General features: G+C 54.1%; 7 protein-coding genes and 1 non-coding gene across 23 annotated transcripts in view; 4 read left to right on the top strand and 4 right to left on the bottom strand.

Annotated features, from left to right (window-relative positions):
• The window catches only part of ZNF275 (zinc finger protein 275), a 19,276-nt gene extending 5,766 nt beyond the window's left edge, over nucleotides 1-13,510 (top strand). For all 4 annotated transcript variants that reach the window (XM_049872162.1, XM_049872161.1, XM_049872163.1 and 1 more), the window contains 4 exons: nucleotides 4,496-4,587; nucleotides 5,048-5,156; nucleotides 5,539-5,640; nucleotides 6,014-13,510. In XM_049872162.1, coding sequence (XP_049728119.1) covers nucleotides 4,496-4,587; nucleotides 5,048-5,156; nucleotides 5,539-5,640; nucleotides 6,014-7,170 — 1,460 coding nt within the window. In that variant the 3' untranslated portion in view covers nucleotides 7,171-13,510. The remainder of the gene's footprint in view (nucleotides 1-4,495; nucleotides 4,588-5,047; nucleotides 5,157-5,538; nucleotides 5,641-6,013) is intronic.
• On the bottom strand, nucleotides 1,814-1,917 carry LOC126069799 (U6 spliceosomal RNA). Its single transcript, XR_007516067.1, has one exon. It is a non-coding gene; the product is annotated as a U6 spliceosomal RNA (small nuclear RNA).
• Nucleotides 13,511-37,551: 24,041 nt separating the features above from the next.
• On the bottom strand, nucleotides 37,552-39,981 carry LOC126069503 (paraneoplastic antigen Ma6E-like). The gene is made up of 3 exons (XM_049872953.1): nucleotides 39,618-39,981; nucleotides 39,048-39,533; nucleotides 37,552-38,993 (listed from the first exon to the last, which is right to left on the bottom strand). The coding sequence occupies exons 1-3, from the start codon at nucleotides 39,979-39,981 to the stop codon at nucleotides 37,552-37,554; spliced, it is 2,292 nt and encodes a 763-aa protein (XP_049728910.1).
• An 11,407-nt stretch (nucleotides 39,982-51,388) lies between these two features.
• Nucleotides 51,389-65,557, top strand: ZFP92 (ZFP92 zinc finger protein). Of its 7 annotated transcripts, none has more exons than XM_049872747.1 (9): nucleotides 51,389-51,613; nucleotides 51,877-51,984; nucleotides 52,840-53,071; nucleotides 53,171-53,294; nucleotides 56,578-56,644; nucleotides 57,590-57,625; nucleotides 57,942-58,068; nucleotides 59,843-59,944; nucleotides 60,356-65,556. In XM_049872747.1, the coding sequence occupies exons 6-9, from the start codon at nucleotides 57,608-57,610 to the stop codon at nucleotides 61,759-61,761; spliced, it is 1,653 nt and encodes a 550-aa protein (XP_049728704.1). In that variant the 5' UTR covers nucleotides 51,389-51,613; nucleotides 51,877-51,984; nucleotides 52,840-53,071; nucleotides 53,171-53,294; nucleotides 56,578-56,644; nucleotides 57,590-57,607; the 3' UTR covers nucleotides 61,762-65,556. The 7 variants fall into 7 exon arrangements, with proteins under 7 accessions (XP_049728704.1, XP_049728705.1, XP_049728706.1 ...); XM_049872748.1 differs by having other exon boundaries at nucleotides 56,227-56,644; XM_049872749.1 differs by having other exon boundaries at nucleotides 52,940-53,071; nucleotides 53,171-56,644.
• Nucleotides 65,558-70,657: 5,100 nt separating this feature from the next.
• On the bottom strand, nucleotides 70,658-75,338 carry TREX2 (three prime repair exonuclease 2). Of its 3 annotated transcripts, XR_007515902.1 has the most exons (5): nucleotides 74,416-75,338; nucleotides 73,936-74,036; nucleotides 72,592-73,430; nucleotides 71,130-71,236; nucleotides 70,658-70,866 (listed from the first exon to the last, which is right to left on the bottom strand). XR_007515902.1 is itself a non-coding variant. In XM_049872446.1 (2 exons), the coding sequence occupies exon 2, from the start codon at nucleotides 73,394-73,396 to the stop codon at nucleotides 72,686-72,688; it is 711 nt and encodes a 236-aa protein (XP_049728403.1). In that variant the 5' UTR covers nucleotides 73,397-73,430; nucleotides 73,936-74,121; the 3' UTR covers nucleotides 71,249-72,685. The 3 variants fall into 3 exon arrangements, 1 of the variants encoding a protein (XP_049728403.1); XR_007515901.1 differs by having other exon boundaries at nucleotides 70,658-71,236; XM_049872446.1 differs by lacking the exons at nucleotides 70,658-70,866; nucleotides 71,130-71,236; nucleotides 74,416-75,338 and having other exon boundaries at nucleotides 71,249-73,430; nucleotides 73,936-74,121.
• HAUS7 (HAUS augmin like complex subunit 7) lies at nucleotides 74,052-96,283 on the bottom strand. 5 transcript variants are annotated; one of them, XR_007515900.1, is made up of 10 exons: nucleotides 96,078-96,283; nucleotides 94,685-94,800; nucleotides 90,148-90,215; nucleotides 88,967-89,028; nucleotides 87,665-87,756; nucleotides 86,999-87,142; nucleotides 86,808-86,904; nucleotides 85,897-86,121; nucleotides 75,554-76,133; nucleotides 74,052-74,504 (listed from the first exon to the last, which is right to left on the bottom strand). XR_007515900.1 is itself a non-coding variant. In XM_049872442.1 (10 exons), the coding sequence occupies exons 1-10, from the start codon at nucleotides 96,210-96,212 to the stop codon at nucleotides 76,063-76,065; spliced, it is 1,125 nt and encodes a 374-aa protein (XP_049728399.1). In that variant the 5' UTR covers nucleotides 96,213-96,283; the 3' UTR covers nucleotides 75,970-76,062. The 5 variants fall into 5 exon arrangements, 4 of the variants coding, with proteins under 4 accessions (XP_049728398.1, XP_049728402.1, XP_049728399.1 ...); XM_049872442.1 differs by lacking the exon at nucleotides 74,052-74,504 and adding an exon at nucleotides 84,849-84,963 and having other exon boundaries at nucleotides 75,970-76,133; XM_049872441.1 differs by lacking the exon at nucleotides 74,052-74,504 and having other exon boundaries at nucleotides 75,477-76,133.
• Nucleotides 96,211-112,819, top strand: LOC126069502 (extracellular matrix protein 2-like). Its single transcript, XM_049872951.1, has 12 exons — nucleotides 96,211-96,305; nucleotides 98,437-98,624; nucleotides 105,645-105,652; nucleotides 106,079-106,268; nucleotides 107,182-107,580; nucleotides 107,956-108,216; nucleotides 108,429-108,544; nucleotides 108,837-108,969; nucleotides 109,292-109,449; nucleotides 109,870-110,009; nucleotides 111,981-112,307; nucleotides 112,645-112,819. The coding sequence occupies exons 1-12, from the start codon at nucleotides 96,211-96,213 to the stop codon at nucleotides 112,817-112,819; spliced, it is 2,190 nt and encodes a 729-aa protein (XP_049728908.1).
• Nucleotides 112,820-119,285: 6,466 nt separating this feature from the next.
• On the top strand, nucleotides 119,286-133,180 carry BGN (biglycan). The gene is made up of 8 exons (XM_049872776.1): nucleotides 119,286-119,439; nucleotides 127,747-127,998; nucleotides 128,456-128,568; nucleotides 129,091-129,304; nucleotides 130,027-130,137; nucleotides 130,327-130,420; nucleotides 130,498-130,636; nucleotides 131,921-133,180. The coding sequence occupies exons 2-8, from the start codon at nucleotides 127,758-127,760 to the stop codon at nucleotides 132,116-132,118; spliced, it is 1,110 nt and encodes a 369-aa protein (XP_049728733.1). The 5' UTR covers nucleotides 119,286-119,439; nucleotides 127,747-127,757; the 3' UTR covers nucleotides 132,119-133,180.
• The last annotated feature ends 3,890 nt before the right edge of the window (nucleotides 133,181-137,070 follow it).

Here is a 137,070-nt window from a genome sequence, read left to right as displayed (position 1 = left end):
TTAAATTCTTGTTCTTTTCTGATTACTACAGAAATTCATCTAAAAGGACCTTGATTCTAACCCAGTGTGGTTCCCATTGGGGTAGGGGTGTGTATATGTGTGTGTGTGTGTTTTAGTTACAAGTCTGTTTTGTTTATTTATTTATTTATTTATTGTATTCCTAAGATAGAAATATATACCTAGCTGCTTTCTCCCCTTCTCCTACCTGTTTGGGTGTTCAATCCAGAGTTTACTCTGTCTCTCTACATTGTCTACGAAGGATTTGCATTTTCATAATCTGCTGTATGTCATCCTCCAATGGCCACCTGCTAGTTTTATCTTTAAGCCCCCCAATTTTCTCCCTGCCCTGAATCCTGGGACTCCTCAGTGGTGTGGGTCCAGAGCCCTGAGCCACATTCATCATTCACCCCTCTTTTTATAGCATTGAGATTATTTCCTGTCAGGCCTTTTTACAGAATGTCATTTTCCATCCTTTTACTCTTAATGTGTGTCTTTATATTGTAACGCCTTTATATTTAAAGTTTTCTCTCAGCATATAATTGAGTTTGTATTTTTTAATAGAGGTTGACAACCTATGCCTTTTAATTGGAATGCTGAGTCCATTTGCATTTAACTTGATTATATATATGGTTGGGTTTGTTTGTCATCTTTCTTTATGTTTTCCATTTGTTGCCTCTGTTCATATTTTTCTTTACTTTTCTTTTGGATGAAGTATTTTTTGGTATTGCATTTTATCCCCACTACTGGGTTATTAGTGTGCATCAGAGTCTCTTGGAGGGTCAGTTAAAGCACAGATTGCTGGACTCCACTGACAAAATTTCTGATTTACTAGGTCTGGGATGGGGCCTGAATATAAGAACCTTATAGCAGTATAGTTCCATTCTCCCAACTATTGCTGTATGTTTTACTTCTACATGTGTTATAAACCCCACACTACCTTGTTATAATTTTTGCTTAACAGGCAATTTTTTTTTAATTTTTTATTGTGCTTTAAGTGAAAGTTTACAAATCAAGTCAGTCTCTCACACAAAAACTTACATACACCTTGCTACATACTCCCAGTTGCTCTCCCCCTAATGAGACAGCCTGCTGCCTCCCTCCACTCTCTCTTTCCGTGTCCATTTCGCCAGCTTCTAACCCCCTCCACCCTCTCATCTCCCCTCCAGGCAGGAGATGCCAACATAGTCTCAAGTGTCCACCTGATCCAAGAAGCTCACTCCTCACCAGCATCCCTCTCCAACCCATTGTCCAGTCCAATCCATGTCTGAAGAATTGGCTTCAGGAATGGTTCCTGTCCTGGGCCAACAGAAGGGCTGGGGGCCATGACCACCGGGGTCCTTCTAGTCTCAGTCAGACCATCAAGTCTGGTCTTTTTATGAGAATTTGGGGTCTGCATCCCACTGCTCTCCTGCTCCCTCGGGTTCTCTGTTGTGTTCCCCGTCAGGGCAGTCATCAATTGTAGCTAGGTACCATCTAGTTCTCCTAGTCTCAGGCTGATGTAGTCTCTGGTTTATGTGGCCCTTTCTGTCTCATGGGCTCGTAATTACCTTGTGTCCTTGGTGTTCTTCATTCTCCTTTGATCCAGGTGGGTTGAGACCAATTGATGCATTTTAGATGGCCGCTTGCTAGCATTTAAGACCCCAGACGCCACTCTTCAAAGTGGGATGCAGAATGTTTTCTTAATAGATTTTAATATGCCAGTTGACTTAGATGTTCCCTGAAACCATGGTCCCCAGAGCCCTGCCCCTGCTATGCTGGCCTTTGAAGCATTCAGTTTATTCAGGAAACTTCTCTGCTTTTGGCTTAGTCCAGTAAAAATATGGAATGGTTCACGAGTTTGCGTGTCATCCTTGCGCAGGGGCCATGCTAATCTCTGTATCGTTCCAATTTTAGTATATGTGCTGCCGAAGCGAGCACCAGGCAATTATTTTTTTAAGAATTAAAAATTAAGGAGTAAAAGTATTTTATAAAAACGAAAAAAGAATACGTCCCCATATATTTACCATTTCTGGTGTGCTTTATTCCTTTGTGTAGATCCACGTTTCCATCTGGTATCGTTTTCCTTCCACCCAAAGAACTTCCCTTAATATTTCTTGTATTGCGGGTCTGTTGGTGACAGATTCTCTCAGCTTTTGTATGTCTGCAAAAGTTTTTATTTTGCCTGCATTTTCTAAGGACACTTTTCCTGAATATAGAATTGTAGGTTGGCAGTTTTGTTTTTTTTAGCACTTCAGCAATGTTATTCAGTTGTTTTCTGGCTTACGTATTTTCTGATAAAAAGTTAGCAGTTATTATCTTTATTTCTATCTATGTAATATCTTTTTTATCTCTGACTACTTTAAGATTTTCTTTTTATCACTGGTTTTCAGCAGTCACATTTTGATGTGTCTTTGTGTTTTGATCTTGCTATCGGTTGTTATTTTTCATTTTGCTTGTCATTTTCCTGTTTTTCTTTAAACACGTGTATATAGTTAAACTAGCTGTTATCCTTGTTTGTTACTTCTATCATCGGTCACGTCTGGGTCTGTTTTTGTTGACTGATTTTTCTCCTTGCTGTGGGTCACATTTTCCTGCTTCTCGGCAGTCCAGTAATTTTTGATGAGGTGTCGGACATTGTAAATGTTATGTGGCTGAGTGTCTGGATTTTGTTGTCTCTCTTTGAAGCATGTTGGACTTTGTTTTGGGAGGTAGTTATTTGTGGATCAGCTTGAGTCTTTGAGGAGCCCTGGTGGCACAGTGGTTAAGTGATACGGCTGCTAACCAGAAACTCGGTCAGCAGTTTAGCTCCACCAGCTGCTCCTTTGAAACCCTGTGGGGCAGTTGTACTCTGTCCTATGGGGTCGCTATGGGTCAGAATTGACTTAACGGTCGTGGGGTTGGTTTTGGTTTTTGATCCTTTGAGGCCTAGTTTTAAGCTTTTCTAGTACATGTCTTACGTATTGTTGGTTCCAGGGATAGATCAGCCCTGCTGCTAAGGCATGACCCCTCTGGATTCTCTACCGAATACTCCAGGTGCTCACTGAGAACACTCTACACTGATTGATCTGACCTTGAACTTCTCACAAACGTTTGTGTGTTCTTGGAAATTGTTTAGCTTGCAGCTTCCTGATCGTTCTTCTCCTGCCCTTTTGGAGTTACACTCTATATGTGCATGATTTAATAGTCAGGAAAAGGGGAGCCCGATGCAGATTTTATGGCAGTCTTTTTTTCTGCATAATTTCCTCCTTTCTGGAGCTCAGCTGTCTGAGGCTCACTTGACTGCTGATCTGGGTCTCCTCATCTTGGGGAAATCATGAGATGTGTTTGGGCTCCCCTTTCCTACACTCTCTATCTGGAAACTGCTTCCAGGCAGAGAGCTGGCATGATTACAGGTCTCACCTCATTTGTGTCTCTTTTCTCAGAGATCTTGCTATCTGATGTCTGGAAACTGTTGTTTTATCCGTCTTGTACCAGTTCTACTCGTTTACGGCAGGACGTTAAGTCCATTCCTTGTTATTCCACTGCGGCCAGAAGTGAGAGTCTCTGGCCATTTATTTTAACATAACGTCTTTAATCCTATGGAAAAGTCATTCTGGAGTATCTGGGTTGTGCAGTCCTTGAATTGGTGTAAAAATGCTCTCTTTTCATTTAATTATGAATTGAATCGAAGTGACTTTGCCCCAGGGCAGTGGTCACTGTGTTCCTGTTCCTTTGAGCTCACTGAAACGGGAGGTCTGTGGTACACTTGTCTCTGCTAGGATCTTCTGATATCTCATCTGTTTTGCAGTTTGGAAGGAATGTGTACGTATTGTTCAGATCTTTTATTTAGCAACTTAGTTTTGAAGGTCTTTTCTTTGTAGCTAATTTTCCCAGCTGTAAGCTTTTAGAAGAATCATTTTTGTTCAACTTCTCGTTTTGTCAGCTGTGTAAGAGAAATGTTCTTGTCTGCAAATCTCTCCCTTTCCCCTGGCTACGTGCTTTGGTGGCGTGTGGCCTTTAAGCACCTGAGCACTGGGCTAGGAAGCCGTGACTCTGGCTCTTTGTTGCTGCTCTCCCCTCCAGCGACTTGATCAGTTTCTTGTTGCCTCTACTGAGTTGGGGCGGCTCTCTCATTTCCTAGTTATTTTTTCTGATATTAGTTTTGGGTTGCTTCCCTCCTGAGCAATGTGAGCATTGAACTCTGAGGTTTCTAGCTAGAAAGAGGACTGGGATTGGTCTGTCTCTGAGAGCCAATCCACCACCCCTGATGGCTCTCCTGTCTGTGCCTGTCTTCTCCCGGCTCTGCCTGGGCTGCCACGCCTTTGTCTTGTTTCCCTCCAGCCTGCCTTTAGTAACTCGCTGCCAGTATTTGGGGTATGTTTTCTTAGGCATACCTGTGCTCTGGCTGGTCACTTCAGCCACAGCAGGAGAGAAGACTCAACAAGACTTAAAAACAGGGAGAAGGAAAGTCCCAGACTTATCCCGGGGACCCAGAAACAGGGCTGCTGTCACTCACGGCTCTTTTCACTCTCCTTAGCGCCGCCTGCTCCCCAAGGTCTTGCCCTTCCCCAGGATGGAGCCCCGGGAGAACAGGTCCTGGCAGTCCCTCTTGAGATGCTGGAGGCCCAGGTGAGCTTCCCTCTGCCTTGTTTGGGATTCCGTCACTGCTCCCTGATTCTGGCCTCAGCCTCTGATCCCAGCATGACACGTGGCAGGGCCTGAGCCTCAGCTGCTGCCCTCCCTCCCTCTCTCCCTCCCTCCCTCTGCTTCTCTCTGGAGTCTGCCAAGGAATGGATGCCTGCTGGGCTTGTTGTCCCCATCGTACAGGTGGGGAGTGGAGCTTCAGGCCAGGAAAGTGATCGAGCTGAGGGCCTGTGGGAAGGCAGTGGGAGGCCAGGGCTGCTGCCCAGGTCTCCTGGCGCTTTGTCGGGTTTGCTTTCTAGGACTTCTTGAGGCTTGTGGTTAGAGTTCTGTGTTAGCCACACGCACCCATACCAGGCCCTTGCCTCTTGTCCCTGGTGCTCCTGGCACTGCCCCGCCTCTTGCTAGAATAAACGGAGGGACTGATTATCCTTGGGAATTCTTTCAGGGTTCCGTTCCATTTGATGGTGTGGAACAATACCTCACAGAAGGGGAGTGGTTGAGGCTGGACCGTGAGCAGAGGACGCTGGAATACTTTGGGAACGTGACCTCCGTGGGTAAGGGTGCTGCCCCTTTGCCACATTCAACACCAACTTCTTGGTCCTGAGTGGCTGGGAGTGGGATGAGAAGCACCTGGGCCCTAGGGGATGGGTTGTGGGAAATACAAAGGGCCTGTCACCACCAGCGTCTAGGAGGAGAGGGCACCGAAAAAAGGTGCATTCACTGCTGGGAAAGAAACGAGAGCACGCTACTATAAGTTAGAATGCTTTTTTTTTTTAAACATGAATTATGTAAATTGCACAGGCATTTGATTTCCATTTACTGTTGTCGGGTCTGCACTGTGGGATATGGGTTCTTTAGGAGGGAGCCTGGGAAGAGTATGAGGTTATGACGTCATCTCTGGCTACTTCCCTAACACGTGTCTTTCTGCACGAGCAGGAGTTCCTGATTTGAATCCTGCCTTAGTCCCTCGCCAGGTGCAAGGACAAGTACTGTTGGTCTCAGACCCATCTCTCATCGCGGGTCAAGCTAAGCATTCCGGTGAGTGAGAAAAAACCAAAAAATATGTGTGTGTGTATATATATATATATATGAGGAAATCAGGGGAGGCCCAGCTGAGCAGTTGGGGGCTTCAGGTGAGAGCTGGGGGCTGTTCTTTACTCACAGAAGGAGGAATCTTCTCAGGATCACTTTTTAGGGAGGGGGTGTCCAGTGGTCAGGCCGTTCTGCCTCTTCTCTCTGTGATCCCCAGCTCCTGGTCAGACGGGCACCAGCCATCCCGCTCTGGTGGCTGCCAGGCCCAGGCCCCTGCTCAGTTACAGTCTCGGGAGGAAAAGCCTCATGGCAGAGGAGAATCAAGGAAGCTCCTCTCTCTCCCTTTGTAGACCAGCATGTCTTGCCTTTCTCATTTCAGAAAACATCTCTGTGACTCAACACGAGACAGTGGGTGAGAACGCCCAGCCCCACGAGATGGCGTCCACCAGCTCACCCAGGGCCGGTGACCCTAGCCCTGAGGTCAGACAGAATAGGGACACAGAGGGGAGGTTAGGGAGCCCCCAGAATCTGCCTCTAGAGCATCATTTTGCATGTAAAGAGTGTGGGGACAGCTTTCGGCTGAAAGTCCTCCTTGTCCAGCACCAAAGAATCCACAGTGAGGAGACGGTCTGGGAGTGCCGAGAGTGCGGGAAGGTCTTCAGGGGCATCACCGAGTTCAAGGAGCACAGGAAGAGCCACGTGGCTGCGGAGCCTCGGCCTGGCCCCAGCCAGGCCCTTGAAGATGCTGTGGAGAAGAGGGAGCAGATGGAGAAGGAGGCAAAGCCCTTTGAATGCGAGGAATGTGGGAAGCGGTTTAAGAAAAACGCAGGCCTCAGTCAGCACCTGAGGGTGCACAGCCGAGAGAGGCCCTTCGATTGTGAGGAATGCGGGCGCTCTTTCAAGGTGAACACCCAGCTGTCCCAGCACCAGAAGCTTCACGCCTCCGAGAAGCCGTTCGCCTGCGAGGCGTGCAGCGTGAATTTCCTGGACCGCCAGGAGTTCCTCAAGCACCAGCGCACGCACACAGGCCACCTGCCCTTCGACTGCGACGACTGCGGCAAGTCCTTCCGTGGGGTCAGTGGCCTGGCCGAGCACCAGCGCATCCACAGCGGGGCCAAGCCCTACGGGTGCCCGCACTGTGGCAAGCTCTTCCGCCGCAGCTCTGAGCTCACCAAGCACCGGCGCATCCACACCGGCGAGAAGCCCTACGAGTGTGGCCAGTGTGGCAAGGCCTTCCGGCAGAGCTCCAGCCTCCTGGAGCATCAGCGCATTCACACCGGCGAGCGGCCCTACGCGTGCGGCGACTGCGGCAAGGCCTTCCGGGGGCCCTCCGACCTCATCAAGCACCGGCGGATCCACAGCGGACTGAAGCCCTACGAGTGCGACCGGTGCGGCAAGGCCTTCCGGAGGAGCTCCGGCCTGAGCCGCCACCGCAGGATCCACAGCGGGGCGCGGCGCTGCGAGTGCAGCGAGTGCGGCCGCGTGTTCAAGCGGCGCTCTGCCCTGCACAAGCACCAGCCCACTCACCGCCAGTAGCTGGGCTGTGAGGGGGGCCTCCGAGCGGCCAAGTCAAAGGAGATGAACGGTTTTGTAGCGCTTCTATATTTTCTTGTCAGAAAGGTTGAAACCAGTTTCTACTGCCACCAGCAATTTCTAAGTGTCCGTGTTTCCTATGACGCCCATCAAAAGTAGCTTTGACCATTTTAAGTTATTTTGGCTAGTTTCACTGGCACAAAGGGCCTTCCAGGTGTTGAGACGTGCACACCTCGAATCCGAGAGGGTCACGGGTTGTGGCGGGGCCAGAGGTCATCTGCTCCGAGCGGAAGGCGACTCCGATCGAATGTGATCCCCTTTGTTTCCCAAAGAGAAGATCACCCTGCCTTTTTGTGGCCTACTTGAATTTATAAATTGTGAGGGATGTAAATACAAAGGTCAAATATCTTATACTATTTAATTTATTAATTTAGTTATACATACATATTGTAAGTCACATATGATATAAAATAATATATTAATTTAGAAACCTGCCCTTTTTGCCCACTCTCCGTTTTGTGAAATAATTTTATTCTAACACCTCCTGTCCAGTTTTGGCCTCGCTATCTTCACCTGGGCGCCACTTTTGCATCATCTGATATTTCCAAAGTACATCAGGTCCCCCTCCAGCTGACTGACTGACTGACCAACAGCTCAGATGGAGGCGATAGCCAGCCTGCCTGATGGCGCTCTGGAAATTTTCTCTCAAGCCGTCGGTACATGTTCACTTGGCATTCAGACCGTTGGTTGGTTGTGTTGTTTTGTTTTTTCACGTCTGTAGCTCTACAACATAAGCACCGAAGGTGTTGCTTTGTAATGTGACCTTTAAAAGGCTTGTCACTGTGAGGTCATAGTCCTAATTTCTTCTGCGTCTTTATTAACCGGTTCAGTCTGGTGACCCCTATAAAAAAAAATACATATCCCAAACCAGCATTTCATTAGGGTGGTTTTGGGTTAATGGGTCTCCCGCAGCACTTTCTGGTTCAAAATAAAGTAGTTGAGAGAGGGGCTTCTCAAGGACTCGAGTGTAAGGTGGCTCCTCCTTCCCGAGAGAATTAGGGGAACCAGAGCCTCTCGTTGGTCTGTTGGGCTTCGATGGTGCTTTCTCCACTCTCCGTTTCCTGCTCTGTCACACGGAGGGGTCACAGTACCTACCCCAGAGTGGTCATAAGGGCGGCCGGCAGCTGGTGCCACAGAGCGCTGGTCTCGTACAAGCACCTGGCAGGGAGGTAGCGCTCAGTGCAGGTCACCCACTGTCATTAGCTCCAGAACCTGACGCCTTATCTCATTTTCTTCTAACCCTGACCTCTCCTGTGAGGACCGAAGGACCTTTTCTGTTGTCTCGCATGCAAGTTGTACGTTCATCTCCTTTGACTAGTTATCAAGTTACCTTTGGATATATTGACTTTATAGAGCAGTTCTTTATACATCAATTATGGTGATTCTTTTTTTTTTTCACTTCTATTGCTTTGCCCTTTGTAACAGTTTGATTACAGTTTTGTTGTGTGAGCTTTTTAATTTCAGTGTATTTGAACATTCATCTTTGTCGCTTAAATTGTAAGTTTAATTGCTTCATCACTGCAGTAGTTAGATATGACGTTTTCCTCTGGAATTTTAATTACAAACTCAAGGTTGAAAGTGCTGCCCTCCCCCCACCAAGGGGAAGCAGCCAAATTGGGAGGCAGGCTACGCGGTGGGGTGGGCTGGGGGAATGGGCTGGAGAAGCAGGCTCGTTCCTCATCCGACACATAGACTCAGTATACGTTGCGGGCGGTCTTTGACTGTCCAACCTGACCACTCAGGCACTAGAGATACTTCCACCGTGGATTGGCCAGAACATTCTATGGCCGTTCATCAGTCTAGTGCTGGCAGCCAACACCAGGGCCTAACCTCACCTAGGTCAGCGGGGTGGTCAACGCCTAGTCTTGGCAGCGGCCCAGCCGTCCCACCAGCTACTGGGAGCATTGGCGGTGCCTGGCATAGATTGAGTGACTGATCCAGCCAGGGACCACCCAAGAGACCTGCAGACACAAGAAGATGCACCTGACTGACGTGGCCATGTGCACCGTCCCGTTCTAACGAGTGACTTGAAAATTTAGAGGTCGGTTTGGTGGCTTTTGCATTGGGCACCTAGGGGGCAGTTGGCCCACATGTCTGGGTGTCACTTCCTGGAGAGGAGCCATGCCCTTGTGGTGGCCTGCATGTCATAGTGATGGAAGCTGACCTCATCAGGCCTGGGCTGTCACTTCCAGCAGCCATACCTAGAAGGGTGGTAAAGCAAGGGTTTGGAGGGAAGTCACACCCTTCTGGAGGCCCATGTGGCCTAGGAGCTATAGCTGTCACTGCCAGCGGCCTCGGCCATGGTGAATAGCTGCAAGGGCTGGGCAAGGAAGCTCACCCCTTCGGTGGCAGGCACAGCCCACAGCAAGAGGCTGACGTGACTTCCGGCAGCTGAGCCCAGGAGGGCCACTCACGGGCCTGTGGAGGAACTGGACCTTCTCGGGGGCCCGCAAAGGCTTGGGGCGGAACTTTCCAGCAGGCACATCTTAGGAGGGCTTCTTGGGCCCCTACCCTGGGAAGCAAGGGCTGGCAATGACCGCTGCGACCTTGGCCAGAAGATTCTTTCGAAAGGCCACCAGGCCAGGATAGTGCTGGAGAGAAGGCACCGGCACTTAACTACATAGTAATTCCTTTTGCTCTGGATCCCAGTTTTTACAGTCATTTTGAATCTCTATCTGAAATCACTCCTTTTCTCAATCCGTTTTTTCTCTTCAAGCTATCGTTGCGTGTTTTGTACAACTGTCATGGTGAGGAATATCACCATCCCAGTGGGGGCAAGTTTGGCACCGTGAGCTGTTAATTTGCCGGTTTGATGAAGGATCCTATTGAAGTCTAGGTACAGGATTAACTTGGACCATAGCATCGTCTTCGCTCTGTTGTGCACGCTCCCCAGCCAGGGCGGAGCGTCTCCATCCCCCTTCCTGGCCTCTTGTACTGTCCTCCGTTTGGGTTCTGCAGTTTTCTCTAAGCCTCTCTTAAGAGGTAACACTAAGAACACGTCTGTTCCATCAGCATTGACAGAATGGCTTTCCGTGGTGGTTGCTACCCAAACGCCATCAGCCTGTGGCTTTCACTTGCGTCTTGCAGTTTTGCAGGATTCGTTTTTGTTCCTGGTGATCGGGGTGGGGGACGGATTTCTTCAGATTCTCTGGGCGAACGGCAATGTCAGGTGCACAGCGTGACCCAGCTTTCTTTTGTGTGTACTTGCCTGTGCATTTGTCTTCGTGTGTGCTTGCCTATGCATTTGTCTATCTACCTCATTGCTTTTTCCGCCTGATCACATGTGCTCCTCTAGCCAGGGCAGTGAAGAGGCTCAGCTTACAGAGAATGCTGGCTCCTGGCAGAAATCCATCCTTTCGTTTGTCATATTCAGAAAGAAACCCTCGGTTGATTTTATTAGAATTTTGAATATTTGCTGAAGTTTTAAAAAGAAAGTAATTGTTTACCATTTTTGCTGCTTATTGAAATTAACAATGTTGATTAGTTGTGTTACACCTGTTCTTGTATTTCTGGAATAATCCCCGCCCGACCACAGCGGGCATGTCTCTCCCGTGGTACTGCATTCCGCTGGTTTTTGTACTCGAGGTGGCCTAGCGCCTGCCCTGCCCGCAGCCCCGCGGCCATGTTCTGTACCATGGGCGCCCCGCTCCCTCTCCACTCCCTTCCAGGCCACGTTAATTAAGCCAGAAACAAACGCCCAACCAAGGGCAGCAGCCAGTCCTCAGACCTGGCTGGAAACCAGGGGCTAGCCTTTCACATCTCGTGAAGTGTGACCAAGGACACTGAGAAAGAACGTTCCCGTTGGTGTTGGAGAGAAAGAGGGAGTCACCTCATGCGACAGCACCGGTTGAAGATGTGCGGACTCCTGCTCAGCTGCCCAGAGGCAGCTTGGCCATTACAGTCTTGGTTTCCCTGTGTCCTTACTGTGGACCCCCATGACTCGAGTCACCATCAGAGAGCGTCTGCGTATCGCACCCTGTCTAGAGCATTTGCTGCTACTTGGGCACAGTTGCGTGGCTGGCATTCCTCCCAGCCTTAGTCCCACCTGACTCGTGAACACCTGTTCACTGTGATGGCCTTCTTGTCTCAGCGAGTTGGGCCACAGATGGTCTGAGGGTAGCATTGCTATTTGAATGCATAACGAGTCAAGGCACAGCCCACCCTACGCCCTGTTAGGGAAGTGTTTTATGTGTTCCCAGCAATTCCATCTGGTGGGGATGGCTGAGAACTCTGTTACTCGTAATTCCCCTCGCAGCCATATTCCGTGGAGCATTAGCTCTGTCACCTAGTTTGTATTTTGTTTTGTTGGCTCACTTTTCTGGTCCCTTCCTGATCTTGTTAACTTGTTTGTTTTATGGCACTCACTATGCTCAGCCTCACACTAGAGCTGTTTGTGGGCTTGGCTTCTCCCCTCCCCACCCACTAGATTGTGAGCTCTCAGAAGACAGGGTGGCCCTTCGTGGCCGCTCCCCTTCTGGATCTAGCGCAGTGCCTTGCATCGAGTAGAGTTCAATAAATATCTCTTAAACGACCTTCTTGTAGGTGGCTTATTTCCTCACTTCATTTCGTGGGTCTGCCCTCCACTGTGTGGCAGCTGCACTTACTGCTCCCGCACTGGGCTCCAGGGCCCACTTTGCCCTACTGGGCCTGCTGATCTACCACTCAGGCCCTGCCTGCAGCTCTGCTGGACCTCTCTACTGGGGAGGCGCCTTGCTGGCGAGCACTGCTTACCTTCATCTGAACTCCGGGTGGGACCAGAAGAGCAGGACCAGGAGGCGGCGAGGGTCAGCCTTCATGGTGGCTGGTGGCCAGTCCTCAGAAAAGGCCGGTGTGGGAGGTGGCGGGGGAAGCAAGCCCTCGGCTTCCTGGCCTCGAGACAGCTCAGCTGAGAAGTCAGCTGCCAAGTGGGGGCGGGGCACCACGAAGTGGGCTCAGGAGCTTGCAGGTTGGGCCCTTGGGGGCTGGGATGAGCATCTCCATAGGCAGCCCCCTAGGAGGGGGCAACAGTCCAGAAAGGGGCTCCCAGGCACCTTTCTCCAGAGGCCCAGCCTCATTGTGTGCTCAGCTCTTCTTCAGACCCAAGTGCCCCCTTGCTGACAGTGCACCAGAGCCCCATGTCCAGGCATCTGCTTGCAAACCAGTTGTTAAGAACAAGCCATTCATTTGCTCCTCTGGTTTCCTGATGCTGAGAGCCCCGCCTCTTTCCTTAAAGTGTTTGATGTTGCAAGCTCGCTGGTGCTGGGTTCCAGGCCTGGGCTTAAGAGGCCCAGCCAGACTTGGGGACCTGGCTCGAGACTCCTGCAGTCTCCCTCCAGCCCCTCAACCCGCTGGACTCTTGGACTCCCCACCTTTCTGGTCACCTGCCCAGGGGCCTGGGCCTGGCCAGGCCTCCCACTAACCCGCACAATCCATTGCTTTTAACCTCAGGCCTATGAAAATTTGTTAAAATATTTGGGAAAAAAAACCTTTTGTTTGCCTTCCCTGTACCCTGTACAGACCCCAGAATAACCAAACCTGTTGCCATGGAGTCAATTCCAACTCATAGCAACCTTACAGGACAGAGCAGAACTGCCGCATATGTAGGGTGTCCAAGGAGCAGCTCGTGGATTCGAACTGCCAACTTTTTGGTTAGCAGCTGAGCTCTTAACCACTGCGCCACCAGGGTTCCCCCCAAGCCCACAGACACCTATATGAAATGCACTTCTAGTTCCTTGCCTTCTACTCACTAATTTCTGTTCTTTCACATTTAAGTATGCAAGTAAAACATGAATTAAGCAAATGTGGATGCAATCAAAGTCCCTTTTCACCACTCTCTGGCCCCCTCCCAGCACCCCTCCCTTTCCGAGAGCCCCCTCTGGTCACTTTGACAGGGATCTCTCTGATCTTTTTGCACCTCACATGCATATATGTGCCTATAAACTAGGGAGAGTTTTTGTCATATAAGTGGTGTCATAGTGTAAGTTTATTCTGCAGCTGTTTTTCTTCGTTGAACTCGGCGTGCCTGGGAGGTTCTTTTTTAAACTACAGCTCAGTATTCCACAGTATGGGCGTAGCATCATTCAGGCTTATTTGACCTTTCCCCTTCTTGGTGAACATGGAGGTATCGTTGGATGCCTTTAACAGAGACCAGCAATGATTCGGTTGGCTTAGAGAAGATGGAAGATTATTTCTCTCACAGAAGTCTGAGCTCAGCTTTAACCAGTAATGAATTACATTAATAACTCCAGTAATGTCTTATCATTGCATTCTTGGGGAAACCCATACTTGGGCATGATAAAGTACTCCTTTAATACTCTTGTGATGTGACTTAGTATCTTTGTGCTTATGGTCATAAGAAAGATTGGCCCACAGAGTGCTGTCTTATTCCAATTTGGTATCAGGGTTATACTAGCCTCATACAAAGAGTTCAGATGCTTTTTATCTTTTTATTCTCAAACAAGGGTTGATACAATATGGGAATTACCTATTTCTTTTCAGGTTTACTAGAATTTAGCCATGAAACCACCTGGACCTGATGTCATTCTCAAGGGTAGATCTTTCACTACCTGTATTGTAAAAACCTAAAATTTCAAGTGCTTCCTTGGCACCTTTGAGCCTCATAGGGCTTCAGAGGCCTAACTGAGCTTCTCTGTTCTCACCAGATATCCCCCCACCCAGTGGAAATACTCCCTACCTGGCTAGTTCCTCTGTTGGCTAGCTAAACTAGCTGCACTGTATCCCATCCTCTACCTAAAGGGCCTCACTTCCCTTCCAGCCCACGAAATTATTCAAACATCTTACCATGGGAACCAAGAGTCACCCCATCCTCTTGTTGCTACAAAGCCTGCCTCCCACAGCCCCTGGTTGTTCACGCCCTCAGGTGGTCCTCCTCCCCCAGGTAGTGAGTATATGTGACTAATGAGCTACTTCTTGGTCTCATCTGTCCAGTGTTTGGTGTCATGTGTTCAACCATTTCGCAGTATTTAGGGCAGGGTGAAGAGAAGGTGATCAGAACGCTGTGTTTACAGTTCTTCTTTAGATACTGGTTTAGTCCAATTATTGTAATTTGTATTTCCCTAGAAAAGCATCTATTTTACCTAGTTTTTCAAAAGTATTCATACAAAGCTGTATATAGCATTTTCTTACAATTAAAAAAATTGTCTCTGCTGCATCTGAAGTTTATATCTTTCTGTTTGTGTGTGTGTGTGTGATATTTGTTTCCTCATCTTTCATATTCCTGAACCAAAATTGCCATGAGTTGTGCATTTTTCATTTCGGTCTTCTCAGCTATTTAGGCTTTTCACTGTTCATTTATTTCATTATTTTCCATATTCGGGGCTGTGATTTTCTTGGTAAGTTCTAATTGTGGTGCTTTGGATCTAGCGAATATGATTTCTGTTTTTGACCTTGGTTGAGATTTTCTTTGCAGTCCAATACATGGTCAGTTTTGGATAATATTCCACTTATATTTGACAAGAACCTGTACTATCTGATTGTTGGGTTCAGTCGTATATACGCTGCATATCTGTTAGGTCAGGCTTGTTAATTGTTGCTGTTCAAACCCCCCGTACTCATGGTTTGGTGTCTCCTTGATCTATCAGTTCCTGAGAGAAGGTACAGTACATCTTCCACTCTGATTATGAGCCTGTCATTTTTTAAGCTTCTATCAGGTTTTTGCTTCATATATTATGAAGCTATGTTGTTAGATACACAGAAGTTAATGCCTATCATATCTTCTTTGGGGCTTATATCTCTTATTTACAGGAAATACTCTTATTTGTTCCTTTGAAAGACTTTTGCCTTGAGTTCTATTTTATATGATAGTATTCCTCTACTTGCTACCTTTCTGTTAGTCTTTTCCTGGCACATTTTTTTAATCCACCTTTTTTTTACCCTTCTCATGATTTGTTTTGTAACAAGAACTTGATTTTGTTTGGAGTAGCAATGTACTAAGTTTCAAAACTACGTCTCCCAGCCTTCCTTACAGAGAAGTATGACAATGAAATGAGAGTGGAAGCCGTTGGGTGGAGTTTCTGGAAAGTTATTTACAGTGGACTGAAGTGTTCGGCTGCTAACCAAAAGGTTGGCAGTTCAAACGCACCAGCCGCTCCATGGAAGAAAGACCTGGCAATCTGCTTCCAAAAAGATTACAGTCTTGGAAACCATATGGGGCAGTTCCTACTCTGTCACATGGGGTTGCTATGAGTCAGAATTGGTTTGATTTTTGGCCCCTTTCCTCTTTCTCTCAACCGGGAACACATATTTGATGGCCGGAGCTTCTGCAACTATCTTTGTACAGTAAGGAAAAATGCCGGGTAAAGACCTTTCTCTGGACATCTTTCAGCTGCTAACGAAAGCCAGAAACTTCCTACTTTCAGACACCTCAGTATATAAGAAAATTAACTCTGTGTGTTTAAGCAATCATTGTTGGGTCTCTGTTACTCCTCCAAACACTGTACCTAATTGCTACAGCACCTGTGGAAGCAACCAGTATTTGTGTGTGTGTCCTTCTGGAGATAGTTTTTTTTATCATTACCCTCAGAAGGAGCCCTGGTGGTGCAGTGGTTAAGAGCTCAGCTGCTCACCAGAATGTCGGCAGTTCGAACCCACCAGCTGCTCTTTGGAAACCCTATGGGGCAGTTCTACTCTGTCCTATAGGGTTGCTATGAGTTGGAATCGACCTGATGGCAACGGGTTTAGGGTGTTTTGGTTATCTTAAGAAATTTATTTTTAACTTTTTATTATGGAAATTTTCAGACATACACAAAAAAATAATGAATTCCCATGTACCAATTTACCAGCTTCAACAATTACCCATCGCGTGCACAAACACACATAATCTTGTTTTACACAAACTCTAGCATACTCTTCACACTGTGCTTCACCTCCCTTTTTCCAAATTAACAATGTATGTTGGAGATGGTTCTATACTAGTACATAGTTGCCTAATTATTTCAGCATCTGTCTGGTATTCCTATGTCCCTTTACACATATGCAGATATATCTGTAGAATCAATTCCTAGATACGGAATTGCTTGCTCAGAAGGTATATGCATTTCTTATTTTGATAACTGTCACCAAATTACCTCCATAGACGTAGCAGTTTCCACTCCAATTGACAATGCAAGAGAGTGCCTGTTTGCCCACACTTTTGCCAACATTGCCAACCTGATAGGCAGAAAAATTGTATGTCACTATAGTTTTAATTTTCATTTCTCTTATTTAGAAGCTGTTTGTATTTCTTTCCTGTGAGCTGTGTTCCTATCCTTTGCCTGTTTTTTTTTTTTTTAATTGAGTTGTTGGCAATTTTTGTACTATTTGGTAGGAGCCATTCACTTCATATGAAAAGTAACCCCCTTGTCTCTGACATGAGTTGCAAATTTCTCAATTTGTCATTTGCCTTAGACTTTGCTAGAAGCTTTTTGTTTGTAGTTGAATTACTCAAGCTCTTCTTTTATTGCTTCTGAGATCTATGTCATACTTAAAAAGGTCTTACCTCCTTCAGCAGTATATTTTAAATCTCCCATGGTTGCTTCTAATATTTCTATAGATGTATTTTTAATTGTTAAATCTTTGATCCATCTGAATATAGTGTGTTGTATGTTGTGAGAAAAGAATTCAACTTTTTTTGTCCCATATTGCCACCTAGTTGTCCCAACACCATTTACTGAATAATCCATCCCCCCGGCCCCCGTGAATTTAAATAACATTTTCATCATCCACTAAATTCCCTTTTCCGTTGGGTATATTTTCGACCTTTTCCATTCATTCTGGCCTTTTTTGTGTCTTTTTTGTGAACATTTTAAAGTTTCTTTACAGAGATCTGGCATATTGCTTGTTTAGTTTATTTCTAGGTATTTTAGCTTTTTTGTTACATGGAATCTTCTATTTCATTAAGTCTTCTAACATGTCGTTGATCTAAATGATTTTGTACCTAGCCGACTTACTAAATTCTCTTACTTTTTGTAACAACTTTTTAGTGGTTTCCCTTGGGTTTTCCAGAGACCGGATGACAGGATTTGGGCTTGGGTTGGGTGATTTTGGGAGAGGGTCCAGGGAAGTGAGGGTTTGCTGTCAGAAAGCGGGGGCCATTCTGTGACTGAGTGTCTCAATGCATCTTATCTATAGGGAGGGCAGACGACACCGAAGACAGAGCTGTGAGTGATAATGAAGCAGCATCCACTCATATTAGCTGAGCAAGAGGGGGACGTTTGGTATTTTGTGGGTTGCACATGAGGTGAAAGAACAACAGAAATCAGAATTAGAAAATCGCAGAAATTAGGTGATAGGACTCAGGAAAGAATTAGAAATAAAATCTTCTAAAATTTCCGAAATGGCAACTAAACTGAAAAGAAGACAAGAAGAAAAAACACAGCAGATAATGCACTTAAAAGCTTAGAGTTTCTGTCTGAAAGTGGGTAGCGGCGATAGTAACACAACAGGGTGAAAAAAACGTCACTGGATTCTACTTTGAAAAATGGTTAAAACAGCAGACTTTTGTGATGTGTAGTTCACCACAATAAAATGTAAGAATTTTAAAAATATATAGGTGACAAAAATGAAGATATTTTTAAACATAACAAAATAATGAAGAAATCGATAAAAATGATTTGAGACAAAGTGACAAATATTGATGATCCAGCCTATGGCTGATGGGAGCTCTTGAAGAAGAAAACCGAAGCAAGAGGCAGCTCCAGCTCAACACGTCCAGAACCAATCTCTTCATTTCCACCATCCCTCTGCCGCAAATTTGCCCCTACCTCAGCCTGTCCGTAGAGCCATTCTTGAGCCTCTGTTCAAATCATCAGAAAATCCCACTGCCGCGTCATTGCAGTATATCTCAAGTCTGACTGCTTCTAACTAGCCTCACTGCAACTGCCTGGACACCGGCCGCTCCTAACTGGGCTCCGTGCTTTTGCTCTGGCCTCTTCTCTCAAATGGCTTCCCATCTCACCAAGTGTCAAACCCAGAGTCCTCCCCAGGGCCTACAAGGCCCTCCATGATCTCGCCCTCTAGGCCTCTCTGGTCCCACCTCCTACTCCCCTCCGTTTGGTCGTGGCTTTGCTGGCACGAGCTGCCTTGCTGTTCCTCGCACATGGCAAGCATGCAACTGCCACAGGGCCTTTGAGGCTGTGGCTCCCTTGGCCTGAGAATCCGCCCTCAGAGCTGCCGGGAACACTCCCTTGCTGTCTCATTCCTGTTCCTGCTCAAAAGTTACCTCCTGAGAGATGCTTTCCTTAGCTACCTTTTCTAGCATGTGACATTTCCTCATCACTCTTTCTCTCTCTCACTTGCTTTGTTCATTTTTTTTTTAAGCTCCCTTTGCTCTATCCCATTGCCTCCCTACCTGTGATTTCCTGTGTCTTGGGTTGGGTAGCTCAGTATCTGTCTTTAGCCCTGAAATGATCTTAACCTGAGATGCCTATTTCTCCCCCTTTCTCTTTCTGGCAAACTCCTACTCATCCTTCAACACCCCCTTGAAATGTGCCTGTCCCTGTGTGTGACATTTATTGAGTGCTTGGAATGTGCTAGACAGTGTTCTAAGTGCCTTCCATACATTAACGCAATCTTCACAACACCCCTTTAAGAAAGATGCTTTATTACCCAATTTTACAGTCCAGAGAAACTGAGGCACAGAGAGGTTAAAAGATATCCTTAAGGTCACACAGCAAGTGCCTGAGCTAGGGTTCAAACCTAGACTGGTTCTGGCTTCACAGATTTCATTGTATGTGTGTTGTTGTAAGCTGCTTAGTTCGTGGTAATTTGTTATGCAGCAGTAGGAAACTAATCCTGCTGTTGCAGTGGGTTGAATGGGTGATTTGTCCACCTGGAACCTGTGAGAACAAGGTTGTTGTACATGTGTGTTAGTTACCTAGTGCTGCTATAACAGGGTGCCAGCTCCGGAGGAAGGTTTTCTCTCTCTGTCAGCTCTGTAGGAAGGGCCTTGGCATCAATCTTCCTTCCCCTGGTCTAGGAGCTTCTCAGGTGCAGGAACCCTGGGTCCAAATGAGTCGCTCTGCTCCTGGTGCTGCTTTCTTGTTGGTATGAGGTCTCCCTGTCTCTCTGCTCGCTTCTCTCTCTTGTATTTCAACAGAGACTGACTTAAGGCACAACCTAATCTTGTAGATTGAGTCCTACCTTATTAACATAACTGCTGCTAATCCCACCTCATTGACATCATAGAGGTAGGATTTACAATACATAAGAAAATGGCATCAGATGACGAAATGGTGGACAATCACACAGTACTAGGAATCATGGCCTCGCCAAGTTGACACACATTTTGGGGGAACACGATTCAATCCGTAACAGGATGTAATTAAGGTAAGAATTTCCAGATGAGATCATCCTGGAGTATCCAATGACTTGTGTCCTTATAAAAGACAGAAAAGGAGACGACACACAGAGACACAGAGGAATAGGCCATGTGAAGATGGACGCGGAGACGGCAGTGATCTGGAAGAAGTAGAAAGGACGCTCCACTAGCGCCTCTGGTGGGAGTGTGACCCTGCCGACACTTGATTTCAGACTTCTGACCTCCAGAACTACGGGAGAATAAACTTTTGTTGTTGTAAGCCACCTGGTTTGTACTGACTTGTTCCGGCAGCCCCAGGAAATGATTCCCTGGGAATGAACAAACTGATGGTCTACAGGGCAGAATGCAGGGTCGACATTGCTTAATGTTTCTCAGTGCCAAACAGCCGGCCACAGAAGCAGGAACCAGCCTGTTCAGAGTGGGCTCCCCCAGCCTGTCTGAGCCCTCAATCTGCCAACCGTGCCCCAGGAGGTGACTGCAGCGGGGCCTTCTCCACAGGCCCTGATTCTGGGTGCGTTGGTCTCCAGCTGGGCCTGGGGCTTCCTGATCCGTCACTGGTCCCAGTAAGCAGAGTGACATTCTAAGTCCATGTGACTCTTCTGTCAGAGAGATTAAATCCTCTAGGCCTGCTCCCTAGCTCTTACATTCCATTCAGACTGTGCTGTAAATCCCTGCAGGGAGCAGAATTTTCCGGAGAGGGTGGGCTCACCCCTGGCTGTGCTCCCAGGCTTCTTCTCTCCTGGACTGGTTTGGGTCATGTGACCAAGTCCAGTGGACATGGGTGGTCAGCTGAGTAATGTCCCCCAAGAGATGCCCACGTCCTAATCCTTGAAGCCTGTGAGTGTCCCTGGTGGGATTGAGTTCAGGCCCTCGAGATGGGAAGCTTCATGGGTGACCCGGGTAGGCTGATTCCATCACAAGGTCCTTACGGGAGGGAGATTTGACTACAGAGTGGAAGGTGATGTGACTCAAGCAGGAGAGATTGACCTTGAAGGTGGGCCAAGGGGCCTGAGCCGCAGAACAAAGCTATAGAAACTGAAGAGGCACCTTGGTTTCAGCTCAGTGAAACCAAATTTGAAATTCCGGCCTCCAAAACTGTAAGCGAGTAAATGTGGGCTGTTTGAAACTGCCGAGTTTGTGACAATCTGGCCCAGTAGCCCCAGCGCCATGACAGGGCGCTCAGATGAAGCAGCACAGACCTGAGGGCCTTCATGTGGAAGGCTGCGGTTTTCTTGATGAGGTAGCTGGGAGAGGTCCCCAGCTGACAGTGGAGGGGGGCGCTGGGGCCTGTGGAAAGAGGTGAGGGCTCACAGTGGGGGCGTGCAGACTGTGGCAAGGGCCCTGCAGAGGGATTGCTGCGGAGAGGCTCTGCTGAGGTGGGAGACCAGAAAAGCGACCATAGGTCAGCTCCCCACCAAGCACACAATGAGCTCAGGACCATGTGTGGGGGAAATCGGGGAGTCCCCAGCTGGAATGGCCCCACAGACTTGTCCCCAGTTAAGGGCTGGGAGACTGACCGTTATAAATACCCCCCACCAAATCAGGCACTAAAAAAACCAAACCTGTTGCCATTGAGTCAACTCCTACTCATAGTGACTGTATGGGACAGAGTGGAATTGCTCCATAGGGTTTCCGAGGAGCCGCTGGTGGATTCAAACTGCTGACACCTTGGTTAGCAGCCGTAGCTCAACTGCCACACCACCAGGGCTCCAATCAGGCAGTGGGTGAGGGCAATTCCCAGAGAGGAAGCAGTGGGGCACCACAGCATCCCCCAGCCACCACCCTGGCCAGGCTACCACCATTTTCGTCACAGGCTGCTCCTGACTGGCTTCCCCTTCCCACGTTGTGACCCAGACCACTTGTGTTCGTGATGTTACAGTGTTTTGTTAATGACCCCCTTAATTGTGTAAGCGGGACCCTGGTAGTGCAGTGGTTAAGAGCTTGGCTGCTAACCAAAAGGTCCGCAGTTGGAATCCACCAGCCACTCCTTGGAAACCGTATGGGGCAGTTCTACCAGTCCTATAGGGTCGCTATGAGTCAGAATCGACACGATGGCAACATTTTTTTTTTTTTTTGTATAAGCTTCAGGGTCCCTCCCTTGCACAGACTCCAAGGTCCTGGAGGGGCCTGTCACGGGTTGAATTGTGTCCCCCAGAACAATATGCTGAAGTTCTAACTCCTGTACCTGTGAATGTGGCCTTGTGTGGAAATAGGGGGCAATCCTGGAGTCTAGGGCCAAATGAAGAAAGGGGGCCCTGCAAGGGGCAGGGAAAGGCAGCCGAGGGGCAAGGGCTGGTTCGCTCTCTCACAAAGGTCACAGGGACCAAAGGCAGGGGGTAGGGCAGGACAGAGGACTAGGGGCTCTTGGAGTTAAGAGCCTAGAGTTGGGGCAGGTCTGGGTGTGACCCTGAGAGTGGGAGAACGAGAGGGGGCAACACGATACCAGGAAGGAATTCTGCTGCTGGCCCAGTGCTCAGTCCACAATGAGGCTTCCTCATTTTGTTTGTAGCAAGGAAATGTTAACTCATTAAAACATTCTGGTGTCCTGTGGCTTTTTGTTGTTGTTGTTGTTTGTTTGCTTATTCGTCTATTTTTTTATTGTGGTAAAATACATATAACAAAAAATTTGCCGTTTGAACCATTTTAAGTGCACAATGCCACAATATTCGCTACATTTGTGCTACAACATGGCTGAACCTTGAAAACATGCTGAGTGAAAGAAGTCAGACACAAGAGGACAAATGCTGTACGATCTCACTTATAGGAAGTATCTACAATAGACAAATGCTTAGAGGCAAGAGTTTGTTGGTGGTTTCCAGGGGCTGGGGAAGTGAGGAATGGGGTGTTATTGTCTAAAGGGTGCTGAATTTCTGTTTAGGGTGATGGGAGACTTTTGGAGATGGATAGTGGTAATGGTTACACTCACTGGTGCATCGTCTTGGACAAACTGTTCCCCAGTGGGAGCCTCGGTTTCCTAACGGGCAAACGGTTTTGACCACGAGCACTCCATGGCCATGAAATACTCTCCTGCCCTCTGCTGCTCATCCTCCAGGCTTCAGAGTGCCTTTCCTCACCCCGCCCCATCTCACAAATCTCTGCCCTTTTCCTTTGTTTGGAGCACTTCTTACAATTCACTATTTCCTAATGCTTTCACTAATGTCCCCCTCCCTATGTTCTCAGGGCTCAAGGGGGCCACGCCTCCCCAGCTGGCCAGGGTGCCCCAGGACACAGCCAGGCCTGGCCTGGGCTAGGTGCTGAGCACCCATTTGCAGAATGAGCGGAGGCAGTGAGCTGTGAAGACGAGATGAGAGGAGGTATGCAGCCATGCCTGGCCTGTCTGCTTCCCAGTGCTCTGGCATCTCCTTGAACCACGAGATCCAAGAACAGTGTGAGTTTAGGAAAGTTGGTAACCACAGCAGTGGGGCTGAGAATCTCTCCTGGCTGGACAGGCTTTCGTCACTCGACCACGTGACCATGGAGGTGGCCTCCAGTCCGTCTTGGGCCACTGCTCATGCCACTCTGGCCTGCATCGCAGGATGCTTTAAGTCAGAACATACATTTTTGTTGGCTGAGCTGCTGGCTGAGGACAGCCCTCCTTGTCAGCACTGGCCAGCCTCCCCAGCCCTTCCCTCCCAGCTGTGCTGTGGACGAAGGCCAGCCCTCTACCTCCAGAAATGGTTCCTTTGAATGGAACAGAGGCTACCTGTGCTTCATGGAGCACCAGGGGAGAATTCAGGAGACAAGTGGCCCGTGATGTCAGAGGCAGACGGGTAGGGGTAGGCAGGAGACCCCTTGAAGAGGGTGCTGAAGAGCAGGAGTCCTGTAGCAAAGGAAGTTCTCGGTCTGAGAGTCTCTGAGTTTGGGGCTCCAAATGCACATGACAAGGCGGCAGCATCAGGTGGCCAGTGGGGACGTGAGTTGGGATGTTTTCTTCTTTTGGAAAAACCTGTCAGCTAGTCCTTCTGAGCCTTGGCAGAAGGTGAGGGTGGTATAGACAATCTCGAGTTCTTTCCAGTGGGGATACTCAGGAGCCCCACTTCTCACTCCTTCCACCCCCCTCAGAGGCCACAGACCTCATTACCTGCCCTCACCTTGGAGGGGGACTTGAAACTGACCTTCGAGGCCTTGGGCAGGCACCCAGGAGCCCTGAGGAGGTCTCTTGGATGGACGTTCTTTCCTGGATGCTGCGCGTGGGGGCCCCACCACCCCCAGCTTTTAATTTAATCTTCAGTTGGCATGGCTTTGAGAAACAGGTCATGGTGTAGGCCCCAGAGAAATGGCTGCCCTGCAACACACATGCCTTATATTGAGTCAGGGCTACCATGACATCTGAGGGCTCCCCACATGGACCTGTCAGCCAGCCTTCTCAGCTACCCAATCATGGAGGTAGCCACCTGGACCAGTGTTACATGTCATCTTTCCTGTTTTTGTTCCACTACTGCGAGACTCCATCTACCACAGTTCAAATGCCTGGAACAGCCCTTCCACCCCGGCAGCTCAAACCCACCCAGCGGTACCACAGAAGAAAGGTCTAGCAATCTGCTCCCATAAAGATTACACCCAAGAAAACCCTATGGAGCAACTCTACTCTATAACACATGGGGGTGCCGGGAGTCTGAATTGTCGGAACCCAGCCACAATGTTTATAGGTGACATTTGCCTTCACACAGTTCTCACTCCACGAGTCTGTGGGGCTCCCCTGCTCCTCCTCTCCCTCCTCCAAGCAGGTGGCATGCTCCCACAACAGAAGGGGCACTGCCACCTCGCTCTGATTTCGGGGAGCCTTGGGACAAGAAATTAGGAAGAAGATCAAATGTTAATCTACAAGGTTTTGTCCTAGAGCCCCTGTTCATCAGAATTCATGCATCCAGGACCCACAGTGAGCTGGTGGCAGAGGTCACCAAACACTCAGATTGACACAGAGGAGCGAAGGTCTTGTTTTCAAAGGCTCTGGATTTAGGGGCTGAATGGAACTCCTGAACCCTCGTCAGGTAGAATGTCTCCTGCTGGAACATGCCTGTTTACCAGGGTCACCATTTGTCTGTCAGTCTCTGTCTGAACTACAAGGGGCTCCGTGCCTTTGAAGGCCAAACGGTCTGGATTTCAAAGAAGTCAAACCTATTTAATGGTGCAGAGTCGTCAGGGAAGGTTAGTTCGCAGGCTGGGGAGCTGGCAGCCTGCGTGTGGTTCTCCCGTGTCAGATGAGTACTCTGCTGTTGCCGTGGTGAATCAGTATTATACTGTGACCTTGATTCGGAGCAGAAATGTACGTTGCCTTGACCATGATTATACAAAACGTGTTGTCTAGGAAACAGCACAGTTCAGTTCCGAGAACAGGAAGGGCCAGATAATTCTTGGCTTTAACTGGAAGCCGTACAGGGTTACCTTGTACCCATCTGGGGCTCGCTTTCCCTTGGGGGCCTCACAGCTTCATGTTTGTGTGTGTGAGACACAGGGGCAGAGGTGGGGAGGGAGGCAGAAACAGAGTGCTATGCGTCCCTCTCCAGGCACTGGAAAGTTCCAAGCCTGGACAAGCTTCTGCAGCTGTTGTTTGGAAATGGGGGAAGGCTTGCAGTGCCCTCTCTCATCTCTTGCAGGGAGGCTGGGGGGTGCTTAATTCTGGCCTCCTGCCTCTTCTCTATCACCCAGTGCAGTTCCAGAACTGGGGAGGCATGGTACTGGTGGGGGGGGGGGCGGTCCACCAACCTCTGGGAAATGTGAGTTTCTTCACAAAGCATGGCCTGGCCCCATCTATGGGAAGCCACCACACACACACACACACACACACACACACACACACACACACACACACACACACACACACACACACCCTGTATCAAGTGCAGATTGACTTGCAAGTAGCTCATCGGGACCAGTCTTTCCTTCCCCGTATAAGCCATGTGTTTCCTCGGAGTTGGCTTCTCAGGCACACCATGAAGGCCACCCTGATGGAGAACGGAGCCCAGGAGAAGGGCTCCTGCCACTGTTGGTCTTGGCACTTGGACACAGCTGCTACCTGCTTCTGGTCTTGCCCAATGCCAGCAGAGGAATCTCTCTTGAGGTGGGGCTATGGGGCCCTGGGAAGAGCTGCCGAGAGGTGACTGGCCCTATGCTTGTATCCATTTAACTTCAAATGCAATGGCTTCCCATCCTTGGCACCAGGGCACCCTCCCTCTCACAGCTGCCACACAACATTCCAGCTTAGGAGCACATCCCCTTCCCAGGGTGAACCCACCTAGATGCACAGGCTGAGAACTTTGGCCATCTTGAATTCCTCTTTCTCTTAAGGCCCCACTCCTCTAGTCTCTTAGGACTCAACCTCCTCAACAGATACCCAATCTGTCCACTCCTTCCTGTGCTCCTGCTGCCTGCTCTGGCCAAGGCCCCATTCTCACTCACCCAACAGAAGGAGCACAGCACCTACTTTGAGAAAAATAACTGAGCAGGAGAGAGATCACCAGGAGGCATCAAGCAAGGAGAGGATACACGCACAGTGTACAATCAAGTGTTACAGAAAAGCAAAGCAATAAGAAGAAAAGCACTTCAACTCCCATCATCAAGAAATAGCCATCATTAACATCATCCCAGACCCAGGGAGATGAAAGACAGAAAGAGGGACAGATGCAGGAATGGGTAGGTAGAACAAAACTATTTCCACAAAATGGGGGTCATTCAATGTGCTAAGGGAAAGAGGCTAGCCACATATTGTGTGATCTTTACATGAAATGTCCAGAAGAGGCAAATCCAGAGACAGAAATCAGGTTCATGATTGCCAGGGCCTAGAGGGATGGGGGGGAATGAGGAGTGACTGCCTAAAGGGTACAGGTCTGGAACTACACAGAGGCAGTTGTTGCAAAACTTCGTGAATGTACTAAATGGCATTGAATTGTACACTTTAAAAATGGTTAAGTTTATATTATGTGAATTTCACCTCAATTTAAAAAATGCACCCTTATGAAAAAAAGAAAGTTTATTCTGTATTCTTTTAATAGCCAGCATTTTTAGATAATCATGTATTATATTTTTATTCTATTCTCATGTACGTTGGGGAGTGACTCCTTAATGGGTACAAGGTTTCCTTTGGGGCGTAAAAATGTTTTGGAATTAGATACCAGTGATGGTTGCACAACTTTCTGAAAATATAAATACCACTGAGTTTTACACTTCAAAAAGGTGAATTTTACTATATATGAGTTAAATCTCAATAAATATGTGATCGTTATATATACATTGTGTTTAAAGTATCACACTCATTTTACTAAGGAATAAAACTATGAAAAATGCTAAATTATTTTAAATACTATTTTAATGATATGTTCCAACACGGTATTTAATCCCCCATGCACTTCCTCCCACCTCTTCAGTCCTTCACCTCTGATTTTGCTTGAATTAACCCAGTGCCATCGAGTCAATTCCAACTAATAGTTCTAGCATTTCGTCCTGTCCAATAGTAGGACAGATATGAGTACATAATTCCATGGTTGTTAATGTTAATTCTGTATATAAGTGGATTCAGTGCTCACAATTGTTCTTCCACATTCTGAGTTCTTTACTTTGATTCTTATTTTACCTGGCTAGATTTTATTGTCCAGTGATAATTTTTACTTTTTGCCTGTATATTTGAAGGCCAGGTTGGATAGCTATAATGTTCTTGGAGCAAACTTTCTTTTACTTAGAAGTTTGTAAGCCTTGCCCCACTGCCTTCTGGCACTGGGAGCTGATGTGGCAAAGTCTGAGGCCAACCTGGTTTTTTTCTACTCTATTATGTTTTTTTTTATTATGTGCTTTTTCTGCTTTGATGTGCTCTTTGAATATGTAGATTCACATCTTTGTTTCAGGTACATTTTCCTCTATTCACTTTGTTTGCGTTTTCAGGAATATCAATTATATGTACGTTGCATCTTCTTTAAATTTTTCATAGTTACCTTTTCTTTAGTTCTCTGCTCTCTTCCATTTTGGATTGGTGGTTTAGTCAAGCCTTACATTTCTTCAAGTTCAGAACAAAATTGGAAGAGAGAAAAATATTACAGAGATGCAAGCCACATGAAAAGCAATAGAAATTTGAATAAACATGACCAAGGAAACCACATACATAGCAGACATGTGGGGACAGAAAAATCATGAACATTGCACCCATTTATATACAGAACTAACATTAAATAACTGGAATTATACATTCATACCTGTCCTAATATCAGAAAAAAAAAAACTATAGACAAGATGTAAATATTATAAACCTTGACAATATTGTTGTTGTTAGGTGCCATTTAGTTGGTTCCAACTCATGGCAGACCTATGTACCACAGAACGAAACACTGCCTGGTCCTGCACTATCCCCATGATCCTTGCTATGTTTGAGCTCATTGTTGCAGCCACTGTGTCAATCCATCTCATTGAGGGTCTTCCTCTTTTCCGCTGACCCTCTACTTTACCAAGCATCGTGTCCTTCTTTAGGGACTGGTCCCTCCTGACAACATGTCCAAAGTATGTGAGACGCAGTCTTGCCATCCTCCCTTCTAAGGAGCATTCTGGTTGTACTTCTTCCAAGACAGACTTATTCGTTCTCCTGGCAGTCCATGGTACAGTCAATATTCTTTGTCAGCATCTAATTGAAAGGCATCAATTCTTCTTCAGTCTTTCTTATTCATTCTCCAGCTTTCACATGCATATGAAGCAATCGAAAACACCATGGATTGGGTCAGGCACCTCTTAGTCCTTAAAGTGACTTCTTTGCTTTTTAACACTTCAAAGAGACAATATACAATAATTCAACAAAAAATCAGAGGTGAAGGACTGAGGATGTAGGAGGAAGTGTGTGGTGGGTAATTTCTTCTACTATTGGCACATGTCCGCTATGCATGTGATTTCCTTGGTCGTATAAAATTTTTTATTGTTTTTCATGTCCCTTGTATTTCTGTAATATTTTTACATTTCTCTTCCAATTTTTTTTTCTGAGCTCTGCTACCTTTTTTTCATTTCTGTTTTCTTATCATTTCTTCTTTGAACAGTACATTCCTTCTTTAAGTTTTCTTTTATTTTGAGAAATCATGCCTTCTGAAATTTCTTTGAGGCTGTGGAGAGTTTATTGTCTAAAGTTCTGTATTTCTTGTGTGATTTCTCTTGAGGGGTGTTTTCCATCTACTGTTAGCTTCCATTCTTTTCCTTCTTTTACTGTTTATTATGCTTGTTGTATATAACAACCATGTTGATTTTTGAATGCACTTGATTTTGCATATAGCCTATACCATATTTTTACACGAATAACACAAATATTCTGTTTGTTTGCCAACTGCTCCCTCCCTCCACGGGGTATTTTTGTAAGCACTGCTATGCCATTTTTTATTTACATGTTGCTGTAAAAAAAAATTAGCATAGCACACTTATGAAAATACCTCAAGGGGGGAGACAGTGGTTGGCAGACAAATGTAGAAGGCACACATTATTTGCATAAAAATACAGTACAATCGTCCCCTGATATCTGCGGGGGATTGGTTCCAGGACCCACCCCATACCAAAATCTGTGGATGCTCAAGTCCCTTATATAAAATGGTGCAATATCTGCATATAACCTATGAACATCCTCCCATATACTTTAAGTCATCTCTAGATTACTTATAATGCCTAATACAATGTGAATGCTATGTAAATAGTTTGTTGTATGATGACTGAAGATTTCCTGTGGAAGGTAGCCTTTCTCTTCTGTGAGTTTCTCGAGCTCTTCAGGGAACACTGATGCAGCCTGGGGCATCAGCTAATGCTGATTCTCCTGTGATCTTGAGGTTCTCGAGGCCCTAGCGCTTTGCAGAGCTAGCTAGCCATCCCTTACTAGCCTGAAGCTGCTTCCTCTTGCTCTCTTCAACCCCTTCACACTTAGCCTTGGAGGGATTGCTTTGGCCACTTCATTGCTTTGTAGGAGCCATTTTTTCAGAGAAATGAAGGTACACACAACACAAGTAGCCAATGAAGGAGCCACGAGGTGAGCAATGTTCAAACAACGAGCGCTGGAGACAGACTGAGGAGCTGTGAAATGGTGGGAGGCTACAGCAGGAGATGCCTACACATCACTTCATTCGCCTGGATTCAGCGTGGTGCTCAGCACACGACAAATTCAAGTTTTCCTTTTTGGCGTTTTCTTTTTTTCCCCAAATATTTTTGATCCATGGCTGGTTGACTCCACAGGTGCAGAACCCATGGATATGGAAGGCCAACTATAGCATATAGCAGCTCTATGTTGGTTTTTTTTTTAAAATAATTTTTATTGTGATTTAAGTGAAACTTTACAAATCAAGTCAGTCTCTCACACAAAAACCCATATACACCTTGCTACACACTCCCAATTCCTCTCCCACTAATGAGACAGCCTGCTTTCTCCCTCCACTTTCTCTTTTCATGTCCTTTTCGCCAGCTTCTAATCCCCTCCACCCTCTCACCTCCCCTCCAGGCAGGAGATGCCAACATAGTCTCAAGTGTCCACCTGATCCAAGAAGCTCACTCCTCACCAGCATCCCTCTCCATCCCATTGTCCAGTCCAATCCATGTCTGAAGAGTTGGCTTCGGGAATGGTTCCTGTCCTGGGCCAACAGAAGGTCTGGGGGCCATGACCACCGGGGTCCTTCTAGTCTCAGTCAGACCATTAAGTCTGGTCTTATGAGAATTTGGGGTCTGCATCCCACTGTTCCCCTGCTCCCTCAGGGGTTCTCTGTTGTGTTCCCCGTCAGGGCAGTCATCGGTTATAGCCGGGCAGCATCTAGTTCTTCTGGTCTCAGGATGATGTAGTCTCTGGTTCATGTGGCCCTTTCTGTGTCTTGGGCTCGTAATCGCCTTATGCCCTTGGTGTTCTTCATTCTCCTTTGATCAAGGTGGGTTCAGACCAATTGATGCATCTTAGATGGCTGCTTGCTCGTGTTTAAGACCTCAGATGCCACTCTTCAAAGTGGGATGCAGAATGTTTTGTTAATAGATTTTATTATGGCAAGTAACTCAGATGTCCCCTGAAACCATGGTCCTCAGACCCCTGCCCCTGCTATGCTGATCTTCGAAGCATTCAGTTGATTCAGGAAACTTCTTTGCTTTTGGCTTAGTCCAGTTGTGCTGACCTCCCCTGTACTGTGTGCTGTCTTTCCCTTCACCTGTTTTTTTTTAAAGTACTTCTTATCTACCATCTAATTAGTGAGTACCCCTTCCCACCCTCCATCCCTCCCCGCTCTCGTAACCACAAAAGAATGTTTTCTTCCCAGTTTAAACTATTTCTCAATTCTTATAATAGTGGTCTTATACAATATTTGTCCTTTTGCAACTGACTAATTTCACTCAGCATAATGCCTTCCAGGTTCCTCCATGTTATGAAATGTTTCACGGATTCCTCACTGTTCTTTATCGATGTGTAGTATTCCATTGTGTGAATACACCATAATTTATTTATCCATTCATCTGTTGGTGGGCACCTTGGTTGCTTCCATGTTTTTGTTATTGTAGAAGTGTTCCAGTCCCTCCACAGCTTCTCCAACATTTATTATTTTGTGTTTTTTGGATTAATGCCAGCCTTGTTGGAGTGAGTCTATGTTGGTTTTTCACATGTAGTAACCATGTTGGCTTTTGAATGTGCTTGACTTTGCCAGCGCGCTCACGTCATCTTCCACTCCTATCTGTCTAGGTCTCCACAGGGACATTCCACGACTCCTGTGTCCTTAGGTTTCATTAATGTACTCAGGGCTTTGTTTTCTATCTTTCTGTGACTTTCAGGACAGGGACCATTAACTCCAGGGCAGTCTGATTTCTGGCCCAGTTCTGAGCAGGCACTGTTGGCTCAGCACGTGCTCTACCCTCTACACTCCTCCCCGCTTTCCCTGCCGATTTAGCAGTATTTGGCTGAGGTGCTTCCTAATTTGTGGTTTAGGTTTGTAACCATTTCCAATGATTTTTCTGGAAAGGAAAGAGCCCAAGGCCTTGAAGGAATTTCCTTTCCTAAGTCTGTCTATCTTTTGTAGGCAGGTAACATGACAGGCCACGACCACAGAGCAGCCAGCTTCACCCATTCCCAGGCCTTGTTGGTCACTGGGAGGTAAGTTACCAGGAGATATGGACTGGGAAGGGGGCATTTGTAGCCCCTGCTTGCAGACCACCCCATCTGAGCTGAGAGCTAGTCTGTGGGGAAAAGTCGGGAAGGAATTCCTATCACTGGGCACCTCGCACCGCCAGGCTTCGTACTCGGGAGGTCACATCCACTGTGTCAGTCAAACGTCACAACAGGCCTTTTGGAGAATTCTCACAGCTGGCAAGTAGCTGAGCTGGGAGCCAGTCTCAGCTGACTAACTCCTACAGCCCTCATGGGGAGTTGATGACAGCACATGGAACGGGATATTCTTATCCACAAAATGAGGCTGGAAGTGGCTCATGGGCAGGCCTTTAGCCACCTGGCTCTGGCCCCTCTGCTGGACAGTCCCAAGTCTGAGCAATTCTTTAAACTGTGACCTGTGGCATTAATAAACGTGAAGTCCTTATCATGGCCACCAGGCCCTTGCTGACCGCGTCCTCCACTACTTCCAATCCCCCTGCTCCCTTTGCTCCAAACACACCCGCCCCCACACTGCTGTTCCTTCTACTGCCAGGCCACACCTGCCTCCGGGCCTTTGCACTGGCTGTTCCCTCTGCCTGGGACACTCTTCCTTACACACAGCCACATGGCTCCCTCTCTCACCTCCTCCGAGTGTTTTCAAAAATGTCACCTTGGCAATGAGACCTATTCTACCTGCACTGCTTAAATTTGCAACCCAACCCCTCGTCTCCTCCCCTGCTCTATTTTTTTGCCATGGCACTGGCAGGCCACCCTTTAATACCTGGGAAGAAGTTCCAGAGAAAATGTGGCCCGAAATCATCCCTGGAAGGCAAAGGTGATGGGGACTGCAAGGCGAGGGCAGGGGGGAGGGTGTGCCCTGGCTACATGTTGTCAGGACTCCGGGAGCAGGGAGCAGAGCACGAGAGTGCAAGGAGCCAGTAGTCCCCAGGCTACAGGGCAGCCAGAGCCAGGGCACTGCCATATGGAGGGTCCACGTGGACAGAGTGGATGAAGACTTTGGGGAAGGGTCGTAACAAGCTTTGGGAACAAGCTCTGCTTTCCATCCCCTGGGCTCAATCAGAGAAGCAGAAGTCAGAGCCGGAATGATACAGAATCAGGGGTGTGTGTAAGTCACCACAGGGATGAGACCGTCGCAGCGCGGGAGCCAACTAAGCAGTGCTGTGGCTTCTGGGCCTGCTGGGGGCCTGAAGTCAGCAGGGCTGGTGGCTGGGAAGGAGAGATGGGCGTCAAGTGGGGGAGAGCAAGAAGGAACTGGAACCCACATCTGTCTCTCGCCTCAGACCTCTGTGACTGGGTGACCTGCAGAGGTGCTGGCGCCTTCATCATGGAGATGCACTCACACCTGGCCCAGGACTTAGATGAGCTGAAGATGGCGACATGGAGGAGCAGTCGACCAGAGAGCCGCAACAGCACCTGGCATACACTGACCTTCCGAGCATAAAGCAGAATGGCTTGGCCTTCATTTCCCCTTGCAGCTCTCCTGCACGTTTCTCTGTGGTCAACTCTAACCTGGAACCATCAAGGGCAGGGAATTCTGAGGAAGCCCATTCCAACTTAGCTCAATGGACACAGTACCCTGGACATGAGCTCTCTGCCATCCGGCGAGGCCTCCCTGCTTCCTTCACTGCCTCCTATGTGCTCTTGGGGGTGGCCAATTTCTCCTTCACAGGTGCCCTCCGCAATCCCTTTGGCAGACGGCGCTGGAGGGCAGGGCTGGGTTCTCTCCCCCAGGGCCCTGGTAGAGAGGACAGAAGTTCCTGGGGAGCACCGAGGGGGGAACTGCCCAGCCCTGGGCGGTTGGGAGGATGTCTTGGCTTCCTAGCGCTGCTGTAACAAAAGATACCACAAGTGGGTGGCTTTAAAGAACAGGGATTATCATTTCACGGTTCTGAAGGCCAGTGGACCAAACCAGAGCATCAGCTCTAGGGCAGAGTCCTTCTTTGTTGGTAGCCCCAGGTGTTCCTTGGCATTTCTTGGCTTGTAAATGGATTCTCACCTGGTCTCTTCCCCCTGTGTGGGTCTCTCTGTGTCTGTTCCCCCCTTTATAAGACACTTCTCAGGGTCGCTATGAGTCAGAATCAACTCGACGGCACTGCGTTTGGTTTGGTTTTTTCTCAGAAGGGATTAGGTTTAGGACCCACCCTACTCTGTTATGACCTCATTGACATAACGAAAGACAAACCCCATTTCCAAATGGGGTCAAGTTCACCCATACTGACCCGACGGACACATTGCCTTAGAGTGGATTCTGACTCATAATAACCCTGTAACAGAGGGTAGAACTGCACTATACCGTTTCCAAGGCTGAAGTCTTTACAGAAGCAGACTGCCACATCTTTCTCCTGTGGAGCAGCTGGTGGGTTTCAACCACCAACCTTTTGGTTAGCAGCCAAGTGCTTAACCACTGTGCCTTTCAACCTGACTTTTGGGGGACACAATTCAACCCATAACAGAGAGCCAGGCCGGGGCCCTGGCCTCCACAGCAGCCATGGACAGCTGTGCACGTGTTCCTGGAAAGTGTTCCAAGTCCTGCTCAGGATCCCGGCGCGTCTGGAATGCAACCGATGGAAAAAGCAAAAGCAGCAACTGATGCCATGGCAGAGGAACTTGTCCATCCCTGGAGTCGTGCTCCGGCTGCCTCTCCAAGCCCTAAACCTTAGGAAGGATGTGGGCTTTGGGGCCTGCAAGGTGGCCACTGGGGACACAGGAAGATGCCAGGCTTTTCAACCTGAGCTCTGAGTCTGCTCTCCCCAAGGTCTTTGGGTCCCTGGGTCCCTGGCTGCTAGGATGGCTTCTGGACCCTGTGCCAGTGGACTTGTCCCCCAAAAGCCAGGGGAACATCTGGAGTGTGTCTGCAGAGCAAGACTCTGGCCCCTATGCCAAAGCCTGTACCTTGGGGTGGGGAGTCCTGAGACCCGGCCTGGCCCAGTGGAAAGGGTGGGGTGGTTGGGGTGGGGCTGACTATGCTCCTCAGGGCTCTGACAGCTGCCCCCATACAAGGCACGTGGGGTGCCTCCAGGCTGCGGGTGGTGGGCACAGAAGGGCTGAGCCATGCTGGACGTGGACCGCAGGCAGGACGGGAGAGCGAGAGAGGAAAGCTGGGCAGGAAAGGTGGAACGGCAGGTGCAGGCCTGTGGGGGAGTCCCTGACCATCTCATCTGGAACATGAGTAGAATGCCGGAGTTCTGGGACGTGGGGACGGGCATGAAGTGTGTGACGGGCTCCCCTGCAGCCAGTCTGCTCAGTCCCCTCAGGTGGCTGAGCTGTGGTTGGGTTTGGGGGGGTCGTCTCATACTGGGCTGGAGTCAGCGGATGCACTGTTTCTTGAATTCGCAGGGGAGGAGGACGAGGACAGCCACTAGAAATCTCAGGCTCCGGTCAGAGAAAGTGGTACGGCCCAAGGGAGAAGTCATCCTGCCCAAAACACACACGCATGCGTGTGCACGCACACACACACACACACACACACACCCTCCTGTGCATGCCACACAGGTGCATATACACACTCACCTGTGCATACCCCATACATGCACACATGCAGACCCACGTGCACACACGCTCACCTGTGCACACGCCACATGCACACACACACTCACCTGTGCACATACCTGCACACACATTTATACCACACACACCACATGCGTACACACATGCAGTCGTACACCACACACCACACACACGTGTACACGTTCACCATTCACACTCATATATCCATTAATCACATTCAAGTGTGAACACATGCACACCACACATACCCACATGCACACATGCACACCACACATGCAATGACATGCACATGTTTACACAGACATCTGCACACCACACACACGCATGTCCACACATGAAATCACATCCTGAGACTGCACACACGCACGCACACACGTGCATACACTCAAGCTGTGTGTCTAGAGCACCCCCGCCCCCGGATCCCAGGGACTCTTCGCCCCTCTCTCGAAGGCTTTCCTCTGTGACCAGACCCACCCAGCTGGCAGCAGTCTGCAGAAAGATCCCAAATTGACATGGGGCTTGAGAGGACTTCTCAGCCAGGGATGTTGCTCCCTGCTGTGCATACCAGGCTGGGGGCTCCCCTCTCTCTGCCAGACTGGCTCCCCCTCAGCCTTCAGCCACAGCACTCCGTTCCCAGAGACGGGAGGCCGAGGCTCACTCGCTCTGTCCCTGGCCCCCAGGCCCTGTACCTTGAGCTCCCCAAGCCTAGAGCACGCTAGCCCTCCCGACTTTCATCCAGACCTGCCCAGTCCTGTGGGCCCCCATTCTCCTCCAGAGGCTCTGCCCCACACCGGGCCAGAGGTGGACAGCAGCTCTTGGTTCCACAGTGGCCTTGGGAATGAGGGAGAAATGGAAGGGACCCAGACTGCCAGAGGGCTTGAGCACCCAGCAGCTTCTCCTGGCTTTCCTCTGAAAGGAGAAAGGCGGGTGTGCGCGTGGCCACCCCCGTGCCCCCAGAAGGCAGCCTGGGAGCCCAGCCCGGCCTGTCTATCCTTGCCTGCCAAGCCCCACGCCCCGGTGGAAGGGCAGGGGCCAGGCCAAAGCCACTTTGCTAAGCCAGGCGGAGGGCTGGGTGGTGCCATAAGTGGAAACGTACAGAGCAGTTGGCTTTGGTGCTAGGTGTATCCCACCGTTTGAGAAGTAAAGACTTCCCGTGTGAAGTGGTAGAAAATGTTATTGCTGAACTTGATCATCTCTGGGGATGGGCAGGGCTTACCCATTCCCCAAATTTCCTCACTGGGTGAGTTGTGGGCATGGTCACCATCACGTGTCCAATCTGTGACAACTCTCTGGGGCTGAAAGAATGCACAGCACCAGTTGGGAAGTGGGACAAGCCTCTTTCCTGTTACGCTTCCTTCGAAGAGGGCCGGGGGCTTGGTCACACGGCACTGCCCAGGGGAGGCTGGGAACTTCAGGGGGACTGTCCTAGAAACAACGGAGTAACAGCAGGGCTTGTGGGGCAGAATTGGCCCCTTCGGTAAATGTATGTGTTCGCACCCATTCTCCCAGAAGCCACACAAGTACCTAGAAACTTGCAGTTGCTAAATAGTCTCTTGTCGTCGCTGCTTAACGGCCAGATTTTCATGCTTTAGGGTATCTCAAATTAAAACACATTTAGAGTTTTTCCCACAAACAGTACCATCAAACTGGCTTTCTCACCAAAGGGGCTGGTGGCCTCTTGGGCAGGACACTTGTTGCATGTTGCCACCCTGTGCATCAGGACGGTTTAGCAGCTCTGATCCCCAAGCACTAGGTGCCAATGGCATCTTCCCACCAGCATCACCCCATCCTTTTCCGGATGGCCCAGGGGAGAGGACCATCCCAAGCTGAGCACCAGCAGAACTCCAAAATATTAAAATTCACCTTGAAAATAGAAGAAAAGCCCTCCTTGTGTCACAGCCTGCTAGTCTCAGTGGGGGATGGCTCCACGGGACCAGGCAGGGATCATTTTCTGCCCCCATCCCCATCCGAAGCAGGCCCTCCCCTCCGCTGCCCACAGCAGAGGCAAGACTCAGCGGAAACACTCAGTCAGATTTATTGAAAAGAAACACTGCAACCGTTGAAGGGAAAGGAATCACAACAGAGGGAACATGTAACCACCAATAGAGGCCACGAGGCCTCGCTCCTCCTGGGGTCCCTGATGGGAACCTCAGGCACCCCCACACCGCGGCCCTACCCCTGCCACCTCTGCCTGCCTGAGGGCCCCAGGCTCTGCCTCCTGTCAGTACCATGGACTCTGGCAACGTCCGCTCACTTTGGGGGACCCCTCCCTAGCCCACTTGCCGGGGCATGGCCCTGTCCTGTGCGCCCACGGGACAGGCAGAGAACAACACTGGAAAACATAGCAAAGAATACACCAACATGCCAAGGAAACTGAGTCACAAGCAGCAGCAGGGACGGAGCTTCCCAAAGCCTGCCCCATCCTTGGGCCAACCTAGCTTCTTGGTCATGGGGTGAGGGTTACCACTCCCTGGGCCAGGCCCTCAGGCCCACTGCCCGGACCTCCCGGGCCTGCCCCTGGAGCACTGCCCCCCGGAGCTGGGGCAGGAGCGCTTTCATCTTCCTCGGTGTTGTGAACAGCCTTATTGGCCTCTTCAGCGGCCAGGACGTCCTGGCTGGTGTCTTCGCTGACTGGAACGACCAGGGCGGCATCTTCACTGGCCGGGACGGCCTCGACAGAATCTTTGCTGGCCGAGACGGCCTGGGCGGCGTCTTCACTGGCTGGGACAGCCTGGCTGGTGTCTTCACTGGCCAGGGTGGCCTGGTCGGCATCTTCACTGGCCTGGGCAGCATCTTCACTGGTTGGGGCGGCCTGGGCGGGATCTTCGGTGGCCAGGGCGGCCTGGGTGGCATCTTCGGTGGCCAGGGTGGCCTGGGCGGCGTCTTCACTGGCCTGGGCGGGATCTTCACTGGCCAGGGCGGCCTGGGCGGCATCTTCACTGGCCTGGGTGGGATCTTCGGTGGCCGGGGCGGCCTGGGCTGTGTCTTCGGTGGCCGGGGCGGCCTGGGTGGCGTCTTCACTGGCCAGGGTGGCCTGGCCAGCATCTTCACTGGCCGGGGCGGCCTGGGCGGCGTCTTTGGTGGCCAGGGTCGCCTGGGCAGCCTCATCACTGGCTGGGGCGGCATCTTCGCTGGCTGATGCCTCCTCGGCGGACTCTTCATTGCCTGGGGTGGCCTGGATGACGGCTGGGGCTCCACCGCCTGCATGGGCCTCTTCCTCCGCCTGGGATGGCTCCCTCCTGGCATGGGCAGCCTCCCATGCCTCAGTCTCCCGAATGAGCCGTAGCAGCGCCATGAAGCCAGGAGGCTGCCCCTCCATGCGCATCCTCCTCAGCTTGTTGTACAGCGTGCGATTGGGGTGAGCTCGCATCAGCACCTGCCGCGCACGCACCTGGTCTGCGATGGCCGGGTGCACCGCCCCCTTCTCCACGGCTGTCTGCAGCAGGCCTTCCTGGCGAATCACATAGGCAAACAGGCTCTCCCCGGGCTCCTGGGCGCAGGTGAGGAACTTGAGCCGCGCAGTCACACGCGTGTCCTGGGTCCCAAACACCTGTACCAGCGCAACCAGGCAGTCCTGCACCGGGAGGTCAGGGTCTTCTGCCAGGAGGCCACACAGGAGGTCCAGGGCCGGGCCGCTCAGGCACTCCACCAGCCTCCTCCTCCTCTCCCTCTCCGACACGTGGCGCCACAAGTATAGTATGTCATAAGTGTGGTCCAGCCAGCTCTCAAAGGGCTCTTCCCCAGGGCCAGGCTCTTCTCGCCCCGAAAAAGGTCTCAGTTCCTGGTAGGCCAGGCTCTCCAGCACGGGTTGCAGGGCGTGTCTCCACTGCTGGGCCCAGGCCTCCGCCTCGTCTGTGCCCCCTGCCTCACCTAGGGCTGCTGCCATACCTAGCGCTCCTGCCACATCCTCATAGCCTGCATCTCCTGCGGCCCCCACCTCACCTGGGGCCCCCGCCACACCTGGGGCCCCCGCCTCACCTGGGGCCCCCGCCTCACCTGGGGCCCCCACCTCACCTGGGGCCCCCACCTCACCTGCATCTCTCGCCTCACCTGGGGCCCCCACCTCATCTGGGGCCCTCGCCTCACCTGCACCTCTCACCTCACCTGGGGCCCCCCCCTCACCTGGGCCCCCCCCCTCACCTGCACCTCTTGCCTCACCTGGGGCTCCCACCTCACCTGGGGTCCCTGCCTCACCTGCACCTCTCACCTCACCTGGGGCCCCCGCCTCGCCCGGGATCCCCACCTCACCCGGGGCCCCGGCCTCGCCTGGGGCCCCTAGCTCACCTGCAGCTTCTGCCACATTCTCAGCTCCTGCCTCACCTGCAGCTCTTGACGCACATGTTGCTCCTGCCTCACCTGGGGCCCCTGGCACATTTTCAGCTCCTGCCTCACCTTGGGCTCCTACCATACCTGCGGCTCCTCCTTCAGCTGGGATTTCTGCCTCATCTGAGACCCCTGTCTCAGCTCCTGCCACACCTGCAGCTTCTGCCTCAACTGCGATTCCTGCCTCACTTGCCCCTCTGGCTGCGTCTTGCCCCTGAGGCTGTACGAGGAAAGCAGGTGTGTCCTCTAACTCAGCATGAGGGACCTGGGACAGGCAGATTACCCTCCAGGGCCCCCCTCTGCCTGGTATCTGTTGGGGGATCAAGCTGCGGTTTAAGTAGTCATCAAATTCGACCAAGACAACCTCGGTTCCCAGCTCCTCTCTGAAGACCTTGCCCAGCACGCGGTACCTGCCCAGGGGCATCAGGGCATCCCGCAGGGCCTCTTGGAATTCGTCCTCCTCGCAGTCTTCCGGGATGCCCAAGAGGAGCAGCGAGCGCTGTGTGTTCACGCCCATCTGCCTGCACCAGTCCCGCAGCATTGCCAGCGACATGGCCTTGGACCTGGGGGACAACCAGATGGGGGGTGAGTCGTGGTTTCCCTGGCCTGTGGACGCACTGCCCAGGCCCAGTTCCTGTTGCCCACAGATATGTCAAGGCCTCCCTCTCTCCCTACCTCCCTCCACTCTAACTGCTGCAATTCACGCCTCCCTCCCACAACCAGGAGCCTGGATCTCCTCCCCCTCCCTTGTTCTGTTTTGTTATTGTGTGTGTGTGTGTGTGTGTGTGTGTGTGTTTAAGAAAGTTTATCATTAATAACTTCCTTTACAAGATATGTTGTTTTGTTGTTAGTTGCCGTCGAACGCATTTCTGACTCATAGAGGCCTCATGTGACAGAGGAGAACTGCCCCATAAAGTTTTCTAGAATGTCATCTTTCCAGAAGCAGATCACCAGGTCTTTCTCCCACACAGCCTCTGGGTGGATTCGAACTGCCAACCTTTTGGTTAGTGGCCAAGCACTTAACCTTACAAGATATGGAGCTATTTATGTTTCCTATTTGATCCGGTATCAGTTTTGGTAAGTTGCTTTTTTTCCAAAGAGTTTGTCAATTTTATCTAAGTTGTCAAAATTATTGGCATAAAATTGTTCCTAATATTCCCTGATTATCCTTTTAATGTCTACATGATCTGTAGTAAAAACCCCTTTCGTTCCTGATATTGGTGATTACTGTTCTCTTTTTTCTGGATTAGTTTTGCTAAAGAAGTTTATCAGCTTTGTTACTCTTCCAAAGTACCTACTTGTGGCTTTGTTAATAGTCTCTAAGTTTGTTTTTTATTTCACTGACTTCTGATCTTATCACTGTTATTTCTTTCCTTCTACTTATCTAAGGTTTACCTTGCTCTTCTTTTTCTGGCTTCTTCAGATGGAAGATCAGGTCGTTGATTTTGAACCTTTCTTCTTCCTGTGAAAGGCAGAAACTGTATAAAGTGGGAACCTGTCAGAGAAGGAAAAATATTTTCCAGTAAAACAAGTGATAGAAAAATGGTAAGACTGCACCCTGTGAAAGGTGGAAAACTTGTGAAATCCAGAAAAACAAGGCAGCCCCGTCAAGTTCCGGCCCTCGCACGTTTCACTGTACAAGCGCTGGAAGCTGTAAATTTCCCTCTAACCACTTCTTTAGCTGCCTCTCGCTAATTTTGGTAAAGTGCATTTTTATTATTACTCAGTTTAAAATGTTTTCTAAGATCCATTGTGCTTCCATTTTTGACCCATGGGTTTTTAGAAATATGATGCTGAATTTCCAAATATTTGGAGATACATTCTTGTTTGTAATTTCTAGTAGAATTCCACTGTGCTCAGGGAATTTATTATGTAAAATTTCAATCTTTTCAGGTTTATTGAGACTTGTTTTGTGGTCTGGCATATGGTATACCTAGGTGAATGTACACTGTGCCCTTGTAAAGAACGTATATTCTCTGAGGAGGCCAAGACCCCATCCCCTGCCCCCACTGCAACCCATGCCCCCCCCCCCGCCCCACATGGAGGGCCTGGGGCCCCTGCCCTGCAAGGCAGCATCCTGGAGCCAAGACCCCCATGAGGCCCCCCCACCCGACTGCAGCAGCTGGAGCCCCTGCCCCCTACAGATAGTTGGAAGCCTTTTATTCCCAACCCCAGCTTCATCCTCCTGTCCTGTGCCCCACCCAACACACCTGGTAGCCCTCCCCTACTCTGCTGACCTCCACACCAGGGAAACCCCGCCAGCCTACGCCCACAGCCCAGCACCCTCCCTCCCTGCACCTCCCACACCCTCAGTCAGGAGCCCTCCCCTGCAGCCCCCCCCCGCAGCCCATAGTCCTCCCCTCCCCTCTGCCGTGGGTGGGCTAGGAGACCCGTTCCCAAGCCCCACCCAGACGCCCGCAACCGGGGGTCACCACGCCGCACCCCGCCGCAGCCTCCAGTTCCCCCCCTCAGCCCCCGGGGCCCCCGCCCTACCCCTCCCTGTAGCCAGGAGGCCGTCCCTCCCCTCACCCTCAGCGCCAGACCACGCGAGTCCCCTCCACGCCCTACTCCGCCCGACAACCTGAACTGCCCCTTCCGTGCCCCCAACCCTCCGGGCCGGGAGTCCTCCCCCCCATCTGCAGCCCTGCGGCCGGGACCCCTCTCTCCCTTCTCCGACAGCACCCTATTCGGGCCCTCATCACCGGGGATCCCTCTCAGCCAGCCCTCGAGCCTGCCGGTCCCCCACGCCGCCTCGTGCTCTACCCAGACTCCGGCCGCCAGTCCCCTCAGGCCCCGCCCGGCGACGCCCTAACCTGACCCAGGGCTCGGTCATTCCCGGCTCCTCCACAGAGAAGGCCCTCTGCGCTCACCTCCTACCACTCTGCGTGCGCTCCCACGACCCTGGGGAAACGGCGCCTCCGGCCGCGGACCCCTCCAGAACCCCCTCAGAAAGATCCGGAAACGCGCCTCAGCCGCGTGCCTCCCGGCATCCTCTTCGCCAAGGCCACGTGGCCTTCCCGGCTTTCCCAGAAGCCCCCGGGGAGCGGAGGCAGGCCGACTTCGCGTCTCAGTGCGGGGGGCGCAGCAGGAGAGCACGTGGTAAGGAGACGTCCGTGTTGTCATGGCACCGGGACCTGCATGGTAAGGGTCTGCCTGGCAACGCTGGCCGCCTCCAGAGGCAACAGTTGCACCCATTGGCCTGCCACCAGCAAAATGGCCTGGCAACAAGGAGGGGGGTGGGGGGGACTTGGGGAAGTAAGTCGGTGGAGGGAGAGCTCATTGTAGCAACTTGGAGGCAGGTCGGGGCTATGGAAGCCGGAAGTCGGGGCCGAGGACCCTAGACCAGGCCCCTGGGACACTCTGCATTTGCACCTTGTCCCAATCAAGCCTGGAACCTGCACAAGGGACCCAGGCTGGCTGTTCCCCGCCCAGGAGCCTCATCACAACTCCTTCCACTGCAAAGCCAGCCCTCACCACCTAGGATGCCATTGCATTGGGAAGAGTGTGGGTTTTGAATCAGGTAGAGGTAGGGTCACCTACCAGCTGCATGGCCTTGCAGAAATCACTGAACATCTCTGGCCCTCATCTGTAAATACGCAATGAGAACACATTTTTTTTTAATATATAGTGCTGAATTTGATTTCATGATAGCATTTTTGCTCTTCTGTTCATGTGGGATATTTTCTGTAATTTCATCATATATGTATTATATATATTGAACAAAACCAAACCCACTGCTGTGGAGTCGATTCTGACTCATAGGAACCCTATAGGACTGGGTAGAACTGTCCCATAGAGTTTCCAAGGAACACCTGGCAGATTCAAACTGTCAGCCTCTTCGTTAGCAGCCGTAGTACCTAACTGCTACACCACCAGGGTTTCCATATATGTATATATATATATGTATGTGTATATACATATAAATAATATACAGTTTTGTCAGGTTTTAGTAACAGATTCTTTGCTTTGCAAAAATCAAAGATGTCACTTTGAGGACTAAGGTGTGCCCGACCCAAGCCATGATATTTTCAATCGTCTCATATGCGTGCAAAAGCTGGACAATGGATAAGGAAGACCAAAAAAGAATTGATGCCTGAATGTTGAATATACCATGGACTGCCAGAAGAACAAACAAATCTGTCTTCTAAGAAGTACAGCCAGAATGTTCCTTAGAAACAAGGATGGCAAGACTTCATCTCACATATTTTGACCACGTTATCAGGAGGCATCAGTCCCTGGAGAAGGATATTGGGCTTGGTTAAGTAGAGGGTCATAGAAGAAGAGGAAGACCCTCAATGAGATGGATTGACACAGTGGCTGCAACAATGGGCTCAAGCGTAATGACGACTGTGAGAATGGCAGAGGATCAGGCAGTGTTTTGTTTCGGTTGTACATAGGGCCGCTGTAAGTTGGAACCGACTCGATGGTAGCTATCAATAACGACCTCTATTTTCTGTGTACGATTGGTGATTTTTCTTCCTGAAATATTTGCTAGAATTCACTCACAAAATCATCTGAGCCTGGAGGATTTTGTTGTTGTACTGTTTTGTTTGTTTTTTACGAAAATTTTTTGATAATAAACATTTCTCTATAAGACATAGGGCTATTTATATTTTCTGATCTGGTGTCAATTCTGGTATACTGCTTTCTTTCCAAGGAATTTGACAATTTTATTTAAGCTGTTGAAATTACTGGCATATAGTTGTTCGTAATATTCCCTCATTATCTTTTTAATGTGTATATGATCTGTAGTAATACCCCCTCTCTTTCCTGGTATTAGTGATTAGCGTTCTTTCTCTTTTTTCTTGATTTGTCTTGCTAGGGATTTATCGATTTTGTTGCTTTTTTCAAAGACCCTACTTGTGGCTTTGTTAATTTTCTGGATAGTGTGTTTTCTATTGTTGCTGAAAGTATCATACAGATTTTCTATATCTTTACTGAGTTTTTATCTAGTATCAATTGCTGATAATGAAAATCTCCAGCTGTAATTGTGGAATTGTCTATTTCTCCCTTTATTCTGTCAGTTTTTGTTTCAGATCTTAAAGCTGTGTTATTTGGTGCATACACATTTCTGAATTCTATGTGTTTCTGATTAACTGACTCTTACATCATTATAAAATGTTCCTTTGATCTTAAGTAATATTCTTTGTTTTTAACTCTACTTTATCTGACATTAGTGTAGACATTCCCACTTTTTATGCTTACTTTTTGCACCCTTTTACTATTAACCTCCCCCATGTGTCTGTCAGTTTGTCGTAGTGTCAGGGCTTGCGTGTTGCCGTGATGCTGGAAGCTATGCCACTGGTATTCAAATACCAGCAGGGTCACCCATGGAGGACAGGTTTCAGCTGAGCTTCCAGACTAAGACAGACTAGGAAGAAGGACCCGGCAGTCTACTTCTGAAAAGCGCTAGCCAGTGAAAACCTTATGAATAGCAGCAGAACATTGTCTGATATAGTGCTGGAAGATGAGCCCCCCAGTTTGGAAGGCACTCAAAAGATGACTGGGGAAGAGCTGTCTCCTCAAAGTACAGTCAACCTTAATGACGTGGATGGAGTAAAGCTTCCGGGACCTTCATTTGCTGATGCGGCACGACTCAAAATGAGAAGAAACAGCTGCAAACATCCATTAATAATCGGAACCTGGAATGTATGAAGTAGGAATCTAGGAAAATGGGAAATCATCAAAAATGAAAAGGAACGCATAAACTTTGCTATCTAAGGCATTAGTGAACTGAAATGGACTGGTATTGGCCATTTTGAATTGGACATATAGTCTACCATGGTGGGAATGACAACTTGAAGAGGAATGGTGTTGCATTCATTGTTAAAAGGAACGTTTCAAGATCTATCCTGAAGTAGAACGCTGTCAGTGATAGGATAATATTCATACGCCTACAAGGAAGACCAGTTACACACCAACCATTAAGGCCATAGATGAAGAAATTGAAGATTTTTACCAACTTCTGCAATCTGAAATTCATCGAACATGCAATCAGGATGCATTGATAATTACTGGTGATTGGAATGTGAAAGTTGGAAACAAAGAAGGATTGGTAATTGGAAAATATGGCCTTGGTGATAGAAACAGTGCAGGAGATAGCATGATAGAATTTTGTGAAACCAACGACTTCTTCATTGCAAATACCTTTTTTCATCAACATAAACGGTGACTATACACGTGGACCTCACCAGATATTATAAATTCTACAATACACTGTTGTTTTTAATTAAACTCGTATTATACAGAAATTGAGTAACTTTTTTTATATTTACACACATATTTACCGTTTTTGTTGTTCTGTTGTTCTTTGTTCCTACCCAGAGATCAAAGGACTTACTTTAGCATTCCTTTTAGTGCATTTTTGTTGATGAATTCTCTCAGATTTAATGTATCTGGAAATGTCCTTATTTCACCTTCACTGCTACAGGATAGTTTCCCTAGATAAAGAGTTCTGGGCTGAAAGATCGTTTTTCATTCAGCACTTTAAAGATGTCGTTCCATTGTTTATTCCATTGTTTCTGATGGGAATTCAGTGGGTTTTCATATCAACGTTGGCCTACATGTAGTAGCTCCTTTAACTCTCGCTGATTTCAATAGTTTCTCTTTATTCATTGTTTTTAGTCATTTGACTACAAGGCATCTAGTTGTTGCTTTTCTTCATATTTATTCTTCTGGGAATTTATTGACCTTTTTGAATCTGTAAATTGTCCACCCAATTTTGGAAAATTTCAGTCATTACTTCTTCAAGTAGTTTATCTCCCCTATTATCTCTCTCCTCTCTTGGAATACCAAATACGAGTGTAAGATATTTTTACATTGTCCTACAGCTCACAGAGGTTCTGGTGTTTTTATACTTGTTTTTCTTTTGTTTTATTAGAACAGGTCGTTTCTATTTGTCTGTCTTCAAGCTCGTGATTCTTCTCAATCATCTGCGATCTGTTACTTAGACTATCCAGTGAATTTTTCAGTTGAGATATTGGAGTTTTCGGGTGTAGAATTAACAGTTGGTTCTTTTCAATAGGTTGTTTTTCCATACTGAAATTTCCTATTTTAAAATTCATTATAAGCATTTTTTATGTCCTTAAGCATATTTATAATAGCCGCTTTGAAAACATTGAGTAAATTATAGTATCAAGGTCATCTCAGGGCCGGTTTCCCTAGAAAGCCTTTTCTCTTAAATATGACACATTTTCTTGTTGCTTCTAGTAATTTATTATTTATTATTGCATCCTGGACATTGTCAAGAATATGTGTAGTGACCCTGGCTTCTTGGTTCCTGTTATGTTTGTCCAAAGAGGCTTTGTTGTTGTTGTTTTAGCAGGCAGTTAACTTGCCTAAACTCAAACTCCAAACTGTCTCCCCCGTGGCAGGCATCAACTGAAATCTCTGTTCAGTTCTTTTGTTTAGAGTCTGCCCTGTGCTTGCATAGATGAGGTGTGACCCAGAGATTTGGGCAAGGTTTTTATGCCACATTTGGGGCTCCCTCTCTGTGGTTCTCTCTTTTCCAGGCTTTCCCTTATCACTTTCCCCTGCTCGGTTGCCCTGAATGCTGCCCTTTGGTTCGCTAGCTGAGTCTTAGCCATCCAGCGTGGTGCACTCTGCAACCTGCCCTCACACACTGAAAACTGTACAAACGGGAAACCCACCCAATGCTGTTCCCTTCTTGCTAGTGCTTACTCCCCTGTGACGTGTGCCTCTTTCTTAGCCCCTTGTGCCTTCAGGAAATGTTTTAAAAATATCTTGTGCCGGTTCATACTTGTTATCTGCAGGAGGGTTGGTCTCATAGGAGCTCTTTCACCATTACTGAAAGCAGAACCTGACTTAGGTTTGAACAAGATCACTTGGGGCCAGACTACTCCACGGGCCCCTAAACGGGTCCCTTGCTTCAAGTATTATCTCCTCTCCAGTCGACCCTGTCATGGTACCTGATGCAAAGTTATCCTAGATGTCTCCTTTATTCGTCATCATTGTGGTGGTTTTAAAAACGTGCCCTCAAATTCTTTGTTATTCATCCTTTCAAGCGGTGTAGCTTAACTCCTCTCCCCTTGAGTGGAGGCTAGACTTAGTGAGTCACTTCTAAGAAAGAGAATATGGCAGAATTCAGTGGACAGGAAGACTAATGAGGAGCCATTGGGGTTGTCCTGTGGCCTGGACTGGAGTATTGGCAGGGAGTGAAGTGGATAAGGTAGATCCAACAGACCTAAAACAGACCTCACCAAGCAACATGAATGATAGGGTGTGGCCGATGAGCAAGGGACAAGTCTCCACTTTCTGGCCTTTGCATCTTTGCTCTGAATAGTAATATGTAGGAATGCATGTCATCTCGTTCTAGTTCCTATTGCCATTCACTGTGGTTGGGGACTTGGAAAGAGTTCAATTTTGGATGTGTTGAGTTGGAAGCATCGTGAGAAATCCAAGTGGAGATATCAAGAAGGCATATGGATACAGGGATCGGGAACCCAGAGGTCTGGGAAAAGGACAGAATTGGGGCATCACAGAAAGGTCTAGGTGCCCCAAGGATAAATCCACTTCGGAAAGGACATACCTCACTGCCCCTCCACCCCCACCCAAGCCTAATACTGGTCAGGGGGTGAGGGAGTGTGGCCGCATAGTGGGAACAGGCAGTGGAAAGTGAGGGGCAGCCCAGCTGAGCACTGGCCTATGGCTGTGTCTTTCCCTCCCCAGGATGTCTGGGCATGCCTAGATGGTCCCTTCTGGTGTTGGTCCTCACCCTTTGGTGATTCTCTTGCTGTGGGTCCCTGTGACCTGAAGGCATGTCTGGAGAATGGACACTGATGGACTGTCCCCCCAGCAGCCTTTCCCCTTTCTTCCTTGCTAGGAGGACCCCTTTTTGTTCAGATGTCTGCCTCAGGGCATGGTACCCCCTCATCGCCAAGTCCGGCGTGGATCCTGATTGCCACAAGCCTAGTCTGCACCTGATATTCCTAAGATGGCTGTTAGTGACCCACAGCCTGAATGGCCCAGTCCAACTGACTGAAAGGATTGATGTTCTGTCCATGGAGGACGGGCGGGACCAAAGAAGGATGTGGTCCCAAGTGCCACTGATGGACATCTCCCAAGAACAAAGTGCGGCAGCCTGAAGACAGAGCCAAGACTTGAAGATGGAAGGAGGCTGGTCTGGGATGAAACCCTGGGCAGGTGCAGGAGCCTAGCCCCGCCTCCGACTGCCAGTGCCTATTCGAGTTGGGCCTTTGTTCCTTGCAGTGAAAGACCTGTGACACAGCCTGCAGGTGACCACCCCACAGGTAGCAAGGACAGAGGGTACGGGCTGTGCCAACAAGCCTGGTGAACCAATCCAACCTCTCAGGCCCTGCCCACCTCCACCACGGGCTGGGAGCTCCTGACACCTCAGTCCCTGGGAGTGGGCCCTGGCCAAAGTGATCAAAGGCACCCTTGAGGATGACCAACATGAAGGGGGCACTGAGACTGACATGAACATTCAGGTTGGCTGGGTAAGGAGAGCCGCGTTCTTAGGGCACCTCGTCCTCCCGGCTGCTTTCTGCAAGGGCACACTGGATGGACAGCCTGTCCCAGGGACTCCCCACCACCACCAGGGAGGGATGGTGCCAACCACACTGAGAGGGTCGGTGTGGGGACAGCGGTGGGCACACTGGGAGGTTCAGTGGAGGGACAGTGGTAGCCACACTCAGAGGGAAATTCGACGAACAGTCCCAGAGTGGTGACTGCACTTTGGCAATTCAAGGACTAGAGCCCAGCTGCTGTCATCAGAGAGACTCCAGCTCAAGCAGCAGGTGGATGGTCCCTGCCTGGTGGTGTTGCCAGGCTGAGCTTCAGGCCTACAGGTTCTAAATGCCAAGGTGGCTGCTCTGAGGTGTAGGTGTTACTACCTCCTGGCACCCAGGCTTAGGACTATTGGTTCCACAGCCGCCGGGTGTGAGAACTGGCTCCAAGTCTGACCCAACATCCTCCTCCCTATGCCCTTGTGGCGACAGGAAGGACCAGCCTGGGTGATCTGAGACATGGCTCCATGCATTTCCTGCACACCCTAGGGCCACTGCCTCTGGGAACTGCAGCTTGCTCAAACCCCTGCTGTGCCCACATGCCCACCACAGGCACACCACCTTCCAGCAGGGGCACCTAGGGTGGGGGTGAAGGCTTGTCCACTCATGAACTCACCTCACATACTGCCAGGCCTGCGTCTCTGTCTGTGACCCCCAATTTGTGTCCAGGCCAGGGAGGAGGCCGCTCAAGGCTCCGCACGTACCCGACATCACGTCCTAGACGGTCCAAGCCACTGGGCAGCTGGTCCCTGGGGGAGGCGGTGCTTCCTGCAGGCACCGCCCCAGTCCCGCCCCTACCGGCCCGGGACAGGCAGGACCTTCCTTGGTCTGCCCTCCGCCACTGTCTGACCCCTCCAAGAGCTCACTCTCTTTCCGACAGCTCAGCTCTGCCCTGGCCCCTGCTCCTTCGGGTCCCTTCCCCCCTGGGGTCCCTGGGGCCCTACGCTGGGCCTGGTTCCTTGCTGGTGAACTGGCCCCGCCGGCCAGGCGCACAGGGCCCCCACATCCCGGCAGCGTTACTCCCCGCCCCCACTCCCTCGTCTGCCTGTTTTGGGCCCGCCTCAGAAGACGGAGCTTGGTGGCGCTAGGGCCAGCCAGGGGGCCGGGACCCCAGAAAGGAGAGGGCCCCCTGTCCTCCCAGTCCGCCTCATGTGTCCTCCGTCTCCCAGGCGCTGCCAGGGCCCGGCAACCCTCCCCACTGCCCCGCAGCGGACCCGGCCCCTCAGGGGAGAGGGTGTGGGCGAGGCCCTCCAAGCTTGGGCATGTTTGATCGGGTGCCAGGGCGCTACCACTTTGAACTGCAACTTCTAGGACACACCCCAGGGGCCCGCAACAGGACCAACAGGGATATTTTCTGTAATTTTCTTTTTTATATATAATTTCTTTGTTAGAGTCCACTCTGACCTACGCAGCCGCCACTGATCCGCGTCACCTTCTGGCTCTGCCTGGCCCCATCGCCGCCACCGCTGGCTAGCCTGCATCCTTCTCAGACAGCACGTCCACAGCCCCAACCGTTCCTCGACGGCTTCGTCCCTGTCCACGGAACACGTTTCCGGCTCTGGCCCTGGCTCTCAGCTCTGGTCCCACCACAGGGGCACCCACCCCGCCGCCGGCCTGCTGTCCCAGAGACCCCGCAGAGCGCAGTTTGCTAATCCCGGCTTCGTCAGTCCCGCCCCACCCGCCCCCGCCTCTTTCTGACCCTGGCCCTCCCACGCAACCCTACCCTCCCTTCCGGGGTGACCCGCAGGGGTCCCGCAAACAAAGATGGATGCACGTGTGTAACGGAGGGGTAGGTGCTCAGCCAACGCTGGCCCCGCGCCACCCCCTCGGGTCTCCAGCGCCGACCAGGAGAGTCTCCAGCGCGGACCAGAAGACTCCGGACCCCAGCCGCCTGGGCGGGGAACAGAAGGGCCCGGGCGGGGGGAACCAGACCCCCGTCTGCGGGGCGCTAGGCGGGCGTGGGGGCCGGGCGTCCTCCCGAGCTCCGCGCATGCTCGGCGCCCCCCCTCCCACGCCCGCAGTTGCCCGGCCCCGCCGCCCCGGACGGACGGACGGACTGACGGACGGATTGACCTCCTGAGCGGTGCCCAGCCGGAGAGGCCGAGCCCAGGCCAAGAGACCCGCCGCCTTCTGGGGGCGCTGCCCTGGAGGGCTTCTCGGAGGAGGCAGCCTCTGGCCCGCAAAGCGGCGGCAGGCAGGGCCGCTGGGGAAAGAAGGGGCGCCGGAAGGCGGGCGGCGGAGCCCAAGGAGGGCGGGAGTGAGGCTGGGGGCCCGGGTAGGGGGCAGGGGCTGGGGGCCTGGGCGGGAGCCAGAAGCGGGGCGCCAGGGGCTGGGGATCTGGGTGGAAGGCGGGGGCCTGAGTGAGGGGCCGGGGGCCTGGGCGGGGGCTGGGGACCTGGGTGGGGCCTGGCCAGCCGCGGCCTCAGAGAAGCGCGAGGGCTGGCGCAGGCGGCGGGCGGGGGGCCCCCCAGGAGGTGCTGAGCCGGCGGGTGGCGCTGCCACCTCCAGGGCGCCCAGGAAGAGGAGCCGCCAGGGCAGGGCGCCCGTGACCCGCAGCCCTGTTAGTCCAGTCGCCCTCCTCGGACTGGGTCGGGCCCCGTACTGCGGGGGCAGGAGAGCCTCCTGTCGCCGCCCCGCGGGGTAAGTTAGGCTCTGGCACCTCGGGCTGGGGGACGCAGGGAGGGCTGGTACTAGGAGGTCACAGCACTCTTGCCCACGGTGCCTGGGATGCCTGTGAGCACAGACCCTGAGGCCCCTTGAGGGGGCAGGACCGCCCCGATCCTCCGGTCCCTGCGAGTTACGGAGGAGGGGCTGTGGGGGGCATGCTACGACAACCTAAGTCGTAACAGAGATGAGGAAGAGGGCGGCAGGAGCCGGGAGGGAACAGGGCCTCTTTTCTGCAGGCTCAGATATGACAGTCCGGCTACAAGGGAACAAAGTGGCAATAAATCCCTGACGCGCTAGTGGCAGGAGACGGGAAACATTCGACAGTCTTAATGAGTTATTATAAGGTAGGTTAAAGGGCGGCCTGCCCACGCCATGGCAAAAAATAGAGTAGGGGAGGGGATGAGGGCTTGGGTTGCAAGTTTAAGTAGTGGAGGTACAACAGGTCTCATTGTCACGGTGATATTTCTGCCAAAACTTGGAGGAGGTGAGAGAGGGAGCCACGTGGTTGTGTGTAGGGAAGAGCCAGTGCAAAGGCCCTGAGGCAGGCATAGCCTGGCAGTAGGAGGAACAGCAGTGACGGGGTGGATGTGTTTGGAGCAAAGGGAGCAGGGGGAATGGAGGACTCAGCCAGCAAGGGCCTGGTGGCCATGATGAGGACTTCACGTTTACTCTGAGTAGACAGGCACCCGGGGAGGGCTTGGAGCAGGGTGGGACAGGACAGCGCTGCCTGTTAGAAGACTTCCTTAGTTGGCAGCCTGAGCGGCCCTCCAGACATCTGGGTCTCCTCAGCCCCAGAGACGGCCATTGCAGGGGAGCTGCTTGAAGGGCTTTGCTGGGCTGGCAGCACTGAGGCCTTCCCTGACCCGTGGGAGCTCCCAGGCCGGACCTGGACTCTGGGTTGGGCCTTCCTTCTGCCCGGGCTCTGGGTCCTCAGGTCCCCGTCCCTGGGCCGTCTACCAGCGGGCATCAGGTGACTAGGGCCACAGGCCAGGGAAGGCAGGTGGGGCTGGGAAGAGGCTTCGGGGTCTTGAGCTGCTGGACCCCAGATGGAAGTCTGCCAGGAAAGAAGGCCGGCCTCCGCGGCCCAGCCTGTGGATGGAAAACCCAAATTTTTGACCTGGCCGGGTGGGATTGCTGACTCGCAACTCCTTGTTTATTTGTTTTCTTTTCTATTTTTCCGGGGTTATATCGCCATCCAGTGGTATTTTGAAGGAATCAACACTGAGATGCGCTTTGGCTCTTGTCAGTTCGCTAGAAAGAGCGCAGGCTCCCTGTCCCTCTCCTCCCCTCCTCCCCTAGTGGAGCTGGCCGCGTGCGCAGGTTCACTGCAGACTAAGGTGAGCGGAGCAGAGGTGGGAGAGGCCTCTCCTTATCCGTGGGCGGAGGCGTCTCCGCAGACGTGTGGACCTACCTGGAATTGAGGCTGTGCAGGTAGTGGGGTCGGGCCCCTGATTCTCTGGTGTCGCCCAAGTGGATGGGGCCCTTTTTGTCTAATGAACCCTCACATTCACACCCGGAATTGTGTTTCAGGGAAGTGATCTTCAGGGCCTGGCAGGCCTCATCTTTCAGCTCGGCTTCTACTCAGTGGCCCACAAAGGTCTTGCCAGTCCCGCTGGAAGAAGCTGCTCTCCAGCATCTGCCAGCATCCTTCCAGGTCCTTCCTCATGCGTCACCCCGTTCCTGCCTGGGGGCTGCTTCTGGAAAGCCCTTGGTCAATTTAAGCTGTTACTTGGCAGTAGGGTCTGCTAGGACAGGGCTTGTTGTGTCTTTCTTCCCAAGATTTGAAATGACCTTTATTCCAAATAAGATCACACTCACTGGGTAAGGACGTGGGCATAAATTTTGGTTGGTGACCACTCACCCACTACACCTAGTCTGTGCTTATTCAGCCAAGAGCTCAACTGAAGCCAGGCAGCCCCACACTCACTTCAGCACAAGAACAGTGACTTTGCTCTTCCGTTGCTGATGAATGAAAATGCCTCCCAACTGCCAGGAGAACTCCCAGGAAGAGAAGGCCTCCTCCCAATCAATGGTTTAGTGCTTAGTGCTTGTGTGGTAGGTGGCCAGGGCCAGCTTCGCCGGTGGATGACCAAGGCTCAGAAGGGCCCCAGACTTCATTTAATGCTCTACAGTCACCGTTGTGAAATTCCTAATGATGTGTGAACAAGGGGCCCTGTGTCTTCGTTCTGCCCTGGGCCCCACACATTACATAGGCTGCTGGGACGATTGGAAGCCTCAGCTCTCATTGCCCTCTGCACCTCCAGACAGTGGCAGACTCTGCAGTCCAGGAATGCAGTTGGTCAGACTGGCCATTTGCTTGAGGATCCATGTGATGGGACAGGTTCCTTCCTCCCTCGGGGAGGGAGACTTGCTCCCTGACCTCTGGCTGGCCTTCCTGGAACACTGGAGAGCCTTTGCCAGTCATGGCTGGGCATCGGAAAAACATGTTCCCTTGCTCTTCTTGGGGTCATGGACTTCCTGAAGCTAAGTGACACCTGGACTGTGCCTCCAGGGAAGTCACAGAGCAGAGCGTAGTCTATCAGTGTTCCCTATACGTTGTGCTTTGTTTAACCCCACCTGCTTTCTGCACTTCTTTTAGTGCAGATGTGTTGATGAATTCTCATAGCTTTCATGTATCTCAAGATGTCCTTATTTCACCTTCGTTCTTGAAGGATGGTTTCCCTGGATGTAGAGTTCTGGGTTGAACTGGTTTGCTTCCAGCACATTGTGAAGCTGTTGTTCCACTCTCTCCTGTCTTCCACTGTTTCTGATGAGAATTCCGTTAGGATACTCATCTACATCCCCCTTTATGTAGTCGTTCTTTCAAGTCTGCCTGCTTTCCGTATTTTCTCTTTATCCTTTGTTGTCAGTAGCTTGACTGGGGGTTCACTGGCCTTCTTTAATCTGTAAATTACATCTGTCACCAAATTTTGGAGAATTTCAGCCATTATTTCTTCAAGTACTTTTTCTTCCCCATTCTCTCTCTCCTCTCTTGGGATTCCGAATACACAAGTGTAAGGTATTTTTACATTGTCCTACAGCTCACACAGGTTCTGGTTTTTTTTTTTTTTTCAATCTTTTTTCTCTTGGTGTATCAGCAAGGATCGTTTCTATTGATGTATCTTCAAATTTGTCATTCTTTCTTCTCTCATCTGCAATCTGTTACTAAGACCATCGAGTGAATTTTTCAATTCAGATATTGTGTTTTTTCAGTCATAGAATTTACAATCGGTTCTTTTCAGTACTTTGTTTTTATCTACTGAGATTTCCTGTTTTTTAAATTTGTTATGAGCATTTTTCTGCTTTTAAGCAAACTTATAGTAGCTGCTTTGAAAACATTGTGCAAATTACAGTATCAGGGTCATCTCAGGGCTGGTTACCCTAGAGAGCTTTTTTTTCTCAAATACAAGACATATTTTCTTGTTTCTTCTACTAATTTACCATTTTCTGAGCAGCATTCGCTGTGCCCTTAGCTGTGCCCATTCTCCCAGGAGCCTCACAGGGAGCTGCTATCACTGTTCCATGATGAGATTTTCAAGGTTTAGGCTATCTCAGATTCAAACACACTTCGGGTTCTTCCAGCAAACAGCAGCATTAGTCTAATAGTGGCTTCCTCACCTGGGGGTCCAGGAACAAAAGGCCACACACTAGGGGGCTTACAACAACAGGAATTGATTCAGCAAGACATCATTTTTTGGCCATCTCTCAGTCTTAGTTTTTGATTATTGTTGCCATTTTCTTTTGCATGCTCAGATTTGTGGGAAAATTATGAGCATTGTGGTCAGCTACTGTTGGTCCCACGCCATTTTATACTAGAATTTTTCATCATCTTCTTACTAGGGCAGCAGAAATGAAGATTTTTCACAAACGATCTCAGGGGCCAAGTGAGAAATCATAGCTAATGGCCGGCACACTTGCTAGCATAATAGATCTAACATCCTAAATGAAGTTAAAGGAGATGTTTTGATAATTCATCACCCCCCCCGCCCGAGTCTTGTCATTGTTAGTGGCCATTGAGGTGACTCTGACTCATGGTGGACTCCGACTCCTGGTGCCCCCATGTGTGTGAGAGTAGAGCTGAGCTCCGTACAGTTTTCAGTGGCTGAGTTTGCAGAAGTAGATCGCCAGGTCTTTCTTCCGAGGTGCCTCTGGGTGGACTCGAACCTGCAACTTTTGGTTAGCAGCTGAGCACATTAACTGTTTGCACCACCTAAAACTTGGCAACCTCACCATGGCTTGCAGCTGTGGTATAACTTTGCCCTCAAGTGGGTCTCTCTGTGTCTGTCCTGGTCGGATGAATTTAGAGCCATTTTCAAGACAGAAGAGAGGCTTGTAACGATAAGTAATTTGCAAAAAGTCATATAGCTAATAGGAGGCTCTCTGTTAGCAGTTTCCAAACCATGGGCATCTAGGCTTCTAAATATAGGAGGGTCGAACTGGTCAGAGTCACCCTGAGTTGATGTGACGTCCTGTTGGGTGTGGGGCTGACAGGAATTTAGCCCTGGTTCTGTTCTGGCCCATAAACTGTTGTGGTTGTTGGTTGCTATTGAGCCGGCTCCGAGTCATGAGACCCACTGTCTCAGCAGGTCCCTAGAACGGCTGCTGTGGGGAGAGCTGTGGTGGGCCCTCCCCGCCCATCTGGCACCACTGAGGGCCAGAGACGTGCGACGGCGTGCTGCCCCTATGAATCACTTCGCTGCTGGCTTCCCTAGAGGGCTTGTGTCTGCGTTTCCTGGAGCTGCCGTAACTAAGTAGCACAAAGTGGGGCTTTAAAGATCAGAAGTGCATCGTCTTATGGTTCTGGAGACTGGGAGTCCGAGTCCGGGGTCTCGGCTGTGTCCATTCTTTCTGAGGTTCTGAGAGAGAAAGTGTGGCGGGCCTCCCTCCTGGCTTCCGGGTGTTCCCCACAATCCTTGGTGTTTCTGTGCTGCTTGTAGATGTACAGGTAGTCCCTGACTTGCAGCGGGCCTCCGTCTGGCGACCCCATCGGAAGTCGGTTCTAACGTAAGTCAAATACGTCTGTTTTTAGTTTTCGTCATTACTGCCTTTTATTATCAGTATCTTTATAAATCCAATCTTTGAACACCTGCGAGTGAACATCTGAGAATGATAACATAAGCAAATTACACACTGCAACATTATATGTAGTCCATATTACTAATGATAAGATATTAAAAAAAAAAAAAAGACAATCATAAGTGCAGTTCCTGGTAACTGGAAAGTCGGGGCCTACCTGTATCTTCACATGGTGTCTTCTCCCTGTGCGTCTCTCTGTCTCTTCTCCTTGTTTGTAAGCACACAACTCAGAAGGGATTGGGACCCACCCTACTTAACTGATAACATCTACAAAGACCCTATTTCCGGACAAGGTCACATTCACAGCTACAGGGGGTTAGAACATCACCATATCTTTTAGGGGGATACAGTTCAATCCATAACAAACAGTCTAACGCCTAGAATTCTCCAGCAACACTCCAGCCTCTGCCTCTGTGGTCACATGGCTGTCTTCCCTCTGTGTCTCTCCTCCTCTTTTATAAAGGCACCACTCGGGGCCCACGCTACTCCAGTATGCCCTATGCGAACTGATAGCATCTGCAAAGGCCCTATTTCCAAACAAGGTCACATTCACAGGTGTAGAGGTTAGGACTTCAGCATGTCCCTCCACACATGACCCCTCACCAGGCCTCCACACACAGATACACGTCCCAACACATCCACATCCTTATACACACATCCCTTATACACACATCCATAACACGCACACACATCCACACACCATACACGTTCACACACATACCACACCTACACACACATGTTCACAAACATTGGCTCCTTCTTACACTGTCACCAAAGCACTACTTTTCTCTAGACCATTTGACCAAAAAAAACTAAACAGCATTTTGTGAAACCAAGCCTCGTCTCACACCCAGTCCTTCTCGCTTTCCTCAGCTCCTCAGTGCCCTGACCATGGCAGCCAGACCCAAGGTAAGTCAGCTCCCTGCCTCTGGGCGGTGCCCTGCCTCCCTCCGCACCCCACCTTGGGAGTCTCCATCTGCTGCCTCCTAGACTCTGCCTATCCCAGTGGGGGTGAGCTCAGTGCCCTTAGTGTTGTTTCCCCTTACTGAGTTCCAGAGACTAGATTTCCTGACTTCCATCAGCTCCACTTTCTTCAAGAGAGCGCTGCTTGTTTCCCTGCTCTTCCCTGCCTGCTGAGTCCCCGCTCCCATGTTTGGTTGCTGCCTGCGCATCCTGGGACCCACAGGGGTAATTTCCCTGCAGCCACGGGAATGGCTTCTTGTAGGTGCCAGTGTCATTTGAGGACGTGGCTGTGTACTTCACGAAGACGGAATGGAAGCTCCTGGACCTCAGGCAAAAGATCATCTACAGGCGGGTGATGCTGGAGAACTACAGCCATTTGGTGTCACTGGGTAAGGGACACACACACACACACACACACACACACACACACACACACACACCAGGCCCGCCCAACTCTGTCTCTGGACTCACAGTCTATTTCTGAGTTTCCTCATGGGTTGGTTACTATAAGCCCTCCTCCATCGGACCAGCAATGCCTTGTAGGCCAGCCTTTGTCTCAAGTGGACACTTTTTTTGGTAAAGACTTAGGTAGATGTATAGGCGTGTCAAGTTCACTGTTATTACCCCATCAGACTTATTTCCATATGTTTGATTTCCTAGGGCTGCCATAGTAAAGTACCAAAGTAGATCCAAGAATAGAAATGTGTTCTCTCACAGTTCTGGAGGCTAGTAGTCTGAAATGCAAGGTGTTGGCAGGGCCATGCTCCTTCTGAAGTTTCCAGGGGAGGGTCCTGCCTTGTCTCTCTCGGTGTTCCTTGCTGTGTGGATGTATCTTCACATGGCTCATCCTTCCTTTCTGTCTGTGTCCCTTCTCTTTTAAAAGGACACCATTCAGCTGGGATTAAGACCCACCCTACTCCAGCAGGGCCTCATGTTAACCTAACTGATAACATCTTCAAACATGGTCATGTTCACGGGTACAGGGGTTAGGACTTCAACATATCTTTTTGGAAGAGACAGTTCAACCCCATAACATCATATTAAACCATTGGTTGACTAAACGTCTTTGTAACCAAAAATAGGTGCAAATTATTCTTGAATGTTTATGTGCAGTATTTGAGTCAATTCATTTTTACAGAGGTTACATTTTACATTCATATCATGTCATAGAGCATAGCATCAGGTTTTTCTTGCATCAAGCCCTTGGAGAAATCCACAAAGGAGCCAGGCAGCTGCTCTCCCTTCCCTCTCCCCACGCAGCCCAGGCTTCCATCTTTACGACAAAGTGAAAGGAGCCGTTAAACAACAGAGACCAGGATCGGGAACTGGAGGCTGGGCAGGATGGGGCCAGAAGCAACGGAGAGAGTGGGCAGACACTGAGAAACTCAAGCAATAGGTGGTATTTTCAGGTGGGGCAGTGAAGCTTGGAGAGCTTAAGGGACTTGGCCCACCTCCTGCAGCTGATGAGTAGTGGGTGCTAAAGAGAAAAGTAACCCCGCCTCCCAGGCACGTCCCCTCACCTCGCCCATGCATTCCCCTCTCTGTACATTGTCCTTGTGCCAGCTTGGTTGTAAAATTCTGAGCAGGCTAGGCTCTGGCCATTGCGCACACTGCCTTCAGGGTTCCAAGCACTGCTCGGTTTCTTCCTTTCAACTGACCCTCACCAGACCCGTGTAGGGTTACTGGAGGAGTTCTGGAATCTTCTGTTGAGTTGGGTGTAAGAAACAGACCCCATACTGCATGGCAAAACAAGGTCCTTAGGCCTTCAGGGCACAGGCAGCCCCCCGGTTCTGACCAGAGGTGGACAGCTGTCAGTGTCCTGATACTCCCCAGGCCTTGTACCCTGTGGAGTACCTGATCCAGCCCTCTTCGCTTTGAGGTGTCAACACAGATGCCCACTTCTCAGAAGCTTTCTCCTCCTTGCAGGTCTCTTAACGACATCACTGTCCTCTCTGCCCAAACTATTGCTCAGTTAAGACTCTGTATGCCTACCCAGCCCCTGTATTCTCAGGAATCCTTCTCTTTCTTTGAGGGACTTGCCTGGTGGCACTTTCTGAGAGCTCTTTCTCCTCTATTACCTGAAGAGACTAAGGCTGACCTGCATTCATGTGGAATTCTATCCTTGGCCAGAGTGGTCCTGACCCTCTTCTTTGCCGTTAACAGGGTTTTCACTTTCCAAGCCGCACCTGGTGTCTCAGCTAGAGCGAGGGGAGAGACCGTGGGTAACCAACACCCACAGAATGGAGACTGGAGGCATTCCTGGAGGTGAGTCACGCTGAAAGAGGAGGGCATGGCACCTGTGTGGGGAATTCTCTTTAGTGGTAGGTTTCAGTCCCCCGAGGTGCCCCCGTCAAGGTACCAGGGCAAGGGAAGCCTCCCTCTGGTTGTCTCCTCATGGTTGCATCTTCCAAAACACCCCCTGCCCCCAGTCTTCCTGCCATCCCCATTCTTTCCAGCTCATTCCCACTGCCTCCTCTTTCACCATCTTCTCTGCCCTCCTTGAATGTTTTCTCCTCTGTAACCGTCTTGCTCCTTTCCCCATGTTTTCATTTCCTGGTTCATCTCTCCTTGGCCAGTGACCACCCTCGCCTGGTGTGAGAGCAAAGATGGAGAGCAAGACCCTGAATATAGAACCAGGGAGGGGGTAACACTGGTTGGTGTTCTCTGTCTTTACAGATGACAGGAGCAAGATGTCTATTTCAAAGCAGAAACATTCTAGAAAAGAACTCCCTGGGGCTAGTCTTCAGGGTGGCAGTGAGGGTCAGTTAACAAGGCTGCAGGAGAAAACACGTGAACCAAAGCAGAAACACACGCGTTCTCTGAAGACATGTCCCAGGAGGAGGAACCCTCCCAGGGAGAAAGGGCAAGGCAGCTCCAAGAATGAGGGACACTCAAACGTCACTCGGCAGCGGAGAGCAGCCACAGGAGAGACAACTTCACAGAGAAATAACCGCAGTGGCTCTAGGCGAGCTCCAGCCCTCAGACAACAGCGTTCAAAAGGCAGAAACAAACGGCACTTATGCCAGCAATGTGGGAAATCCTTCAGCCGGAACTCCAATCTCGTCAAGCATCAAATCGTCCACAGCAGTGAGAAGCCCTTTGCCTGCTCTGAGTGTGGGAAACTCTTCCGGCGCAGCATTGCACTCCTTGAGCACCAGCGCATCCACAGCGGCGAGAAGCCCTATGTATGCGGCAAGTGCGGGAAGACCTTTACTAGGAGCTCCAACCTCGTCAAACACCAGATTGTCCACAGCGATGAGAAGCCCTTTGCTTGCCCCGAGTGTGGGAAACTTTTCCGGCGCAGCTTCACACTCCTGGAGCATCAGCGCATCCACAGCGGCGAGCGGCCCTATGAGTGTGACGAGTGCGGCAAGGCCTTCAGCCGGAGCTCTAACCTCATCGAGCACCAGCGCACACACCGTGGCGACAAGCCCTACGTATGCAGCCAGTGCCGCAAGGCCTTCAAGGGCGTGTCCCAGCTCATCCACCACCAGCGTGTGCACAGCGGCGAGCGGCCCTTCAAGTGTCAGGAGTGCGGCAAGGCCTTCCGGGGCCTCTCAGGGCTGAGCCAGCATCGCAGGGCCCACAGTGGAGAGCGGCCCTATAAGTGCAGCGAGTGTGGGAAGGCTTTTGGTCGGCGCTCTAACCTTTTGAAACATCAGGCAGTGCACAGGGGCCAAGGACCTCATAAGTGTCAAGATTGTGGGAAGGTGTTCCGACGCAGGATGACCCTTCTGGAACACAAGCGCGTCCACCAAGTCGAACGGCCCTACAAGTGTGAGGAGTGCGGGAAGGCCTTCCATCGGAGCTGCAGCCTTGAGAACCACCAGCGCGTCCACCACAGCCAGGAGCCCTTCAAGGGGAATTCAAAACGCAGCCACCACCAGAACACTCGCAGTGGGCGGGAGCCTTTTGAGGGCAGGAGTGGCAGCAAAGTTGTTGCTCAGGGCACTGGGGCCTCCCCTGCCGTGAAAAGGCGAATGGCAGACCCTCACCCTGAGAACGACAAACATCAAGAAGACTCCAAATGCCAAACTGTGCCGTCCTCCACCAACGACTCCACCTCGGACCGGAAGCGCTAGGTCTAAGATGAGGGACCTCCACCTTTAAGGGTAGAACTGAGACCCAGCAATTGCAGCGAAGACTCATCAGCAAACCGGACGGCAGGGTCCTGTTGTGTGGGCACAGGTGTGTGTGTGTGCATGCGCAGGTGTGCCTGTGTACACACAACTATGTGCGTGCGTGTGCACGTGTGTAAATTAATTTGTCATTGGAGTTATACCGTGTGTGGGTCCGGTGACTTTGAGTTCAGGGAGGCGTTAGTATTTTCAGGTAGAAAAAGCCTATAAGTGGAAGATGTGGCTTCACCGTGATGTCCCCTGAAATTAACCAAGAAACTCTCTGGAAATGGACATGGGCAAATGTGTTCCTGGACTGCATCCACCACCTGCCCTGGCCTGTGTGCCTGAGGTGGCATCAGGACACACAGAAGGCCATCAACATACAGGCAGGAGGACCGTACAGAGCAGTCAGTGGTCCACTTTTTGCCCTCGTGCCTGAAACCCCCAGCCTTCTGTGAGTACAAGGCCTTTCTGCCAGTGCCCCCAACCCCCATCGTCTTGGAGCACAGAGGCTTCTCAACGTCTCCCCCCAAGACAGGCACTCTTTTGCTCTGGTCCCTGGCAGGAGTGGGCTCCAGGCAAGACATGGCCACATGGCAATTTGCCACTGCTGCCCTGCTGGCTTTGGTCTCCTCCCTGCTTGCTAGCCCAGGCCTCTTGTCCCTCAGCACTCCCAGTGAGGGCTCCCCAGCCTCTCAGCTCCCCACCCTCAATGCCTGAAACTTCAAATGTGTCCACACCCCCCTTCAAGCAACCTCCCCATGTTGCTTGTGACCATCAGGAGGGAAGGTGGGTCAGGACTTCGTTCTCCTGCAGGCGGGCGTCTGAGCTGCATCCTGGGCTGCAGTAGAGGGTGCCTGCCTGCAGGGAAGCTCTCTTAGGACCTGGCTTTCCATGACGTTTCCTGAAGGATTGGAGGGTCAGTTGCTTTGAATGTTTTTCCTTTCAGGTGTGATGTAAGTTGAAAATGGAGATTTTTTTCTAGATGAGCGTATCAGGAAATTGCTTCTTAAATATTACCCCCTCTGAGAAAACTCAGGCAGGAGAAAAGTGGCCACTCCCGGCCCCACACCCCATGATTGTGGCAGCAAGCCTGGCCCCTCTTCTCCCCGCAGTGATACAATCCACCCTCTCTTCACCCTCAACCCCTTCAGCTGGCATAGGAGAAAGCTGTGGCCGCCCCTGTCCTCTTCTACCCATGCTGTCCCTTGGCACTCAGCCAACGTAGTCTGCTCCCTATCTCCTTGAATCCCTCTCCACTCCCAGGGGAGAGCTGGGCTCAAGGCTTTGTCCTACAGGCTGCCTGAGGGCAGGCAGATGGTCAGCACGATGGAGGCCATCCACTGGGTCCCCCAGGAGAATAGGACCAAGGCAAAGCCAGCCCTTTCCCAGTCAGATGGGGAAGATTCAAAGATAACGCCGATCGGGACTTCCGAGGATAGGGTTCTGTACCCTACAGTGCTTTTTTTTTTTTTTTTTTTTTAATGTGGTAAAATATACAGGGTACCTTCTGAGCATGCTGCTTGGAGCACCAATGACTAAGATGAGTCCAGAAGTGAGATGTATATAAAATGATTTTGCACAGTTGTCAATTATAGAAAATTCTAGAATCCTTGTAATTTTCTCTTAACGCTTAATCTCTTTCAATGGGTCTCTATCCCCTCGTCCTATAATTGCCTTCTTGTCGGTAAGCCTGAAACTGCATGTCTTGTCCGCCCTTGTATTCCCTGTGCCAAGAAGAGTCTCCGCACTTAGAAAGTGTGGGCTACATGACTATTGTCCTCCTAATGAATGGACCTCCTGTAAGAGATCCCTGCGTGTGAGCTGTGATGGAGCGGCCCAGGGAGAGCCCTCCCGCTTAGCAGAGGGCCAGCCTTGTGATGGGGAGGGGGATTCAGGTCTGTACCGCAGTCCGCTCCAGCCTCATCTTGAGCAAGTTGAGAGTATTGGCAACTTCAATTTTTCCAGTAGATTACTAAGCACTAGAAACACGCCTTTGAAATCCATGGTGAGGTCACTGGGAAGTTGCATTTCTCTAAGAAGCAGACACTCTTTGCTAGGGCAGGTGACACTGGCAGGAGGCCAGGTGACACTGGCAGGAGGCCATGAGCTCAGGCTTCAGTCTCAGGTTTTTCAACAGTGGCCAGACGGGGATTGGAAAAACAGTTGCTACATGATTCAAACCCAAAAGAGACCCAATTTGTGCTCTCCAGCGTCTGTCTCAGTGGCTCCAGGGAGTGAATGATGGAGCTCCCCAGGGCCAAGCACTAGCCAGCTTTAACTAGAGAAGAGTTGGGTCTCCCGAGTAGAATTGAATTCCTTTGTTTTAATTGAGAAGCTAAATCTGCTTTTGATGTTGTTGCTAGTTGCCATCGCATTGACTCTGACTCATGGGGATCCCATGTGTTACAGAGTGGAACTGTGCTCCATAGGGTTTTCTTGGCTGTGATCTTTATGGAAGCAGATCGCCAGGCCTTTCTTCCATGACACCAGTGGGTGGGTTCAAGCTGCCAACCTTCAGATTAGATTAGATTGTCTTTAGGCTTAACTCGTTGTGTTGTTAGTTGCTGTCTGGTCAACTTTGACTCATGGCGACCCTGTGTGCAGCAGAACAAAACGCTGCCTAGTCCTGTGCCGTCTTCATGGTCATTTGTATGCCCAAGACCGTTGCTGTGACCACTGTGTATTTTGAGTGCCTTCTAACTTAGGGGCTCCTCCTCCAGTGCTATATTGGACAATGTTCTGTGGTGATCCATAGGGCTTTAGTTGGCTGATTGCGGAAGCAGATCGCCAGGCCTTTCTTCCTAGTCTGCCTTAGTCTAGAAGCTCCACTGAAACCCGTCTACCATGGGTGACCCTGCTGGTATCTGAAGTGTCGGTGGCATAGTGTCCAGCATCACAGCAACGGACAAACCATCACAGTAAAACAAACTGATAAGATGGGTGGTGGAGACCTAATTTAACTCCTCTTTATTAGGTTTTTGCTTCAATGCTATTATGAATGTCATTTCCGTCTAGTCCCGGTAACAGGTATGCGAAGTGAGCCGAATGGGTGTTACATGGAATAAAAATCAGTGAGTGTTGGAAAAGATACTTGTGTTTTTATTTCAAAAGTACCTTGAAATTGGGTTTCCTGTTGCTTTTGGTTGGACAACAGGAATGTAAATGTTTAGACTACGGGGAAAGTCTTGCCCGCTTTCCACCCCGACCCCAAGAACTCTCTGGATACCAGGCTGGGGCTGGGAGGACACGGCTGACCAGCCCCGTCACACCTCCAGACTGATGGCCCACTTCAGAGATGGCCCTGCAGGAGGCCCAGTCAGCCCTGAGTACATCTGGGCCTTTGGACCATTTGATCTTTGGACCTTTGAACACTTTTGAAGAAGCCATTTAAATGCTCTGGTGGTATCTGCAACTGTGAAACGTGACAGTTCCCAAGTACTTTGGCTGCAGACAAATAAGGACAGCCTAAAACTGCCAGTGTGGAAACTGGCTCTCTGGGAGAGACGGGCTATTTTGATGGTTTAAACTAAAAGAGTTGGGTTAGAGGTTGGTGTGCATGCGAGCATTCTGATGTTGACTGCTCCATGCCTTAGTCGAACAGAATCACAGAGAGAGGAGGTCAGGGTTCAGAATGCCAGGAGCGGGCATCAGTATTGTCTTAGTTTCCTAGGGCAGCCATAACAAAATATCACAGTGTGGGCAGCTTTAAAGAACAGATGTTTATTATGTCAGCACCAGAAATCCAAGTGAAGGCATCAGCCGTGAAAAGGACATCCATCCCTCCCTCCCTCCCTCCCTCCCCTACTGGGGGATGCTCTGGGCTGGCGAGGCCAGTGGTCTGCCCTCCTGGAGTTGGCCTTCTTCCTGGTGCAGACGTGAGCGCAGGGGAGGGGTGGATAGACAACAAATGGGGAGGGGGAGTCTCCTGGAGGAGGGGACAGTTGAGCAGGGACCTGACTGAGCAGTCCAGTTGGAGGGCATCACAAGTGCAAAGGTCCTGGGGCTGCCAGAACAAAGGACCACACACTGAGGGGGGGCTTACAACAGCAGAAACAGATTCTCTCACAGTTCTGGAGACCAGAAGTCCGAAATCAAGATGTCAGCAGGGCTGTGCTCCCTCTGGAGGCTCTAGAGGGGGATTCTTCCTCTCCTTCTCCATCCCCTGTTGGCTCCTGGTGTTCCTTGGCTGTGGCTGTGTCATTCCCATCTCTGCCTCCACCTTCTCCTCTGTGTGTCTCAAATCTCCCATCTCTGCCCACGGGGATGAGAAACCCACCAGAGGACCCCCTTGCCCTCCCTGGGTGGCGCAAATGGTTTGTGCTCGAACCCACACCATGGCACCACGGAAGAAAGGCCTGGTGGGGGATCTGCTTCCATCAAGATCTCAGCCATTGAAAGCCCTGTGGAGGCGGAAAAATGCAAAGCAGAATGTCACATTCTGGCTGCAGACTTCCTGGAGCTATGGAGGCTGGAAGAACCCCTGCAACTATTGCCCTGAGATAACCTTTAAACCTCAAAGCAAAAATACCCCCTCAAGTCTTCTTAAAACCAAGCAATAGTTTAGTTTAGCTAGTAAAGCATGTCTGCCTTGAGCGTGGTGCTCTTTTAAGATCTATCTATATGGGATGAAATCGACAACAACAACTAGAAGGATTAGGGGGCAGGGAGTTTAGGTTAGTGAGGGAGGAATAGTTTGGAGGAAGCGGGTGAGAGTGGTTGTCGACAACAACCTGAAGACTGTCATCAATGTCACTGAATCTTACATGTAGAAACTGTTGAATTGCTGTCTGCTCTGCTGTGTATATTCTCAACAACAACCATAAAAATAAAATAAATTATTTTTAGAAAGGAAAGAAAGACAACCCTGTGCAGCAGTACCATTCTGACACACGTGGGGTCACCATGGTAACTAACAACAACTTGCCCTCTCTGCTCCCTCCCTGGCACTCCACCAGCCCAGGCTCTGGAGGGGCAGAAGGAGCAGGAGAGGCGGAGCCGGGGGCCCCAGGCTGTCTTGGGGTGGTCCTGACCAGCAGGCAGACGGGCAAATCCAATGTTTTAGAATTGAACTGTCCCTAGTACCAAAAGGGAAGAGCCGTTCTCCCCCCATCTCTTGGAATGGTTCCATGAGAAAACCAGCACTGGGGAGGCTTCCTCTGGCCCTGCAGGATGTCTGTAGACCCACTGAAAGGCACAGGAGCCTTCAGCCAGCCCTCTGGCCTTGGAGTGTTTTCTGAACCACCTCTGCAGTGTAAGCTCCCCTCTCCCAGAGAATCTAGCCATCCGGCTCTGAGCGGCATTTGCCTGATTACCAGGCAACTGAGTTTACCTGGGAGCGTGGGTAAGACAGAGTGGATCTGCCTGGCTAGGGCATCTCCCTAGCCTGTGCGATGTACATCACAGCCTGAGTCACGCTTCTTCACTAATCACCCATCTCAGGCTTTGTGGGGAGGAGTCTGGAGGTTGGGAGCAGGGCCTTGGACAGAGGGAGGAGTCTGAGCTGGAGGACTTAGAAAGAGTGTGGCCCCTGGTTCCACTCACTGACCACCCTCCTGGCCTCCCTGGTCCCCCGGCCCCCAGACAGGCAGAGCCCTCACTGCTTGGAGGCTGGGGCCTCATCTGGAACTGGCCCGCTCAAGCAGCCAGGGCTAGGTCCTGAGAGCGGATAGAAATGATAACGGAAATGATTGAGAGGCTTGAAAAGGGAGGCACCTGGATTGAGGAAAACCAACCTCCTTAGACGACAAAGCTCCCAGAGCTCCTAGGCTAAGCAGAGCATCTACTTTCAGACAAAAAAGAATTCAGAGTGGCCCAGCCTCTCCGCGCAACTCCGGAAGCTGGAAGCTGGGGAACGTTGGCTGACCAGCAGGGGAAGGAAAATGAGAATTCAGAAAATCTTATCTACTAGAAGAAAATCTCCTAGAAACAGGAATCTGGCCAAACAACACCTGAGACAGAGTGGAGACGTCAGGACAGGAAAGATGGAGACAGAGGCAGAGGAAACAGTGGTGGGGTTGGCCCTGCAAAGTGCAGGTGACTCTAAGCAGACACCGATGGCATGGTTGGGCAGGTGCTCTGTGAAAAAGCCCAGAGAACAGAGATGCAAGCAGGGACACGGCTACTAAAAGTATACAGACAAACTGTTAGGCGTGCAAGAAGACCCTGGTAACTGCACGTCTGGTGGGAGTTTTGAATAACGTCATAGAATTAGACGGATGTAGTAGATGAAAAACAAGTGAAAACATAAAAGACTTGATAATACAATTGTCAAGCCAGGTTTCAGAGATATCTAGAAAAGCCCACAGCGCTTAAGGAGCGAGCTCTGCACAGTTTCAGTCTGCGGAACATTTACAAAAGTTATTTATGCATGTGGCCCCCAAACGATCTTAATTTGAAAAGATACTTTAAACAACACATCCTCAGATTTTTATTCAAGACAATTAGAGATTCATTATAGAAGGTGGTACAAAATCTTAAGTTCCCGGAAATTCAGATGTACTCTACTGTGCAACTGGATCGGGGAGGGAATCCAAAGCGAAATCACCAACTGTCTGTAAAGCAACACCACCGCCCACCGGCAATCACGAAGGTGGCGTGGGACCAGGCAAACTTTCCTTCCGTTGTAACTGGGGTCGCCATGAGTCGCAGCCAACTTGAGGCCCTTTGAATGGGTGCCTTAATCATCCAAAAAAGGCAGGTGGCAAAGAAAGCTAGTCTTCATCTTAGGAAATTCAAAAAAAGAAAATAGGTGAGATTAATAAAGACAAAAGCTGAAGTTAATGAAGCTGGAAAAAAAAAAAAAGGAGAGACAATGGAGTCACCAGGGTGGTGCCTGCCGCATAGGGTGACACTGTCAGAGGGAGTGACACCAAAATGACTGTGTATAAAATTTTTGTGCAGTATTTCAACAGAAATTTATTATTTCTGCTGTAGTTAGTTCTAACAACAAAAATATTCTTCATAAGCCCAGCTTCCATGTATCAAGATACGTACGAGGCTAAAACTCTATGCTTATTTACTTTTTGAACCTTTTTTCTTCTAATGTGCTCTGGTCAGAGCTGTCATTATTATCCAGTGACAATGACGATTCAAATCACCTGGTTTCTTCTGCACGTGGTACAAGCATGTGATGGTGTTTTCGGAGCTGGTGGTGTTTTCTTTGTTGCTGCTGTTTTACGGTGGCTGATTTTGTCAGATCTTTTGGTGTTTCGGCTATAATATTGTGGTAATTGGCATGGGGGGGTGAGACCATGAGTTACCACACTGGGTGACACCAACCCTAGTGACGCCACTGAGGAGAGAAGATAAATTCTTGTTTTTTTTCTTTGAAAAGACCAATGAAATGTATAAACCTCATAATCCTTGTTAAGGAAAAAGGAGAGACATGACAAAACTATACACAATTAGTGTACATATACAGCAGAAATGGAAAAAATTATGTCAATACATTTGAAAACCCGGGGGGGATTGACTATAAAAAGACTTCTAAACAAAAATGTGTTTGTGAGTTTTTAAAATTAACATTTAATAAGATCCCGTCTGCAAAATCATAAGTGAGTGTGTGAGTGAGGTGTGTGTGTGAATGGGGGGGTGTTTGTGGCCATGTGGGTGGGTGCACGGGTGAGAGGAGGGTGTATGTGGGGAGGTGGGACGGTGCGTATGTGGGGAGTGTGTGAATGGGTGCGAGTAGGGAGTGTATGTGCGTGTGTGAGTGCGGAGGTGCTTGGGGGGTGGGGCGTAGGCATGGGAGGTGTATGTGTGGGGGGTGTGTATGTGGGGCTGCAGGTGGAGGTATGTGGGGGACTGTACTATACGAGTACATGGGCTGAGGTGCCGGGAAACCAGGTCACGGTGATGCTGACAGCGCTTGCAGGGGAGGAGCCTTCCCATGAAACTCCGCAGGCTGGCGGTATTGCCTGGATCCTTTACCAGGGGCAGGCCTTACTTACAAAACCTGCAACCCTCCAGCTGTTTCCGCCCGGACAACGGCAAGTGGAGCAGCCCATTTCATCTCTCCAGCTTTCTGCTCCAGCTCCACACGGCCTGATTCAGACTTTGCCCTCGTCACATCGCCTCCTGCACAAAGACACACTGGCAATACTCATGGCCTTTTTATTCTATTATCTGTCCCTCTCCATGGATAATTCCTTTTCCAGTTGATTTATGTCCCCCAGGTACGCTCTCATAATCACGGCTGCCTCCCCATTGGCCAACGCCCCTCGTGGCCTGATGTGGCCCATCAGTTGGCAACGCATCTTGATGAGAGGCAGCTGGCCAGCCAGGAACGAGCCCAGGGAGGTCAGGGACACATTGCAGCTCTACTGTGTCTGGCTCCCTTCACTCAGCAGAATTGCTCTGAGACGCATCCAGGTCGTTGCAGGTATCAACAGTTCACTTCGTTTTGTGGCTGAGCAGGCGTCTGCAGGGTACTGGACCACATGGGGCTATTATGCGAATAAAGCTGCCTGAACAGTCCGTTCCGAGTCTCTGTGTGGACGTATGAATTCGTTTCTCTTGGGTAAAGACTGGAAACGTGTGATAGTTGGATGATAGGGTAGGTATATGTTTAACTTTAAAGATACTGCCAAACTGTTCTCAAGTGGTGGTACCATTTTATTTTCCCACCAGTCATATATTCTTGCCAACACTTGGTATGGGCTGTCTTTCCATTTTAGCCAGTTCCACTCTATCCTGTAGGGTTGCTGTGAGTCAGAATCGACTCAACAGCAATGGGTTGGTTTGGTTTTGGGGAATAGGTCTTAAATTTTCAGGAATTTCACAAGCCAACTGTTAGACACACTGTCTTAGTTATCTAGTGTTGCTATAACAGGAATACCACAAGTGGATGGCTTTAACAAACAGAAATTTATTTTTTCATATTCTAAGAGGCTTGAAGTCTGAATTCAGGGTGCTGGCTTTAGGGGAAGGCTTTCTTTTTCTGTGCACTCTGAGGGAAAGTCCTTGTCTCTTTGAGCTTCTCTTTTCCCGTCTCCGCTTCTATTACTCGCTTGTTTAATCTCTTATATCTCAGAAGAGACTGACTTAAGACACACATTTCTTTTCCTGCAAAGCCAGTGTTAAACATTCCTCAGCAGTGGGACAAGCCCCGGCCTGTCTGCCCAGAGTGGAACCCAAGTGCTTGGCCTGGCCAGTTGGAGCACGGACTCAGGGAGGTGCCAGAGGTCAGGCCACCATGGGGCAGGTGAGCCCGGAGTGGTGAGGAGCAGCACCTGGGCCCAAAGGCCACAGATCGACTGTTGAGGCCGTCCACCTGTCTGTCTGAGCCTGGCGGCCAAGGGGTAAGGGACCCAGTTGGTGTCACCTACCCAGCGATTTGGCGGCCAGGCCAGGGTTTCAAACTCCTCACGTGCTGGCCAAGGCTCCCGCCCTGGATCTGACCAGCCAGATGAGAAAGACTTGTTCCTGCTGGGAACTGAGACACAGGCAGGAAGGGATTGGAGTGGCACTGGCAGTCTTGATTCTTGAGTGTCCCCCACTCTTTCTGCTCCTGTCTGGTGGAGGGTCCTGGCCTGAAGCCCCATCCCTGCTCAGCCAGCCCTGGCCAGGTGGGCACTCTCCCAGGGTGGGGACTGAAGCAACCCTCCTCGGGAAGCTGGGCTCTGGCCAAGCTCCCCAACTAGCCACCTGCGGGCCATTGCGCCACCCATCTGTCCCCCAACTCTGTCATTCTGCCCTTGGCTGCCACCCCACCCATTGTCTACATAGTCTGACTGGTAGATATTTAAAAACATAACCAGATAGTGCCCCTCCCCTGCTTGGCATGGGTGGTGGCCCCAGGCCCTCACCCTTCCGCCAGCCTGCGCATCTAAGCTGCTCTCATCATCTTGACCTACTTAGGGTTCCCTGAACGGGCCCAGCTGGTTCGGGGCTTTGCCAAGAGTCAGTCTGCAGGAGTGGTCACCCCACCCCCTCCTTCCCCGGTCTGCCTCCCACGAGGCTGGCAGCACCTCAGGGCGGGGTACCAGGGCTAAGTCCCAGCTCCTGAAGGCCTGTCCCGGCCACCTGGCAAGGAGATGCCACCTCCCAAGCAGCCTCTCAGCCCAGCCAGGCCTGCCAGGGCCACTTGGGAGGGAGATGAGGCCCAGGGTGGACCCCCGCCTGGGTCTGGCCTCCCTGTGCAGCCGCCCATCTCTCTTCTGCTCCTCTGTTTGCCTGGAGGCCCCCATAGCACCCTGTATGATGGGACACTCCTTTGAGGGCCCTGTAATGTGTGTGCCTGCAGAGTGTGTGGGGGACTCCCTTTTTCAGGAGCACCCCGGGGCTGCTGGCCGCTGCACTGCTTTCCAGGGAGGGCCAGGCCTTCTGGGTGGAGCCAACAAGCTGGGGCGGAGCTGTGTGCTGGTGCTCCAGCCAGAGGCAGCTCTCTCCTCTCCTCCCTGGGCACAGACTTGGGCCCACCTTGAGGACATGGGGGAGCCACTGGTGGGCCCAAGTCTGGGGGTGGCTGTGACTCAGGACTGCCCAGGCCGTGGTCTCCTCACTCTGCCATGAGTTGACCACAAGGATACAATGGGGGCAGCAACGAGGTGCTGCTGGAGAGTGGGGAAGTGAGGCGGGTGTCGGTTGCGATGTTTATTGAGACAGGGCGAGAGGCAGGAGCCCCGTAGCGCCACAGCCAAGACGTTCCAGCACCCAGGTCGGCCAGGGGAGTGGGCATGGGGTAGGAGTGGGGCTCTAGGACCCGGGGAAGCCTGGGCTGCCCAGCCAGAAGAGCCAGGTAAGGGGCATGGCTGCCGAGTGAACTGGGACCCACTTGGTGTCACCCACCCAGTGAGTCAAGTATTGAGGCTGGCTGGGGTTGCAAAGGGCTTGTCAGCTGGTCCAGGCGTGGGCAGCTGGCTCTCGTGTTTCAGGCAGCTGCTTAGGCCTCGAGGCTCGGGACCTCAGGTGGGGTGTACATGGGCTCGATGTGGGTCCAGCTGCGGGCCTGCTCATCCGCCCAGGTGAGCAGCTCAGCCGCGCGGTGTAGGAAGACCATGAGCAGCGTGTGCACATCGCCCTCAGCCGAGTGGGCGGCGCTTGGCTCAGCCTGGAAATAGCGGCGGAAGAGGCTGCCCAGGCTATAGCCTTTGCGGCCCTGGGCGCGGGTGCCGTGGCTGTGAGCACGGTCCAGGCCCCGAAGTGCGGGCAGTGTATCCAGGCAGACAGTGTCTGGGGGCAGGTGGGCACCCAGGCGTTGCAGCTCTGTGCAAAGCAGGGGGAAGTCGTAATCGAAGCCGTTATGGGCCACAAGGCAGAGGGGGCCCTCCTGGCGGCTCAGGAAGGCCTGCAGTGTCCGTACCACTGCACCATCAAAGCCGGCCTTCCGGCACTGTGCCAGGCCCTCACTGCTCAGGCCTGTGATCTCGCTGGCCTTGGCAGTGAAGGGGTGCTCTGGGCTCATGCACAGGGTGAGCTTGTCCAGGACCCGGGGCAGCACAGGGGTGCCCACCTCATCGAGCTGTGGGTTCTCCAGTGAAGAGCGGTGGACGGCAAACAGGGATATCTCAGCAATCTCAGGATCCACATTCGGAAGCCCGGTGGCTTCCAGGTCCATGAAGACAAAGGTCTCAGCCCGGGGTGCCTCAGACATGGCGATGTGCTCAAGGGGATAGGGAGGTCTAAAGCTGCCAGAGCAAAAGGCACTAAGCCCAAGGGCTAGAGATAGAGAAGCTTGGGCCTGGCACCCACAGCTGAAACAATGGGACTTTTGGCGGGGACGCTACTTCTGTCCAAGATGGGGCCTCTCAGGGGCTTGCCACTTCCTCCACTCTGTCCCTGAGGACGCTGACCAACAGCAAAAGGCAGGCCTGACTTCCCCAGACACTAGAGGCCTCTGCCTCTTGCTTGGCACCCGCTCTGCATCAGGACCCCCACTGGGCACTTTGGGAGGCAAGGCCTTTTCTTCTTGTGGTCCCCACCCTGGTGCAGCCCAGGGAATGGTACTGAGACTTGACTGGGAGCCTCAGGCACGGACCCTGACTTTCCACCCCTAGGGCTAGGGCCTGAGAGAGCCAGGCTGTGACTCTGGCCCTCAGCCTCCCGTACCTTTTCCCCGGCCTACGGGGGCCAGCCCCAACCTCACCACTGCCGCCTCTGGGCTCGAGCTTGGGGTGGCCTGTCCTCGCTTACCTGGGGTGAGCACCGGCTGGCTTCTTGGCTGCTGAGCACCTGTCTCCTGCAGGCTGCTCCAGGCGGCCTTTAATCAGCGGCTGAGGCCCGCCCCCAGCGGCCTGTTGGGCAACGACCAGGCGACCAGGCTGAGGCCGCAGGACCAGTGTGGCCGGCTCGCCGCCCCCTCGCTCACTCACCCCCTCACTTGCTCACAGCCACTGGGACACACACACCCCACGTTTACAAAGCAAGGAGCTGGCTCCCAGGCCACACAGGCCCCTGACACACGCCACCATAGGTGCAGGAACGTGTCATCACAGGTACAGGAGGAACCACAAGCCTCCAGGGAGGCTGTACCCTCTGCCCAGCTCCACCTTCCCAGGCCTCAGTTTCTGCTGTCATGGGGCATCAGACTGAAATGGGTTCAGTCCGTGAAGGAGAAGGGGCACACTCTAGTGTCACCCAGTGATTGAAGGTAGCCTGGGGCGGCTCACCCACCTTCAGGGCTCATCTTCGACCAGGACAGAGGTGATATCTGTCATCAAGAGTGTAATGACCCATCATGTCTAATAAGCCATTAGCAGGGGCTGCAAGGAGGGAAGGAGGGATAGGTAGCTGAACAGTTTCTTCCCAGGTGCTGGACAGATGATGGGCAGGTGGACGGACAAGCAGTGTGAGCCCGGGAACAGGCGGTCAAGATGGGATGGCAGATGACTGAGCCTGGAGATCTGTCCACCCACCAAGCTGATGCCCAAGACCCCAAACCAAAAACCCATTGCCGTGGAGTTGATTCTGACTCACGGCAACCCTACAGGACAGAGTAGAACTGCCCCATAGGGTTTCCAAGGAGCACCTGGCGGATTCCAACTGCCGACCTTTTGTTAGCAGCTGTAGCTCTTAACCACTGCACCATCAGGGCTCCACCCAAGCCCACAGACACCTGCAAATGGCCCTGTGGGGGCCCCAAGTGGCCTGCAGGGAGCATGTGAGGCAAGGCTGGAAAGTTGGGGGCTCCCTGGGCCCAGTCAGGTGTCCCTGGCCTAGTAGCTGGATGGCCTCCTGGCAGCCTCATTCTTGAGAAAACAGCACCAGCACTTGGTGGTGGGGGCCCTCACAGGCCCTTGGCCCCTGAGGCTGTTGGCGTACCTGGACAATGGTGGCCACACCTGCCTGCCTTCCCACCTCATGGGACAGCAGGTGGGGGCGCCTTAGGCCTCCTCTTTTGAGGACCCACCAAGGGAATTTGGAGACACAGAGGTGGAAGGTGCTGGGAGCCGGGCCAAGTGGGCAGAGCAAGTGGTGAGGCTGGCCGTTAGGATGCCTGTGGGCTGAGGGAGCAAGTGTCTGGAAGCAAAGCCCCTGCCCCCTACCCCCTTCGAGGAAGTCCCCCAAGGCTCCAGGCCAAAGGCCTGAGCCCAGGAAGGCAGCGGCCCCACCAGTTGTGCCTGTTCCCATGCTTGAAGGGAGGGAGGTGGCTGTGACAGGGACACTGCTCATGGAGATACTGGGTCACCTGGGAAGTTGAGAGAGGAGCTTCCTGGACAACCAGTCAGGCTACAGCCAAGAATTTCCCACCTGGTGCTGAGGGCCCTGGGGAAGGAGGAAGAGGAGGAAGCGGTCCTGCCCAGAGCCTCACCCAAGTAGGTGCCAGCAGCTGTCCCCAGGGCGCCACAGGTGCTGCAGGGAGGGCTGGGTCGAGGGGCTATGTGTGAGGAGCCCTCCTTGAGGCCAGCAGAGGCTGTGGAGTGGGAGCGGAGTTGGCCCAGAGACTGCTGGGCCTGGCATGCAGGCACCTCCTGGGACAGGGAGGGGAGGAACGGGGATGCTAGCGGGGCCAGAGCGTCCCAGCCAGGCCTGGCCTGGGGATAACCGGGGGGAGAGGGAGGGAGGGCTGGCAGCTGGTGGCCAGCAGAGGGAGGCAAAAGTCACGGAGCAACAGAAAAGAAGCAAAAAAGCAAGTGGAGGTGACGTCTATAGAACTGGAGGTTTCCTTTCTCTCCCACCTCTGCCCTCCTCCTCCCCACTCCCTCCCCTTGAAGGAGTAAAGGCTCCAGGCACTCCACACTGGGCCCCGGTGGAGAACAACGTGCGGGCTGCAGCTGCTCCTCCTGCTCCACAGCCTGCCTCCAGCACTCCTGCCTAGTCCTAGTTGGGGCCTTTCTGCAGAGCCTCGTTGCAGGGCTTATATTTCTGTGTGAGTTCTTCCATTTTGGTGGCTGCGGAGAAAAATAAACGCAAAAAGCTGCATGAGTCCAGAGGCCTATGCCACACCCCCTGTGCTCCCAGCAAAGCCCCATACCCACCCACCCCCCATTCTCTTCCAGCTCCCATGGTCTGGTGGCCAAAATCCCACTGAGACCCAGAAATGCCGAGCCTGGGGGCTGTGCTGGGGCAGGAGGCTGGAGCACACCGGGTGTGATGCCCAGGGGCTGGGCCACCAGCTCCACGGGTCCTGTGCTGCACTGAGACCATTCCTCTCACTGGGCCGTCTCCGCCCATCACCCTGCCCATCAGGGCCTAGGGGAGGCAGCCCGTGGTGAGTAGGGTTGGTTGGGTTTTGCCGTTTGTTATAGCCTAACCAGACTAATCACACAGGTGTGCTTCCCCCAGCTGCCCATTCAGCTCCTCTGTCTCCTTCAGGAAGGAGCAGGCGAGGTCTTGGACAACTGTCCTCCTCCCAGACATTCACCCCCCTGCCTTGGCATTAGAAAGTCTCTGCATGTTCTAAATGTGTCCACCACAAGGCCCAGCCCCTCACTGTCCAGTAGGGAAACACGCAAAGGTGAAGGACCATTCTGGTTGCCTTCAGTGGGAATTTAGGGCTCACCCATCAGTCTGGGCGAGTCTATAGTCCAAGAATTCAAGTCAAACAGAATCAGGAAGCTGCCCAGAGTAGACGTGAGGCAGGAGGAACTGGGAGGCCACCCCTACCCTGTAGAAAGCTAGCACCACCTTCTTCCTACAAGTCTCCAGACCCACTGAGGCAGCCAGAGCTTAAGGGTGAGCAAAGATCAAGGGGGGAAAGGAGGGAGGAGGGAGGGAGGGACTGGGGGTTAATCCAGCCCTGACATGAATGGTGTCTGTCAGAAAAGCACAATTTGACACCAGTCACAGGTGACATGGCACCCTGTTACAAATATTAATAATAACTATTAAGAGTGCATGAATGGTAAGTATCTTATTAAGAGCAATTATATACACTGGTGGTAAAAGTCACAGCGACAGTGGTCATTAGGAGAAACATTACAGTAAACATTAAAATGTTGTGAAGCGATCAGAAAGAAAGCAGGCTTCTGGGTACTTGGGATACATGTGACAGGTGTGTGTGGGCAGGCAAAGAGCAGCATGGAGACCAGCACCTGGGAAGATGGCTGGAGCGCAGGGAGAGGGCATCCAAAGACATTCCTCCATAGGGAAGGCCCAGAGGCCATGTGATCTAAAGTCATTACAGAGAAGGGAGTGCATTTATTGAAAACATTTACAGGCAAATGTTTTAGTTACTCCTGCCTGAGGAAAATGATAACGATTGCAGCAAACAACAGAAAAGCTGGAGAGGAAAGACTGCAGAATAAGATGTCCCTAAGGACTTTGACGTCCCTGGAGAAGGACATCATGCTTGGCAGAGTACAGGGTCAGAGTACAGAGTACAGGGTCAGCAGAAAAGAGGAAGACCCTCAACGAGGTGGACTGATGCAGTGGCTGCAACACAGTGGCTCAAGCATAACGACGATTGTAAGGATGGCGCAGGACCGGGCAGTGTTTCGTTCTGTTGTGCGTAGGGTCGCTATGAGTCGGAGCCGACTCAATGGCACCTAACAACAACAACAACAAGGACTTTGAGAGCCCTGGTGGTGCAGTGGTTAAAGCGCTTGGCTGCTAACCGAAAGGTCAGCAGTTCAAACCCACCAGCCTTTCCACAGGAGAAAGATGTGACAGTTGACTTATATAAAGATTTACAGCCTTGGAAATCCTATGGGGCAGTTCTACTCTGTCCTACAGGGTTGCTATGAGTCAGAATCGACACGACGGCAATGGGTTAAGGACTTTGAAAATTTCCAACATATTCCTGAGGCTCTAGAAGGCTGTGCACGTGGTCAGGAAAGACCTGAGAAGGCCCTAAGCTCTCACCTCTGGCTGACTTGGAGGCTCTGCACAAGCAGGAAGTGAAGGCAATGATGGAGGTATCAACTGCCTGGCTGAGTGTTAATAAAAGACACGAATCCACACATCCGAGAAGCTTAACAAACACCAAGCAGGATAAACCCAAAGAGATCCACACCGAGACATATTATCATCAAACTGTCGAAAGCCAAAACCAGAGAGAATCTTGAAAGCAATCAGAGAGAAGTGATCCTCAATAAGATTAACAGCTGACTTCTCATCAGAAGCCATGGAGGCCAGGTCGCAGTGGGATGACATATTTAAATGGCTGGAAAAAAATCCTGTCAACTAAGAATTCTATATCTAACAAAAGTATCCCTCAAGAATAAAGAAGATAGTAAGACATTCTCCAGAAAAAGCAACTACACAGGTAAATATAAAAGTCAGTATTACAGAATTTTAGGTTTGTAATTCCACTTTTGATTTCCTGCATGATTTAAAGGACAAATGCATAAAAATAACTATAAATCTACAGTTGTGTATAAAATATAAAAACATGTAATGTGTGACAACAACATAAGAGGGGAAAGGAAGTGCACAGGAGCAGAGATGCTCTATGCTATTGAAGGTAAACTAGATTGTTTTAAATTAAGATGTTAATTGTAATCCCTAGGGCAACCACTAAGAAAATAACCCCCCAAAATTGAGTAAAAGAATGGTACACTAGAAAATAATCTAACTAACAATAAAGAAGGCAGTAATACAGAAACAGAGGACTAAAAAAGACATACGACACAAAGAAAACAAAGAATAAAATGGCAGACAAAGCCTACCTCATCCATATTTACATTAAACATATTCAATCCAACCGAAAGACAGAGACTGGTATAATGGATAAAACAGCCTGGTAGCTTCTCAAAATGTTCAACAGAGCCACCATATGACCCAGCAGTTCTACTCCTAGGTATATATACAAGAGAACTGAAAATATATGTTCACATAAAAACCTGTACATGAAGGTTCATGGCAGCCCTATTCACAATAACCAAAAGGTGAAACAACCCAGATGTCCACCAACTGATGAATGGATAAACAAAATGCGGTCTATCCACACAAGGGAATATCATGCAAGCATAAAAAGGAATAAACTACTGATACATGCTATGGCATGGACCACATATCATATTATTCCATTTATATGAACCCCCATGCATCCATCACTTTGTTGTACCGTGGGGACTTGTGTGTTGCTGTGATGCTGGAAGCTCTGCCACCGGTATTCAGATACCAGTAGGGTCACCCATGGAGGACAGGCTTCAGCTGAGCTTCCAGACTAAGACAGACTAGGAAGAAGGACTGGTAGCCTACTTCTGAAAAGCATTCGCCAGTGAAAACCTTATGAATAGCACTGGAACATTTTCTGATACAGCGCTGGAAGATGAGCCCCCCAGGTTGGAAGGCACTCAAAAGATGACTGGGGAAGAGCTGCCTCCTCAAAGTAGAGTCGACCTTAACGACGTGGATGGAGTAAAGCTTTCGAGACCTTCATTTGCTGATGTGGCACGACTCAAAATGAGAAGAAACAGCTGCAAACATCCATTAATAATCAGAACCTGGAATGTACAAAGTATGAATCTGATGAAAATATTCTCAAACTTGATACTGGTGATGGGTGCACAACTGTATACTAAAAACCACTGAATTGTATACTCTAAAAGGCTGAATTTTAGAGTGTGTGAATTATACCTCAATAAAAATATCCTTAAAAGAAAAAAAAAGATGGAAAGACTGCCTTTACCCCCTTTCTTTCGGTTTATTTTGCTGTTTCTTTTCTAACCTCCAGAAGTGTGGTATTGATACAGGGTTAGAAAAAAGGAAAAATAGAACAGAATAGAGAACCCAGAAGCCCACGTTATGTGAACACAGACGTGAAGATACGGTAGATCAATGGGAGGAAAAGGGATTTCCAAGAAATGGCACTGAGACAATTGTGTATTCACACAGAATAAAATGAAATTGGACCTTCCTCACACACACACACAAATAAATTATGGGCAGACTAATGACCTAAGTGTAAAAGGTAATCCTATAAATCTTTTGGAAGGTAATATATGAGACTATTTCTTCATGATGTTGGAGAAGAGAAATATTTCTTCAGTAAGACACAAAAAGCACTATCCATGAAAAATGATGGATAAACTTAACTACATTTCAATTAAAAGCTACTGTATATTCAAAGGCCACATAAAAGGTATGAAAATAAAGTCCACACAGTGGAAGAAGAGCTCTGCACTACAGTGAGCATCAAAGGACTTGCATCCAGAAGATAAAAAGGGCCACAAATTACTCAAGGTAATTATAAGCCCAAGAGGCAGAAAGGGCCACATAAACCAGAGTCTTCATCAGCCTGAAACCAAAAGAATTAGAAGGTGCTGGGCTACAACCAATGACTGCCCTGACAGGGAACACAGCAGAGAACCCCTGAGGGAGCAGGACAGCAGTGGGATGCAGACCCCAAATTCTCGTAAAAAGACCAGACTTAATGGTCTGACTGAAACTAGAAGGACCCCAGAGGTCATGGTCCCCAGACCTTCTGTTAGCCCAAGACAGGAACCATTCCCAAAGCCAACTCTTCGGACAGGGATTGGACTGGACTATAGAACAGAAAATGATACAAGTGAGGAGTGAGCTTCTTGGCTCAGGTAGACACATGGGACTAAGTGGGCAGCTCCTGCCTGGACGTGAGATGAGAAGGCACAGGGGGACAGAGGCTGGCTGAATGTACACGGGGAATACAGGGTGGAGAGGAGGAGTGCGCTGTCTCATTAAGGGGAGAGCAACTAGGAGTACAAAGCAAGGTGTATATAAGTTTTTGTATGAGAGATTGACTTGATTTGTAAACTTTCACTTAAAGCACAATAAAAATTTTTTAAAAAGGGGGGGGGGGTTTACAAATCAGTGAGAAAAAGACAAGCAACCCAAGAGAAAAATGAGCATGATTGAAACAGGCAGTTCACAAAAGAGAAAAGGTCAACAATCAATAAATGTATGAAGAGGTGCAACCTTGCGAATAATGACAGAAATGTAAAATAAAAATGTAGTGAAATACCACTGCACACTTACCAAATTGGCCTCAATGAGAAAGTCTGACCATACCAAGTGTTGATGGGGCTGTGGAGCAACGAGACGTCTCATACACTACTGGGTGTGTGTGTATGTGGAAGGGATGGACGACATGGTAGTATTTATTGATTAACATAGAAAAAATTGTATACTCACCCCATGACTCAATAATTCTACTCCTAGGGAGACAGCCTAAAGAAACTTGCACATCACAGCAGACTCCTGATCAAAAGGGGGAAAATGCAGAACAGATTTTCACATTCTCATGGACTCTAGACTTTCTGGAGCCACGGAGGCTGGATGAACCCCTAAAACTATTGCCCTAAGATAACCTTTAAGCCTTAAACCAAAAAATATCCCTTGCAGTCTTCTTAAAACCAAACAACAGTTTAGCTTAACTAGTAAAAAAAAGGTCTGCCTTGTGCATTATGCTCTTTTAAGAACAATCTGTATGTCATAAGATTGATGACAGCAACTAAAAAGATTAGATAGGAACCTCAGGAATCAGTAGTTTATGTTAATGAGGGAGGAACAACTGAGGAAAGGAGGGCGAGAATGGTTGCACAACTAGAAAAATGTAATCAGTGTCAGCAAACTGTACATGTACAAACTGCTGAATTGGTGCACATGTTTTGCTGTGTATATTCTCAAAAACAACAACAAAATAACTAAAATTTAGGACAAAAGGAAACTTGTACAGACGAGCACAAGGATACGTGTTCAAGGATGTTTACAGCAGCCCAAAACTGGAACAACCCATGTGTCCACCAACAGCAGAATGGAAAAGTGGAGTGCAGTCATACAATGGAATACTACATGACAGGGGTTGGCAAACTTCGGCCCACCACCTATTTTTGTAAATAAATTTTTATTGAAACAGCCAGGCTCATTCATTTACATGTTGTCTATGGCTGTTTCCGTGCTACAACAGCAGAGCTGAGTGCTTGGAACAGCGAGCATGACGCCTGGAGAGCCTAAGATATTTACTATCTGGCCCTTTCCAGAAAAAAGTTTGCCTACCCTTGCTATGAGTCGGAATCGACTCGAGGGCACTGAGTGGGGTACCCTTGCTACATGGCAATGAAAATGAACAAATTACAGCTATACACAACACAGATGAATCTCAAAAAAATAACACTGAGCAAAAGAAGCAAGACACAGAGGATACATACGGTATCTTCCCATTCAAATGAAATGAAATAATAGGCTAAATTAAACTCTATTACACAGGGAAATTTAATGAAAAGGCAAAGAAAGAATTATCACGAAAGTCAGGACAGGAGTTACCTCACTTTAAAGCATCTGAACTGCACATTCAGGCGTCTTGACATAGCACAGTTTGTGAATGGGGCAAAAAGATCAAACTCTTTCATGCTTATTGCCCTGTGAGCTGAGACTCCTCACTAAATGTTATTTTTCTTTAAAAAAAAAAAAAAAAAAGAAAAAAGTTTTCTGAATGCATATTTCTACCATAACTTATTCAGAAAAAAAAGTTTAAAACCAAATTAAGATATAATTGTGTTCCTGTCCAATAGCAAAAACAGTAAAATGATAAAACTCAATGGAGGAGGCCACCAAACCAAAAACCTGTTGCCGTTGAGTCGGTCCCGACTCATAGCGACCCAAGAGGACAGAGTAGAAGTGCCCCGTAGGGTTTCCAAGGAGTGGCTAGTGGATTTGAATTGCCAACCTTTTGGTTAGCAGCCATAGCTCTTAACCACTAACCAGGGTTTCCATAAGAGCAAAAACGTGAAAATGATCAGACCCAAGGCAGGAGACCACCGTGAAATGGAAATCATTCTGAAAAGGTCGATGATCCTTGTCAGCGACACTCCCTCTGGAAACCTGCCCAGGGACGTAATCTAAACTGGGGAAAAACGTTTTGTACAAACAAGTTCACCTCATCCTTTTTAAAAGTTTGATAACCAGGGGGAAAAACTAGCCTAAGTAATGCGTGTTTGTTGTAGAGACCGTGAAAACTACACCGGGAGTTAAGGGATCGCCTCGGACTCCGACGCAGAGAAAACCACTACTAAAAACCCGACTCATTTCCTTCAAGAGTTTCTTCCGCAATTGCTTTTTTTCCTTCTCAAAGGTGAGGTCGAAGTGCATGCGGAAGTTTTAAACCAGCATTTTCCCTTTACCATTTTACGATATGGATTTTCTCCAGTCATTAAAATCCTATTGCATCCAACTCTTTCAACAACGTAAACTATGCGCCATGCAGACAGACCATTATTTACCCAATCATCACTCGACGCTAAGTCTTTAGATTGTTCTGGTTTTTTTCCCTCTAGTAAATACTGCAACAGCATTGTGCATAATAGAAAAATGCTGAAAGTGAGAGAGAGGCTTGATAACAGAAAATCCGTTAGGCAAATGGACTAGTGTTCAAGCATTAAAAGAAGTGTTACTTAGGAAAGGAGAGAGAACCTAACACACAACACCGTCCAGACACAAGCTAGGCAGTTACAGGAGGTATGCTGACCCGACGCGCAAGACAGCTGAGAAGCTTCGGGCAGGAGGCCTGCTGGCAGAGCGGGGTGCCTCCGGGCACTTGCTGGCAGAGCTGGGCTTGCCCATCCACAGAGCGAGAGAGCTGAGTGCCTTCAAGACGAGGCTTACCGGCAGAGTGGGGTACCCTCTGGCACTTGTTGGTGAAACTAAAAAGTTCTGCGACACTTACCAGAGCAGGACAGAGGCAAGGCTGAGGGGCTGAGGGCCAGAGAGAGGCCTGCCTGTGGGCACGGCTGAGAAGAAGCTGTCCTGACCGAAGGACTGTATCCTGAGTTGTTTCTGATCCTGAATTGTAACCTGTTACTTCCCTAATAAACCCTGTGAGTATGGTCTGTGAGTTCCGTGTGGCTGCTGCAATGAATTATCAAACCCAGTAGAGAAATAGAGAGTGCTGTGGGAGGGAAAGCTGGTGTCAGAATTGGGAAAAAGGCTGGAGAGAGAGGAGGTATGTCTGACCTCCACCTCATAGCAATCAGCTTTGGGCTGATGGCGACGGTGATGCTCTCTCCCTCTTGCGAAGTTAGAGGAGGTCGGACGTCCCCACACCACCGTTTTTACAATACCCAAGAGACTTGAAAGCAGGGACTCAGAGACATGTACACCAATGCTCACTGCAGCGCTATTCACAATTGCCAAAATGTGGAAACAACCTCAATGCCCATCAACAGATGAATGGATAAACAAAACGTGGTACATACATACAATGGACTACTACTCAGCCATAGAGAAACAAAGTCCTGATGTATGCTCCCACACGGAAGAACCCTGAAACCACGATACTGAGTGAAGTCAGTCGATCACAAAAGGCCTGCATGATACCACTTATGCGAAATATCTGGAATTGCCAAAAAGATAGAGGCAAAAGTCTACCAGTGGTTATGAGAGGATGGGAAGGGGAAATGGGGTGTCATTGCTTAAGGGGTAATGAGAAATTCCAGATGTAGAGGTGGTGGTTGTAAAACACTATAAATGTAATGAAAGCCAATGCATGATCCACTTTAAAGACGGTTAAAATGGCAAATTTTATGTTAGATATATTTTACCACAACAAAAAAGAAGAGGAAGAAAGTAAGCCGCTGCTCCCCCAGCGCTCTCTGAGTCCTGGTCAAGCACAAAACAAGGAGCCTAAGCACAATGCAGGGCCTTGGCCAAGTAGGTGGCCTCAGAGGCAGGAAGGGGCAACCCCGTACCTAGACTCATCATGGAGTTGTCACTACCCCAGCAGCTCTGTTCTCTGTGATGCTTAGCCACTGTGTTCACAGTGCTCACAGATGTATCAGTGACCTCGATGACAGCTTTCAGCAGCTAGGAAAGAAGTGGGGGGGGCGGGGACAGGAGGAAGGTCATGGGCATTAACACTGGTACTTTGACCTACAGAGGTGATCTGCAGCTTCCCACCAAACTCCCCTTCCCAGCCCCCTCAAGCCTGTAGAAGTTATCCCCAGACAGCCAAGGTCGAGGGGCCATTCATCAGGGTCTCCACCTAAGTCCCGTTCCTCCTGGCCCAGCAGGGACACCGCGCCATCATGTGCCCACCCCACACTGAAGCCTCAGCACCAGTAACTTCCCAGCAGCAGCCCACACTGCATCGCACCCCAGCCTAAGCAAAGCAGAGGGCAGGGCGGGGACATAACTGTCTTAAAATAAATGGCCTTTCTGAGGGGAGGAAGCTGTGCTCAAAACGTCCCTGTTGTAGGACTCTCAGCAGACACGTCTGCCGATCGTTGCATTAAAAAATCAAAAATAAACACCATGGAACCCCCTGAGCAGATGTAATCATAACAAAACCCTCTTTCTAGGTTGGCATGTGGGGATCTGAAATGAGGAACAACAAAAGAAGGAAATATTTATGTAGTCAGGTCAGCCACATGCTACAGCTTCTCCCTGTCTTGTCTCATCTGGGTCATGGTCACAGGCAGGTGATGCTTCTCTGTCTAGCAGAAACAGTGTGAAACTAACACAAGGGACAGAAAGTGGAGGCCAAGACCGCAGGCCCATGCGGCCACCAAAGGCCCAGGCTGGCCCATGCATGAACCTCTCTGGGGCCGGGCCTGTAGGTCCAGAAACACCCGCTGAAGGCCTGGAGGTCTTGGGGTGGGACAATCCACTTGAGGCCGCTTCCCCATCCCCAGCACACACGCCCCTCCCCACAGTGCCTGCTGGCAGTCCCAGCCCTCAGGTCCCCCACTGGGGGTTGCCCCTGAGCTCTCGTAAGGGGAGGGAAAGGGGTCTTCTTACTTGGCAGCAGGAAGTCAGAATCTGGTACACGGCCTGGATGATGGGGCCGCACGGATGGAGGTCAGGGCCTGGACGGCGACAGCACTCACCCAGCTCATCGTCGTAGACTTGGAGGAATGCCACAATGAGCTGGTGGAAGTCGGAGACGACCAGGCGCAGCTTCTGGTCCAAGGTGGTGGCGTCGGCCCCGGCCACAGAGGCCCCTTCCTTGTGCTGAGGGAAGCACTGCAAAGCAGAACAGAGGTGGACGCTCCCTGCCTGCTCCTGCTCCCGGGGCACCCACCCCCTTCCTCCCACCTCCGGGCAGCGTCTGACTGAAACAGCCAGGCTGAGAAGAAAGCTCCCAAGAGCCGGAAGATGTAAGGCAAGAGGAGACATGAGATAGGAGACAGAGACAAGAGGTGGAAGAGAGCAGCTAGCACACAACAGAGCCCTGGGTTTACAGCAAGACAGCCTGGCTCCCCATCTTAGCTCTGCTACTTTCGGAAGCCAATCACTTGACTGTTCTGGGCCTCAATTTCCTCCTCAGTAAAATATGGAGGCCAGTCCAGGAGCTGCTGGGAGGGTCCCGTGAGAGAAAGTGGGGGAAAGCATGGAAAACGTTCCCACGTGGACCTGGAACCCACTCCCCTGGCACCGGGAGAAACCTTGTTGCTCACCTCTCACCCTCACAGTCGGGCTCTCTTGGTAACAGTGAAAGTTCCCACGTACGGAGCACCCACTGCATTCTAGAACCTTGCCAGGGCCAGGCCACCACACTTAAGCCTCACAACATCCCTGTGCAGGGGGCAGATACTGCTCTTGTGCCCTAGGACTCCCAGCCAGGCCCCGAGGCCACGTAGCGGGTGCTGGCTGGCCTCGAGGCCAAGGGCCAAGCATCTTCAAAGGAGGCAGGCCCACCTCACCCTCACCTCTGCCCTGAGATCCTGGAGCTTGGCAGCACTCTCCTGCAGTTGCTTGACCAAGTCCTCCACCTTCCCCTCTTCTGACTCTGAGTAAAGATTGTCCCTGTGGGAGAGAAGGTGGCCTGGTCGGCTCAACGTGGCCCTGGACACCAGGGAACCCCACCACAGGGCCAGGCCCGGAAGGGAGCGGGCTGTACTTCTGCTGATCAAGGAGAGGCTGCACATCCAGGGGCCACGGGTCACAGTCGGGGTTCAGGAGTGCCTGCAGGTATGGGCCAGAGAAGAGATCTCCCAGCAGCGCCTCATTCTTGTCCCTTAAGTCCTTGAAGTGCTGGTCCACGCTGCAAGTCACAGGCCACACCGTCACAGGCCACACCATGCCTCCACGGCCCATGCTTCCCCCCCTTACCTAGACCCCTGGCCCATGTGGAAGAGCCAAGAGTCGAAAGGAGACCATGCAGGGAGGCCGGCGCAAGAGTCCCGCAGCCATGCCACTTGCAGTTTGCCTCCTTAAGTGTCTAGAGCTAAGCGCAAGTGCTCCCTCCTTGCCTAGGACCCTGCCTGCCCCATCAAAGGGACCATCCAGGACCATGGGCAGTGAACTGTCCCCTTGGGTGGAGGCACACCTGGTTCTGACACTGCCCAGCTCTCGACTAGTCCACGAGCCCCCAGAGGACAGTGTCCTGCCTGGGCTCAGTCTGGAAAGTGAGACCCTGGAGACCTGCCCAGTGGTGGGACCAGGTGCTCAGCAAGACCCTCCAGCTCCCTCAGCTCCGGCTCTGGGATCCATGTCAGCAGGCCAAGAGAAGACTGGTTGAGGGCCCCATCTCCACCATCCTGCCGAGGCCCACCTGCCCCTTTACCTGGAACAACTGGAGTAGCCGATATTCAGGCTCTGAATGGCATCCAGTATCTGGTCCATGAAGTGCAGCTGTTTCTGAGCACAGGCACAGCCCTGCAGACGGAAGGCAAGGCTGGCTGTGCCAGGGCCGGGGTAGGCAGGGCCCTGGGCAGCAAGTCCCAGGCTCCAGACCTAGCAGTGTCCGGGACTGCCCAGGTAGCCTTGGGGCTGGCTGCGAAGGGCGAGACTCAGCAAAGGTGGCTGTGGCAGTCATGGAGGTGGGGACCAGAAAGGACTGAGGAGATAGCAGAGAGGGAAGAGTTTGAGAGAAAAAAAAAAAAACCAATCCCACTGCCCCTGAGTGGATTCCGACTCATAGTGACCCTGTAGGACAGAGCAGAACTGCCCCATAGGGTTTCCAAGGAGCGGCTGGTGGATTCAAACTGCCAACCGTTTGGTTAGCAGCCAGGCTCTTAACCACTGTACCATCAGCTGGAGAGCCACCCAGGGCCATCGAGACTCATGACGACCCTGAGAGCGCCCCACAAATCTGCTTAGGAACTCCTGGGCTCACTCCAACCTGTGGATGGGATCTTGATTAGCATACCAAAGACTGACTACCAAGCCAGGGCACAGACCTACGCCCAGGTCCCAACCTGACCACTGGGTGGCGCACGTGCAGGGCGGATCAGATTAGCCAAGGCTGTGGAAACCAAACTCAAATGGGAGCCACAGCCCACAGAAGCGGACTCTAAAAGGGCAACACAAGGGACTGTACTGTGACCGTGGTAACGGTGGTTAACATGAATCTGCACGCGTGATGAAACTGCCTGTGAAGCCACAAACATTTCGAAGATATTTTTAAAGCTCTTCAGGGCAGGGAGGGGGTTTCTTTGATAGCAGGAGTAGGCTGACTCCCTATTGACACCCCTGGACGGCAGCCGTAGGCAGAGGGCTTGGGAGGCAGGGGCCTGGCTTTGAGGCATGGCTCTGCCACCGTGTTGCTTGTCACCTCCACTGTGAAATGGGGACAGGACAAGTAGCTACTGCCAAGACTGGCAATCACTGGCAGGTGAAGTACTTACCAGTGCAGGGTGCACACGAGGTGGTTGAGCAGGGATGCATTCTGCCCTTTCGGTTGTTTCTTCTAGGTCAGAGGCCCGCATCTACCAGACCCCACCACCCCAGGATGGTGGGGGTCTACCCATGGGAATCCCACTAGTTCTTGTCCTGAAGACTAAGGGACAGGAGGCCGTGGACATCTAGAGGAAGCGTGCCCAAGCCCAAGGAGTCTCACAGGTGACAGACAAGGGTCCTCTCTCACCTTCACGAGCTCCTGGTCATCTGGCCCACACAGCATCAGCTCATGGCCAAGTTTCACCATCTCTGTCAGAGCAGAAAGATCCTGTTACTGCGGAGAGGATGCCACCCAGGCGTGCTGGGGCCAAAGCACTTTGTGGTGTGTGCCCCCCAGTCATCGGGCTGGGCACCGCCCCCTCTCTGGGTGTCAGTGTTCTTGCCTGTACCATAAGGCCTGGAATGGGACGCTCTTCCACATACCTAACTCCCTGAGGAGCCAATGGCAGTGAGGGTGCCATGGACATGTGCCAAGGGAACCATCGCTCATACTGGTTCAGATCCTTAGGTCTCCTGAAGACAGTGCACATTATCCTCTCCTGTCATCTTGCCAGCAACCCTAGGACACTCACCCTGCTCGCAGGGGACAGGGGCTGTTCTGGATGGAATTGTGTCCCCCCACAAAAGATATGTTGATGTCCTAACCCTTGTAGCTGTGAACGTGCCCTTGTTTGGAAATAGGGTCTTCGTGGATGTTTTCAGTTAACATGAGGCCATATAGCAGCAGAACAAAAAAACCCAAACCTGTTGCCACTGAGTCAATTCCAACTCAGAGCGACCCTATAGGACAGAGCAGAACTGCCCCATAGTTTCCAGGGAGTGCCTGGTGAATTCGAACTGCTGGTAGTTTGGCTAGCAGATGTAGCTCTGAACTACTACGCCATCGGTGTTTCCTAAAGAGTAAGGTGGGCCCTAATCCCATCTGAGCAGTGTGCTTATAAACCAGGAAAAGAGACACAGAGACAGAGAAATACACAGAAGGAAAAGAGCCATGTCAAGTTGCATCTATAAACCAAAAAATGCCTGGGACCACCAGAAGCTGGAAGAGACAAGGAAGAATCGTCCCCTAAAAATCCTCAGAACGAGCATGGCCTTGCCAACACCCTGAATTTGGACTTCTGGCCTCTAGAACTGTGAGAATCTCAATTTCTGTTCTGATAGGCCATCCACTTTGTGGTACCAATTAGGAAACCAATACAGGAGCCCTCCCTCTCTCCACGCCTCAGAGTGGCCCCTGATTCTGGGCAGCTGGATAAGCATCCATGCAGGTGTGTACCACCCAGAAGAAAACCACTGGACCAATGGAAACGGAAGTTCAGCTTGGACAGAAGGCTGTGAAGCAGCCCAGGGCTCTACCACCAGACCTACCCTGGATCTTCACCTCAGCCTGGGCACCTTTCAGAGAGCTGAACTTGTCCTGTAAGGAGGGACAGACCCTGCGAGGAAACAGCAGAACAAGTCAGGCCGGAAAGGGCCACGCCAGAGCCGGGATGTCCACCCGCCGCCCTCTCTTTACCCACCTTTCAGAAAGTGAATTACGCACGGCGCTGGGGTCCCCAGCTCTGCACACCTTCCTCCAAAGGACCGAGGGATCGCTTTACTTTAAATCACGGCGTGGATTTGTTCTGAGCATGTCAGCTGAGGCTCTTGCTGCGCTGGCCCTTGCCTCTGTCCACTAGCCCCCTCCTGCCCCATTGCACCCCCTCACAGCCACAGCCCAGAGCCACCTGATAGATGCAGCAGCTCTTTGCTTGCTTCCTGCCCCCACCCCCACCCCCACCCCCACCCCAGTGCACTGGCTCACACCAATTCATCCTGCCAAGCTCATTGCACCATCGCTGCCCTGCAAAGCCCACAGCCTCAGCAGGCGCTGCCTTCTCACTGGGTTCTCACCCAAGAGTGTGGGCCTCAAGGCCGGCAGGAGCTGTATTTCCAGGCCTAACATGGTGGCCAGCCCAGGACAGGAGCCGGTGAGCATTTAGGAGTGAGGGTCATTCATTGCCTCTCGCCCCAGAACATTCTGCCATCAGTGTGAGTGCTTAGCTCTTTCAATAGGGGGAGGGTTTTTCAATTTTAAAAAAGCATAATTCCACAGGAGATTGTGCTAATCTAGGTCTCAGTTTGAAGCGGGGATCAGCCCTCGAGCTGGCCACCTATTTTGTAAAGAAAGCTTTATCAGGACTCAGCCCTGCCCATTCGTTACGTGTTGTCTATGGATGCTTTCCCACTACAATGGTAGACACCGTCTGGCCTCCAATTGAGAAATATGTACTACCTGGCCCTTGGCACGAAAGGCTGCTGAGTTCTGCTTTCAACCTCAGGTGGGTAGCTTGCCCTGGCCCATGAGGGAGAATAATTGCACAATTAGCTCTGTGGCTGGTCTCCGCGGCTCCCTCCAGCCTTCCCTGTGCCAATGCCTCCAAACCCAATGGCCAAGACCCAGGCCACTGAGACCCCGTAATGCTGGGGACCTGGGAGCTAGTGGGCTCCCAGAGCCTGAGGCTGAGTGCAGAGGGAAGGTCTCAGCTGTCTGTCAGCTGCACCTCCCATCCTGACAACATATTAAGACACCCACTGGGCAGAAAGAAGAGAAGGCAGCCCCTAGCCTGGAATCTGGCTGAGGCCCTGGTGCTGGGCAACATTCCCGTTACAAGAGAGCACTCACTGGTTCCCAGGCTACAAACACCCAAACCTACCAAAACCTAGGTGAGCTGACTCAGAACAGGATTTAATTAAACGGGTTTCACTGAATCAGCAGGGAGCAAGGCAGCAGCGAACGGTGGTTAAGCCCTTGAAAGAAAGCCAGGTTCTCAGGGAGCCAAGGAGGCCCTGAGGCCTTACAGGCAGCCCCCAAGGTCCTGCAGTGCTGCCTCCTGTGCCTCCGGCACATAGGCCACGGAGGGCCAGCGCAGGTGCGGCTCACGGGGCCACCGGCGCATTAAATCGGGGCCTAGTTGTGGAGGCTGTGTGAAAGAAGCAAGGATGAACCCGGGGGAAGCTGTAATCCCCGTCCTCCTTCAGGGCCCTTTAAAGGCTCACTTTGCTAGCTTAGTACCCTCAAAAGCAAGTGTACACCCCCTGGTTTCTTCGTGGAGGGCTCAGTTTCTTGTATTTAAAGACGTCCTAGAAGCATGTGAGCAACATGGCTTCCCCCTTCCCTCCACTTACCCCTCTCTGGCCAGCAGAGCAGCCTGGTTCCCTACTGTCCCCAGCTTCCGCCTGGCCCAGGCAAATATGTGTCCCCTCCCACGGAGCCACTCTAGAACTCCCCTCCCCCACCCTGTGCTCACCCAGGCCAGCCCCACTACTGCCTCTCCTCCCAGGTTCCTGGAATGGGCTCTGGTCCCCCCAGGCAGGCAGTGGCTGGAACACGAGCTGTTGGCCATCCTGAGCCAGACTCTGGCCATCTTGCCCAGGGAGTGTTGCAAAAGTCTCCCTATAGGTCTTGCTGCCTCATGTCTCCCCTGGAAATCCATCCCACGTCTGGCCTGAGAATGTGGCCAAAATGCCATTTCAGTAGGTCATTGCCCCGGTGAGAACCCTGTTGTTCGCCCTGCCCGGAGCATAAAGGTCATAGGCCTTCATGCGGCTCACAAGGCCCCGTGTGATCTGGCTCTGAGCTGCCTTTCACGCCTACTGCTCAGGGCTGTCCCCATACCTGTGCCAACTCCCTGCTCCCATTGCAAGAAGCATTCTGCCATCTCCCATCCTCACACACGGGGACAAGCCACTCACCTCTCAGAGACCCAGATCAAATGCCACCTCCTCCAGTGAATGCCCCTAGCACTCAGCTCAGACTCCACTGGGACCCACAGTTGGCCCTTCCTGCCCCGCCAAACCTTCAGCTCCCTGAGGACCCCATCCGCGGCGACAGCCCCTGAACCAGCATCCAGGTGCGTGTTCTAACACCTGCCAGGGCCTGGGGCTACACAGAGGGGTTCTGCCACTCAAACAGGTCAGGACAGAGCCAGTGTGCCAGGGCCCTGATGGAGGCACGCTCCAGAGCAGCTGGGAGCTGTGGGCACGGAAGCAGTTGTGGAAGGAGACAACATGGCAGCTGGGTCTTAGAGACTGCACAGGAGTCTGTATAACATGCAGAGACCTGACAGGCATTCCCAGGAGGGAAACAGTGTTAGTGAAAGCAAAAGGTTAAGAGTACGTACCCTGTCCTTGCTTATCAACATAGTTAGGTTCCAAAGACCAGGTCGTTATGCTAAATTGGCATTACGAGAAAATGGAGGATAACCATATTAGACCACAAAATGGAGGATGACTACATCACTCCACAGCTGCAAATTACATCATTCATAACTACCAAACCACTGAGAATCATGGCCCAGCCAAGCTGACACATAACCTTAACCATCACACTGAGTATTACTCTTGGCTCACAATATGGCATTTGTTATTGCCAGATACATGTCGTTAATGCACAAAATAGTTTGACAGATTTTTTACCATTGTCATAAATGCAAAATGTCAGATAATGAGGTAGTTGATAAGTGGGGAGAAGGTGTATGGTGTGTGGAGGCCTGGTAAGGGGCCTGGGGAAGGGGGCTGGAAGGCAGCAGGAGAGGAGGTTGGAACGGCAAAGCCTGAAAAGATTAAAATGCCTCCTCCTTCCTTAAGGCTGTCCCTAGGACACTGGCCCAGGGCCAATCCTACTGACCTCCCATTGCCTGGCAGGCCTGCTTGGTCGGGGCAGGCTGGATCCTCACTGCTCCACCTCAAGGCTCTTGCCCGGGCACCTTCCTCAGCAGGAAGACCAAACAGGCCAGGCTGAGGAGGGGCAAGCCTCCCCATGCCAAATGACTACCATCATCCCAGAGGCCTCTGGGGGTGACCCAAAATACATCCAAGCCTTCCTGACCTGGAGCTTTAAGGCAGACAATCAGCTCAAGGCTGCCTCACCAGGACAGAGCATCTAGGACTGTTTACAAGAAGACAGTGGGTGTGCATTCCCAAGGAACAGACATTCCACAGAACTTCCTGGGCCTTTTAGGTGGCATTGCCCAAACACCCCTGGCCATCTTGGCAGGCTTCGCTTCCAGCACAAACATTCAGGAAGGGTATCCCAAAGGGCTCGCAGACAGAGTCAGGACCCAGTGCCAATCCACAGGCCTGGGGTCAGCAGGGGCTGGTGAGAGCTGTGCTGCCCCAGCAAGCAGAGACTCAGGCAGGGGACCCAGGGCCTGGCCCTACTGGTCACGACTCTACTGCAAGGCCCAAGACAGCCCACGTCGCCAGTCTGAAAGTACAGCGACTGAGGCGGGCCACATTTCAGATCTCTGCCAGTGCTGAACCTCCCAACTAGCAGCTCAAGCAGGAAGGGTACTCCAGAGCCAAGCTCAGCATTACCGCTAAATGGCAAGGGCGAGCCCAGCCCAGCTGACTGCTGGGGGGTCATGTTTACCCCACGTGTGAGCAGGGCTCCGCGGCCCTCTGGGAGGTCAGGTTGTGGTTGTTGTGTGCCATCAAGTTAATTCCAACTCATAGTGACCCCTTGTGACAGAGCAGAACTGCCCCGTAGGGTTTCCTAGGCTGTAATCTCTACATCAGCAGGTCGCCGGGTCTTTCTCCCAAGGAGCTGCTGGTGAGTTCAAACTGCCAATCTTTTGGTTAAGCAGCCAAGTGCTCAAGCCAGTGCCGTCAAGTCGATTCCGACTCATAGCGACCCTATAGGACAGAGTAGAACTGCCCCATAGGGTTTCCAAGGAGCGCCTGGCGGATTCAAACTGCCGACCCTTTGGAAGTGCTTACCCAGCCCAGTGCCGTCAAGTTGATTCTGACTCATAGTGCTTAGGTACTTGTAAAAATATTCAACCCCTTTTCTGTGGGTGGGCAGGGAGGGGCTGAGGGGCCTGTGTCCACCCGGGGAAGGAAGAGGAAGAAAGGAGGATGTTACCGGACACACATCCACTCCAGGATTTCCAGACGGTACTTGGAGGGGCTGCACAGCAGTTCCTGGATCGTGTTTGGCTCTGAGAGGTACAGACCCTCAAGGAAGGGGCAGTCTAGGTCCTAAGCAAGGAAAGGGAAGGCCAGGAATATTTAGGAAGCTAGGATCACTGAAGAGCCACCAGGTAGTTTCGCATTCATGCCCTTCCTAGTGGTCCACTCACACATTTACTGTCAGCACGTGCCAGGCATGTTCCCCAAGACTGTTCCCACCCGGCTGGGGGCCTATACCACTGCCATGCCCACCATTCGCCTCCCTCCATCTGCCTTCAGCAACAAAGCCTCCTGCCTGCCACCCCCGCCCCCTTTAACTGAGCCAGTCTGGGCCCTTGCAGCTGGAGGACCTAGCAGTAAAGTCTCAGCCTTGGAGGCGGCCCACCTGGATCACCATTTAGGCTCAGGGCCCCGGGGGCCCAAGGGAAAGGGGCGGGGTGGGGCGATTGGGAGGGCCAAGAGGCTGGGGGGCAGGGATGGGGTGAAGACAGGAGGGGGAGGAGTGAGATGGGACGGGAGAGGCAAGGGGTAGGAGGAGAAGGGGCAAAGGGCAGGAGGAAGAGAGGGTGGGAGCGGGGCTGGACACGGCTGCAGAGGAGCACGGCAGGAGGGGGGAGATGGTGGCAAAGCCTGAGAGGGGTGGTCCAAGTCTCCCGGTGAGAGGTGAGGGAGCCTCCTGGCAGGTGGGCGGGACGAGGGGCGGGAACCGGGAGAGAAGAGGAGCGCGAAGGCGCGACGTTAGAGGGGGTAGAAGGGGTGGAACAAGGGGCGGGGTGGGGGGGAGATGGGAGCCGGGGGTGAGGGGGCAGCAGCCCAAGTCCCCCCTCGAGAGAGGAGAGAGGGAGGACCGAGGCAGTACGAGGGGCGGGCAGGAGAGGGGCGGGGCGGTCCGAGCTGTGCCAGAGACAGCTGCCTGGCCTCTTGGAGCCGGGAGCTGTGTAGCGGGGCTGTTGCAGGAGCTCCACAGGGTAGCGCGCAAGAAGTGCCTGGGCCAGGAGCCATTTCTGGCCTCTGACAACCAGCCTCCGGCTCGCTGACTCGAAGAGGGGCCACGGGCTCCTGGCCCTCTGTCTGTCCCTAGACACTGCAGGCCCCTGAGGCCAGGTGCTGGGCCCCGCCCGTCTTCGCCCTGGTTTCTAGCGCCAGAGCCATGGACGAGCCACAGCAACAGTCGCGTGGGCCGGCCTGATCGGGCCGGGGCCGGCACCCCGCCGACTAGCTTCCCACCGTGGCAAAACGGGTCAGCGATAGGGGCCGCGTGGCCCGACTTCCGCAGCGCGCCCACCCGCACGCCGGCGCCAGGCCGGCCAGCAGCCTCCCCGGGGCTCGATCCCGACCCGCGGTACCTTCAGCTTCCTGAACACGTCCACGGCCGCCTGGAGCGCGCCCTCGGTGCCCTCGGCGCCCTCGGTGCCCTCGGCGCCCTCGGCGCCCTCGGGGCTCCAGGGGCAGCAGCCGCCCGCCCCGCCTCGCTCGGCCATGGTTCCCGCGCAGAGCCGCGCCAGGCTGCACTCGCCCGCCCGGAAGCCAATCGCGCCTGCCGCAGCCGCTGCCTCCGGGTCAGAGGCGGGGCCGTACGGCAGGGGGCGGGCCTGCGGCCCTGCCCGCCCCCACTGCGCCTTCCCATTGGTCTGAAGCCGGAGCAGCGCCCCGCCTCCTCCCGCGCGCCAGTCTCGGTTCCTCCCAGGAGGCCGAACCAGGGGGCAAGAGTAGGGTAGGGCGGGGCGGGCCAGGCAGGGGACCCTGCGAGTTGCCGGGGCGAGAGGCGAGGCGGGGCGAGTCTCCTCCCGCAGGGGGCGCTCGTGCTTTGGGTCGGGTTCTCCCAGGTCGACCGGGCCTGGGGCGTGAGCCTCCGTCTACCAGCGCTGGGTTCCGTGCGCTGCACCGCACACTGCTCTTTTCCCCCATTTCTCAGCCCATATCTTTGGATTCGCTCTTTTGAAAAGAATCATTTGAGTACGCCTGAGTTAGGCATTAGAGACATAATGACCACTGGTGGCACAACGGTTAAGTGCTCTCCTGCTAACAAAAGGTTGGCAGTTCAACCCACACAGCAGCTCTGCGGGAGAAAAGACCTGGTTATCTACTCCTAGGAAACCCTACGGGGCAGTTCTACTCTGTCACATGGGGTGGCTATGACTCGGAATCGACTCGAAGGCACCTAACAACAGAGTGAGACATAAATTTCTTGAGTTCCAACCTAGCTGTGTGACTTTGGATCAGTTACCTAACCTCTCTGTGCCTCCTTGCCCTCATCCGATGGGGATAATGATAGCACCTCCCTCACCAAGTGGTCATGCCGCCTTGCCCAGGGCCTCCTGATGGATGAGGTGGAAAGGAGCTGGAGGGGCTGGAGTCCAGGGAGAAGGCCCGGACCAATCCTCAGAGCCCACTGACACTCTGCATCCTGCCCACCACCTCCTGTCCACTGGCTGCCTGCCGGTGCCTGCTGGCCTGTCCTAGACCTCCCTGCCTCTAGACTGGTCCCTGATTCAGTCCTCCATGCTGCAGGTGGGGTTTCTGTTTTTTGGGGGGTTTTTTGTTTTAAGAGCAAATTTGACCACATCGCCCCTCACCAATACTTAAAACCCTGCAGCAGCTCTGCATGGTTTTCAGAACCAATAGTATCTATTCAACAGATATTGGCTGTGCTCCAACTAACTGGCTAGGCTCTGTGCCAACAGGACCAGCCTTTGGTTTTGACTCCTGCCGGGTGGCCCCACCTTTCAGACTCAATTGCCCTATCTCTACAAGGGGACTCTCGTATAGATCCTCACACCAACCTATGACTTCAGTTTTTAGATGTAGACTCCCTCCAGGAACCCCTCTCCTCTTCCCCCTCCCCCCAGCTAGCCACCTAGACACCTGGCCTGCGGATTCAGGGGGCAAGGGGCAGCTGGGGTCAGTCAGGGAAGGAGCTGGTGCCAGTTGCAGTGCCTCTGGGCCTTGGCACAGGGCCTGGCTCCCTCTCTCGCCAGGCAGACTGGCTCTGACTCACCTCCTTTGCTCTGCTCCACCACTTCTGCTCCCGCATCCCCATTGCCTGGTCTTGGGCCTCAGCGCCTGTGTCTCTCCCTCCCACCTTTTCCCTCTGGCTCCTTGCCAGTGTCCATCTCCATCTGTCCCTCTGCGTGTGCCCCTCCTCCCAGGTCTCTTTCCCCCCTCTGGCCCTCTGTCCACCCGCATCTCTCTCCATCCTTCTCACAGAATGTGTGCTCACTCACCGCTGTGCGCTCTACTCCCCGAGTTTTGGCCCATAATCTCTGGAACCCCTTCCTTTGGGGCACATGGGAGAGTGTGTGTACTCCCCCATCATTCACACACAGGCATGCACACACTCATTACTTGTGTACACACCCACTCACACACTGTCACATGTCTGCACACACACATACATACAGCGAGCTGCAAAGCCTCTTCCAGCAGCTGAGGGCTGTAAGGGGCTTGGGGTGGGTTCTTTTCTTTTTTCCTCTTTTTGTTTTTCTTTCCTTCTTTTTCAAAAATTTCATTTCAATCACAGCCTTAGCTCAGACGTTCAAATTCTTGTGGGTTTTTCTGTGGATCTTTCCTAGGACTAGGGAATTTGGCGGGAGAAACCACGGCAGTGTGGTGGCCTCCCCCACCCACTCCACATCCTCTGCTTCATAGGATGGGGAGGAAACCAGCCCCTGTGTATTCTGGATGAAAACCCCCTTCTCCACCCAGCCTGGTGGAGCCAGGACACGAAGCAGGCAAGCTCTGCCCCCGACTCAGCAGCTCTGTCTATGGCCTGGAGCGAGGCAAGGAGGACTGGCAGGGCCTTGAGAGGAGAAGACGGTCTCCAGAGGTCAAGGGACCATCCCCCTGCCTGGAGGACCTGCTGGCCAGCCCTCACTCCTGCCTCCCTGCCCAGAGTACTGAATCATGGCGCCTCCCAAGCATCCTCCACTGTACAGTCTGGAGGCTGGGGTGGGAACAAAGAGACTGCTGGGAGAGACTGGGGTTGGGGTTGGGGGGTGGAGAAGGGGCTGAGCAGTAGAAGCTTCTAGAAAGGCATACTCAAGTTCAACACCGGGAAGCTCTTCTTCCCAAGAGCACAGTCTAAACACCAGCTGGCTGCCTCTAGAGGGAGGGAGCTCCCCATCTTGAGAAGTGTGCAAGCCTAGGGAGGGATGTGGAGAGGAGGGGATTCCTCTAGTAGGGAGCATTGTGGTCTCTAAGGGTTCTGTGAGGGAGGCCTGTGGCGGGGAGGGTCAGAGGCTGAACATGGGGCTGAAAAGCCAGTCGACTCGGGAGCGGCTGGGTCGGGGGAGACTAGGGGGCCCTGGGCAGACCCAAGGGCCGCATGCAGCAAGAGCCAGCCTCTTGATCGTGGGGGAAACTTGGCCATGGGTCCCAGCAGGGCCTCGCCATGTGTCAGTGCTTGGAAAAGGGACTGGAAAATGAGACCAGTTGACAGGCATGGGCCCCATTGTGCTGTGGCCAGGGCGGGTGGGCGGGTCGGTGAGACAGCCTGCCACGTGAGCCACCTCACTCTGGGCCAAGGTGGCAGAACTGCGTGGCCACTGATTGGGTACACCTGGACCAGTGGGCTAGCAGCAGGAGCTGAGGGCAGGAGGCAAGAGGGAAGGCCCCAGAGCATTTCAACCTGCAGTCCAAGGGGCCTTTATCAGCAGACACCAGGGTGCAGGGGGGATCTTGGCCAGGGCCCAAATAGATGCTGCCAATCACAAGAAGCTGGCATTCAAGGGTTTGAACCTCTCCCAAGGACAGGAAGGCAGGTTGGCCTCTGCTACCTGCAAGGAGGGTTAAAGGCAGACGCCCAGGCGAGCAACCCCCGTGAGGGTCACAAGGGCTCTGGAACACTGTTGGAGACAAAGCACCAGAAGGCCAAGCTCCGAGGAGCCCACCAACTCCTGGCCCCGAACCAGGGAACTGGGGGGGCTTTGGGGACAGAGGATCCCTCCATTCCCCACACCCCAGCCCCAGGTTCACCAGTTAAGGGAGAAGGTCCCAGAACTGCAGGACTTGGTGAGCACCAAGTGTCTGTGCATGTCCGTGACCTTTCCGGGACAGAACTCAGTTATGGCATGAGAAGCTGATCACTTCCACAGCCACCAAATTGTTGTTAGGTGCCATCGAGTTGGTTCCGACTCATAGCGACTCTATGTACAACAAAACACCACCTGGTCCTGTGACATCGTCATGATTGTTGTTATGCTTGAGCCCATTGTTGCAGCCACTGTGTCAATTCATCTTGCTGAGGGTCTTCCTCTTTTCTGCTGACCCTGTACTTCACCAAGCATGATGTCCTTCTCCAGGCACTGATCCCCCCTGATAACATGTCCAAAGTAGTTGGGACGCAGTCTTGCCATCCTTGCTTCTAAGGGGCACTCTCGTTGTACTTCTTTCAAGACAGATGCGTTTGTTTTTCTGGAAGTCCGTGGAATATTCCATACTCTTTGAATGTGGGGGAGAAATGAGACAGGGTAATGAGGGTAGGTGGAAGATGGTCTGAGTCAGGGGCCAAGGTCCCTGTCCTCCAGTGACATCACTGGGGTTGGTGTCACCCCAGTTGCGGTAACTTATGGTGTCACTCCACCACCATGCTAATTACCACAATATTGTACGTAAAACACCAGAAAATTTGAAAAAAACAGCCACTGTAAAAACACCAGCAACAAAGAGAACAACAGGTCTTGCTCCTGCAGAAGAAACCACGTGATTTGAAGCATCATTGTAATTGGATAATAACGACAGCTCTGACTGGAGCACATTAGAAGGTTCAAAAAGTAAATTAGCATGGAGTTTTAGCCTCCTGGGTATATTGACACATGTGGGCTGGTGTTACCAAAAATATTTTTGTTGTTATAACAAACTACAAGGATATTTTTATACAAAATAATAAACTTCTGCTGAAACACTGCGCAAAAATTTTTACAGACATTTCGGTGTCACCCCCTCTGACGGTGTCACCCTGTGCAGTCTGCACCCCACCCCCCCCCCCCCAGTGACACCACTGCCCTCCTCCGCATTCTCATCTCCCGTTCCTCTTCCTCCCCACTCCCCAAGTGCAAACCCACTGAGGGAACAGAAGGCTGCCCATAGCGCTATGTGGCCAGGGGGTGGTGTTCTGCCCACGAGGGTGTGGAGAAGTGCCTTCGGGTTGCTTGCTGGAGCTGAGCTTGGGACGCACAAGGGCGCGCAGCGGGGTAGGGGCGCCAGCGGGGCGGGGGAGGGGAGGGATGGGGTCGCAGAACTGCACGTGTGCACGGATCAGCGGCCGGGTGGCAGGAGAGGAAACGGCCGGCCGGTGGCCTCACCCCCTCCGCGGGGGGAGACGCTCGGGTCTAGACAGCTTGGCAGGCCGGCAGGGCTGACTCACTTGTGTCTGGAGCTGGAGTCGCGGGTGCCGCCGGGCGCCGGGGCTGGAAGGGGAATGTGCCCCCTGGGGGGCTGGCGGGGATGGGCGCCGCTCAGCCTCCCTTGCCCCTTGCCCCTTACCGAGCACAAGGCCCTCACTCTCCCCTGCCCTAGGCCCCCGATGCCCTTCTGAGGGCCAGCCAGCTGGAAGGGACTCAGGGGGGCCTACATTACTGGCAGGAACACGTTGGGATTTCAGCTGGGGCAGGAGGATTCGAAGTTGGTCCCCAGGAGGGCCCCATCCTGACCAGGGCCCCATCAGCTACCTGGACCTTGGCCCAAAGCTGCACAGCTGTCTGCCCCCCCCCCCGCCCCCGCCACTTTACACTGGCACGTTCTCCATGCTGCAGCCTTGGGGTCCTCTAGCATGCTGCTCAGGGGGCTTTAGCTGCGCCCACCCCATCCCCAGCCAGAAGTGCCTTGTCTGAGGGTGTTCCCCTTCCCTCCTCCTCCTGCTCCCTCTCTGTCTCAGGGAACACCAGGTCTCAAACAAGGCAGCCCGCAGGGTGGGCCGGCCGCCTGATGCTTGTAGTGCTTGCAAAGGCATCCACAGGGAAAGTCGTTTAATTGAGACCAGACCCTCTGAGGTCTCAACGGCATTAAAACAAGATGGGTTTCTCTAGGGAAGGGCTGCTGGCAGCAGGAGGAGGACATGACAAGGTAGGCTTTTTTTCTTCTCAAAGCTTTAAGGGGGACAAGGGCCCTGTACCTTTATTTATCTACAAGGTGTGTGTGAGAACCTGAGAAGCCTTGGCCCACACCCACAGGGGCAGATCTAGCATCCGTGTGCGCATGGAAGTGCGTCCGCGCGAACACACACACACACACACACACACACACAAGAGCCTTTGGGGAGAGCATAGCCCTGCTGACACCCTGAATTTGGATTCCCAGCCTCCAGAACTATGAGAAAATAAATTCCTGTTGTTTTAAGTCCCTCCCCCCGCCCCATTTTGTGGTACTTAGTTATGGGGCCACAGGAAACTCAGACACTTAGGCAAAAAGTAGAAGGCTTAAGGATGGGCCTGTATCCTTTCTCTGGGGGTCACTCCAAGGGTCAAAGCGTGCTGGCCAAAGACATACCCAGCTCTGTCCTGGACCTGGCAGAAGACCTGGCACATAGTAGGTGTCCAATGGCATAATCACCTGCAGAAAGAGGGTGGGCAGGAATAGCCACCCAGACTGTGGCCTGAAGGTCCAGGTTTATTATTGAGATATCAGTAGCCTCACACCTGACAGCGTAGCAGGAGCCTGGGGCTCGATCCTCTGGTCGGCAGCTCTGACCTCCCAGATGCTCCAACCAATTCCTTGGAGTCCTTCTTGACTTCTTTTCCCTCACCCCCCATACCCCCTCCCACACACACTACAGTGGCTCTGCCTTTGAAACAAATCCACACTCTGCCCACTTCCCTGAGTCAGCCACTCTTATTTCCCCTTCGGCCCGTGGGCCACCACATGCCCATTCTCCACCCAATGGCCTGAGGGGCCCTTTTACAGTATCAGTCAGCTCACGGGACTCCCCTGCTCTGAAGCCCACAGTGGCTCCCTGTTGCCTTCAAGTTTAACAGCAGTCAGCCTGCCAACCTTTGATGCCCTCCCTACTTAAACTGGCCCTGCTGCCCCTCCCCAGCCTCAGCTCCTTGCTCAGCCCATCTACCACACTGATCTCCTGGCTGTTTCTCAAATTGGGCCAAACCCTGCCCTGCTCAGGACCTTCTTTTTGTGAAGCTATCCTCCTCCTCATTCACATCTCTGCCTAAAACATCACTTTCTCACAGTTTCATCTAATCCCCTGTCAAAAGTGCCCCTCCAGTCACCATGGCCACCCTGTGAGTGCAGGGAAGCTGGCCTTCTGGTTTACCATGGTCCCGCAGCGCCTTGGCTGGCGCCTGGCTCACAGCAGGGCTCAGGAGCGCACCAGGGAAGGTGCCATTCTCCACTCTCCCCTGCGTGGAGGAGAGCGTGTCAGCATGCATCCGTTCTAAGGAGCATTGCTTTGCCATTATCCAGGGCTGCAGATTCTAGTCCTGATGGGTGGAGAAGAGGTGTGTGCACACATGTATGCATGTGGCGGGGGCGGGGGGGATGCTACATGGAAGGAAAGGGGAAGGAGAAGGGGTAGAGTCCCTCCTTGTCCTTAAATCCTGGGATTGCAAAGCTGGACACAACCTTGGAGATCATCTAAGACAGCATCTTAGGTTCCTTCCAGCTCTCAGATTCTAGGAGTTTCTCAGATGGGGAGACTGAGGCACTGAGCAGGGAAGGCATGCTCCTGAGATCATGTGACCAGTCAGTCCATGGCACAGCTGGGAGCCCAAAGCTCTTTCCAGCAACCCCCAGACTGCACCCCTGGTTCCTGGAAAATCCCAACAGCCCTCCCACCCTCTGCTCCAGACACCGGGCTCAGGGCTATGTTGGCCTGGGGCCTGCCTGCCCCAGCCCGAGTCCACAGTCAGTTCTGTGTGCAAGGCTTGGGGGGAGGGCAAGGCAGAGACTCGCTGGGAACCTCTGGCTCTGCCAAGGCCCTACAGGCTGGCTCTGCTCCGAGGGGTTCTCTCAAGGTCCCAGCGATGGCCGTGCGCCCCAATACTGGACAGGAGAGGCAACAGAAAGACTGCCCCTGGTGCCCACCCAGGTTTGCTCTGGGCCCCCATCAAAGGCATGGCAGTGAGGACAGGCCTCCTCAGGAACAGGGGAGCCACTAGGGCCCCAGGCCTTGCCCCTCCCTGCCTAGGTGGGTAGGAGCGGGGGTCCTCCCTCCTCGAGGCCGGCTGTGCCCGGGAGACCTGGGAGCAGGCTCCCCCCACCCCCAGTCCAGCTAATGGGAACCAGATGGCAGGATGTTTAGTCAGCGCCTGGGGAGTGGCTGCTAAGAGGGGAAACGGGTTGGGGGCCAGGATTCCAGAATGCATCCCCAGGCAGGGGGAGGGGCAGAGCGGGGGCCCAGGGCTCCCTTCACAGTCTGTCTCAGGGCCCAGGCTTGGGCCACCTCTGTACGCAGCCACAGGAGGCCTGCCCTCTGGCTTGGTGACTTCAGGCTGCCCCACCCCCTCTGTTTCTTCTCTATAAAATGGGGGATGGGTTGTGCTCAGTTTTCAAGATTTCTGGGCCCGCCTCAGTGCCACACTTCAGCTCTCCTGTGCCTAAGTGTTCCCCCAGCTTCAGCGTGCCGGGTCAGGGACATTCGCTGGCACCCAAGGGGCACCCAGGCAGACAGTGGCCTCATCCCTGGATCCTCTGGGCCTGGCCGACTCTGGTCTGTGTGTGGCACTCTCCCAAATGCAGGCCAGAAACCTGGGCTCCAGTGGGGGTGGGGTGTGATGGCGAATCCGGGGTGGCCCCAACTGGACGGTGGCCCCCCACTGGAATGGGGGCTCCTCAGGGCAGCCACTGGGGTCCAGTGAGGCTCAGTGCACCTGGAATGGATGCTGTGTGAAGGACACTCCGGGACCAGACCACTTCCCAGGCCCAAGTGGCCAAATACTAAGCAGCCATATGAAGCCCACCACCCGGGCTCAGTGGGTGCCTCGACAACCCCACCCCCACAGCATCATAGCATATGACCCACCCTGCCACCCCTCCAGGCCACCCACATACTCCCTCTATGGCCCCGGAACCAGATCCTTCCCAGACTGCCCCTCCCCCTGTGTCTCCCTGTCTCCCTTCCCCCCGAGCCTTGCCCACAATTAACTCATTTTTAAAGATTGCTTCCAAACCTAACTCAATGCTGGACAGAGTTGTAGGAAAAGCCACCTCATGCTGGCCTGCCGGGAGCCGGCGGTGAGATCAGGGGCCCCGTGCCCGCCCCCGCCTGCCTGCCTCCCTCTGCTCCTAGACCCGGGCTGGGGGCCCTATGTTAGGCAGCCGACTTCTTCCTGGCCTCTGGCTCCACCACCTGCTCTTCTGCCCCCACCCAGCAGCCCCTGACCTTGGGCCCTCGGGCCTGGCCTCCTTTCTGCCCACAGGTGCCCTCTGACTGAAAGGGAGCCGGAGGCATGGGATGTCTTCGGGATCCTCTGGGATCCAGGATTCTGGGCAGGGACCCATCATGAACTGGCCTCCCCCAGGCCAGCTGCCAGGCCCACTCAGGACAGGGGTCCCTGCTGCCCGACCAGTAGCCCCTGGCAAGCACACACTGCAATCTGGGAGCGGGGTGCTCAGGGCAGAACATTCTAATCGCTCCCACCCCATTTTACAGAGAAGGAAGTGGAGGCCTAGAGGGAAGGAAGTTGGCCAAATGCAGGCAGAGAGCTGATGGAAGAACCAGGAGCAGAGCTGTGTACCATGGCCCCATCCCCAGGCAGACCTGAGCTCAGGGGGCACTGGAGCCTTACGGGCTAGGGTCCCCGCTTGCTGTCCTCACTCTGCCATGGGTTCCACAGAGGCCTTCTGGGACCGCCCATTGCCCAGGATGGCCCTGGCACTTGCTCTCTCTCCCAGTGACCCACGAGGCACCCAGGGTTTGCTGCCTGCCAGGCCCAGCCCCTGTCCTCCTCCTGTCCCTCCTCCAGCCATGGAGGTAGGCCGTGGCAGCCCTAGGGGGTGTCTTGCTCTGCGGTGGGACTCACAGGCCTGCTGTGAGTGGAGACAGAAGCCCATTCATGGGGGCCATTGGGCCTGGGCCAGTGTCGAATAAATGTAGTCCTTACAGGGGAAAAGCAAGGGTGCCCAGGTCCAAAACCAAATCAATGTCCCTTTCTCCTCAGGTGGGAGCAAGGGAGGTGGGGAAAGTTGGGGGCAAGGCCTGGGAGGCGTTTGTTTGTGACGGGGCTTCCTGGGGGCGGGCTGGGTGGGTGTGGGAGGATCTGAGTGGGCCGGTGGGCCCAGGAGCTCCAGGAGCAGGATGGTCATGTGCTGTCACCATTGGTCCATGAGTCGTGTGTTCTGTCTCACTGTGGCAGCTGCTCCCAGCTCCCCCAACTAGTCATCTCCTGTTCTGGCCCAGGCAGCCTGCCTGCAAGCGGTGGCTATGAGGACCAAGGTGCTCACCATGCTGGCTTTCTGGGTGGGGTGCTGTTCTGGAGGGGCCCTGGGCAAGGAGGCACCGAGTCTGAGAGAGGCCATAGCTCTGCCAACCCTCAGAGGCTTGCCCACACCGCAGCCAGTGCCGCTCAGCCCACCTGGCTCCCCAGATGGTGAGTAGACAGCAGCTGCAGGAAGAGGCTGGCAAGAGGAGAGTGTACTGGGGCTGGGGCACTTGCCCTCCTGGAGCCCTTAGGTGCTCCAGTGGGGGCTGGCAGGGGCCCATGCCCTCAGGGAGCCCTCCCAGGAGGGCGTGTGGATTGCAGACTCTGTTAGGCTCTGTCCCCATGCCCTAGGGGAGGGGAGAGGCCTCCCTAGAAGGAGCTTTGCAGTTGGGGCTGGGAGAAGAGGGTTGGAGTGCCTGCCCCAAAGCCTGCTGGGGAGCCAGGAAGAAGCTGCACTGGCGACAGGAAGAGCCATGGTCAGCACTGGGTAAGGAAGAGTTGCCCTGTTCTGGAGGGGAGGTCTAGGGGGGCTGTTGCTCACTCCCTGCCCCTCCTTCCAGGGGGCTGAGAGCCCCTCAAGGTGGCCTCCACGTTTGCGTGCCCCACTTCCACACCCAGCAGGCACTGGGGCTTCCACCTTAGAAAGTAAACCATGCCGGGGCAGTGACCCACTCGGCTATCCCAAGCCACCCCGCCCTGCCCCTCCTAGGAGCAGATTAAGGCCCAGGCACCCTGTCCCGTCCTTGGCAAATGGTGGGCCCAGGGCCCCTGAGCAGGCCCCGCCCCTCTGCCTAAGGCTGCTTGACTCTTCCAGGTACCAGGGGCCTGTCAGCCAGGGCCCAGTGGGCCTGGAGAGGCCCAGCCATCAAGAGCAGCCCTCAGCAGCTCTGATCTCCTCAGGTGCTCGGGGAGGGGACCAGGGAGTCTCTGACACTTGGTGGCATTGAGGTCTGTGACGGAAGGCTGAGGGCTCCTGAGGAGAGAAGAGAAAGGCAGAAGTGAGGTCTGGAAGAAGAGGGAGGGCAGCTTCTTTGTCCGGCAGGGGTCCTAGCCGCCCAGCCCACACTGGCTCCTTCTGCAGGTCAGGTACGGCTCATCCCCAGGAACAGCGGCCCAGCCAGGCCTGAGGACAGGCAGCTGGACTGGCCACAGGCCCGGCCCACACTGGGGGAGAGGGCCCATAGAGCTCCTCTCCAACCCCAGGCCCCCAGCTGGAAGCAGCCTGCCAGGCCAGGGCTGCCCCAGAGGAAGGAGTTGTCCCCAGCGGCCTTGGAGCAGGAACGGGCCCAGCCCCAAGCCACGACCATCTTGGAGGCTGCAGTGGGGAGGCCCAGGGCACGGAAGTTGAGGCCCTTATGGGCCAGCGGGACCCTTAGACCCCGAGAGGGTGCAGTGTCCACCGAGGAAGGCCAGGGCAGGAAGGCAGGAGGCCGGGATGCCAGGAGAAGGGGTCTGAAGCTGCCCCGGAGGCCCCCCAAAGGTGAGGACTGTCTGGGGCATGCAGACTCCCAGATGGGGCCTGCAGGGGAAGGGTGTACATGAGTGTCCAAAGTGGTTGTGGCTTCATCCAGTCTTCTCCAACCATGCCATCAGACCCTGTTCTCCATCTGTGTTGAGTGTCAACATGCTCGGGGCAGGAGAGGAACCCTCTGGAGGCACCCCCTTGCCCCAGCCTCAGAGCTGCCATCTTGGCCTTTGCCCTTGGTGCCCAGCAGCCTGCCAATCCAGCCCAGATTGGCTGAGTGGCTGGCAGAGGCAGAGGAAGGGGACCCAGGGAGGCCTGGGCCAGCCCCTGCCCCTCAATGGGCCCCTGCTGCCATGTGACCGGGCTGGGGCTGTGTCTCTCGGCCTCCAGGAGCCTCCTGCCAACCTGCGCTGGTCAGTCAACACCCACAGAAGGACCGAAGCCGAGGCCATATTGGTGACGGCAGCAGCACTTTGGAGGTGACAGGCCGTGGGCAGAAAAGGCCTGCAGGCCTGGGGATGGCAGAGCAGGCCCTGCTCTCCCTACCGGCCTCGTGCCTCCTGGCCCAGGCCGCCGTGGCCTGCAGGAACGTGAAGATGAAGCACATCCCTACTCTGAATGCCCCTGGCCTGACCGCGCTCTACCTGGCAGGTGGGGAGCCCTTCTCCAGCACTGACCCCGGGGCAGGGGTGGGAAGACCACATGCCTGGCTCTCTCCCTGCGGGTCCTGGGTGGCCCTGAGGTGATGACATTTGCCCCGACCTAGGACAGTCAGACGAGCCAGTGTCCTCAGAAGTGGGAGGTACCCTGCGGCAGAGGGCAGGGAGGAGGGGAGTGGAATATGGCTGCATGTGTGTGCACAGAGAACGAGATCGCCAAGATCCCGGCCCACACGTTCCTGGGTCTACCCAACTTGGAGTGGCTGGACCTGAGCAAGAACAAGCTGGATGCCCGGGGCCTGCACCCCCATGCCTTCAAGGTGTGCCCCCGCCCCCTGCTAGGAGGTCAGAGAGGGCCCGAGGCAGAGCTGTAAGGGTTATGCCGGGGGGAGACACTGTGCCGGGAGCCGGGACAGCGGGCTGCTCCAGAGCTGGGTGCACGGAGAGCCCTGTAAGGGAGCAGACTCAGGCTACTGGGCCAAGGGGGAACTAGAAAGCCAGGATGCAACCGAAGCAGGGTGCCCTTTGGTGGGGATGGGCCCTAAGTCAAGCCCAGGAAGGCCTATGCTCAGGCCGGCAGCACCCCAGCCCCCCGGTCTCCCCTCCCCTCAGAATCTGACGAAGTTGAAGAGACTGAACCTGGACGGGAACTCACTGTCTACAGTGCCGGCCTTGCCCACCTCCCTGCAGGAGCTCAAACTCAATGACAACCTCCTGCAGGGCCTGCATTGCGGCAGCTTCTGGGGTGCATGCCACCCCCATGGCAGCAGGGGCTAAAGGCGGGTGGGCCGGACCTTGGGCAGGGGGCCCTGCCCACTGGAGGGTATGCTGGGGAGGGTGGACAGGGCAACCTGGCTGGGGTAGAGGAGGAAGGCCCAGCATGCCAGCATGGGTGAGTGGCCCTGCCACTAGGGGTCGGTCAGGGGCTCTGGCAATCTCTGAGGCGGGCTCACAGTGACACCTTCAAGGCCTCTGGGCTTCCTAGCGCCACGTGGGTGCTTCTCAGGCCCCTGTGAGCCAGGCCCAGCTGTGGGCTCACGGTGCCTGCCTGCCCACCCACCCTGTAGGTCTCTGCCAGCTGCTGACACTGGAGGTAGAGGGCAATCAGCTGCATGACGGGGACATCTCCCCTCTGGCCTTCCAGCCACTCCGCAGCCTGCTCTACCTGAGGCTGGACCGGAACCAGCTTCGGACCATCCCACCTGGCTTGCCAGCCTCCCTGCAGGTGAGCTGGGAATCCCTACGGTGGGCAGCCCATTTGGGGACTTTTTAAACTAAAACCCACAAGGCCTCAGAGCCAAAGCACCTCTCTTCAGCCTGACCTAACTAACCTTCCAGAAGCCCCAGGCTGGGTGTCCCTGAACAAGGTCTATGCCCTCTCTGGACCTCAGGGTCCCCCAAAAAGTCCACCTCAGTGTGGTCGTGCTCTCGGGGGCTCTGTGTTCGGGGGATGTGAGGAGTCAGGCAGGACCAGCATGTGCCTCTAGGAGCCATTGCACAGATGGTGATGGGCCCGAGAGTAGGAGAGAGCCCCAGGAACGGGGCAGGGCCTGGGGACCGGCTGGCCGGGATCGGGTCAGGCCTGGTCAGGTGCCACAGAGCCATCGAGGGCGGTTGGGCCTCTGACACCCGCCCCTCATCCTAGGAACTGCACCTGGACACCAATCACATTGAGGAGGTGAGGGAAGACGCGCTGAATGGCAGCCGGAGCCTCAGCGTGCTCGTGCTAAGCAACAACCGGCTCCAGGAGGACCGGCTGGCACCGCGCGCCTGGATCGATCTCCCGTGAGTGGCGCCGACCTCCCGTCCTTGGGCCCCTGGCACTGTATGAGCCAGGAGAAAGGGCACTGCCCGCAGCTGGGTGCACAGAAGCCCAGGAAGGGAGGATGGGCCCAGAGGAACCCAGAGAGTTAGGCGGGCCAGGTGAAGAGGGTAGTGAGGAGGCCCGAAGCCCAGAGAGGGCTGGGGGGTAGCCTGGTGGCCCTGGGGCAGCCCGGTGGCCTGGGCCCGATCTCAGGTGGTTCACCTGAGTCACCTGCCTGGCTGTCCAGGGCTCGTGGTGGCCTGGGCCTCAGTGACCACCTGCTCTTCTGAGATTTTGCCAACTTTTGAGGCTTTCCGTCTGTCCTTTCTGCCCAGCGGAATGCCCAAGGCTACAGAACCCTGCCCACAGCATGCCTGGCCAGCACTCCTGGCGCCCAGGAGTTTCTTCTGGAAGCTCACCTGGGGAGACTTCTGGCCTGGTCAGAGGGGGTGGTGGGGCTTTAGCTAGGGAGTTCTCTGGAGGACATGAGCATGGAAGGAGTGGGTGTGCCGCAAGGATGGCTTCCTGCAGTCTGGTTTGGACAGCTGGGTGGGGCTGGTGGCCCTGAGTTGGGGGGACAGGAAGACACCTAGCATTTATGGGCCCCTCATCTGTGCCCCTGGCCCCCTGCTAGCCTCTCTCACAGCAGCCAATTGCTGCCAGACTGAGAAGCTGGCCGTGGGAGCAGAGAGAGGAAGGGAAAGGGGAGGAGGTAGAATCCACAGGGTCTGCTGACTACCTAGGGCGGGGAGGCAGGGGTCGACAGGCCGACCCACTCGCCATTCTTGGGGAAGGGAGCCTCCCGCCCTGCCTCTTCGTGTTCCAGGAAAAAGTTACCAGGGACTTTTGGGTTTAATTATTCCTTTTTCCTCTTCTGCTCTTGCCAAGGGGGCAAAGGAAAGCAGACAGCAGGGAGGGGCAGCCCCAGCTGCTGTTCCGATCCCGCCCGCCGCCATGGGGCCTGGGCAAGGGGCTGGCTGCCAGTCAAGCCCAGGCCGGCTCCAGTCCGGCCTCTGCTCTGGCTGGTGGAAGGGGAGGGGGCTGCTGGCCACCAGGTTCTGGAGGCAGCTGGAGTGTGCCTGCCTGGCGGACTCAGCACAGCAGGTGGCCCAAGCCTAGAGGGCTGGCCCCACCCACTGGGCCTGGGGATACCTTTGAGAGAAGCCCCACTTTCCCTGCTCCACACTGTCCCCTTGCAGACCTGCAGGGCCTAGGGCCTCCCCTGCCCAGCCGTTCGCCTCCTCCACCATGGAGTGACCTGGGCTCATGGTGGCGTGAAGGGTAACAGCCCGAGCTTCACCCCAGCTTCCCCAGGGCTCAATGGGTTCAGCAGCCCAGCTCAGCCCCTCTTCCTTGCACTCTGCTAGACACTGAGGGCTATGTGGTTCCCTGGGGGTTTCCCTGCTCTGATCCACCCTCTGTGAGCCTGGTTTTTCTCCTGCTCCCTGTCTGCCTTTCTTCAGATGGAACAGGAGGAAGAGAAAAGGGCGAGGAAGACAAGAGAGGGCTTTGAGGCAGAGAAGGGCTGGGCCTGTGTGGGGAAGGCCCAGCAGGGGGCGGAGCCAGGCTGGAAAGGAGACAGCATGTGAGCTTCCTTTGGAAGGTGTAGGTCTCAGGGGTCCCAGGAGGGAAAGGATAGGGAAAAGGTATCCACCATCTCCACAGTGAGGGGTGTGTCACCAGCCCTGCTGTGAGCGAAGAAGGGCCCATGCAGATTCTCTTTTCTGGGTCTCACTGTACAGACGGGGTTACAGCAGCCCGATGTGGGCTTTAGCTACGGAGTACTCTGTAGGAAACAGTACGGAGGGGAGAAAGGTGTCACAAAGAGAAGGGGCCACGGTGGCTTCCTGACAGCCCCCGGCCTTCCCAGCTGCTGAGAGCTCCAGGGGGGCAGCTGCCGTCAATGGGCAGATCCCCACTCTCCTCCCAGATGTGGGTCCTGGGCCCTGCAGGAAGCTGGAGACGCTGGACCTCTCTCACAACCGGCTGGTGCACGTGCCCTCCTTCCTGCCCCGGGGCCTGCGGCGCCTCGCGCTACACCACAACCGCATTGAGCGCATCCCCGGCTATGTGTTCGCACACATGAAGCCTGGCCTAGAGTTCCTGCATCTGTCGCACAACAGCCTTCGTGACGACGGTATCCACGCTGTGTCCTTCCTGGGCCTACACAGCTCCCTGGCCGAGCTGCTGCTGGACAACAACCAGCTGCAGGCCATCCCTCGAGGCCTTCTGGGCCTCAAGGGGCTGCAGGTGCTGCACCTGAGCCACAATAAGATCAGGTAGGGCCCCGACTGCCACCAGCTTGGGGGAGTGATAGGGAGGGACGGGCCCTGGTGCCCCGGTTGGGAAGGGCTCCTTACCCGAAGGCCTCTCCATCCATCCGTCATGGTTGCCAGGGAGAGGGGTGGGCAAGAGGAAGGCAGGGCTCAAGTCCCTAGCAACAGGGCCAGGGCTGGGGGGCTGGCACTGAGCCCGAATGGGGAGGGGGCCGGAGGCGGTGTGGTTTGGGGCTGTGTCTCGGCCTTACCCCACCCTCTCTGTGGGCCCGTCTCTTCCTCTCCGCGGGCACGATGCCTCCCTCTCCTCTCTGCTCACCTCTGCCATTGTCCTTCACAGACATGTGCCCCTGAACTCCATCTGTGATACACGTGTGGCCCAGGACTCCAACCTCATCTCCACGCACCTGGAGAACAACCTCATCGACCGGCGCCGCATCCCGCCCACCGCCTTCTCCTGCATCCGGGCCTACCACAGCGTGGTCCTCCAGCCCCAGCAGGGCGAGGCCTCCTAGCCCCACCCGCCCCCCTCGCCCCTACCCTGGCACTGCCCCCTGTGATTGCTGGCTGGGAGAACCATCTAGAAGAAGACCCACTTCCCGGTGACTGACTGAAGCCCCTGCGCTTAGCAAATGTCTGGGCAGGGGTTAGCACTTGAACGTAATAAAAGGCATTGCAGCAGCAACAGCAGTAGGCTTGCCTATTGGAGCAGATTGATGAGGAGGCCCGGGTGGGATGCTCACACCCACACTGGCCCCAGGCCAAGGCCACCTCTGCCTCTCCCTCTCCCCGCATTCCAGGTGCCCAGGCCCTCATTGTGGTTTCCCAAATCTGACTGAGTTCCCCATCCCGGCACACTCCTGCCCCACAGTCTCACCCACAGCCCCAGGAGCCGGGGCACTGTTCTCCCAGCTCACTGGGGGGAAGCAGAGGTGTGGGGTGGCTAGTAAGCAGCCCAGGAATATGCAGCCTGGGAGGGTGGGAGTAGCAGCCGCTCAGTCACCTGTTTGGAGTGAGCACATGGTCCTCAAGAGGCCACAAGCCCAGCCCCGGGGACCCAGCATCGAAGGGCAGCTCTGGGCCGGTGGGAAGTGCTGACTGCCGGGTGGGGAGGAAGATCAGGGCCGGGAGCCCCTCTACCCCCGACCCTGGAAGGGACAGCCTGGCCGAGCCCTGACACCAGGCAGACCACTGTGCCAAGTAGGGATGTGTGTGGGTCTGAGGAGCCTCCAATGGCCACTGGGGCAGTGGTCCTGCCTGTTTGAGGTGGACCACTGGGAATGGGGGTGTCACTGAGTCCCTGTGCTGGGGGAAGGAGGAGGGTACAAGGGGCCACCACCATCAGGGAGCCCAGCAGGCCCTGGAGGAGGGGGAAGATGCAGCCACATGGGACCTGGGCCCTAGGGTGGTTGGGGAGGTCCCCAACCCGGCCTTGTCCGCCCAGTGCAGCCAGCTGTGGGTGCAGCGCAGGAGACAGGGTGCACAGATACCCACTACAGAGACCTTGCCCCTCCTCTGCCTGGGGTCTAGGCCTGGGAATTGCCAGTCTTGCCTGCATCCCACTCCCCAGACAATGCCCTCGTTCCCAACAGAGAGTGGCCAGCCCTGGGCAGGGGCGGGAGAGGCCTGGGAAGTTGGCCAAGTGTTTGTTTTGGACCAATCCTGCATTCCTGCTCCTTCTGGGGCCTGGCCCACAGATAGGGCACTTCCTGTTTGGGCTGGGTCAGAGGTCAGCAGCCCTGGAGGCGCTGGCCCGAGTGGGAGGGCCGGTCACTTTCCCAGCTCTCACGGCCCCTGCTCCTCCTGCTGCTGTCACTTCCCAGGCGTGCACGGACACTGCTTCCACCAGCCCCTCCCTACTGTCCACTGAGCGGATGAGGCTAGAGGGTCCCACAGAGGGGAAGGGACGTGTTCCAGAGCCCACTGCTCATCTGGGCACCCGAGGTGCCCAGCTGGGGATGGGACAAGCACAAGTGCTCATACAGTTAGTTTCACATAGCCACTCAGGCAAGAAGCAGATTGACCCTGGGGCTGCTGGGCCCAGGCCAGGGAGCCAATCTTTCTGGGTCCTTCTAGTGGAGCCTGGGCCCAAGGCAGCACAGACAGGGCAGAACCCCAAGTGGCTGTGTGAGGTTGGACTCCCTCGAAAGCCAACTCAGAGGCAATTAATTAGTGTTCAGGAAGTTGATTACAGAGGCTCTGGGGTCAACACCCTGGGGAACAGAGGGCCGGAAGCTGGGTGGGCAAGGGGGAAGCTGGGTGGGCAAGGGAGCAGCTGGGCTATGACACTGCTGGCTGCAGCCAGCCCCACGGGCAGCTGCCTGAGAGGACTGGGGGCTCACAGTGGCTGGGGCCCGGCAGTGGGAGGGCTGAGGGCACAGCCCAAGCTCTGACAAAAGGGGTCCCGCCAGCCCCCCAGCAATCAGAGTCCAGGCTGGCACTGCTAGGGATGCCTACAAAGGACTCCTTGTGGAGGAGTTGGCTGCCAATGTCTTTCTCAGAAAGAAGTGGCCCTTGGGTTGTCGGGAATGGCCCTGCCTGGTCTGGAGAAAGGGAAACTTGCCCCTGACCCCACTCCAGACAACACACAGCCAGGGGGGCTATGCCTGCAGCGGTCACCTGGTGGCAAGACCTGCCTACCCACGGCCTCTACTGGCCCTTTCCTCTACCCACTCACCACTCCCACCCACGCCTCTGCTGTTCCCTCGTGCCCCTCCTTGGTACAAACACTGGGCGTCTGCGTAGACAATAGGCTGATAGTGGTGACTGGGATCAGGCGGTGAGAAGGGGGGCACTTCTTTGGTTCCAGATGAAGGCGAAGTGCCTAGGGGATGGGCTGGGACTCAGGGTAAGAACAGCGGGAACGGCGGGGGCAGTGACCGGTGGAAGGGGGAGGCAGAAAGGCCACTAGTGCAAGGGGTAGAGAACAGTGGCTGGGAGCCGTGTTATTCCTTGGGGAACCTCTGTACCCCTCATGCCTGGCCCCTTCATTCTGCCAGCCAGACTGGCACTGAGTCCTGCTCTTCACCCTGCCGGCCTTTCCTGGCTCCCTGCTGGCCTCCGGCCTCCACTCCTCTGCCCAGCTTCACTTCCTGCAGTCCTGTTCCCAGCTCATCTCCCACTTTAGAGAGCTGCATCCAAGCCCCTCCTCCAGGAGAAACAGGCCCAGGAAAGAGCTTAAGACGTGAAGAAGGCGCTGAAAGCGTCTAGTGTGCTATGCCTGCGTCCGCCGCACAGGGGCAATATGAGAGATAGCACAGGGCTCTGTCGGGGAGGGGAGGCCAAGCATTGCCCCCGAATGGACTCAGCGCTCAGGACAGACGCGGCTTGTGCTCCTGCCCCAGGCCCCACTCTCTTCCATTGCCCTCCACCCTGAGTCTCCTGGCCCTGCTCCTTGGGCTTGGCCTCCCCCAGGGGAAGACCAAGGAGGTCCTGGGGTCCCTCGTGGCCTCCCCTGTCTCCCTGGCCCCACAGGCAGCCCTGTCCACCTTCCCCATCTGACCACGCCCCAGCCCAGGCCTCTAAAGATAGCTAGATGAAGGCCAGGCCTCCAAGGAGCCACCTTCGGCCCTGAAATTACAGCCCAGTGGGATGAGGCGGGTCTGGTAGCCTGGGCTGAGAGCCGCTGTGTGATTATGTGCCCAAGGGAAGGTCAAAAAAAGCTCCTGGCAGGGGGAGTGCCAGCTTTCACCAGCCACGCCTCAGCCATCCAGCACTGGGAAGCTTCCAGAGACTGGAGGCTTAGCCCACTCAGCCCCAGCTTGGCTAGCTCTTGGGCATGGTCACACCAGCCTCCCATCATTCTTTCTGGGCTTTGTGGGACTCTTAAGGGGTGACTCTTGGGGGTCAGTCAAGTTGGGCCCTTGGGACAGAAGAACCAGCCCCCTGAGAGCATGGAAGGATGGTGGGTGGGCTAAGCCAGCGGTTCTGAGGGACAAGAACGTGGGGGCACTGGCTTGGGGACAGGGATACAGCGCCTCCAAGGTCTCGTGTATCTTCTCCCAAATCTTGGATAAATTCTGGGCAAGGTGGCTTGCTCAAGAAGTGACCTTGGTGTGTGTGAGCCATCCCTCCGGGGAATTCATCCTGGGAGGCTGAGGCATAAGGGGGCTGCCACAGGAGAGACCCTGGCCTTGTTCTTGGCTTGTTTTGCCAGAGCCTGTGTCAAAAGGCACAACCAGCCGAAAGGCAGCTCCTGGGCCCCGCTGGGCGGGGAGTCCTCTGGGAATCCTGCCCTGGTTCCTCTTACCTTCCCACCCTGGAGCTGGGAAGCATGGCCAGAGAGAAGTGACGGGCCGAGGTGAGGGGAGAGAGAAGCAGCCACCCACTGAGAGTGGGGGACCAGTGGATGCAGAGGGAGGCCAGGAAGAGCCCCAAAGCCAAGGCCAGTGTGCCCTTCCTCCCAAGCCCCAGAGTCTCCTGGGACCAGCAACTGGGTGGGCTGGTGCTGGGTACCAGAAGGGGACGAGCAGGCCCTCTGCCTCCCTCTGGAAGCCCTGCCCTCTCCTTGGCCTCTCCCTCCAGCTTTGAAGCCAGGGCAAAAACAGCTGCAAGCCAGCTGTGCAGGGACAGGCTATAGGCCCAGGGGATGGCAGCAGCTTGGACCCCTTGCCTCGGGAAGGGGTTCTGCGGGCCTCCATCTCCCCCTTCACCCTCCCCCTGCCATGCACATGTCCTCTCCCACCCTCCCCGCCCAACCTCTCCTCCTGCCTCACCCGCCTCCCAGTCCCTGCCCTGGACTCCTACCCCGAGCAGGAGGGCCCTGGGCTGGGCCAGGAGGGCTTTCCCTGGAAGCCTGGCCGGCCACTCTGGGCTGGTCTACAGCCCTCTGGGGGCCAGGCACCCTCTCAGGTGGAGAGGGAGAGTCCTTGGCACTATCTGGCTGGAGAAGGGTCTCCTACAGAGGGGGCTGAGGGGCCCAGGCTGATGAGTGGTGCTAGTGCCTCTGCAGCCCTGTGGGGGAAATATCTAGGCCGGGGCTTTGGGGGCCTGTCCAGTGGTGTTCCCGAGGTACAGGGCATGCTGGGAGAGGGCCCTGGTCTTACCCCCATGCAGCCCACTGTGATGTGCTCCCTCGGAGCCAAGGCAGCTGTGCGTCCCTCGTCCTCAGGAGCCCTGGGGGATCAGGAAATGCCTGCTCTTCCTTCCTTGTCCCCCCATACCTGCCCTCCCCCTGCCTCCTGCTGCCTCCTTCCAGCCCTGGGAGGCAAGGAGGGCAGGAGGCCACCCACCTGCCTGCTGGTTCTAGCCAGCAAGGATGCGCCATCGGTCCCCAGCCCCACCTCAGCTGGCTTCTGGGGGTTCCTGTGCCCCAGAGAGAGCCGAGGCCTGGAGGCAGCAGAGCGAGAGGTTGGGAGGCCCAGGGATGGAGGTGCTGCCTGGCTGGGCTGGGAGGCGCCCCCAAATTAGAGGGCCAGTGGGTGACTCAGTGGGCCTTGTGCCGGGCGTGCAGTTACAGCTTATTGCAGCCTGCAAACCACAGGCACAAGAGCCGTGTGGAAGGCATTCTATCCTCAGACACATCCGTCCGTTCCCTGAGTTCGAGGGAGCGCACCGACCTGCATGGCCCACCCACCAGCCCCTCTAGGAACAGGCCCTCAGGCATATGAGAGGAGCCCCCTGCGGAGACACCAGGCTCACTCACCACATGGCTCCTCACCTATTGCAGGGTCACCTTCTCCCCACCCCCGCACGGCCACCTGCCTCCCCTCTCCCAGCTCTGCACCTCAGCCCCATTCCATGGCAATGGCCCCTCCAGACAGTGACTGGGCATAGCCTGTCTCCATCCATCCCCTAGAAGCCCTGGCCACTGTAGCCAGGGGTATTACCACCTCCACTGGGACTCCAGGGCCGAGGCCGTGCGTGAGGCGTCCTGGGCTCCCAGTGCCCAGAGCAGGGCAGGGCCCAGCCAAGGCAGGCTGGGGGCTTGAGGCCAGGCCAGGGCCACAATAAGTAAGGGTCCAGGTTAAAGACCACTCAGGCAATAGGTGGGCTTACCTGTATTTTTTTCACCAGATTTATTGAGATATAATTCACATACCATACAATTTGCCCCTTCAAAGTGTAGAGAGCCCTCCCTCGGCGTGGGCTCGCTGTGGGCAGTCTGTTTACCCAACATGCATTGGGCCAGGCCCAGAGCGGGGTGGGGTATGGAACACCATTAGAGAGGGCATACGGTGTCATAGTAAGGACCTGGGCTTCTAGAGGCAGGTGGAGTATTGTTGCCGATGAGGGCACCTCCTGTGGAGGGTTGGTGGCCAGCACGCAGAATCTGTAGCCTCAGGGCAGGCAAGCTGGGGAGTACCTGGCCTATAATATGGGGACAGGACCGTTTCCTCTTTCTAAGGGAAGAGAAGCTGGATGAGGGGCTCCACAGTGCCTGGGAGCCTTGATCAAGCCCTTCCAGAAGCCCACAGCAGCCGCCTTCCTGATCTGAGAACCTCCTCCTTGTCAGGCCCAGGAGGCCACAGGTTCTGGGCGAGGTCAGGATGGAATTCCAGGGGCCACTCAATGGACTAGCAACTATTAGTCTCCTTCTTGTCTTCCTTCCATTTCTGCCCTCTTTTTTCTCTGCCCAGCTGGGAGCCAGCAAGCAAGTTCCTGCCCTGCCCTTCTCTGGGCCTCAGTGTCCCCATCTGTGAGGTGGAAACTTTGACTCTCTAAGGCCTAGCCTGCCCAAGATGCCTAGGGTCCCTGTGTGAGTGTGATGCGTGTCCTTTCACTATGTTCCTGGAGCCAGGGGGGCGGGTGCCTTGCTGGGGGCATGAAGGGGAGGAGCGCAGTTAACCCAGCCATCTACGAGAAAATTGCTCCCTTGGAAGCTGCCAGGGGGCTGGGAAGCCTGCCCCCTTCCTCCCTCCCTCCCTCCTCCCTCTCAGTGGCTCCACCAGCCCCCTCCCTCCTCCTCTCCCTCCCCGCCCCCTCCTCGCGTCCCCTCCCGTCAGCCCCGGCCTGCCTGGCCCGCCCGCCCAGCCTTTAGCCTCCAGCCTGCCGCCTCTGTCTCCCTCTTGCCACCAACTGCCCAAGAGTGAGCAGCTGCATTCACACAGCCGGACAGACGGACTGATAGACGCATAGACAGCCGACACACCAGCCTGCCACTAGCTGGCCTGCGCCTGCCGCTTCCCTTCCCCAGGTAGGGCCCCCGCACCAGCCCTGCGTTGTCCCTGTCCTGCCTCTTCCCTGGCTCTGCTGCCCCTGCCTTTGACCCTGTACTGGGCCCGAGATGCTCCGACCCAATGCTGCCTCAGCCGTCCCCACGCCGCCCAGCTCAAAGAGTCCACCCTCCTCCTCCCCTCTCCTCTCTGACCTTGCTCGGCTCTGCTAGGCTCCTGTATCCCACCCGCCCGCACCACCCCGCCCCCGCCCTGCTCCTTCCCCATGACCACCACCAGAGCACTGCTGGCACCCCACTCTGCCAGCAGCCCTCTCCCTTTGCCAGCCCACATTCTGAAGGACCTCTAGGGGTGCCTGCCGAGCTCAGCAGCAGAGTGGTCCCCACGCCGGGCTGGTCTATCACTTCCTAGGCCCTCCCCGGCCTCTGCCCAGACGTTTCTTACTCACTTCTTCTTCCTGGGTGAGGTAGGGCCACAGGCAGCTCCTAAGCTGCCCCCCGTCACACGCTGCCAGGATGGGCACACTCAGGGATGGCTGCAGCTCAGGAGCTTCCTAGGTAGATGCCTGTGGCCTCTACATACTAGGTGGTTGGGGTGTCTCTGAAGTCAGAGAGAGGGCATCTTCTGGAGAGGAGATGGGGCCCTGCTGGCCAAGCCTCCCACCCCAGCCCCAGTACAGAACAGGGAGCCAAGGCCCAGGGAGGGACAGAAATTTGTCCATAGTCACACAGTGGCAAAGCCAGTCAGGGACAGAGCTGGGGCCAGGACCTAGGACTCCTGGTGGACAAACCCCATCTGTTACCCCACACCACCCAGAGAACCCCCAAGTTGCTCGAGTGCTGCCACTAAGCCTGTGGTCAACTGCCAGCTCCCATGATAGGTGGCGGGCAAGGAACCTGCCTAGGGACCTATCTGGGTGCACCAGCCCTGTGCCCCGGAAGGTTGGGGGATGGGAGTACCCATGTCCGGCTCCTCCATGGGTGGGGCAGAGCAGCACACATGAGCCTGTGGGGGCTCCTTGGCCACTGGTTGGTCAGGGCTGCCCGTCGTTCTTCGTGTGCTGGGCAAGGTGGGTAGCCCAGGAGCCTCCAGGGCAGGGCAGACAGTGGGGAGGCAGGCTGGCTGTGCTCACTCAGGCCAAGGAGACGCTCAGGAACTGCTCCGGAACCACGGCTTTGTAAGCAACGCCATTCTCCCGGCCGACCAGGCCACCACCTCCCCCCCTCCCCGGCACCCAGATTACAGAGACAGCTCTTGTCCCGTTGGGGTGGGGGGCTCCTGCCTCTGTGACCCTCCCTATGGTGACCGACTCGGATGGAGACAAGCTGGAGCTGCTCGGGGCCTCCTTCAATGACTGGAAGCTTCCATGGGTCTGCTGCCTGGGGTGTGGGTCTGCGTGGGGTGAGAATGTGTATATGTGCACACACCGCTGCATACATGCAGGTGAGCATGTCCTAGTTCTGGTGATGGGCAGCCGCCTGTGTCACCTGCTTGAGATGGCACCTTCCTGTGGAACACGCCCATGGAAGGCTCCCAGGGCAAACATGTGTGAGCCTCTGAGGGCAGGAAACAGGGTCACCAGCATCATCAGGCAAACTCCCCCCTGATCCCACCAGCGGCCACCAGCCGCTTGAAGGAGCAGGAGCCTGGAAAGTAGGAGCAAAGGGGATGTTTTTAAAGGAGGAGAGAATTGCTTTTCTTTAACAACATTCTGTAGTCGCTCAAAGGAGGCCACATGTCCCTTCCTGGTGACAGAGTCTGTTCCTCTGAGGAGGGACTTGTATCAAGCCCAGTACGTGGCGGTTTCCACCATAGAAACTTCTAAGAGATCTTTCGGCACCTCGGCTGGGCACTCCTCTCTCTTTCCTGCTTCCTGGTGCCCCTGCCCCCGTGAAGAAGTGTGGAGAAGCCTCATGGAGCAAGGGCTAGCGAGTCACTTGTCCTGGCTCTGTGGGGACACAGCATGACCTGAGGGCGGATGTCCTCTGGGGCCAGGCTTCTAGCCCGCCGTGCCCACCCCACCCCCGCTACCCTCCCCAGCCCCTCTGCTGGCTCTGGGCACTGGCCCTGCAGATGGCACATCCAGGCCTCTCTCCCTCCTGCTCACGCACCCAGTGCTGGCCCCAATGGGCAGGAAGGTCCTTCACGTCCTACCATGACCCAGAGAGCTTGGTCCCTGCCCCTCCCAGGTCTCCCCAGTCTCCAGGCCTCCCTTGCACCCCGGTCGCCCTGGCTCCTCTTGGCTCCACTGGTGTTGTCAGCATTGCCCAGGGTAGATGCGTCACCCACCTCTGCCAGGCCTGAGCTGATCCCAGGGGCTCTGCTCACACGTACAGTCTGGGGTGATTGGTGATGGTTCCCTGGCAGACAGACTCAAGTCCCCACAACTGTGGCCCTGTCAGCTGGGGCTTGGGATGATCAGTGCTCCCATCAGATGGTCCCTTCCTCTTCTACTCAGACCCCGGGCTGGGGGGAGAAGGGCCCACCCCTTGGCCGCCCACTGAGCCCTTTCTGCAAAGGGGATCTTGGAGGAGTCAGGGGAGGGAGGGCCCTTCTTCAGCCTTCCAGAACCAGCTTCCCAGTATTCCCTTGGGAGGGCATGGGCCGCTGGGCCACCCCCTTTGGGGGCCAGTGTGGGATCTGTGGCTCAGTCTCCTCCTTCCAGATGGGCAGATCCCAGCCTGGTCCTCGGACTGAAGGTCCCTTGGCCACCTGGAGCCCCCCACCCCGACCCAGGGGCCTCCACTATATTTGGACCTCCAGGCTCCCTGGGGTGGCCACGGAGGGTACTTCCTGGCCAGGAGCAGCTCTCTGAAGCCACCTTCTCTTGCTTCCCACCTACTCAGCTCCATTCGCGCAGCTGGGGCAGCAACAGCAGTATCTACCCATTGGCAGACCAGGGGGATGGACACACCCTGGGCCCAATGACGGCGATTACTCACCCCCTCCTCCTCCCCCCATGGTGACTCATCTCTCCCCTTTAGGGGCCGGGGGCTTGGCAAGGGCACAGAACGCTCCAGGTCCCACAGTCTGGATGTGGGGCCAAGCCCAGACTCAATCAACTCTGGCGGGGGAGGGTCTCTGAACTGGTCCCTGCCCTCCCCTGCCAGCTGCCAGACCCTCCAAACCCTGTTTGGTATCTGGTGATCTCATGGCCAAGGGGGCCACAAGATTTTGTGAGCCGAAGTAACAAAAGTCAGCCTGGTGGGTGCGAGCAGGGGCAGGTTGGATCCTCCTGTCCCAGGAACAGGGGGACCCTCATGTCAGAGGCTGGCGCCCTGAGGGGAGCTGAAGGGAAGAAGGCTCCTGGGTCTCCCAGGCTGTCTGAGGAGGTCCCAGAACTGCTGGCTGAGGCTCAAGACGGGCACGGGAGAGGCTGCACAGCCAGAAGGGTAGGGGCTCTTCAGGCTGGCCTCTTTGTCCTTCGCAGAGGGACAGCAAGTGAGCAAGTGAAGGAGGCTGTCCCAGGTTTCTGGGAACATCTCCCTGTGGGGTCTGGCTGCCTGACCTGCTCAGCAGTGCCTCCCTGCCCTAGGAGATGATAGCTTTTCCAGGCTGCCTTCTAGGACCTGGGCGCAGGAGACTGCCCTGCAGACCCAGGCGGAGGCAGCATGGCCCTGTGGGTGCACTAGGGCTGAGGGTGAGGTGTCGGTCCTGCGGAGAGCAGAGAGCTATCGATGGTGGCAGCCAGAGAGAGGTGCCACACGTTTCCAGAGACCCACCTAACCAGTGGCACCCTGCCCCGGCTAGGGGGAGCTGCTGAGGAGTCTTCTTCAGGGACCCTGGTGGCTGGCCACACCTCTTGTGCAGCCCAGGAGTATGGGACCCGGCAGCTTTGGGGCCTGGGTCAATGTCTGCCATGACAGAGAGGTGGGGCCAGACATACAGGCAGGTAGACAGACTGACAGTGGATTCCCAGCTCTACCATTTGCTTGCTGTGTGGCTTTGGGCAAGAGTTTTGGGCAAACTCTCTGAGCTCCAGTTTACCCCCATCAAGGGGGAATGACAGTGTTTCCTTCTGGGCATCGGGAGGGCTAGGTAAGGAGTACCCTGCCTTGCCCCTGGGAGGTGAGAGCATCTGTCTTCTTCCTGGAAGATTCCAACATGTGTCCCGAGCAGGGGCTCAGGATTTACCCACTGGGTGGGAGGAGGAGGGAGGACAGGCCAGCAGCCCAGACCACCCAGTCATCTGCCTGCATTCTGGGGGTTTCCAGGTGCAGTGTGGGCAGGGGTGCTCCAGCCACCTCCCACCTCCCCCGTGCCAGCAGGCCTCTGCAGCCAACTGGCTGGCTCCCTACAGCCTCAGACACCCACATCCAAGTCCAGCCTGACGCCCAAGGGCAGGGACCAGCTCGGCCCAGTCATCCCAACATCACAGAGCCACAGGAGAAGGAGTTGCCGCATCCAGCCACGCTTGGGCATCTGCCCTCCTTGTAGCCAAAGGGCATGCTGAGGCAATGGTGAAAGGCTTCAGTGTGCTGCTGGGGTGCCGATGCAGACTAGGCAGCGGTCAGGGTCCACTCCAGCCAACAGCCCCTCACACAGTCACTTCTACCTACGTGCACACACATACACACATTCTCAGACATCCACACGCCCATGGGCCACCCACACCCCCTCTCTTTGTCTGTTACTCAGGTGGAGGCTAGAACCCTCAGGGGATGTCGTGTTGGGGCCTGGGAGGACTCAGGGGCAGCCTAGTGTCAGCCCAGGCACAACACCCAACTGCTGGGAAAAACACCGGCAGTGCCCTGCCTCCAGCCTGGGGTTAAAGCTGGGCCCAGAGGCTTTGGTGGCTGAGGAGAAGGAGGAAGGGGCCTGGCAGGGCTCTGTGGAAGGTGGCACGAGTGTCAGAGTTCAGGTCGGGTTGCTCAGTGGGGCCAGCGGGGCCCGAGCCTGCCTGGCGTCTGCAACTTGGTGGCGGCAGGCTGCCCATCCGAATGGGGCTGGCTTCTTGGCCCGCCAGACCTCCGCCCTGTGCTGGCCACCCTTGGCTGAGCCTGAATGGCTGGCACAGCCCAGCTGTGTTCAAAGAGGCTGCCAGCAAGGCTGGCTTGGATGGGCTGGAGAAAGCCCACAAGGGGACTGCTCTGGTGTTCAGGGACAAACAAGGAGGGCCCTGTGTGCTTGGCGCCCAAAGTTTCCAGGAAGCCCGGCCTCCTCCCAAACACACCTGTGGTTACCCCTGACCACCAGCCAGCTCCTCTCCTTTGCTCTAAGGAGCAGACATCCAGCAGGCTCCTGCACCAGCTTCCTGGGCCGCCTGCCTGCCTCAGTGTGTGCACGTGCCCGGGAGATGTGTCCCCCAGTGGGGCCTCTGTGTCATGGCAGCGAGGGCAATCAGCCCCATCAATGCCAGGATTCCTACCCAGGCTTCTGGCATTGCCCCTTCATAAGCCAGCCTGGGCCCAGGCCCAGAGACCCCCCAGCACCCACCCTGCTGTGCCTGGAAAGCTCCCTGGCTGGCTAAGGGGCACAGTGAGGCAGGCTATGAGGAAGTGCCTTGATGAAAAGCTCAGGACCCAGAATCTGACAGAGCTGAGCTCCATATCCCAGGCAGAGACTTGGGGGACGGCAGTTCTTCTCTCTAGACCTCATTGCTCTCGTCCATAGAATGGGGGTAAGAATGGGCTGGATGCAAGGAGTCTTCCTCCTGGGCTCCCCCTGAAGGACCCCCTTACATCCCTGTCTTTGTGGTATCTCTGACGCCTCCTCAGTCTCAGCTTCTCGCTGGCCCCACACCTCTCATTTCTGGGCCCTGGAGAGGCCCCTATCTTGTGCCCCTTCTCCAAATCCCACCCTGCCACTCCCTCCCACCTGCCACCCACTTCGCCCCTCAGAGGGAACCTGAGATGGAAACTGGAACCTGGAGGCACCCCTCCCTCAGCCTCTTCAGGGCCCCCGGGCTGGCTACAAGTTCACACCCCCCCAGGGCTGGTCCCATAAACCCACTTGGGGCCCAGGCTGGCCTCCGAAATGCCAGTCTGCCCTCTCCCCTCATGGAGGAGGCGGGGGCTAGACACCCTCATAGGCTGCCCACCTTTCTTGAGGCACTTCTTGGGGAGGCCTCAGCTCCTGAGAGCCTGGGAGATGGGATGGGGGAGATGAGTCTTCTGAGGAGACTCCTGGCCCAAGGGCCAGGGCTGCACTTTCCTGTGGAGACCCCTGGGGCCACGTGTGGGGCCTACGGGGGTGTTCCAGGCCAGCCACAGGGAGATGATCCTCTGTCTACCCCCTTCCCAACCCAGGCAGCTTGGAAGAGGCCTGTCTGCACCCTCCCGGGTCAGGGAGGCTGCATCTGGGCCTCGGCAGTCCACCCCCACCCCACCCCCACCTGTCCAGGTCGACTGTGAGTCCCAGAGCCTTCCAAGGCCTGACTCATTCCCCCTGTGAGGTAGCGTCTCTGGCAGGGGCTGGGGTGGGGGGTGGGAGCGGAGCAGTCTCCTCCTCCCTCTCCCATTCCCTCTCGCTCTCCCGCCTCATCTCCTCCTCCCATCCCTGTCGTGTCCGGCCAGCTGCCTGGGCAGGGGCCCCACACGGCCGCGGCAGTAGCAGCAGGCACGAGAGGCCAGGCGCTGCCCGGCCCTGGAGGCTGCAAACTTGGGGGAAGAAGTGAAACGGCTATTCAGGTAGGCGAGCGTGGCCCTTCCCCAAATCTGGGCCCCCATGGGTCCAGCTTGGTGCTGGCAAGACCTAGGCATGGAGCCGGAGGCTCTGAGAGGTGAGGGCGGCTGGGTGCTCCTCTAGCACAGAGTCGTCCAGTGACTCCAGGGGCCAGCACCGAGCTCTACTCTTCATACACGAGGAGAATGGAGAGACTTGAGTCATGACCCCCACTTTGCTGTTGGCCAGAACTGGGCAGGCAGCCTCTCTGAGCCATTACTGCAGGCCTGTGGCCGGCAGAGTCGTTTAGAAAGCATGCGGGGCTGGCTCCAGTTCAGAGCCGGCTGTCTACTGTCCCAGGCAGCGGCTACAGCCCCACAACAAGCATGCTCTGTGCCCAGTGGGTGTGGGTAGGACACAGGACAGGCCCTCCATGCCAACCTTCTCATGGAATGGTTGTGCCCGGACAGAACCAGGCCACCAGTGCTGACCCCGTGTCCACTGGGCCTGCCCAGGGAAGGAGCAGGCAGGGGCCAAGCTCTCAGAAGGTTTTATCCTGGGGGGGAGTCCCCCACTTCTCCTGGACCTCCTGGCACCTTTATAGCCAGCAGTCAGGCTGAGCAGGAACCCTCCTACCCCCTTGCCCAGCTGGAGTCTCAAAGAACCCCTAATGGTAAGGTGGGGTCTGTGTGATGGCCTTCTTGGGATGGGCTGGCTTGGGCCTGCAGGAGGACCCCTGCTGCCCGGCTGGGCTCCCTGTCCCAAATGTACCAGGGCAACCCCGGGCACCCAGGCCTGGAAGGCAGGCAGGGCAAACATGCTTATTCCCATTTAACAGATGAGGAAAGTTGAGGCTCGGTAAAACCTGGGACTTTCCTAGGGAATCAGGCTAGGTTGAGGTGGCAGCAGAGCTAGAGGCTCTTGCCTTTTCCTGTGGGGCGCGTTCCACACCCACCCTTCACCCCTCGCTATGCAGACTAGCCTCTGGAAGGGGTGCTGATGGAGGAGGAGGGAGGCACGCTGCTTGGAGTGCCAGGGGAGGGCTCAGGCAGGGCAGCTTCCCTTCCACCGCCTGCCTCAGCCTGGGGGCCTCCAGACAAGCCTGGCCCTGCCCGCCACCCTGGCAGCAGCCAGCTCCACTTGGGTGGGTGGTCTCTCTAGGGGCCATTGGCATGAAAGCAGGGCGGGGGCAGACCTGAGAGGGAGGGCAGTCTAGGCTCCTGGCAGCAGCAGAGGAGGGGGATGGCCTACCCCTCCATCTCCAGGGCTCCACTACTCTGAGTACTCCTCTCTTCTCAGGAAAATGTGGGCACAGCTGGGATGGGGGTCTCACAGTCACCTAACAACGTTAACTGCATGGACATTGCCCAGGGCCCAGGACTGACACCCCTCAAGGCAGGCTGCTGCCTGGCTCAGGGACTAGTGGCAGTGTTAACTGGGAAAATGCTTCATTTCCCAATGTAGCCAGGCCCAGCCTAGGAGGGCAGGACAGCTCCATCCTGCCCTGTGCCTCCACCGGTGTTCCCTCCCGCCTTTGGCAGTTCCCTTACTGCTCTCTGCCCCCACCCTGGGTCTGGGGTCTGGCTGTCCTTGGTGGAGGAGGGGTGGTGGACATGCTCCAAAAGCACCAGGTGCTTCCTAGGGGAGGGCTGGTGGTCAGTGGGGTCTGGCAGCCCAGGGTTGCCGAGGGACTGTCCTGACACCCCCCTTGCCCTCAACCCCAGGCACATTGACCATGAGGCCCCTATGTCTTCTCGTGGTTCTGCTGGCTCTGAGCCAGGCCCTGCCCTTTGAGCAAAAAGGCTTCTGGGACTTCACCCTGGATGACAGCCTGCTGCTGATGAACGACGAAGAAGCCTCGGGTGCCGGCACAGCCTCTGGTGTCCCGGACCTGGACTCCCTCACCCCAACCTTCAGCGCCATGTGTCCTTTCGGCTGCCACTGCCACCTGCGTGTTGTTCAGTGCTCCGACCTGGGTCAGTCCCAGCAGGGGCGCGAGTGCAGGGGTCCGTGGTCACCAGGCCCAGCCTGAGAACCCCTAACCCCAGGGGGGCTTGTGGCACAAGGGGACAGCCTGTGGGGCGGGCATGGCAGGGGTAGGTCAGGGATGAGTGACCCCTGTGTAGCTTGGGGTCATGATTTCAGTATGTGGGTGTGTCCATCTGTCTGGTTGCAAGCTCCATCTACACACTCTGGGGCTTCCTCCCACTGGTGGCAGAGTCCCCGTGTGCGTCTCTTTGTGTCTGTATATCTGTACTCGCACGCGTGTGTGTGTGTGCACTCGCACAGGCTTCCATGAGTAGGCGTGTACGCACACACAGCCCTCCACACGGGCGGGTGGTCAGGCTGGACAGCCCCGTGCCCATAGCTCCAGGCTTCTCTGGGGGTGGGGACATGGTGGCTCATGCTGGTGATGGTGGCACCGGCCCCCAGGTCTGAAGACGGTACCCAAGGAGATCTCGCCTGACACTACCCTGCTGGACCTGCAGAACAACGACATCTCCGAGCTCCGCAAGGATGACTTCAAGGGCCTCCAGCACCTCTATGTAAGGCTGGTCCTGGAACCTTCCTGAGTGGTTGGCATTAGTTGGGGGATCTGTGTCTGGGGAGGACCAGAAGGGTGTGTTTGCGCATACAGCTTGTGCACTAGAGGGGATTAGAGACCCCAGAATTCTGAGCGAAGTCTGGGTTGGGTATGATGGGAGCAACCATGGCCACGGGTCAGGGCCACTCCGCTCATCTACCTTTCTAGCCGGAAACTCTTGCTCCTAGCAGGACAGGAAGAACAGATTTCATTGTGGCCCCTGTACAAGTGAGGAAACTTAAGTCAGAAGAAGTGGCAGGCTGTGTTAGGCAGCAGTGTCAGAGTTGTGGCTCAGAGTGTCGGCAGCTCCCCACTCTGGGCTCAAGGTGGGGGCCAGACAACTAGGAAGTCCCAAAAGTAGCTAGCTCAGGTGGCAGGGGGGAAGGGAGCAGAGAAGGGAAGGGGTGCAGCTGGGGTGGGGATCTGAGACTTAGTCTCCAGGCCCTGGTGCCTTCACCCGACACTGCTGCCGGCCCCACCCCAGGCCCTGGTCCTGGTGAACAACAGGATCTCCAAGATCCATGAGAAGGCCTTCAGCCCCCTGCGGAAGCTGCAGAAGCTCTACATCTCCAAGAACCACCTGGTGGAGATCCCACCCAACCTGCCCAGCTCCTTGGTGGAGCTTCGCATCCACGACAACCGCATCCGCAAGGTGCCCAAGGGCGTGTTTAGCGGGCTCCGGAACACGAACTGCATCGGTGAGTGTGGCCCGACCCGGCCCTGCAGGCTGGTCTCTCTTCCAATTAAAGTGGCTGAGCGCTAGGGCCATCCAGGGGAAGGCCCAGGGGAGCCTAGGCGGGCATGTCTGGGGTTATGCCCCGAAGCTGCCAAGGCAAGGCGTCTTAGTTACCTAGTGCTGTTGTCACAGCAACATCATAAGGGAGCGGCCTTAAAGAACAGGAGTTCATTTTCTCATAGCTCAGGAGGCTCGAAGTCTGAATTCAAGACGTGACTATAGGGGGAGGTCCTTCCTTGTCAGTAGCCCCGGGAGTTCCTTGGCTTTCCTCGGCATCTGTCTTCCCTGTGCGTGCCTGTGTCTTCCCGTGCGTGTCTGTGTCTATTCCACACTTTTTATAACTCAGCAGGGATTAGGTTTAGAATCCTCCCTACTCTGGTATGACTTCATTAATGTAACAAAAGGAAATCCCTCTTTCCAAACAGGGTCACATCCACCAGTACAAAGGCTGGACGTCAATACTTTTTTTGGGGGGGAGGAGCGGGCACAATTCAATCTGTAACACAAGATGAAGGGAAACCAGGGCCATCTGTGTCTGGAAAGGCTTTAAAACAGACAAAAGGAAATTGGCTTTACTTTTCTGGTGAACACTTAATGCTGACGGTGACCCTTGGGGCCCGGCTTTCAGAAAGAGACATGAGGGGGCAGGTAATTAGCTTCCGGCTGAGGTGGGCTCTCTCCTAGAGATGGGCGGGAACCCCTTGGAGAACAGTGGCTTTGAACCTGGAGCATTTGATGGCCTGAAGCTCAACTACCTGCGCATCTCTGAGGCCAAGCTCACCGGCATCCCTAAAGGTAGGACAGCCTTGCCTCCAAGAACACAGATGGGCAGAGCCGGAGGGGGGCCTGCAGCCATCTGGAGCTGCCAGACCACTCGGGGACAGAGCTGCCAGGCCTCTGCTCCCTCCCCACACCCCTGTTCCTCCTGCATTCCACTCAACTGAGTATAACCTCCACCCCCCCCCCACCCCCCGCCCCGGGCAGACCTCCCTGAGACCCTGAATGAACTCCATCTGGACCACAACAAAATCCAGGCCATCGAGCTGGAAGACCTGCTCCGATACTCCAAGCTGTACAGGTGGGTCGGGGAAGGGGGAGCCTGGACCTCCCCAGCCGGCCTGCAGCCTGACTGCCCCTCCTTTGCCCCGTGCACAGGCTGGGCCTGGGCTACAACCAGATCCGGATGATCGAGAATGGGAGTCTGAGCTTTCTGCCCACCCTGCGGGAGTTACACTTGGACAATAACAAGCTGTCCCGGGTGCCTGCTGGTCTTCCGGACCTCAAGCTCCTCCAGGTGAGGCCCCTCCCTGGCGCTGAGGCCCAGCCCCCTGCAGAAGGTTCTCAAGGAGGCGCCCACGTGCCCAGGGCAGTTCTTCTTCTCCATCCCTTCCTCTGTGGTGCCCAGCCCTGAGATGGGCACACGCCTGGCCAACTGCTCTCTACCTGCCTCCTCGCCTGGCAAGGAGCAGTGATAATGACCCCAACGGTGGTACAATCAACTGCCCTGTTTGCCCAGAGATCATCACCTAGGTTTTGAAGGACAAGCAGGCATCAGCCTTGTTGGTATTGGGGCAGAGGTGTGGCAGGGCACAGGCTGTTTCTGGAACAGCCTAGGCATAGGGGTGCACAGATCCATACCAAGACAGAGATAGCCCAGGGCAGGAAGTGTACCAGTGAGGGGTACAGGCCCAGGGTCTTCTCAGCTACCTCCATCCCTGGCTTGGCTTCAAGCCACACAGGTGAACTTGGCCTTGCTCAGCCCTACTCTGAGCCTCAGTCTCTTCCTCAGCCCAACTCACACATGCCAGGAGCTGGGGGTGTAATTCACTGGAACTTCCCACTTCCACTTAGTCCTGCCAGTGCAGTGGCAGTGCTGCCCATGCTGGGTCAGGTGCACCCTCTAGTGGCCAGTGTCCTCTCTGCCTCCAGAGGGCGCTGCAGCAGTCCGAGCATTATTGGGGTCCTAATCTCCCTCCCGTGCCTCTCTTGTCCCCTCTGCCCTTCCCCTAGAGGGGGACACTGCCAGAGGGCCAGTCCCCTGAGGGCTGGGAGGAAAAGGAGGTCATCTTCAAGGCTCTTTCTCCTCTCATGCCCTGCGAGTCTCTGGGGTGAGAGGCTGGTCTCCGATGGGGGCCTGGAGCCTGGGAAACCCCGAGAAAAGACCAGGCGGCCTCTGTGTGTGCCATCTTTCCTGCATAGACATTGTGTCAGGGTCAGTGTTTGCTTCCTCCAGCCTCCCTCCACCAAACACACACATGCCTATGACTCTCTCTCCACCTCCCTGCCCTCTCCCCAGCCCCTCATCCTGGTCCCTGACCCCACACCTGACCTTCATCCTGGCCAACACTCACCTGACAGACATCCCCAAGCCTCGGTTTGCTCCTCTTGCCCATGGGCAGAACCATGTACCGGCTCTTAAAGAGTGCAGATGAAATGACAGGAAGGGGGGCCGGGAGGGCCTCAGGGGGAGGATGGCCCGGTCTCTCCTGGGCCTGCCTGCAGGGAACAGACCCAGGAAGGGTGGTTTGGGCGACTGGGCCCCTTCGAGCCAGCCTTGTACCTGTCTTCTGCCCCCCAGGTGGTCTACCTGCATTCCAACAACATCACCAAGGTGGGCGTCAACGACTTCTGCCCAGTGGGCTTCGGGGTCAAGCGGGCCTACTACAATGGAATCAGCCTCTTCAACAACCCTGTGCCGTACTGGGAGGTGCAGCCCGCCACCTTCCGCTGCGTCACTGACCGCCTGGCTATCCAATTTGGCAACTACAAGAAGTAGAGGCAGGGGCAGCAGCAGGGGGTCTCCAGGAGCACTGCCAATGCCCTGGAGGGGGCAGCTGGGAGGCGCCCACCCCACTCACTGCCCATTCCGAGGGGGGCGACACAAGGGCACCCCTGTCAGCCACACCCCATCCCATGCCCCTAGCCTCGGAGCTGCCTCCGCCTGCCTGCCCCACGGCCTCGCAGAGGTGCCCTGGAAAGCCATTTGTGTGAGGCTCCAGTCACAGGAGGCCATCTGTGGGTCTTCGGGGGGCAGGGAGTCAGCAGCAGTGGAAACGTGCCTGTCACCGGCTCTGCAGCCCATGCGAACCCTCTTCCTCTCGCCCTCTCCGTTCCCCACCCTCCTTGGTGGGCCTGCTCCCCTTGGCCTCCCAGACCCCTCTTGCCCTCCCCCCAGTGGCAAGCTCATGACCCATCCATCGAAGTCATCTTGTTCTCCTGGCCTCTGGACCCATGTCTCTGTCTCATTGTCTCTCTGTCTGCCTTGTGCTTCCTTAGGTGTGCCTTTCCCCAGGGCCCTATGACCTGTCCCCCTTCCATCTCTCTCGACCTGGCTCTGTCCTCCTTCCTCTCTCTCTGTCACCTTCTCTCTCTCTTGTTCTTCCCCTCTTCTTGAAGATCCTGACCCTCTGGCTTGACCTGGGTCTGATTCCTGTCTCTCCTGTCCCTTCCCAGGCCAGGCCTCAGACAGGGCCCTGCCCAAGCAGGCCTGGTGGGCAGCTGCTTCCCCTGAAGGCCTTGGTCAGGCCCGTCCAAGACAACTCCGCAGCAGGTGGCAGGTGGAGACACAGCACCCATCCAGATTGCCCAGGGGGTGGCCACTCTCCGCTAGGAGGCGAGAAGAGGAGGGAGAGGCTCCGTCAGGCTCAGTCAGACCCCAAGCCTGCATACTGCCCCACCCTCGCCGAGTGCTGGGAGAGGCCCTGCCCGCTCACTGCTGCCTCCGCCCTTGCTGTTCCCTCTCCCAGCCCTTGTTGGGGTGAAAGCAAGCATTCAGTGCAAGGCTGGGCTGCCTCTGAGGGTGCTGGTGGTCTTTCCATTAAAGAAACACTGTGCAATATGGCTGTGTGTGGTGCTGCTCCTGGGGGACTGGGCACCGGACCCCTGGCAGGAAGTGGAGCCAGAAGGGGTCAACTTAGAGCCCTCAGCTCCCTAGCTTCCTCGTCCCTCCTTCCCTCTCCTCAGCAAAGTCCTCCTCACTCCCAGGTCACAGCCAAACAAGGAGGCCCCAGGCGAGTAGGTGGAAGAATCAGAGGTCTCCTGCTGACTGGTCCTGGGCCCTTGAGCCAGCTCCTCCCCCCTCCTTCTAGGCATTTCCATTGGCCCAGCTGTCTTTAGCCTGGGCTCCAGGGGCAGACTGGGTCCGAGGGGACATCTGCCCTCCCAGAGTGGGGTGCTGGCCAAGGACCTGCTGTCAGCAGAGCCCCATGCTAGAACCCCCAGGGCTAGATACCCAAGATGGATGGAGTTTGAGGCTCAGGACAATGCCAAGCGCCAGCTGTGGTCTAGGGTGTGCCCCACTGGATCTGCACACAGGGCCAGGGCAGAAGGCTGAAGGCTGTGTGCACCCACCTGCGCTGGGCTCCCCATGTGCCCCCCAACGCCCTGCCCTGGGCCCAGGGGCAACACTGTGTGCCAAGAGTGCCAAGCCACCATAGTGCAGCCAATTGACGCTGGCTCTCAAGACAGGGTCCTGGTCATGGGGAACATGGGTCTGCCCCACAAAGGGTCGGCATGGGGCAGGGAGACAGTCCCCAGAGCGGGGCCCCCTCAATGGCAAAGCCCAGGAGAGCAAAAGCCCAAAGGCACCTGCACATTGCCTGTGCCTTCTGCCTGGCCTGGCACCAGGCACTGGGTAGTCCCGGGGTTCTCCTTTTTGGGATGGGCGGCGCTGCGTGGCACGGTGGCCCAGCGATAGAATATCACCATCGGCATCACAGCACTATTCTGGGCCATGTGCTCCCCGGCTGGCAATCTGCTGAGCCAGGCAGGCACAGGCAAGGGTGTTGGCTGCGGGCCAGCAGTCAGGGCCCTGGTCAAGTCCCTGGCCGGCCAGGAGGAGGGGGCAGCCCAGTGCCAGGACCTGGGAGGGACAGACACGGGGCCTTTCGCCGTTCCTCTTGCGGGGGCGGGGGGGAGCTGAGGCACTGGGTCTGTGTTCTTTGGGGGCAGCCCAGCCCACCGCATTCTCTCTTTCTTTCCTCCTGTCCCTCCTGCCTTCCTTCCCTTTTATTCATTCTTTCCTTTCTTGAACCTTCACCAAGCTCTGGGGGGTACAGCAACTCCTCCGATGGCCCTGAAGTGGGGCCCCTCTGGCTGGGCCTGGGCTCCTCTTTTCTCTTGCCCACAGTCTCCCTGGATGAGGTTGCACACACCCCCAAGGCCTCAGAGACCACCAGTGTGTGTGAATGCCCAGGTCCACATCCACTCGCAGGTGATCTTCCCTCCAGATCCCTCCGTTACCCACATCTGCAGATAAAGTTGCCATCACAGGCTCCAGGGTTAGGAAGTGGACATCTTTTCGATGGGCCACTTTTCATCCTGCCACGGGACTGTGGGTGGATGTGGACCTGGGCGTCCCCACACTCTAGTGGCCTCTGAAGACTTGGGTGCGTGTGACCTCATCCAGGGAGAGTGTGGGTGTGAGAAGAGAGGAGCCTGGGGCCCAGCCAGAGGGTCCCCACCTCAGGGCCTTTGGAGGACCTCCTGCACACCCCCCAGGCTGTGACCAGGACGCTAAAGGGGGAGGAGGAGGGCCAGGCTGTGGCGATGGAGGCCCAGAGAGGAGGGACTGGCAGTGGGCCCAGCAGGAGGAGGAGGAAGAAAAGAGCGTCTGGGGCCTGGTGACAGGGCAGGGCTGAGTACCTGGAGAAAAGGCAGGCGACGAGAGAGTGGGATGAGGAAACAGGAAAACAATAAGTAGGTAGCATCTGCAGGAGTTTGTCTGTGAGGGCACTAGGAGACGAGGCAGTGGCTAGAGGAGACTTGGGCTGGGGGATGGGACTTTTTTAGGGTGAGACTTGGTACTCTTCCTGTATTGCCTGACAGAAGACCATGGAAAGGGAGTCATTGGTGATGGAAGGGAAAGGGGCAGTAACCAAGGTCTTGAGGCCCCTGAGAGTGGAGGGCACGGTGGAGGGAGCACTGGCTTTGGTCCAGAGAAGGGAGCTGAGGAAAGGAGAAGCATGGAGAGGTGCAGGTAAGCAGGGGGGCCTGAGGGCGTTTCCCTGCCACCCCCAGCTCTAGCCTTGGGCCTCCCTCAGGCCAGTTCCCTGGTATTTCCAGTGCAGAAGACAGGACTTGACGTAAGGAAGAACTTTCTATCAAGTCTTCCCACCCACCCCTTTACAGATGGAGAACACAAGAAGGGCTGTCCAGCGCACAAAGGACATCATTGGCACCGGCACCAGATCTCCTCTCCCTCAGCCCCAGGGCCCCAAGGGTGGCCCATTGCCTTGAACCCCCCAAAGGGACCATCACATCTCCTGGCCCATTAGCTCTTTGGAGATCACTATTTGCTAGAAGCTGGGGACTTTCATGACACCCTGAAGGGTTGCGGCTCTGTCTCTTCACTCAGCTGGCTTCAGTGGGACTCATCACAAAGGTACGTTACAAGACCACCTCTTGGCAGAGCCAGCCTTGGCAGTGCCCTGGGCCTGCGGAAGAGGTGAGGAGGTGTCGGCTGGTAATGCCTGCCTTGATTTTTTGCCCTCTGACTTGCTCCTTCCTTCTCGGTGTTGGGGGGCATCTCCTGCAGGAAGGGGCTCTGCCAAGCATGGTGAGAGGGGGCACAAGTAACTATCCCAACCCAGCAGTCAGCTCCAAGCCCAGCAAGCAGGACACGCTCCACGTGCTGGTGCCAGCTGCCCCATGCGGATGGCAGCCACCAGTTAAAAGAAGGAGTCTCCAGGGGCCATTGATATGTCCTCTGGCCCCTGAGGGAGAGTAGTGACATAGCCCCAGGGGAGGCCTTGCCCTTCTCTCCAGCTCTTAGAGCCACTTCCAGGTTCTTCAGTGTGGGTCCCCTCCCCCCAGCACCGCTTTCTTCTCCAGGGGCCCTTCCCTGGGTGTCCTGTCCCACTTCTGTCCTCTAAGCGCTGCCAGGACCACAGCCAATAACTGACGAGTTTGCTGTTAGCTAGGGCATATCCTTTCTTGGGGGATGCTCCTGGAGGGGCCACCAGAGGAGACCAGAGAGGAAGCCTGCTCCCATCTCCTCTTGCTCTAGAGCCGGGGCCTCAGCCGCAGCCCCTGGCCTTAGAAGGGAAGGACATGGCCATTAGGCTGGAGCCCGGGGTGCCAGCCACACTGTGGGAGGCCGGAGGGTGCAGCCAGAACCTGCTGGGGGAGGCAGAGGCTCTCAGGAGGTGCTCCCCCACCCCACTGGGCTGCCACTGGTCCTCTTCCCTTGCACGGTGCCCTGGGGGTGGGGCTGGCACCCCAGCTTTGCAGCTTGTGCCCGGTGGGGGCCTGTGACCCTCTGAGCCTCCACTTCCCCACTTGGAACGTGGGTTCATGCGACTCGAAGCAGGTGAGGCTCTTGCGCACCGACGACATAAGGCTTGAGCACCAGCCCTCGGCTCTAAGAGGCGAGTACGGCGCTGCCTTCACTTGGGGTTTTCCTATTCTGGGCAGCGGGAAGCCACAGGGGGGTGGGGGTTCCCCACAGTGGGTACGGACCCTCAGGACGATGGCTTGCCTGCCCCACTGTGTGTGCCCAGGCTCCAGGGAGGCTGAACTGAGACAGCAGAGGCCCGGCTCCCTGCCAGCAGGCGGGCAGGGGCATCCCCTCGCCTGCAGGGCGGTGGCTCAGTTTTCAAAGAGCAAACACACAGGAGAGGCGGTCTCCAGGTGGAAGCCAAAGGAGGGGGGCATGTGAGTGTGACTATGTGTGAGTGCGACTATGTCTGAATAACTAGGTGAATGTGCCAGTGACCGTGAGTGTGTCGG

The sequence above is a fragment of the Elephas maximus genome, chromosome X, assembly GCF_024166365.1.
Source record: "Elephas maximus indicus isolate mEleMax1 chromosome X, mEleMax1 primary haplotype, whole genome shotgun sequence".
NCBI classification, from domain to species: domain Eukaryota; kingdom Metazoa; phylum Chordata; class Mammalia; order Proboscidea; family Elephantidae; genus Elephas; species Elephas maximus.
This window is presented reverse-complemented; position numbering and strand designations above follow the sequence as displayed.

Excerpts from the sequence above, each read along its gene's own strand:
- LOC126069502 (XM_049872951.1), top strand. The coding sequence starts at position 96,211 with ATGGTTCCCGCGCAGAGCCGCGCCAGGCTGCACTCGCCCGCCCGGAAG. Across the intron at positions 108,545-108,836 it reads TGCACCCCCATGCCTTCAAG|AATCTGACGAAGTTGAAGAG; the intron begins GTGTGCCCCCGC and ends CCCTCCCCTCAG. Across the intron at positions 110,010-111,980 it reads CGCGCCTGGATCGATCTCCC|GAAGCTGGAGACGCTGGACC; the intron begins GTGAGTGGCGCC and ends TGGGCCCTGCAG.
- TREX2 (XM_049872446.1), bottom strand. The coding sequence starts at position 73,396 with ATGTCTGAGGCACCCCGGGCTGAGACCTTTGTCTTCATGGACCTGGAA.
- BGN (XM_049872776.1), top strand. The coding sequence starts at position 127,758 with ATGAGGCCCCTATGTCTTCTCGTGGTTCTGCTGGCTCTGAGCCAGGCC. Across the intron at positions 130,138-130,326 it reads GCTCACCGGCATCCCTAAAG|ACCTCCCTGAGACCCTGAAT; the intron begins GTAGGACAGCCT and ends CGCCCCGGGCAG. Across the intron at positions 130,637-131,920 it reads CGGACCTCAAGCTCCTCCAG|GTGGTCTACCTGCATTCCAA; the intron begins GTGAGGCCCCTC and ends TCTGCCCCCCAG.
- LOC126069503 (XM_049872953.1), bottom strand. The coding sequence starts at position 39,981 with ATGTCGCTGGCAATGCTGCGGGACTGGTGCAGGCAGATGGGCGTGAAC. Across the intron at positions 39,534-39,617 it reads AGACGCAGCCAGAGGGGCAA|CTGAAGGAGGAGCCGCAGGT; the intron begins GTGAGGCAGGAA and ends CAGAAATCCCAG. Across the intron at positions 38,994-39,047 it reads AGGTGTGGCGGGGGCCCCAG|GTATGGCAGCAGCCCTAGGT; the intron begins GTGAGGTGGGGG and ends CAGGAGCGCTAG.
- ZFP92 (XM_049872745.1), top strand. The coding sequence starts at position 53,115 with ATGGGGCCCTTTTTGTCTAATGAACCCTCACATTCACACCCGGAATTG. Across the intron at positions 58,069-59,842 it reads CAGCCATTTGGTGTCACTGG|GGTTTTCACTTTCCAAGCCG; the intron begins GTAAGGGACACA and ends TGCCGTTAACAG. Across the intron at positions 59,945-60,355 it reads GACTGGAGGCATTCCTGGAG|ATGACAGGAGCAAGATGTCT; the intron begins GTGAGTCACGCT and ends CTGTCTTTACAG.
- HAUS7 (XM_049872441.1), bottom strand. The coding sequence starts at position 96,212 with ATGGCCGAGCGAGGCGGGGCGGGCGGCTGCTGCCCCTGGAGCCCCGAG. Across the intron at positions 94,801-96,077 it reads ACGTGTTCAGGAAGCTGAAG|GACCTAGACTGCCCCTTCCT; the intron begins GTACCGCGGGTC and ends TTCCTTGCTTAG. Across the intron at positions 89,029-90,147 it reads GGCTGAGGTGAAGATCCAGG|AGATGGTGAAACTTGGCCAT; the intron begins GTAGGTCTGGTG and ends CTGCTCTGACAG.